This window comes from Platalea leucorodia (genome assembly GCF_965183815.1).
Source record: "Platalea leucorodia genome assembly, chromosome: 3".
Taxonomy (NCBI): domain Eukaryota; kingdom Metazoa; phylum Chordata; class Aves; order Pelecaniformes; family Threskiornithidae; genus Platalea; species Platalea leucorodia.
Genome location: NC_138825.1, coordinates 107,292,044 through 107,431,152, shown reverse-complemented (window position 1 = coordinate 107,431,152; position 139,109 = coordinate 107,292,044). Strand labels below are relative to the sequence as shown.

Below are 139,109 nucleotides of genomic sequence, written 5' to 3'. Positions count from 1 at the left end.
TCACTTGCAACATTTTCACTTTATTTCATACACAGCATCTACAACAAAGAAATCCTCAGAGACCTTTTTTAACAAGCAGCCTTGGCCGTTGATTCCTTGAATTCTCCCCGCAGGATGTACAGCTGCCTCTTCAAATGATGCACTGCCCGCTCTACACAAGCGTGTAAGCCCGAGAAGTTTGGTCCAACATTTCAGAACTTCCTAGAAAGAAACGGAATAGTGTTTCCTTGGCCTGAGTAGTGCAACTGAAGTATTGTGCACAATATATTTAAAACGAAATGCATTGATAATCAGGTTCCTAGACTCAAAAATGAAGAATAAGCCAATTGAAAATGAACCTCAGTTGGAAAGCTTTCCCCTTTCCTCTGGCCTGCACTAGGGCCTCAAGGTGCTTTTAGAACCAGTCAGTTGAAGAGGCGAATGACGACAGTCAGTTAACACTTCTGGTCATCACTGCCTGTGACAGGAACAGTGACCATCAGTACATGATGTCACATGCAATATTAACCTGATCTGCACCATGACATAACCCGTGTTACCCCTGCAATGAGTTAATAACTGGTTTAGATTTCATTATCACTGTTAAACCATCTAATTAAAAACATCTTCCTGGAAAACAAACAAAAATGATTACACAGGGAATTGGAAATTGATTTATAAGTGTAATTATGACTTTACCATATGCTTGGGTTCCTGTATTGAGTATATATTATGTCCAGCATTACGCAGTGGTATCAATATTTAATTCTGTACATTATCCCTGCATGCCATTCTTCTTAATTGCATTCCTTAGAGATTAAATGACCAAGACAGGAGCAGCCATACAAATGCTAGACTGTCTCTCTGCCCCTAGCAAAGGCTGGTCGACTGCTGGGGGACTGGGGAAGACACAGAGGGTCCAGGACACTTTGCACAACAGGATGCAAAATAGAATGGCAGGTAAAGCTGTGCAGGCAACTAAGGACATCACAGCAAGAAAGAGGAAGATAATTTTTATATGACCTTGTGTATATACAATGTGATATGTTTTTCATAGGTAAGAGAGGTAACATTTCAGAAAATCTGATCTCCCATTTTAGCATCACATGTAAAAGTTTATTCTTAATCATGTATATGTGATACACTCAGATCTATTCTGTTTGTTGTTAGGCTTATGGCATTATGATCATGTACTGCCATAGAAGTTTTTTCACATTAGAACTTGATTCTTCTTACTGTGAGAAAGAAACACTAAATGGCAAAGTTTAAAAAAAGGATGAGAAACTGCAAGAGGTGAACAGATGGAAAAAGTGAACATGTTTTGGAGGATAGCTATATTTTTTTTCTAATGATCTCTAGCAAACAGTAATCCAAAGCATGAGGCCTAAACATGTATATATAAGAGATTATTCCTCTTCATGTATCCACAACATGGGTTATTTTCTTGGTATCAGAATAATGCTAAAGAAAATTAAGAGAACAAAAGAATCTCAAGACCATGGAATAAAGGGAAAATGAAAGAAATTCTGAGAAAATTTGAATATGAAAGAACTTCTAGAAACGCAAAAGAACTTTTACAGCCATTTAAACACATTGCAAACTTTTTATCACCAGAGGAAGGAACCTACAACAGTCTGGTGACTTGAATACCAAATGAAATAATATCATACCGGAGAGAATTGGCAGGCAATTCTCAAATTTTTTTGAGATCTGAAATAGTCAGAATTCAGCTTTTTGTGATAGACGGGCAACAGGTCAAATATGTTTGCATCCTCGCTTTTGGAACCAATAAATAAGAAAAACCTACTCAAATGTGATAACAGAAAAGTAATTTGAGATTTTCAGTCATGGCAGCTTGTCTGATTTGTTATCCCACCCGCCTCCGCTCTAAAAACCACTTGTGATGTAGAAACTGCTGTACTGGATCAAGATGGTCATCCCCATGGTGCAGTAACCTGCCTGGGACAATGGCCAGGATCAGTCTCTCTGCAGAAAAAGCCCTGAACTGCTTTCAAAGCAGCTGAGGAATAACCTTCCTAAAGAGAAGTTGCCCTCTGCATCTCAATAGATTACAGAATCATAGAATGGTTTAGGTTGGAAGGGATCATCTAGTTCCAACCCCCCTGCCATAGGCAGGGACACCTTCCACTAGACCAGGTTGCTCAAAGCCCCATCCAACCCAGCCTTGAACACTTCCAGGGATGGGGTATCCACAATTTCTCTGGGCAACCTGTTCCAGTGCTTCACCACCTTCATAGCGAAGAGTTTCTTCCTTTAATCTAAATCTACCCTCTTCCAGTTTAAAGCCATTACCCCTTGCCCTATCACTATGTGCCCTTGTAAAAAGTCCCTCTCCGCCTTCTTGTAGGCCCCCTTCAGGTACTGGAAGGCTGCTATAAGGTCTCCCCAGAGCCTCCTCTTCTCCAGGCTGAACAACCCCAGTTCCCTCAGCCACTCCTCATAAGACTTGTGCTCTAGACCCTTCACCAGCTTCGTTGCCCTTCTCTGGACATGCTCCAGCACCTTGATGTCCTTCTTGTAGTGAGGGGCCCAAACCTGAACACAGCATTCAAGGTGTGGCCTCACGAGTGCCGAGTACAGGGGCACTATCACCTCCCTGGTCCTGCTGGCCACACTATTCCTGATACAAGCCAGGATGCTTTTGGCCCTCTTGGCCACCTGGGCACACTGCCAGCTCATATTCAGGCAGCTGTCAACCAACATCCCCAGGTCCTTTTTGTTGGGCAGCTCTCCAGCCACTCCTCCCCCAGCCTGTAGCGTTGCACGGGGTTGTTGTGACCGAAGTGCAGGACCCGGCACTGAGCCTTGTGGAACCTCATACAATTGGCCTTGGCCCATCGATCCAGCCTGTCCAGATCCCTCTGTAGGGCCTTCCTACGCTCCAGCAGATCGACACTTCCACCCAACTTGGTGTCATCTGCAAACTTACTGAGGGTGCACTTGATCCCCTTGTCCAGATCATTAATAAAGACATTAAACAGGACCGGGCCCAATACTGAGCCCTGTGGAACACCACTTGTGACTGGCCGCCAACTGGATTTTACCGTAACTCTTTGGGCCCAGCCATCCAGCCAGTTTTTTACCCAGCTGAGAGTGCACCCATCTAAGCCATGAGCAGCCAGTTTCTCCAGGAGAATGCTGTGGGAAACGGTGTCAAAGGCTTTACTAAAGTCCAGGTAGGCAACATTCACAGCCTTTCCCTCATCCAATAAGCACTAACACCAGATCTCTCTGTTGCTATTGCCCACAAATACTTTCTGTGTTGTTACATCCTCATATTACATTTTCCTTTTTCTTGCCTGTTCACTGATGACTCTTAGACCTGTGATCAACTGTTATAATTTGATCAAGTTTTGGAATATAGCAAAAAAAATTCTATCATCTCTAAGTAATCTCTAACCTTGCCTTTTTATTTAGTCCATCACATCATCAAGTTCTTTATGTACAATATAACAATTCTATGCTGATCAGTCTTTCCATCTTTGGTCATTTCTGGTGTTTTTATTTAAGATCACTAATGAGATTATTTGCCTCTGTAGTACCAAACAGAGAAAAATGACGGCAGAAACTATATTCACAAATAACTCTGAGCCCTGTCTTGTCACTACTATATATAGAGAAGTTTTACTTCCATCATAAAGGGAGGGATGATGTGGAATGTGCAGTCAATTATTCATTTAACACTTCTTGTGGAGAAAAGCACATTTAAGTCTAGAGCAATGGTTTTCATTGCAGACACTTTTTTCAATGGAGGCATTGATCTCCAAACAGAACATTTAACCCTGCCAACAGTAGGCTTGATTTTCTTAACTACTTCTCATGGACTGTTAGGAATAATTTGTCGATTCTCCGGGGTTCACTGACTGTACATTGAAAATTACTCCTCTTGCAAATGCTTCCAGAGAGCATGATCAGCCAAACTGTCTGTGGCAGGGATCAAAACAGAAGAATAAAAAGCGGCAGAACAAGTACACAGGGTCAGTAAAAAACAAAAGAAACAGGACAGAGTCAGACCATCAAAAATGCAGGCATACAAACTGGAGAAAGTAACAAAAAAGATATGAACAGTTGTGCTGTGGTATCACAACTATTCCAAGGAGAAACAGGATGCATGACACGGTGGAGCTGGAGGATGCAGGCATGCCCAGGGGAAGTTGTTCTGAAGCCATTTTATTTTTCTGAAATTCACATATTAGCACTTGCACTTATTACTTGCTTTTGCATTAGGCTCTGGGCTCTGCCCTGTCTGAAAATGTTGCTCCTTTTTCTATATGATTTCAGCTGAGAAGCATTAATCTTAAATTAGCTTCAAGTGTGTCCTGCTTTTATGATCTGAAAGTAAGAAATCCTTAACATTGAAAAATCAAACAGTGCTTCACCAGAAAAAACAAAATTCTGTCTCCTACTGCACAACAAACGTTAGGGCCACACACACTGCCCACTGAGCCCATGTCTGAGAGGCAACCAACTGTACTGTTGGGATTACTGACCATGTTTCTTCCTCCAGCCCCAAAACACTGTGTGTGTTACATGACCTATATTTGTGGGCACCCATAATTTTGCTCAGGCACCCAATTTTCATTTGACACTTAAAGAAAGAGTGGGTATCCCCCTGAAGAACAGAGCCTTGGGCCAGGTTACCTTCTTTGTCAGATCTTGTATCCTCACGTGAGGATGTCCCTTGCTCCTGACTCCTCTGGTGATGCTTGTCCTGCTGTGCCTTACCGGTAGCTCTGGGGCTGCAGGCACTGAGTGGTCCCAGGGGTGGTGAGACCTGCAGCAGCTTCAGGGACACCAGCAGCTGCAGCAGCGAGGTCGCTGGGGCGACCGCAGCACTGACTGCTTCAAATTACGCTTTAGAGAACACTCTTAGTTCAGGTCCTTTCTGTGGTTATTTGTCATGAAAATGTGGCATAAATTTATATGCAGCGATTAGTTATAATGCGAACAGTACAAGTAGCTGCATGTTTTTTTCCATTTTTGTGGTGATCATGAGCTGGATGTGTTTATTTTTAAACGGTTTTGTTACTTGAATTAATATAAGTAAACATGTTATATTCAAAATGATCTGAGCAGTGTGCTGTTAGTAAATAATATGGTTTATATAGAACGAGCTATTCAGTGACTCTCCTAGCATATGGAATTGCTTCTACTCCATTCTTCACTGACCATGGCTTTTATAAAGAGAGAACAGAAGTGCACAAGTCATTACTGAATTTACACATTAAGGAGATGCAGCAAAATGAAAGCAGGTTTTGAGCTTTTTTACACGTTTAAATCTTTCTCCCTATGGACCATGTTGTCCTTGCCTGAGACATTGTTCCTGAAGAGATTTATTCTCCACATGCATGAAACTTTAGATTTATTTTTTTCTTCTAACATTAACACAAAAGCCTAGTGTGTGCATACGTGCACATAATCTTAAATTGTGAAGTGTACTGCCTCACAAAATCCCTGGCCGTGCCCCAGAGCCCTCAGGCTCTGCCCAGATGGATGCCCAAGATGTGTGAGCCACGTTCATATTTAATCAGATCGTTGTAAACACCTCCACCAACAGGCATGTTTAAGCCTAGGTAGAAGTAAGGCCTCCACTCTGATATGAGTAATATCTAACCCTTATTGCTAAAATAGACATTTCAGCTCTTCTGACTACATGACACACTACCTATTCACCTCTCACGCCTGTGTACCCAGACACATTTTTAGAGTTAATCTCCTGTCATTAAAAATCCTGATATCCCAAAATTTCATGTTTCCTAAGAAAAGATGGATCAGGAGAACCTTTGCCTCTTGATGAATATTGATAAAGAAAAGAACTTTTCATATTCATCATATCATATTGATAAAGAAAGAACTTTAGCTTTTAGCTCACATTTCACTAACACTTTCAGTAAACTGCAAAAAGAAAAGTTCACAGTAAAATCTATTTTTGCTGCTCCACCCAGGAAACTAGCATGTCAACAGTAATAGCAGCAAATTTAACTCATTCAAGCCTGTTCAGGAGAAATATATTTCTGTCGGGTGTCAATTTTTCTTAGTCTTACTTCCTCAGTTTTATGCTACATTCTTAAAAAAAAGGTTTTAATCTTTTGAATTTCACTTCCAGTTATTCCACCCTTTCTCATTTTCACCTTCTATGGTTATCAGAATACAGGTGAGGACAATTTCTGAAAATAATCTGAATTTCCATCCCAGGAGGCAGGTCTGGAAAACACTGGAAGAAGAATTCATTCCATGTGAAAGAAAGGAGTGATCTTTTTAAGCAATTGCATTTACTGTAGGACAGCTGATACAGAGTATTTAAAATTAAGAGCAAAATTGTGGTATGTCTAAAACCAAATATTGCATGACCAGCTGAACTGCTAAGTTTTTGTAGTCATAACTTATATGACTGTGTATGATTATAAGCCATTTTGAACTGACTGTCATAAAAAGAATCTTTTTCAGGGTAGGTGGGTAAATAAGCAAGAAGCAATAGCAATATTCATGGCAAAGTTTGCGCCTCTAATCGGACATGCTGATGCAGGTGAGGCTGCTAGCATTGCATGTGACGTGATCTTATCTACAGATAGGAATCATGCAAACCATCCCATGGTGCATCTTGTCTACACATGATCAGAAGCTGTCTGAACAGAGGTGCTCAGCACCCTGGAAAATTATTGTTCTTACATGCTTCAGTTTGAAAATCCTGGCTAAACCTTGCTTTTTCAAACTGCAGTTTGAATTCACCCACTATTTCCTAAGGAATCTGATACGCATAGTTAAATGCTGATTACAAACAAATCCATAGATAAAAGGTAAAATATATATGCTACCTGTTATTATTAATACTCGTCTATTAAATGATCTGTTTTAAACATTCCAAGTGCACTTCCTCAAAATCTCACTGAAGTCAAGAGAAACTATGACTTTAATGAGCAGGACTTCAAAATGTGAGTGTGACAAGGTCCTGAGCTGGCTTTGAAGAGGAAGGCCTGCCTAGGAAAGCAAATGTTACCCCTATCTACAAGAAGGGCTCAAGGGAGGATCCGGGTAACTATATGCCCGTCAGTCTTACTTCAATCCCCAGGAAAGTCATGGAATGGATCCTCCTGGGGGCCATCACGAGTCAAATGAAGCATGTGACTGGGAAAAGCCAACATGGATTCACCAAGGGCAGATCATGCCTGACAAATCTGGTGGCCTTCTATGATAAAGTGACCTGCTTGGTTGACATGGGGAGAGTGGTGGACATTGTCTACCTGGACTTCTCCAAGGCTTTCGATATCGTTCCCCACGGCCTCCTCCTGGAGAAATCGGTGTGTTATGGCCTGGACAAGTGGTCTGTGCAGTGGGTAAGGAATTGCCTGGCGGGCCACACCCAAAGGGTGGTGGTAAATAGCTCTTTTTCAAACTGGCAACCCATCACAAGTGGGGTCCCCCAGGGATCGATACCGGGCCCAACGCTATTCAATATCTTCGCAAGTGATCTGGATAACGGGATCAAGTGTAGCCTGATGAAGTTTGAAGATGACACCAAATTGAGTGGGGAAGTAGACACTCTGGAAGGGAGAGCCACCCCACAGGAAGATCTGGATAGGCTGGAAGAGTGGGCTAACAAGAACCTTATGAAGTTTAACAAAGACAAGCGTAAGGTCTTGCACCTGGGAAAACATAATCCAGGAGTACAGCTCAGACTGGGATCCACCTGGCTAGAGAGCAGCTCCATGGAAAGGGACCTGGGGTCCTGGTGCACAGGAAGCTCAACACGAGTGAACAGTGTGCTGCTGCAGCCAAGAAGGCCAATAGGATGCTGGGCTGCATCAAAAAGGGCATCACCAGCAGAGATAAAGAAGTCATTATCCCTCTCTACTCAGCGCTTGTGAGGCCACACCTGGAATACTGTGTACAGTTCTGGTCCCCATTATACAAAAAAGATGTGGACAGGCTGGAGGGGGTCCAGAGAAGGGCCACCAAGATGATCAAAGGACTGGGAAGCCTGCCGTATGAGGATAGGCTGAGAGAGCTGGGTTTGTTGAGCCTTGAGAAAAGGAGGCTTAGAGGTGATCTTATCACCATGTACCAGTACTTAAAGGGGAGAAGATGGAGACTCCCTTTTTACAAGGAGTCACATGGTGAGGACAAGGGGTAACAGGTACAAGTTACTCCCAGGGAGATTCCGATTGGACACGAGAGGTAAATTTTTCACAATGAGAACAGTCAATCATTGGAATAATCTCCCCAGGGAAGTGGTTGACTCGGCTACGCTGAACTTGTTTAAGACTCAGCTGGACACGGTGCTGGGCCATCTCGTCTAGATTGTGCTAGAAAGGTTGGGCCAGATGATCCTTGAAGTCCCTTCCAACCTGGTATTCTATGGTTCTATGATTCTATGAGGTGTTCTCCTCACAGCAAGCTCTCCAAAGAAGACCAAAAAGATTTTAAACACAAAAAGACAGGTATTGAACAAAAGTAGGAGTTTTATTTTTTAAACAGCAAAGGCTCAGAGCTGCAAGAAGAGAAATAAAAAATTGTACAGATGTCCCCATGCGCTCCTTCCAAGCATGTCCTTACTTCCAATGACTTTCTGAGTCACTTACTCAGCCCTTGCTTAGACTCCTTGGTCCCAGGAAGCTCTTTGAACCCTCTCTGCTGTGACTCTCTTAACCACTAGCTCCTCCAGGCCCCAGCATTCACACGAAGGAGCAACCCTTCTGGTTCTGTGCCACTGGGTTTCACCTTCCTCGATATTTTTTTAATAACACAAATTTATAACAATCAAATAAAATGAACACCGTGACTGAAAAATAGAAAATGCAATTAGGAATCACTCAAGCACCTTCTAATGTTCTGGTTTTTAAATCTAAGACCTAAAAACTTTGTGCCTTGGAAAGAAAGGGCAGGGAAAACATTACGAAGAAGGATTAAAAAGGAAGTGTGAAATGAAGAATTAATGACTGCGTCTTTTTAATTCTGGTGCCTCTGCAAAGGCTACAAACTAAAATACTAAAAGTATCTTGTTCACGATGATCGTACAAATGATACTGAGATTTATTTTTTTATTTTAAGGACTAGTATTTTATACTAAAATGCCAGTCAACTTTTGGTTTGCTAAGAGATTCCTGCTAAAGAGGAAAAGGTCTTTTCTTGTCTGTTTGTTTCTCCACAAAATTCTTGATTAGACTTTAGCTAATTGAATTTCAATGCAATTATATTTCAACATAATTGAAAAAATACTGTGCAAATTATAATATGCCATTTTGCTACTGGCTCAATATATATTTGTCAGGTAAGAGACATTTGGTGCATATTTACAGTAAAAATATTTTCATTTTTTCAGTGGGGAGAGATGACATGAATTAAAGTTTCAGATTGAAATATGATATATCTTTACTACAAAACATTTCAAATGAATGGAACATTTTAATTGCACTGGATTTTTTAAAATATTTGCTTTTTTGATAGAACAAAAAAAGTTTTCTTAAAAAAAAAAACTTCCTCCCTCACCTTCATTACTTCCTGACAGCTTTTTTTAGCTGCTGTTCTTCTGCTAGAAAAAAAGAGACAGTAAGGAGAACAGAATGAGAACTAGCAATGAAAGAAAAACAAAGAAAACCAGAAAAATCAACAGAAAAAAATCTAAAATTTGCTAACTTTCTAAAATTCTTCCAACTAACTAAAGTTTCAAATGATATGATAAGGATAAATAATAGAACTCATGTAACCCAGCCATATTTTAAAGATATCGTCACTTCCAGTCAGAACTGGATGGGAATCATTTTGCTTTCCACAGGCTATGCAAAAAGAAACGAACAAGAACAAACCAGTTAAATGTCCATTTTGTGGATGAGTGTAGGACAGAATGATTAGTGGAGGGCAGTGGAGGATGTACAGCAAGGATCGTTGAGAATATAATTACTGTCTGTGCAACTGAAGCGTACATTACATTGATTTGCATGCAGAAGGTACCAGAATTGCTACAGATTTTAGTACTGTTTGGTTTTTTTTTTTTCCCTCCATTTATTTCTCAAGCAGACGCTGTTTTGGTTACTCTTATCTAAGCCCGGCATCTGGAAAGGTTGTTTTGCTCTCTGAACGGGTCATTCTAAAATTCAAGGGCCAATAGGAAGACAGCATAGATGGCGGACATTAAATTTTGGTCATGATACAATAACCCAAGTTACAAATCAAGACCCCTGATTTCACTGCTACTGTAACTCAGGGTTGGCCACCTGGAGCAAAGAATACATTTTTCTTTTGTTCTCTTTTTAGTACTTGGTTGTCTGTATTCCCCTTCACAGGAATGTCTTACTGTCTAAAATGACTTAATCCTAACCAGAGATCCTGTAACAAACAACAACAGAACATCAAAGGTGACTAAAGGAGGAAGATCAAACACGAATTAGGCAATCCAGGGAGCAATTAGAGGACATCAAAACTACCCTGAGGGTGAGAACAGGACTGAGCTAGCCCACCCTAGTTGAACAGTCTTATTGACTTTGATCAGCGAGAAAAACATGGATGAGTTGAGAGAGGTCTGTTGATAGCCCAAATCTCAGACAACCTAGCTGAACACACCCTCTTGCCTCTTAGTGTACTTTGGTATCTGACCTGAAAGTTTGAGGAACTATATCTTTCTGGTTTATTATTTTTAAACACAAAAATCTATGTGGAAAAACCAATTTTCTTCTGAATGTCCTGTTAAAGTATCACATTACTTCTGGTTTTTCAAAGACCTTTGTTTAACTATTAATCTAATCAAACTTTAACTATTACTCTAATCAAACTATGGTAGGTTGATTTTGCTCCAGAAGAACTGTTGCATTTCACTGGAAGCTAAGGCCATGATGACTAGAGCAGACCATTCCTGTCCCAGATTGCATCATACTGGTAAAGTTGCTAATGACTCACCTTTTAGACTTGTGAGGCATCTTGCCCAAGCTAGTTACCTAGGCTTATGCTATTAACAGCCAGATTGGCATTTCCAAAGGGCAAGTCAGCTGATGACAAAACCACAGAGAAGTTGGCTGGAGGGGATGTCTGAAGGCCTCTTGACCAACCTCCTGCTCAGACAAGGGCTATTGCCAGTACTATCTCATATCAGCCACGGCTTTGTCTAACTGAATCTTGAGAATCTCTCAGAAAGAGGATTCCCAGCATTTCTATGTAACCCGTGCCAGTGCCACACTACCATCCTGGTGAAAAATATTTTTACGCAATATCCAACCTAAACTTTTCAAGTCACAATTTACAGTCATTGCACCTTGCTACATATATCATCTGCCACTGCAAAGAATTGTTTTGCTTTATCAAGTTTTGTAGTTTCTCTTCAAGGTGTCACAGGTTGGTGTTGGGTCACAATCTTGCCCCACTTCACCAGATGAAACAAGCCCAGATCCCTCAGCCTATGCTCATAGGTCATGTGCTCAAGGCCCTTGGGCATCTTGGTGGTCCTCCTTCCAGTTTCTCATCATCCTCTTTGACTTGGAGAGCCCAGAATGGGATGTGTCCTTCCAGGCAGGACCTCACATGGACCAGCTGAGGAGGAAAGCAGCTTCCCTTGATCTGCTGACTGTGTTTTTCCTGATGATGTTCATTCTTTTAAAATTAAGAACAGAAAACATTTACATTGCTCTGGAGAGTTCAACAGTGTTCGTTCATCACTACCTCTAGGACCATTCCCAGGATTTGGTATCCCCATGGCCAGGAGAGGCAGGGGCTCCCTGGGACAGCAGGGCAGGGCCTGGCAGCCAGGGCCTGTCCCACTCCCCAGCCAGGAGCAGGACAGCTGGGGGGCACTGGGGAAGCCCCAGCCCTGGGGCAGCCCCAGCCCTGGGCATCAGGCACCTCCCTGGGGACTGGGATGAGCCAAGGCTGGGCCAGGATGTTGATCAGTGGGTTGGGATCAGGCCCACTGGGGGAACCAGAGTCAGACACAGCCCTGGGATGGCTGGGCAGGGCCGTGGGGATGGGGCTGAGCTGAGGCCAGGCTGGAAATGGCAATTAGCTTAAAGCAGGTCTGTTTGCCCTTGCAGGGGGGCCTGGCTTTCCCCACAGCAGCTCCCTCTCCTCAGGAACCCACTATGCTCTTCCCAGGCTGGCATTGCAGTCCAGTAGCCAGGGCCCCGGGCTCAGGGCACCCAGGACCCTGACAGTATCCATCTGGGAAATGGGCACAGTCCTACTGCATTCGTCTCTCTTCAGAGAAGGCACCGTTTTTTATTTATGTCTGTAAAATATGTGGCCGGGTGGCTCTGATCCTGGCTGAGGCCTCCAGGCACAGCTGTAGTACAAATAATAGCCTGGAATCTCTTCTGCGTGAGGTATTTCCTCATTGTAGGCAAGGGATTAAACTAATAACACCCAATTTCCCGTTATGCTGATATTAAGGAAAATTACTCTGTGGGAAACCAGGAGCTTGTTGGTTCAACTACATTTTGCTTGGGGCAAGTCTCTTCAGGGGAGTTTTCTTATTTTCCTTTACCATTACAGGCCAACTCTTCCACTAGGTACATTGGCTGGCTATTGAGCAAGGACCTATGGTTTCCTACATTTTAAGCAGCTTACCAAAGCAAGGCTCAACATTATTTTTAATTTTTATGTATTTTTTTTTCCTAGTATATTGTTTAAAAAGCCAGGATAAAAAGGGGGTTATCCTATTGCATTACCTACTTTTCAAGCCTGACTTCACTGGTCAATGCAGGTTAATAAGTGTTTTACCCCCACTATCATCTGTGATAGTTGTATGGATTAAAAAAAAAAAAAAAGCAAATAGACCTAATAGATCCATATTGCAGAGTTAGTAAAAAACAAAGCTTATGGGCATTCCCTTAAATAACAGATAATAGGTTAGCAAGATCCATTTCCTATAGCTACACCCAATAAACGGCCTTTGAAAGGGAGGACACATTAAAACACATTGTTCAAAAAAAACAGAAATATCTGGCAAATGTAAGTTACACTGGCTGATATAAGATATGCTAAGCATCTTTCCTTGGACACATACACTAGCACCGGGTAGCCTAGCTGAGGCGAAGACTCAGATACTTTGGCAGAGAACCTTTGCCTTTTTTGCCAGTTTATATAGAACCTGTCCCAGGAATTTCTTATTATATAAGAAACTAACAACACATATTCAGATGACCTACAAGACATGAGGCAATTAAAGATACCATAGCACGTTGAACTTGGAAGGAACCTTTCTCATAATGTAACCAGTGAAGGAGGAATTCTCCCCAGAAATTCATATTATATTCAGGAAAGGAGAATGACAGCTTTTAAAGCTATCAACACCACCACTTTCCCCACTGAGAGGAAGAAGGATATTTGAATCTGACTTCTGTGGAGACAACATCCTCAATCTTCTTTGCTGGACTCGATGATTTTAAAGGGCTTTTCCAACCTAAGTGATTCTATGTCACAAACTCTTGAATGCCTATGGTCAGAGAAGAAGTTATATTGCCTCTGACTGATCAATGAAGAAGCATGCGGTATTTCAAAAAGTATGTATCCGAGTAAGCATAAGCTTTCCTGGATAGTTGAGAAAAGTTTATGAACAAGCACTTACGACTTTAATTAATTGACTTGGCTGATACGCTGAGTTTGGCACATTTGCTGACATGCCATCCAGCTACCCCATGATACTTGCTTTGCATATGTAATAAAAATAAAAGGCACCATTATATGCTTTCAAAACCAGTCTGAGTTTTGCTTCTGCTTTAAAAGATTAAAGATCAGATGTGTTTAAGCTTTAGTCTTGTGCTGGTATATTATAATAAAACCACTTTAAATATATGTTTTTATTGTGCTTTTTTTATCAGTTATTTTGACAATTTGCTTCTCTTAACTAACTGTTACTGTTATTGTTAACCAAAAGGGTCCTAAATAATAAACTAAGTCATGATTCTGTGTCTGCCAAAGTCAATGCAAAGCGTTTTCCATCGTCAGGTATCCGAACACATATTGAAATGTCTTGAATGCCTCATTTTATATCCAGAGACAGAATGTTAACATGGAGATATAAACTAAACCAAAGAGGATTTGAGCTTATGTTTCTTATATCTGTTTTTTTTTGAAAACAAAAGATAAAAGTATTAAATATTTTATCTTTTAGAAAGCTTTTTTTATTACTTCAGCGAAGTGAAAGCTACAAAACTAAATTACTGGTATGGAATAAAACCAGCAAGTGGCAGTATTTGACAAAAATCTGGGAGGTAAGCAGGAAACTTTTAAAGGCAAATGGAGATTTACACTATGTCTAGCTGTAAGGTAAGCACTTCTACGAACATTCAGAAAGAAAGATTTCTCATTTCCAGCATAAATATCTTTTTTTTTTTTTTTTTAATTAGGTCAGCTCTTCAACTAGAGAAATTGGAAACAGAAGACAAATTTCCCAGGGATATTTATATGCAGGGTCAACAAAAATGACCATGCACATTTTATAAAAATTGTTCTATGAAAACTGGCTAAGAATAGAAAGATATATCAAAATCATTTGGAACTCTGATTTATTAGAAACCTTCCCTGCCACCAATTTAGAATATCATGTAATCAATATTAAAATCATTATACAGTTTTTTTGCAGTGCATTTTATAAAAGAAAATAAGATGTAGATAAACCAGGAAAAAATTAAACTGCAATTTTAAATCATAACAGAGGTGTCAGAAGCCAAAAAGGATGCCAGTATTATTGAAAAGTATAATTATGGAGTAATGTCTATATTTTCAGCACCGAAAGCATGCAAGGACCAGAAGACAGAGAGTTAAATGAAATTCACAGCAGAAGTTTTTCTCCACTCTTTAAAAAATACAGTCTCATGAATACCATAAATGACCACACAGAAGAAGCCTTTGGGCCTGATTTTCTTCTTACTGAACTGTTTCTCATTGATTTCAGCTACCCTGAATAGTTTGTGGCTCAAGTTTGCTCAAGACAAGCTTCTTACTCCTGTTATTTTATTACACAAATACTGTTTGTGGAGGAAAAAAAAAGAAATAGGAAAGATTTTGAGGTTGTAAAATCAAACAATAAAAAACTTAGGAAACACCAGAAATTTGCATTCTGCGTTGTGCAACTGCATTGAAATAGTCTTCAGTTACTTAATAAAAGACATTTTTTCCACCAGTTTCCTACTGTATTTAGTTCAAAGAATAAATCACAATCTGGAGATGAAAACTTTCTAATTCCAGAAAGTTTGTGAAGAACGGTTAAGAAACTGTTAGGTCTTCCAAAAGTTAGCTTAACTTACAACACATAATGATGTAAATACCTTTGCTAGGCAGCTTTAAGTAAAATGGATTTCCTTTTTAACCCACTGTCTAAGCAACTTTTTAAACTCCCCCTTTACTACTGCAGAAAATCTCTTGAAAGCTTTTTTGGATCTTCTTGTTCACCTCTGTGAAGACTTTTCAATCTACCTGTATTTCTCTCTTCTCTTCCCTGCCAAACTAGCATTTTATAGACTGAAAACAAGATGCAGTTTTTAGCTTCAGAAAATGTAGCCTCGACTGTTTAATCAGTGCACTGACAAGGAAGGAACTGACTGCTGTCTCAGCATCTCAATGAATGGCAAGTTGATCTGCATTATATTTTAATTAGAAGCATTAATATTCTATCCAGTGTCTAGTGCTGAGCTAACTGCATGCCACCTCATACTCTACCAGATTCCACAGGGCATGAAGAAAAGTCTAACTTAAATGACTTATGAGGCATTAATAATATATTAACCAAGAGCCTGGAGGTTGCATGCAACTTAAAGTAAATGGCAAGAATGTTATACAGAATGTTAAGGCTAAATTGCCTAATTAGAGTGAAAATATCCATGCACTTTTAATCTCACTCTCAGAATTACATATGTATAGCATAGATACTTCCAATGCATAGTACAACAGTCTAGCAAGTCCCCAAATGCTAAAAACTTTCCAGAACAATTTTAATTTCCTACAGAAAACATGATTAATTTTGACTGTGCTCTATTTTTGAAAATAATCATAAAGCACCAAAATGCCACAAAACAAACTGTCATTATATTTTCCTAAATGCTACAAATATCCCAATGCAGTGATATGTCTATGTTACTCTGTTTAATTATCTGACCTCAGATGTTCTGCTGCTTTTAGTATGGGCACTGCAGGATGACAGATTTACAACCACCGAGATGCTCTAGCGTGAGTGGCATTTCCGGGACAAAACCTTACTTGTGCCAACACTTGCACTCTGTAGGTCAAAAGTGCCAGAGCTTTTCCTGGGCCAGGAAACAAACGTAATTTTCAGATTAAGACATGCATATATCCCAACACTGATTACAAATGCAGAGGAGGTGATACACAGAGCAGCTGCTTGCTGAATCGACATTGAGGTGATGCACATTTTAACCTGCCTCTGTAAACTCTCACAAGCCTGTGCAGGCTCCCAGTTAGCCAGCCTCCAGCTCACTGGGAGGTTGAAGAATGTTTTAAAGGACTCTTTAGAACAAGAAAAACACTTCTATGCTTCCATTAGCTAACTCCTTTTGAAGATATAAGCAGTCATGTCTTGCTTTAGAGAAGAGAGACATAGTGACTCAGGAAAAACATAGTCAAATAGTACTTCTGCAGAAAGCAAGTTACAGATAATGACTCATCTCAGCATATTTTGATTCTGGGCCCATCAGTGATTTCTAGCACTCGGAGCACACTTCCAGGCTCTCACTTCCTACAAGAGGTGTTTAACTTGGTGTTTAACAAAAAAAAAAAAAAGGTCATTCTTTGACTTGTGCTAAAACTAAATTTTCACAGCGAGATTCAGAGTAAGAATTACTATAGTTAAGTTTTAGGCAAGAATGGCCTCTACATTCTTCCCTCAAGAAAGGGGCATGCAGGCAATCCTGCAGAAGTGCCATGGCTTATTTCTGGGGTGGAACTGGGGTTGCTGACATCCATCATTTGCAAGAGAGTATGTTGTTGTTACACATAATAGGCTAGGTGTGATCACTGTTACTGTCGTCAGAGAAATGACATTCCAATGTTTCCACCTGGGATAGTCAAAGCATGGAGAACACTGGAGAAAAGGTATCTATCTACTTTGGACCTGAGACCACAGAAGAACGACAACATATTTAAGGTAACGTTAGAAATCTCAAAGGTAATCTAGTTTTGTGTTCTCATGCAAGATTTGTTTTGAGAAAGTGTTGGGATCATGGGAGTTAAGGCTGCAACCATTATTCTTGTAAGTACAATTACATTCCAGTGCTCGCCTTACACCCCCTTGCCAGTGTACACGCCTAGCCAAAACCATCACCTGAATGTAATTCAGGGCAAATCCGACAGATTTTCCTGGTTCAGCAGTGTAAATTGCAGCACTAAGAGGGGGCAATCCAAGGGGTGCGTATTCGAGTCTTTCAGAGCAGGGCAGAAACGGGACTTAGCTTGCTGAACTTGCTTCTTCCCGTACGGGTTTCTCTTTCCCTTCTCTTTTTCCCTCATCTGTTCTCTTTGCTTTCTGTCTCTTTTCCATTCCTCTCCCTTCCTTTTCCCTTCTCCACCCCTCTCACTTCCCTTCATTTTCCCTTCCTTCTCTCCTCTTCCCGGGTGCACGCAGCCGTCCGTCTCGGGGGCACCTTCACCCCCTCCCTTCCCGGGGATGGAGGCCAGGGCCGGGCAGCAGCAGCCGGGGCGCGGCGCGGCCCCGCGGTGCGTGCGCAGGGCGGCGCGGAGCCCCCGCGGCGGGGCGGCCGCCCAGCCCGCCGCCGGCCGGGGCGGGCCCACCGCCGTCCCCTCCTCCAGCCTGCGCGGGGGGACGGGATCGCCCCGCCGCCGACCAGAGCGGCAGCCGCGGCCGGGGAGCGGAGCGGGCGCGACGCGGACCTGCCGGAGCCCTCGCCTCCTCCTCCTGCCCCGCGCCCTGCAGCATGGCCCGGCGCGAAGCGGCGGCCGCCCCCGGCCTCTGCCTCCTGCTCCTGCTGCTGCTCCGCAGCGGGGGGCTCGCCCCCCCCGCCGCCGCGCAGCCCCCGCCGCCGCAGCGCGGGAGCGTGTGGTGCCCCAGCCGCTGCCTCTGCTTCCGCACCACGGTGCGCTGCATGCATCTGATGCTGGAGAGCGTCCCCGCCGTGTCCCCCCAAACCACCATCCTGTGAGTAGCCCGGCGGGGGCTGCCGCGGCTCGGCGGGCAGGGCGCGGGGCGGCGGGCGGGCAGAGGAGGAGGAGGAGGAGCGGTACCTGGGGTGGGAGGCACTTTGGGTGGCGGTGGAGCCTCGGCCCTTTGTCTGCGGTCGGGGGAGGGGGGTTGAACCCGCGGCGGTGGCTCTGCCCGGGCGGCCCCGGGCGCTCCCCCCGCTGCTGGCGGGGCTCCTCGGTGAGCGGCGGCCCGGGGCTGCCCGCGGCTCGGCTCGGCTCGGCGGGGCTGGGCTGGCCGCCCCCCGGCCCCGCTGCCCGTCCCGCCTCGGGGCCGGTCCCGGGGGCGGCGGTGCCCCGGAGCTCCTGTTCGGCTGCGGCAGCGCGGGGGGCGGCCGGTGCCCGGGTTTTGCGGGGGCGGTTAGCGGTGGATGTTCTGGTTAACCTGCGGGCATTGTCTCTCCGGCTTAATCGTCCCGAGAAGGGTTTTGCTGCTTCCTTAGTATTCTGCTTAAAAGCAAATTCAGCTGGCAGGAGGATCGACAGGGATGTATGTAGCACGTCAGTTCGGAGGCGCGGTGGGGATGTATGAGCAAACCGGGACCCAGACCCTGCGCTTACTGAAAACTAACCCGCTTCAAGTTCCTGCGGAGACTTGGACATTATTTATTGTCCTGGTTTTTAATTTAGGCACTAATGTGTCGGTTGAAGTGTCCGGCCATTCCTCTATAGGGTCTGGTCACTGTTTTGAGTGGGATTGTGTTGGTCGTGCAATTCAGTATTGACAATGATTAACACTTATTTCATTCGCATTGATTTTCCTGAAACGGTTACCTTTCCAGCCATATTCGCCTGTGGTAAATACAAAGTTCTAAACGGACGCCCCGCGCGATTTTGTTTCGAGGCTTGCTGCGAGGAAGGGACGTGTTCCACTGACCCGCTTGTGCGTTACGTGGGCTCCCAGAGCTGCGGGCACCGGCCCCGTCCCTCCCTCACGCACACGCAGCCGTGGAAGCCGAGCAGAGCTTGGCCCTGGGAATTTTCTGCAGGGCCCCCTGTCATAAATTCACTTGTGACTTTGTCAGAGGTTTTCAAAAGGGATCTATAAAGCCTTGGTGTGTTTCGCCTTCCAAGTGTTATTTAATGTGAAGAGTGCAGTCGTTTAACATTAACTGAGTCCCTCTTTGGCAAGGAGCGCAGCCTTTTTGGCAGAATGGGATTAGTCCTGCAGTACTTGTAAACCTTTTAGGGAACAATGCAGGAAGTGGGCGGTTAATGTTTCTTACATTTGAAACGAAGTACATTTACAGAACACCTTTTGCCTTGAGATTACAGGAAACTGTGTAAAGCTAGTTTTGTGAAACATCTTAAATCTAAAAAAAAAAAAAAAAGGGGACAAAAAAAGAAAATCCTTAGAGTATGGAGTTAAGTCTTAATGGCTTGGTTTCATGTTAAAGGTAGAAGGGCCTGCAACAGCAGAAAGTATTAGATTAAACCTAGCCAGGGTGGAGCTCCCCTTACGGTGGGTATTTATAATCGTGCCCTGAGTCAGAGGAGAGTGTGTGAACAATACAAGCATTATACTAGTCTAACCCCACTAATATATCAAATTGTCTAGTATCCCAAATCTGAATTATCATTCCAGTATAATGCAGCAAAACCAATGAAAAAGAAGTTAAAAACATTTTTTCAGCTTGACAAAGAACAGTAATTCTCAAAATATGCCTGTGGATGACCAGCATTCTTCAAAACATAATGGTGGCCTTACTTGTTGTCTGGTAATGGGTATTCTCCTTTTTCACCAGCCGACTAGGGGACTATTACAAATAAAATAAGTAATACGATGTAAATGCACAATTGCTCCTTCTGCTACAGTTCTGCTGAATGGCTGTGGATGGGGAGGAGACGAGCCAGAAGACAGTCGGGCAATATGAATCTCTGGGACAAAGAACAATGGTACAATTTATTTAGTAATCAGTAGTTTGAAGGTACCAATTAAACATAAATAGCTTACCTACTGTATGTTAATCGCCTACCTTTAGCTGCAGGATGTACTTTCAGAACAATTATTACATACCTGAGGTACTCATTGAATTACCACATGGTTTACCACTCATTTTTACCTTACTGCTACGTAGAACTGCAGTTCTACACAGCAGTGTTATGCTTCATGGAGGCAGCCCATCACCCACAGAGGCCTTTCTACACTCAAGAGTAGTTTCTTTTTTAAGCATGAAAATAAGAAGCAGTTATTTCATCTCTGGTTTGACTTGCACAGTTTGTGTTTCATGTGGAGCCTGTATATTGAGTGTATTTTCTTTAGTAGTGGTGTTGATAGCTAGATAATTAGACATAATGAATTAATTTCAATTGAATGCCTTCTTTAAAACATGGACTTATGAAATCTTGCGAAGTGTGTTGCTGATGGGTTAAGCCCATTTTTACTGGCATTGGTAAATTCTACATTCTTGTGTGTTTTGTTTCTTCCTGAGGACACAGATTGACAGTGCAAAGTAGTTTCGCAAAAAAAATCACCAAAGTTTTTCATTGTTTATAAGTGTATAGTTGTATTGGGTTTTGCTGAGCACTGGTTCTGAAAACTGTCCCATTTTGGAAGCTGAGTTGACTTTGCTCTACTTCACATATAATTTGTTCTATGGATTAAAACAGCATGGGGCCCAGACCAACAGTACAGCCAAATGTTTTTCCCCACATATCAAAAATGTCTACTCCTAATCTCAGGCTCTCTTTTGAAAACCGTTCATAACATTACTAGTTGCTGACCTTGCCAGTGCTACTTCTGGCTGTACATTTTCTCACTCTCTCCTGCTTCCCCCACTTTCTGGCACTTCCATTTCCCTGCTGCAGGCTGGGATCCACAGCTTGGATTTCTTCTGCAGGGTGGATTCTGCCAGCTTCGAAAGTGCTCGTGGAGCTTTGCGTGAGCACGTGGTTTCACCCAAGATGAGATGATGGCCCAGGCTCTTTGTAGGACTAGGGCCACCATCCTAGCCAGCAGGTCCTGTGCTGAATTCTCTTAAGAATGGGGACCCACCTCCAAAGTGGTTTGCAAAACCTTAACTACGGTCCTGGAAGTTTCCTTTCACCTCTGAGAAAATATAGAGTGCTCATGTATTCATGGAAATTGCTGAGACGTATTTATATTAGACCATTAAAATGGTTGAGGAACATAAAAATCTGGATACAGTACTATTGCTGTCCTCTCTTCCCTGAATTGTATCCTGTCTTACATTTATTTAGGGGATTTTTGTGTTTTACAGCCATTTCTAGTTCATGGTGTTTGTAATTTTGACAAGGGGTCCTTTGAGTATCGATGCAATCTGTTACTATTTGTATCTTGCTTAAACATGACCAAAATCCAAACCCCTACAGGACTAGTTACACGTACCCGGACCAATACTAAAACTTGTTTAAAGTTTTTCTTGGCAGCACCTGGATGCTCTCTGATTCTTTGCTAGCTGTACAAGCATAATTGCATTCACTGCAGTTGGGTCTCAATGACTCAACAAGAATAGAAACGAATCTTCTGTTGAAAGCAGAAAAGGAAAAAATTATCAAAAAATAATTGTCACGAAAGTGAATTTGCACTAAGAATGGCATGCAAATTACTGAGGAGAAAAATTTATTTTGAAATAAGTCACTAGTAATAATATTTGCTACAGGTAGTTATTACTTCGGCTGTCCTGTATGTCTGTTATGAATAAAACAGCTTTTCGATATGCGAATATAATTTTAAGTGATCAGACCTTAATAGGACTTTTTAGATTGCAGCCATTCCAGGTGAGTAGCTTTTGAAGGTAGTCACTGAAATGAAATTGAAGGCAACAGTCTGGGTTGCTTGTTACTGCTTTTGTTTACGTGGTTCCAACATATTCTAGAAATTGGATAGTTTACAGTGCATACCTTTTTATTTATCTATCTATTTTAATTTCTGGTTTGTAGTGTAAATGTCAAGGATTCATCGAAAGGGAAAGGGGAAAGCATTAGTTGTTTGATTCTATGGTGAGTTTCTAGACAGCTGTATAAGAAGTACTTACATTTTTTTTTTTCATAGCTCCATGAGAACTTTTGTGGAATCTGATTTACACTCGCAATGCCAGTGAAACACATTACTGATGCTTTTCAAGACCATCTATCTTAATACAATTTTTAAAAAAAAAAAAAAAACAAACTACTGAATTACACAAATCACACATCTGTTTGGAGTGTACATGAATTGCCGAAGAGATAGGGGTAATGGGAACATAATGACTTTTTGCATTTCAGTGTTGATTTGTGATAACATTATGCCTCTTAACAGAGGCATTTAGGGAAAAGAAATGGGTGGTATGTGTGAATTCTGTCAGTGCAGGAGTCTCTGGGCTATCATAGGAGAATGATGCATGCTATTTGCAGATCTGCTGTTTGCAAATGATGCATTATGAGTCAGCAAACGACCATCGCATTCTCATCTGAAAAATGCAGGATTCTTGCTTCCAATCAGATCTTTGAAAGCCTTTTAGAAAACTTGCAGTAGATTAAGCAATTAAGACAGCAAATAAATACCCCTCGACACTGTGAAGATGAAAGGATTGTCGTCTCAAATCTGGACTGTGAGTAAGCTTGCTCACTTCACTGCTGAGCATCAATTTACATATAGGAGGTAGTCAAGAGATATCACACCGGTATAAGATTTTAGTTAAGACACAGAGATTTGTATATACTTAGTGTTCAAAAAAGAAGAACAGATACTAAGGGTTTACTTGAAGTGTTTGAGAATAACTGAATACAGACACAGATCTTGACAGACCCTTGGTTGGGCAGCAAACTGCATTAGATGCCAGTGATGATTTGCTTGAATTACACAAAGCAGGGGGAAAGCATAAGATTATTTCAATAAAAATTATCTTAGGTCTTCCTTCATGGAAATTTTATGACCAAGTGTAGAATTCTGTTTGAGGTTAAAACACCTACGTTTGGGTCGCTGTACACAGGAGTCTACAGCCGTGTTTGGTGTCCGAGCTTCCCTTCTAGTGAGTAGCAACTTAGCCAATAGAGCCCGTAGTGCCTGGAGCAGGACTCGGCTCACCTGAAAGGGGGTGCCTAGGACTCGATTCATTTGCTAACTGTAGTATCTAGCACCATTTGAATACCCTTGAGAAGATAATTTCTAGCCTCCAGCTGCCTCTTCAAAAAGGACGCAGGTCTCCCATTGGGCCTGTATCATACCAGCTTGCTCCCAACATATGTCTCAGCCTTGGACATCGAAACCAACAGCAGGCACCACCACAACTTAATTAAGCTGCTACTGTTTGGGCAGTTTATTAATTTATTCATCCCTTCTCCTGCATGAGCGTGTTGACTAGTCTTCTGTTGACAATAAAAGGAGTTTAAACCTCTGTGTGTCGGTGTTGATATTTATGTATCTAAACAAAAGCTTAAAATATTTTCCAGAAGAGAATGTTTTTGTAGTATTTTTGACAGAAAGAAACTACTTGCAAAAATCAGGCTAAGGAGTCATACACAATACAGAAAATAGCTTAAGGTATGTTAGTTGTTGCTAAAAGGAGAGTATTTCTCCTCTATTAAGCCCTGTTCTCTGAGTACCAACAAATCAAATGGCTGCTGCAAAAGATACCACCACCCCCCCCAGCAAAATAACTTCTGAGGGTGTGTAGGATGTGAATCCAGCTAAAGTCAAATCTGTCTGTACTGCTGATGAAACGAGCCAGGACCAAGGCATGAATGTGTTACAGAGACATTTTCAGAGCTTGCAGAATGTGCTTGGTCGTTAGCAGGGGGCAGAAGGACACAACATTGATTGAGTGTTTGGCATTTACTGGGAGACATCAGGCAAAGCTGCTGAGGGATGCCGCAGAAGGCCCAAACCAGTCTTCGTTTCAAGAACATATCTGTAAGTCATTAGATCCACTAGTGGGAAAGTATTTTTGTCATCTCAGCAGCAAGTTAACCCTCATCAAATTCTTTGTTGAGGAATGGGAAAACGTGGAGCAAAATCATACCCATGGTTTCCTGCAAGTAACTTACTGTATATTTAACACACTGTCATCAGAGGAATACATTGTCTTATGTTACAGTCAATAAATAAAATTTATAGTTTTCAACTTTTTTACTAAGATGTATTTTTGACCAGTAAATGACTTAACATTTGAGTGTTAAAATGCTAAATATGCATTTATTTACAGAAAGATGTCTGTAAGGAGTAAAACCAAAGATCCATTTGACCTAATATCTGTTCTCTGAGGGTGACTGGAAGTGCAGCTTATAAACAAGTAGACAGCATAGAGTAGCATATAGTGGTTCATCCCTATAATAATTCGCAGCTTAGGGATTTTCTGAGCGAAAGATTGTTTCCATATTACATGTAAATCTTGATGGATTTCTCCTCCACAAATTGTTTAACCTCTTTTTTTCAACTAATTTAGCTGTTACTTACACTAATACCTTTTGGTGACAAGGAGTACTACACAAACTACATGGTGTAAATTGCTCTCTTCTTTTGTTTGAAGCCTGCAAGTTGCTAGCTTCACTTGGTGTCCCCCATTTCTTCTGTTAGAAGAGACAGCGAATACTCGATCCCTCTCTATCATCTCAATGCCAGCCATAATTTTATGACCTTTGATCCTAAGCTTCTCCATTCATTTCTTTTTAAGGTTGAGGAGTCTTCTCATTGAAAGGTCAGTGTTCTTAACCTCTCATCATCTGAATTGCTCATTCCCCACTCTGCTGTGTTTTGAGGCAAGGGAATTGTAAGTTTCCCCAGTATTTGCATGGACGGATCTGCTGTGTGGGCTAACTGGGGATTTATAGAGCAGCATTAGGATGGTCTCTTGTTTTTATTGTCTGTTCCTTTTCTAATAATTCCCAACATCACATTTGCTTTTCTTGAACTGTTGTTGTTATGGAATTATCAAGGGTAGCTTAAGATCTTGTCCACAAGTAGTAATGATCAGTTCTCGGCCCACCATTTTATTTGTAAAGTTTGTTTTTCTCCATATACGTTACTTTGTACTAATATGCATTAGGTCTGCATTTTTACAGCCATTCATGGACTGTTGACAGGTCCTTCTACTCTTCTTCCTAGTCAGACTTCGTTAAAATAGATAAATATCATAAACAAGACACTGTTGTCTCTGTTGTTCGTCCCTCTTCCACTTATGAATAAATTGACCAATGCAGAACCCAGCACAGCTCTCCATGAAACTGGTGACCTTCCCCCACTATGAAAATTCACCATTTACTACCAGCACCTCTTTATATGCTCATCTGGTCTGTGTAGGGTATTTGCTTTCTAGCTGTTTCAAAGTTTTAGAAGTTTGGACTGTGGTCAGCACAAGATTTTTTTCGTTTGTTTTAATGAAACATTTTAGAAAGCCATGAAGATTATATAGATCAGTGGATTGCTTGGTATTGTTGTCTAGGCCCACGGCTGAAAATCACATGTTTAAACATTCTTCTGTCTTCCTGGTTCTGCTGGCAGATAGCTTCAGTGCCTCTGCTGTTACTCAGTTTTCCCAAACAACAGCAAAATTAAAAGTGACGAGTTATATTGATTTTCATCATTACTTTGGGGAATTTAGGGACATGAGGGACGTTGAGTAAGAAATTTTTGAGTAGCAGAGACAAACATGGGATTACTCACTGGAAAGAGTAAGAAATGGATGCTTGGACATGAGTAAATATAGTCTTTCCCAAAGAAGATTGGTGAAAAAATAACAGGGAGGTGCCTATCCCTTGCATCATCGGGAGGGTCTGGATCTGAGACACAAGGAGAGGGGTGAGTGTCTCATGTAACATTGTGGTAAACACATGCGTAAGAGAAAAATATGACTAATAAGTATTCCAGCCTCCTCCATTTTTCTGAGTAGCTCTTACTGACTTCTCTCCCAGGTGAGGTCAGTGCTTATTAAGATATAAGATGGAGAAGTCATTAGCCAGCAGAAAACTTGGTCATTTAGATATTAAATAAATGTTAGGCTGCCCACATGTGCTTATGGATTGGCTTGTAAGTACACTAAGTTTAAATTAAAAGGTTCAAAGTCTAGCAGAAAAGAAAAAATAGAAAATATAGCCAGTAAAGAAGAGAACAGAGCTCGGGGTAAAGACAGAAGGAAGCTGTGGAAAGAAAACAACATAATATAATAGAAGAAATTGCTATTGCTATTATGACATGAAAAAATAGCAGACAACTACTCGGAAAATAACAAAAGAAGAGAAATGGCGCGTAGTGTGTAAAATTGCATAATATTTTATTTTTTTAATTACAAAATACCCTTTTACGGGAATATTTTACTGTGTATAATGGGTAAAATGAAAATGCTAGATAAATGTTTTCAGGCCCCAATTCTATTTTGAACAATTGAAAAACAAACTGTAAATTTTCACCCATTTGATTCATCTCTCAAAATGGTATTTTTTCAATTGTTTCCTTTTGGATTCATATTTCTGAGACTTTCGAAGCTTATTGTAGTTTGTTTACAGTATTTTTTCCCACTTCATATATTATTTTGTGATCAAATATTTTGTACGCTCTAGATCTCATCTCGCAAATGCAAACTTATGCTTAGCTTTGTATACATGAGCAATCCCCAGGCTTCTGATTCTTCCTGGGCTTGGGCATTTGCTGAGTCTCCTTCCAGCAAGCCAAAGTGCTTACAGCCTTATAGGCTAAGACTTCACTTGCAGAAAAGGTTCATTTATAAAATCTATATCACACAAGCTAAATATTTATACTTGCTTGTCTGTCTTTTTTTATATAAAAATAAGTTAATATTTTAAATACTTGTGTGTATGTCAGGGTTTATATATACATATATACACGCTATACATATTGTGTGTATGTGTGCATATATATATACACAGTAAAATGCAAACAACTGAGCCAAATTGTCTTTATCATTTGTTCCATTTAGATTGGATGAAAAAAACCAAAATCAAAACAAAAATAGCTTTACAGGCTTTATTATTGCAAACATGGGCAGAGTTTCAAGACAATCCAAAGAGATGGTGCAATGAGAGCTGGCTGAGCTGGAATGGAATGACTCAAATATTTCCTTTTCCTTCCTTTGCTTATCAGGGTGCCAAATGTGATTTCTTTTTGGTATGGAATTGTTACTGTTGCTAATGAGAGTCAAGTGATTCTTTTAAACACAAAATTGAATGAATGTTTAATTTATTGCAAATAACAAAGATTCTCAAACTTCTTGAGAAAGACGCATGAGGGAGAGACCGGCATGGGCTCTCAGCTTCACGTCGTTTTGTTTCATCTGTATTTACAAAGATTAGCAAAGATTAGAACATTGAAGAGTTTGTGCAGTGCCTGGCATGGCTTCTTGAACCTTGTGAAAGCCTGTAGAACAAAAACTGTGAAGTTTGGTGCAGTGTAGTGTTCTCTCTTGTTTTTTTTCCTGAGTTGTTGTCTTAAGTTTTACTAAGCAAAACGATGAGCAAATTTCACAATTTCACTCCAAAATTGGTTTTAATGACTGACATTGCTCCCTTTTGTGTTCCGATCTGTTGTTGTTCGAACTTCCAGATCTTTTATTCTCTTTCCAATTGCCACTCCCCAGATCTTTCGGAAACATTTTCTTTCAGCATTCTTTTCCCTTAAATCACTTATTACAACAGTCTACTCATTGCCTGGATGGTCTAAAAAAGGAAAAGAATATTACTTTGTACACAGTGTTACAGTAACTAATGACTGTTTTTGGTAAGCAGGATGGTGACTGCTAAGTGTCAAGTAATTTTCATTGTGTTAGCCAGACTGATGGATTTAATAGCCTTTTATTAGCCATATAGCTACCGGTTTCCTTTGTAGGAGAAAAAATATAGACTAAGCAAGTCCATGCTTGCTTTGACTTATCTCCGGGCAGTGTGAGCATCATAGCTGGGGCAGCATGAAATTCAGTGCAGACTTCTCAAAGCAGTTAAATTCAGAGGCTTGTGGCCTCTGTCCAAGCTCCACTGTGCTTTACAGAAGGTAAATATTTTGGTTTTACATGGTTTTGGTTGGCCACTTTGATATAAAACCTCACTCTTGGAGATCTCGTCATAGCTTCTATTTAATGACTGATTATCATGATGATCAGATAAATTTCATGATAATCAGATGAAATCTGTCATTAATATTCAAATCTTTAAAGTGTGTCTGAATCAAAGTCTTACAATGTTTTAATGGTGGATGAGGAAACTTTTTTTTTTCCAATTTTTCAAAAATATTTTGGAAAATATGTGGGGCAGTGTGTGGTCTGGTGCACAGATAACTCTAGTGAGCCATTCAAAACTTAAATACAAGTAACTGCTGCATTACATTGTCTGCTAAGATAATGTAAAAAGCTGGAGCAGCAGTGTGATGGTGTGGCATATGTATATAAAAAATACACAGCAATTGATTTCCTGCTGCGAAGCTGCCTATCAAAGCAGGATGCCTTTTAAGGGATATTTTGTCACTCTTTGGGATAATAACTAATTTGCGTTCAAGAAAAAAAAAATTGGTTTGATGACATTTTGATAAACTCTCTGAGAAATTTGAGAGGTGGGAGTATTTTAAGTTATTTTTTAAAGACATAAACTGAATCATGAAATTCAGATCTTTGACTTAGTTAACGTTCTCAGTCTCCAATAAAAAAGGCCCAGCCATTTGGTTTAAAGTGCCAGAGAAAGGACAGGCTTTCACCGGGCAGGAAGAGCTGCAGAGCTGCGACAGGGCTGCAAGCGCCAGTGAGAGCAATTCGATTATGTGAGTAGGTGGTTTGCTCTGGCCAGATTCAAGTCATTAACTTTCTGACTTAATTTTATTGGCCTGGGCAAAGCTTAAGTAAGTGTAATCACACCTACGTAGAGGGTAGAATCAGCTAAAGTAAATCAATTAAAATCTTCGCTAGTTAGACTTTTATGTACAGATAAAGCATGTTTTATGTGTAGATTGAAGACATAGCTGGCAGGAGTGTGCATAATTGCTACCAGGCAATTGTTAAAGAAAGACCTTTCTTAGTATAGAAACATCTCCTGTACTTTATTTAAAGCAGTTTTTAAACCTATTCCTTTTCCCGAGTGCTCTATCAATAAGCTAAATCACTTGAAATTTCTAAAATTTTGATACATGCCGAAACATCTTTCTTGATTCTGTAACGACAGTTTTGAAAACTTAGCCAGAAAATCTTCTTATCTTCCTATTATGACATGAGTATTTTCTGAGATGGTTTATATTGTGTCAACTTCATGTTCTTTTTGGAGAAGATGTTTTCTTTTTGACATCTTCTATTTTCCTTACACATTTTGGATATATCTTGCATGTGAAGAATTGCATAAAAGTAGTGGAAACAGAAGAAATATTGTCTAAAATGTAAAAATAGTCTGAGACACAATATTCATTGGAGATTTCCAACTGAACAGTTTGGCAAAGTAATTTAAGTGGCAGAAAGCAAGACTTATAATAAAAAAATATTAACCAGCATTCAGTGTCAATCTTTATACTGGTCATATCTGTATAAAAGATACCTATCCATCAATACGTGTAAGTTACAACTATCTTTTGAAGAAATTTGTGGGTATGCCAAACACTTTAGGTAGTACAGGGGATCTTTTCCATTTTCAATGAACTTGCAATGTAAACAACACTTAGAGAAGAGATATAAGAGGTAGGTGAATAACTTGTGTACAGCCCACATGCTCAAGTACTCAGGTGTATTATGTAGGTCAATTTTGTAAGTCCATGGCATGTGTTTATGATCCCTTATTCATCAAAGAAAGAAGTAAGAACTAGTAGTGGTTTGGCACTCGCCATGCAACAATATCAAGTTGAATTCAAAGTGGTTTTGTCTTTTCAATATTGGTAAAATTTTTAATTCCCGCAATATACACGAAACCAGTAATATCTGTGCAACCCAGATTCTTCAAGTAACAGTTTTGCATTATTTTTCATTTACTTTTTTTCTGTGGATGTCCATGAGAAATTATTTTTGAAGAGTATTAGCATAGAGCAAGTACCTGTCTTGCTTGTCAGACATTGTTTATGACAGAATTTGTATCCTGGTTGTTTTTTTTGGGTTGGTTGGTGTGTGTCGTTCCCCGCCCCCCCCCCCCCCCCCCCAAACTATCTTCCCAAACTCTTTCCCTGAAATCAGAAAAAGTATGTATCTCATCATTAGTCTATAATAATAAATACATCTTAGTCTGTTATCTGAAGTAGAGTTTGCATTTATAGGATCCTTAAATATTAAAATATCTTTTATTTACTTATTGGCTTTTTTGCAGGTTGACTTTGCTTTGAAAATATCCTTATTTCTCTGAAGGGATATTTAATTTTTCAGGAGCCAATCTTCTGGACAGTATAAACAAAAAATTTCTTTTCAAACAAGCTAATGATTGGGGTGGAATTAATTTATTTTATTTTTTAACTTTGAACTTTGGAGATAATTGGACATGATGGTAGATGCCCATAAAATAAATTCTTTTCAAGATCTGGATCCACGTGTAAGAAATTTCCAATAGCATCAGGATTTGAAAAACTTGTTGAATGCCTTTGTGGATTTAAAATCTGCTTTTTTTTTCTCTTGGTTGGTGCCTCTTTCATTCTCTAAATCTGTTGCTTGTAACTGCATAGTGATAAAGCTTCAGTGGTTGGGAAACAAAATGTCCACTCAGCACAGCCTTGTCTGTAGCCCTGTGGTTTGGACATGGGAAGGATTTGCCCCTACAGAGACCAGAGCAAGTGTATAATCTCTCAGGAGAGATTTCAGCCATGACACTACTGTAATAGCACAACATCTGATGCCTGAGGAAACTTTACCAGTAGAAATTTATATGCTTAAGAGGTTAAGTGCTGGGTTTGTGGCTTGCACTCTTCAGCCTCTTAAATTGTACTTAAGGTGTCTTAAGTATTTGTGGAAATCGCGGTCATAAGTTGGCATTTGTATGCCCGTGGATCAGAGGGTATATTTGTACTTCTGACCAGTCTTACAGCCATGATGGTTTAGCTGTATGTCCAGAGGATTCTTTTTCAGGTGAACTTAAAATTTCGTGAATAATATTTGTGGGAAAGAATTTTTTCACTGGGTTTTAAGCAATATATATGGCAGTGTTCTTAGTCAAGCAGAGTACTAGTAGTTTGTACATTTCCAGACATGTAAATATGTACTTTTGGGTAGTAGAAACATTCTAAGAATCTATTATTCAAAGCTGAAAAGTAATTAGTAGATATATTTGCTTATTGAAACTCATTTTTTTTTCAGTTTTTGGCTGCAGATAGTACTCAAACTTCTTTTTTTTTGAGATGACTATTTATACCATATATTAAAAGAAAATAGTAAGTTTAATGTATTTAAGTAGCTGGTCTATTTAGTATATTAATGCTAGTTAGTATGTACCTACTTGTTATGTTTCAATTTTCTGTTTTAATTTACAAATTCGCAGTTAAAAAAACCTAACCCAGAAACACCCTGTGTGCAGTACTTGGGTTTCTTTTGGCTGCTGGGTGCCAACAGTAGTTGCTCATTCCTGCCTTTGGTCTTCTCAGTCAGTTCTCAGAGTTAGCTGAAAAATAAACACGGGGGAAAAAAGTTATTTCACTGTGAATCATTTCCCTGATTTTGTGGCCTGTGATGTCCGTGGCCACTCGTGTTGGCCCCGGTGAAAAGGTGGCCTGGCAGGCGACAGAAGGGGAGGAACTGTTTCCTGAGGGAAGCTGTTAACTGGCCCTTGCAGCCACTCACTTTGTCACGGAAATAGGCCTGCCCTCAGGGAAAACCTTAAAAATAAGCCGAGTTTGTGATACAACTTGAAAGGCCAGGTTCTGCACACACAGAGGGCTGTAAATGCCCCTGCTGAGACCTCCTTGCAGAAAAAGTCCCCTTCCACTTTCCCTCCTTGCTGGGGAAGTGAGAGCCACCTGCCCTCCGCTCCATGCTTCCCTGGGCCTACTGCTCCCGCCCGGCAGCAAAAGCAATGTCTGTCTTTGGCAATGTTTACAATTTTGACTTTCCTGAATTAATTTTTAATTAACATCACATCTGTTGAGTTGTCGTGATAGGTATTTATTATGTGGTTATTTTAAACCACCTGATTTTCCTAGAATGCAGGTACGTGTTTAGCTTACAGATATTTCTAATATTTTCTTTGCATTCTACTTTTGCAAGACTAATCAAATGTTTTAACTTTTCCCCTTTTGTTGTGTATGCATGTGGTTGAAAGCATTTTTCTTTCCTTTTGAACTCTGGGAAAGACCCCTTGAGAGTCCACGTTAGCTATGATGTGTTATTGGGAAGCATGCAAAGTTGCTCTCCCCGTGGCCCAAATGGTATTTATATGACCTGAGTGATAGCTAGTTTGTAACTGATAAGGGGTGATGAAACAAGGATGTAAGTTGAAAAGTGTTCAAAATGGAAAAATAAGATTGAATTATAACTTTTAAAATGGCATTAAATTGTGAAGACTGAAGTAGAACAGAATTGTCTTTGCTTATACTCAGAAATGAACTTTTTGGCCTTAGGAACAACATGTAAGTGTGCAAAAACATTTTCTGTCTAAAAGGGTTTCATGCTTCTTTTTTGGTATTTTTAGTACTTTGTTAATGTGATGAAATAATTACAGAGATTAATTAAAATTGTCTTTCTAGTTAATTGTTGACTTAATACTGCCAATATTAGAACTGCTAGGAGGAGGGTGCATGACTTAAAGCAGAATAGATGTGATCTCCTGAGACCACCGGAATTTAAAATTACTAACAAACACACACAAGACTAGTAACGCTTATTTGGAAATTTCAGACACATCTATAATTTGCAGCAATCCAGTTTTCCAAGTTTTTTTCATCTGGTCTATCCAGATTTACTTTAGGTAGAGAAAGAAGAAGAACGTGCAGGGAAAGAAGTTGTAGTCATTTTATTTAGTTCAGTTCTACTTTTGCAATGTGAGGTAAAATGAGCTGGGTGTTGATTGATTCAAGTTATGGCATATGATAAAAATGTGTAAAGCGTAATATTTATTATTAATCTTTTATTTATTCTCTTGATGCATTCTGTAACATAACTTGTTCCCCAATGAGTAGGAAGCAGGAGTTGGAAATGAGTAGTAAATTGCTTTAATTGGCTTTTGTTTATAATTTTGATATTGATGTTACTATGGTCATAGCAAGAAGAAAAAGGAAGGAATAATCTCTGTTCCCAGAAATTCCCTTCCCTGAAAGTCATTCAGCTGGGTGCTTTAAGGTTGGCTGTCTTCTAGTAGCTGCTTCCATTGCTCTTTGTAGGCAGAAAGCAACTTCTCCCAAGAGACAGGAACGCACAGACGCCTGTGCTGAGGCTGTCTGCACTGATGAGGAATGAGGAGATAAATATCAGAGGAGTCCTAATGCAGCCCTGTCACTCCCAGTTCTTGTTCTGAGTTTGCTTTGCCAGGAGCTGGAGGAGCTGGAGGCAGAGCAAGCAAATAGCTAACTTATCTGCTCTGGCAGCCCGTCTTTAACCTCAGGAAGCAGAAAATACGATTCCAAGAGCTGAAGTCTTTTCAGTGAGGTGACCTGGGATTTTCTGTGAAGTGGAAGGAAGAGCCGTCGCTTTGTCTGAAATGAGGAAGCCAGTCTGCAGCCAAGTGATAGAGTACCTGAATTTTTGTTTTCACTTATTATGCAAGCCAATAGCGCTTTGCATATTAATAGTAAAATGTCCTTGACATTCTATAAGAACAAGTATCCAGATAAATTCTAACAACACCTCTGAGTCTGTTTGAATCTAATACGGCAATCTCTGTATTGGAAATAACTGGAAAGTACATAATGGTTGGAAATATGTTCCGATAAAATCCACCTAGTACAGAGGGAAGAGTGACGCATAGATTTACAATGAATAAAGGCTTTTGAGTCAAATTTAGATGTTATTTTTAGATGCAGTAATTCCTTCAGTTTTCAATTTTCCACATCCTTTGGCTTGATGTTGATCTTGTATTGCAAGACTTCTTTTTGAATTGAAGGAGACAAAATGGGCATTCTTTAGTAAGGTCATCGGTACTGTAGATGCTGGATGTTATTTATTGATATAATAAATATAATGCAAGCTCATATGCACTGCATTAGTGAGGCTTTCCGCCCTGAGGAAAGAAAAGCCCCCAAAATGGCACTGATGGGGAAATCACACTTCTGTACTAGTGTATTAGTTCACCTGCCCAGTCTGTTACTTCTTTCACAGCCCTCACTCGCATCCCTGTTTTCAGCTGTAGGATCTTCTGTTCCTGAGAGCTCATGGCCCTTAGCTCTCTGCTGATATGTGCCCAGTGCGGGGGGTACCCAGCTGGGTGTTCCTGTGGGAGAGGGGCTGGTATGTCAGAGCTAGAAGGAGGCTTAAGAAACGATCTGGCCTCTGGCACTCTGGTAAAATGTAAGAGACTCTTCTCTATCAGTGCGTATTTTCTTTTATGAATATGTATGCTCATTTGCTTGCATTGCATCTGCATCCGTTTTCCTGACAGGAAAGAAAGAACTAATCTGCCCTAGAACAAAATCAGAAAAATCCTTGTTACCAAGAATTGTGTGTATATTTTCCTGCTCACCCATATTTGGTGGTTTAAGATTTTTTTTTTAATTAGTCTTTCAGAACTGCTGCAGAAAAATTTCATGTATGAACTTCAGCGCTTAAGTCCTCTAGACCTATTTTAAGAAAAATAGTCAGTGCTACTCCTCACTTACAGCTGTTTGCTTCTAGTGAGCAGAATCTGAAGATAAACACACTCAAGAGGAATGCAGGGATAAACTATCAATTTTTAACAGTGAATATAGTTAACTACCAGAATGACTTGCTTTAGGTTTTGCTTGATTCATGGTCTTATGAATCACAGTTTTATACTTTTCTCAAAGGGATGGTTCAGCTCTGACAGCATTAATTGCCTTAAGACAGGAACTTCTCTGCCGTTGTGTGACTTCTCCTGTGCGGGAGGTCAGGGGATGATAATGTTTCTTTCTGGCTTTTAGTTCTTTCCTCTGAGAATATCGATATTTCATGGATATAGAATTTAGACTTAAGCATCTGTGTGAGACAGAGAAGTGCAGAAACATTATTTATTTTGCAAAATGGTAGATACGGGGGAAGGAAAGACTAATTTATGACTATAGCATAAAAGCAGTATTTCTGTGGGGTTTTTCACAGTAGTAATTCACGTAACTATTAACTACAAAACCAAATGAAACTGTTATCACATTTGTTTCAGTGGTTCATGATATGCCATAAACTAGGCAGCTTCCCTTTTTGGTGTCATCTTTAGCCTACTATAGAGGACAAACTTTTTTTTTTTTAATTGAAAACTACAGTTAAAACAATAAATACTGAGAAGGAAACTGAGAAGAGGTTGCATCTCCAACTGTTGCTAATCCTTTAAAAGTATTTCAATGTGTCAGTAGCTCTACAATACAGACTGTGCCAATCATCGTTTCACTCTGTGCCTGATCCGAGACCTTAACCATCATGTATTTCTGTTAGCACAGCATTCATGCACAGCTATCGTGCCCTATTTTATTGGGCACGGCACAAATGCAGGACAAGAAAGCAAGGATATTTCTGTCAAAAATAATCAGTAATGAATCATATGGCTGTACTGTCAACAACCTTTTCATTGTTTGGTTTTAGAAATAGATCCTCCTGAGAGGAATAAAGACAGATTTTGCCTTTTCTTGTTGTTTCTTCAGACTGCAGAAATAGCATTACATCTCTTTGAATTCTGCCCATACTGTTAAAAGGAGGGGTTTTTGGTTGTGTGTTTTAGTTCTGTTTTGTTGTGTTTTGTTGTTTGTTTTATTTTTTTTTTTTTTTTAAGATAGCCTGAGAACTAGAAACAATTATGAAATAGAATTTCTGATTTCAAAATACAGTATTTCTGTAGCGGATGGATTTTGGAAGTCTCTGAAGGTAGGTGAGACAAAGAGCTATGATCATGCCAGAGTAAAATTTCCATGTATAATTCTTGACAGTTAAGCCAACATGCCTAAAACTTTGAACCGGCAAATCCCGCTTGAGTCCTATTAGTGGCACTGCATAGCTGGTTGGAAAAATTGGCAACAAGGGCAGCAGAGGGATCTACAGACTTAGTAAAACAATACTGTATTGCTTTTCATTGAGTTCACATTTAAATGTTTTCTTTTCAACTCTAATGGCAAAATAATTGTTAGTTAAAACAAATCCTTAGCTCTTGGAGAAGGCTATATCACAAGCTCTCCATTCACCAAAGCTGTACCTGATAAATATATTTTTTAAGACTTATAAACTTGAAGTCCTTTTCAACAAATCTTACATATTTGTGCAAATTGGGTGTTATTTTAATTAGATAATTGATAGATCATCCAGATTTAATTCTTTATATTTTTGTAAGCATGGTTTTATGATCAAGGTGAGTACTGCCACATGCCCTACATCCTGTTCTGCAGATTTCAATATTTTTGTAATCCTACCATTTACTTTTATTACAAAAATTATGGTATATTAAATATTATTGACTGTGATACCCACTCACCATGTAAGAATATGCTTTAGTTTCCCATCTAAAAATGCAGTGGCCTTATATTATATGCTGAGTGCTGATGTACAGATAATAAAAATCTCTCAATGTAGATTAGGGAAAATCACATATTGTATCTAGTAATTAGACTGGGGAAGAATTCATCCAGAAAATGAATTGCCAAGAAAAAGGAGAACGATGTAATTTTGTTGGTAAAAGAATCACTGGGGCTAAATCTTAAAACCAGGCAAAAAAAAAAAATCTTGGTTCCTCTGGTATTCTAGAAAATGTTATGCTGCTAGCAGTGAGGATTACTATAAGTAGTGCTCTAGCTGAAAGTGGGGTTTGGTTTTATTTTTTTAAAGTGGTGGCCTTCTCTTTGTTTGTTCAACAAAGTGACACATATTTTACAGGGCAGTAGTTAAAGCAGCATTAAAGTGCCATTGACATCATCCAGTTACTGCACTGACTTGATTATATAACCTCTTTTGTGCAATTTTCATGCTCTGCTCTGTTTGAATGTTTTTACTATGCTGATGGCTGTTTTTCATTTCCTGCTGGGATGACCTTGAATAAAAAAAGAATAAGAATAAAGTAGACATAAGCAATGTAGTCTTGCTGGCATTTGCAGATCTGTTGTTCTGTGTTGAGAAACATAGTAGTTTGGCATTTATGGTATAGGTTATTTCTGCTGGGTAGTAATTAATCTTCAACAGTTAGAAAAAAATTAATGTTTTTCTCTTATTTTGTTCTTTTGGATTTGCCAATGGCAAAGGGATCCAGTTATGACAATTCCTACCTGGTCATTCTTTAACTTAGATTATTAATTTAACCTGTTAAATCTAATAGATCTACAAATCCGTTAAATTGCTCCCTTTTTTTTTTTAAAGGAAAAGAAAATTAACTAGTTTGCACTTTTTTCCAGATTCAGTATATATCATGCAGCAGAAGGAATTGTTATTTTTCTGTTTTGGCACTTCTTGTTGTTGCCAATCAACATTTCATAACTAGACTTACAGATGAGTAAGAGAGTACATTGTCTTTCACATCTATGTCTTTTTCAGACTTCTCATATCTCTCAGTATCAGAGCAGTTATAACAATTAGAAATCCATCCTTTGAAAGTAGCTTGCATTGTTCCTGCTGGTTCTTACCAAACCAAAGCCACTGCCTCCTTCTAATTTGTCAAATTAAAGTCATAAAGATTACATTACCATACAGTTTACAGTCACATATAGAGGAAAAGTTTTAGCTTTAAATAGTTTTCACTGGAGCTTTTAAAAGTGTCTGCCTTTGGAGCAGGGGGTGAGGCACGGGGCTTGTCCTTTTATGGCCCACACTTAGCATTTGAGGACCTTTCAGTTTTTAAGATACTTAAGACAGTAGTATCCTTTCAGATATTTCTATTTTGCTGCTGTGGTGATTTTGCTTTTCTGAGGAAATATCTCTGAATTTAATTTCATTCATGTCCTAAATCAATGCTGAAGTACTGGTTAACCCTTGAAACAAGGTAATGAGATACTTACCTTCACTGCTAATAAAAAAAATCAAGATTTTATTTCATTGGCAAATGTTTCAGTATTTTTCTTTTTAATGAAGATTGACAATAGAATTCATTAATGTGTCAACATCATGTTTCAAACGTCAGTGTATTATATGACTATGTTGATTTCATCCACATTGCCTTTTTCTTGTCCAAAGCTAAAAGATACACAAATATTTTAAGTATGAAATCAGATGCTTTCAATATGATGGGCTAATGCAAATGCAGATCTTCTAAACTTGAATTTAAATGCATTGTTCTATTTTGCCAATGGTAAATCTGATGCTTTGGCTTTATTCTGTCCTGATGGGTACTGTTTTTGGAGAAACGTGGCAGTCCTACTTTTTTTGGAATTTTTGTTGTTTGTTTGTTTCTCTTAGTCTGATTTTCATGTAGTGTTTCCATGAATGTATGAATGTGATTTATAATATATTATATCTGAGAGTAGTACGCTGGAAAATAGTCCTCCAGAGCAAATTTAGTAAGTGTAAGTGTAACACAGTGTTTGGTTTGTTCTGTTGATTACATCTAACATTATTAAGCAAATTAACATAATATTTTCATTTTTGGACAAGAAAAGGTTATTACAAATGCTGGGAGATTACCAAATTATTAAAGTGATCTTCTAAAGTTCAGAAGTACAGGTGATGTGGAAGAGCAGATCTGCTGAAAAAGTACTAAGTAAGACATAGTCTCATGTCACAGAATTGTTTGGGGTTAGTAGAAACAATGAATGCTTGGTTAGACTAGCTACTTGTCCTCAGCCTCAATGGTAAAAACAGTAACGAATAAATGTAGTATTTAAAGTTTATTCTTTAATCTGAGAGAGAAATAGGATTGATAGCCTATTTTTGCATTAACCTTTATCAAAACCAGGAGGGCCATAAACAGAAGATGAAATTACACATCGTGCCTAAAATTTTCTATTTGCATGTAGAGTTCTCCTTTCAAGTGGTTTTTAATAATAGAACACAGAGTGTCCAAAGCAAACTAAGTTACCTCCCTTACTTTAGTCAAAGATTTTGCCCATATCATTATTTGGGAGGTATGTTGGTGATTCTAGCTGTTAAAGTTGGAAACTATTTCCTCATGTCATATTTTGTAAATCTTATTGTTATACCCTAGCAAATGAGCCTTCAGTTTTATTTTTGCTTTCATTTCCACCCTGCAGCCAGGAAGATGGGAGATGGATAACCAAAGTTCTGAATGTTTTCAGCTGTCTTTGCTCTTATGAAATACGTTATTTAAAGTTAATGTTCTGAAGGCTTTTGCACTTGGGTTTAAGTGCACCATAATTAATTCATGGAAGACTGTGTATAGTAAAAAACTTGCATAACCTTGAAAAATGGAAAGAATACTTGTAGTTGTGGTACTGGGTTTGAAATCTTTGTAATTGCAGCATTTCTGTCCAATGTGAGTGTGACATGTAGAGTTCTTTGCTAATGCCCTGACGGTGCTTTGCATACATACATTATGTTGACAGATAATTTTTTTTAAGTAAATCATCACATTATACAGTGTTTCTATAACCATGTTAGAATTGGCTAGTTACATGTATATATAGAGTTGAGTGATGGCTATGAAGGAAGCAGTAGTTTAACATGTTATTTTTTGCTTTTCCTTTTTATATTAACGATCTTTAATATAATGGTTTTGTGCCATGATAATTTTTTTTTTTGACACAAAATAAAACTGAAAAAATGGAAAGCCATTTCGTATGTTCTCTCTATAGCAATGAAGAGATCTCATGGAATTCCCTCAGGCCTGGTGAAGTTGTAGGGTACCCAGTTTGCAGGCAGAGATGAGAAGGACATGGCTGGGGTGGAGCAAGCAGAGGAGAAGATGTGATCTCCTTCCCGCTGCTGTTCCTGCAATTCTTCATCAAGAATTTACCCATTTGCCCTGCTTACAACAACCCCTTTTGTATTTGCTGCTGCTTAGTGAGTGCTTACTACTTGGCAGCAGATAGGTTATCATCAGTGACTGGGGCTTACTTGTTTTGGCATTTAATATCCACAGTGATCTGCAGGCTGCCACCTTTTGAGGTATGTGACAAGAATACACAATCTTGTCTTGGCAGCCCTACTTTTAATCAATTTTATTTAGAACAATTAATGATTTTTCTCAGTTTGGTGGAGCAACAGAATCCTTACAAGTCAAACATATGCGAAAAGGAATCTGAAGTAAGATCATTAAAGTACACCAAGTCTAATCTTTTATAAAAGTAATGAAATGTAAAGCCTTAACTCTCCTCTCCATATCTTGTTTTGCAATAATTAGAGAACAAAAGAATAAATGAAAACTGTACTTACTTAAAGCTTCAGTTTTCATTTCAGTGCATGGTTTGTTCTGAGAAAAACAGTCCCTTCTCTGAGAGGGATTCCTATATTTCAAACAGAGAAATTAATTAATTAAATAATTTAATTGACTTTTCTTTTAAGTTGCTTGATGTTTAAGTTGAATATATTTGAAACCTGTATAGTTCGCTGTATATGTTTTGTGATGTTAATACTCCGAACATTTATAATGCCTTTTAGTATTTATCGCTTTATTTGTTTTATAAAATATAATTTGGAAACCTGCAATGAATTTATGTGCCCAAATATTGTCTTGCCCCATCAGGATGCATTAACAGGAGCCCCCAGTTTTCATTTCTGCACACTGTCAATGCAAACTTTAAATAGGGCATTCTGGAGCTGCCACAGGAAGATTGGATTGTACGGGACAGTAACAGCTGCATAATGTTCTTCAATATTTATATATTTAGAAGTTTTCACTGTGTTTAATTAGATAAAAGTATTGTTAAAAGTTAATTGTCAATGCTAAATTGGAAATATTACTAGTTCACTGTTAAGAATGGGCAGTTTAAGGGAGGGAGACTAATGGACACAGTTCAAATAAAGATTTTATCAGAAACAGAATTTATTTTCTTCCAGACAAAAAGTGTCTACAGCACAGCTCTCGTTTGCTTTGTCACAGAAAAGAAAGCATATGAATATTGTATTTATTTATATGCCATACATCTAGATCTTACAGATTTACATAAAACCTCATTCACGTAATGGCACATAGGAAGCCAGCTAAGCAACTGTGTATGTGCCCCCCGTTTGCCGCGTACTGCTTGGCACGCTTCCTGACCCACAGCTGATCGCCGTGCTGTGGGACCCTGACCGTTCCCAGCCGCTGGAATGCGGCTCTCGGGGGCGTCCAATTGCTAAATTGTCAGCGTGCTCCCTGGCACGTTCTTGGCCCACGCAGCCTCGCGCTCTGCCGAACGTTTCCTGGTCGCGCTCCATGAATTAGCACAGCGCAGATGACACGGGGCCAGGAAAATGATCCTGAGAGTATTCAGTTTACTAGGCATCGTCGACATGTTGTTTTGTTTGTGTTATTCAGGAGAGATGTAATGCTTCAAAGTGATGGGCTTAGCTTCTCTGGAAGTCTGTAAGGCTGAAGTGTATTTTTCCAACTTAAATCGTTAAGCTGTGGAGTGTTGCAAGGAGGAGGAAAATGGTAGCCATTAATATTTAGGATGTTTTTGTGAACTGACAGAAAGACAGGATTTAGGGCTTTATGTAGAAGGGAAAGTTCATTTTTGTTGTAATGACTCTTATTTTTTTACATATGTTTATACATGTGGTTGTGTTTGAGAACGGGAACTAAGAGATAACACTGTTGTCGAAGTTTTGGGACATCAAGCAGAATTTTTCTGAAGGAAGATGCTTAGGTACCGGACCACAAACTTAAGAGAATTCAATACAAGAAAGCAGCAGTAGCATACTTGTCCTTAAAAGTATTATTATGTTGTCTAGGTGTAATTTTAAGGAGTAAATGTTTTCACTGTGAAACACATAATGAAGGAGACAATCTGAATTAGGAGTTAGGTGTACTAGATTTTTATTTGAAAAACTGAGTGCATGACATTTAGGTTTGGATTATTATGCAAAAGTTACTATATTACCCTAAGATCCCATGCCATCATCATAGATGTTTGCATATTTTTTATTGATTGTTTCCTTCATTATTTAGAGATTAGGAAGTGGAAAAATAACAGTCAGCAACTGGGGTGGACTCCCTCAGTCTGCTGTTTTAACCTTTTGGTGCAGTCTGGCCAGCCAGTGGAAGTCAGGCTCGCTGAGCCCCAAAGCACAGCATACAGCCAGGATGCTGTCAGTTTGTAAGAGCAAAATGGGGGACAACGAAAAAGGTGAGAGAGAAATGAATAGGGAGGGAACAGGCTTTTGTGAATAAAAGGTCATGTGGCAGCGTGGTTGGGCAGGAACTAGTCTGGAAAAAAAAGGAATAAGAAACCTCACTGTGCTGATTAACCGCATGTTATTTCAGCAACACAAAATGTCTTCGAAGATCTGGATCAGAATGGCCTCGCTTGAGCTACCTATACTCATTTTTCAGTCTAACTCAGTCCTCATTCCTGCTGTCCATTCTCTGAGGGGATGTTTCTCTGCGCTCCAGTTGCTGTTACACTTCTGCTGTGAGCTCTTCTCCTGTCCCCTGATACGTGGTCGGTTCTCATAAGATGGACACAGGGTCTGCACCATAGGAGGATGACATTTCAAACCTGTGAAATGGTGCTCTTGTTAGTACAAAATATTTTTTTTTTCTACAATGGTATGGCAGTGGTGACTGAGGCTTTTTAATTTTTTTTTTTCATCATCTACTGAAGCCTTAATTGGCTTTGAAAGAACTGCTGGCTGTCTGGTTCTTCCCTGTCTCCTTGCTGTTCACTTAATTATTTCCACTTCTCAGGGATTTGCAACTTCAGGCTTGTTTTTAACCTCGAACATCTTCCAGAATATTTGCAGCCACTCCAAATTTGCCAACATCTGCAAACTTAATAAGCTTATTTTTTCTTCTACCAACCTTGTCTTGATTATTTAATTTATTTAAATATTTAAAACCTTATGGCAGATTTCTGCCCAATTCTGCTTGATACAACCTTTCAGTTCGATGTCTTTGCTTATCCTCTTTTTCCCTACCAGTTGAACACTTGGTTTACAGAGATTTCCTCTAAACCATATTTCTCTGGTTTGTTTATGTGAATGGCCTGTATCAAAACCCGTAAACTCATGTGGCATGTAGGGCCACAAAAATGATTAGAGGGATTCAACACCTCTGCTATGAAGAAAGGCTGAAAGAGCTGGGGTTGTTCAGCCTGGAGAAGAGGAGGCTGCGGGGAGACCTTATTGCAGCCTTCCAGTACTTAAAGGGGGCCTACAAGAAAGATGGGGATAGTCTTTTTAGCAGGCCCTGTAGTGATAGGACAAGGGGTAATGGTTTTAAACTAAAAGAGGGTAGATTTAGACTAGATATAAGGAAAAAAAAAAATTATGATGAGGGTGGAGAAACACTGGAACAGGTTGCCCAGAAAGATGGTAGATGCCCCGTCCTTGGAAACATTCAAGGCCAGGCTGGATGGGGCTCTGAGCAACCTGATCTAGTTGTAGATGTCCCTGCCAATTGCAGGGGGGATGGACTAGATGACCTTTAAAGGTCCCTTCCATCCCAAAGCATTCTGTGATTCTATGATGATTCTATGTATGCAACATACACTCTCTTTCCTTTATCCACTTGGCTTATTATCCTGTTATATAAGGAAATTAAGACAGTTTGACGGAATTTCTTCTTGAGGAATCTCCAGTGGTTATGACTTAACAACATACAAGAAAGACCTCATGAAGTATGATTATATTAATGTAGAGAACAAAAGAGGTTGTGTGTTTTTTATTTTGAGCAGCGTTTGTGATCTGCCTCACTCTTTATTTTCAGGGATTTTGTGCTGAAAAATTAATGAAAAAAACTTCCAAGTTAACACTTAGAAGTGTTACTTCCTTTAAAGAAGGATCTCCCCTTTGAAGGAATGTACCGAAATCACAATCCTACATGTTAGTAACATTAACATTGTTTTTTCTCAAATTTGAATGTAATTGTAGTGCTAACTTTAAACAAAACATATAATTAATCTTTATAAAAATGTATTGTTGTCATCATAGCTTTCTATGAAACATATTACTTAGAGATACCAAATGCACTGGGCTCTAGAGGAAAATTTCGGTGCTGTGTTTTATTACAGCTCTTTTTTTAATACCTTTTTGCAGAATGAAAATGAATGGGTAGGGTTTCAAACATGATGTATTATTTAGTCCTAACAACTTCATATGAGAAGGGCAATAGTGTCAGGAGTTGGGTTAAAATGACTGTACGCAGCAATAATAAAATAATATAAATTATTTTGATTGGTGTTGCTAATCCCTAGTTATCCTAGTGTGTTACAGCAGAATGGATTTGACACATCAAAAGGTGCTCATTTAGATGCTGATTCAGAGGACTGGCTCCTTCATTGCATTCATGAAAGTTACATACTTATTTATCAGCTTTGCTTCACTGTAGGGAATAGGCTTGCTTTCCATATGGACGAACCTATATTCTTGTATATCTAGAAAGACATTCTGCATTCTGTCTATGCCTACTTTGGGTAAAGATTTATTTTTAATTGTGGAACTTGGAAAAAAAAAAGAATTTGAGAAGTCCCATGTTGTTTAGGAGCTAAATATTGGTAGTGGTAATGGTATTTTGAGGCTTTTGAAAAATACTCAATTTTTAATATTCCATTCATGAATATTGGATTTTTGCACTTTTGATTATTTTAATCAAAATTAAAATGCTTCCTTGAAACACAATAAACTTTCAGATAATCTAGAAAAAGCTCTCAGTGAAGTGGAATGTCATGTCCAATGATGTTTACAGAGGGACCTGCTGTATCTTCTCTCAGTGCACACTGTGGCATTCAATGCTTGTTTAGAAAATCTTGGCACCTGGGATTCAGTGACTCATAGGCAGCATCTCTTTCTCATCTGGGACATGTGTGTCTCATCTGTGTGATAAGTGAGTATTTCTTGTGTGAGCAATGAACAAAACATAACGCTGTTTAGCTATAACTAAAGAAGGTGCTTTTGTAAAGAACAAATTCAAGCTATGACAATCTGTGCTTCTAAATCTGGAAATCCTCACTTCAGCTGGGAGTTGAGTAAGGGGGCTGTCCGTTATGTCTATAGGCAGTTTAACTACATATCTAAATAAGGGGTAGCAGTTTGCATCCCTCATTTATTCCAGCCACTGATCAAATATTTTGGTGGAGTGTAATCCAAACAAAACCACATGTCTAATCCTTTCCTTACAACGAACAGTAGGCCACATCCTAAAACACTTACATAGCAAAAGTCCTTCTGAGGCCATTATCCCAGAGCTGAATAAGCCCTGATGGGCTGATTCATGAGGAATGATGCTTAAGTATGTACTTCGCAAGACGTCAGGCGCCTATACCCCGCATTACCTGCAACCTCAGCCACTGGGGTTATATGGGATTAGTATGCAGCCGACTTTTTGTCTGCTTTTCTGTGTTTCCTTTGACTAAATACCAAATTCCAGAGAGACTTCTTGATAACATATTACCTGTTAAAATGCAGTGCATATTTATGTTTTAATTAGGTATGGTTTTGGTGCCAAGATTGAAGGAAGGACAGTGCAATAAGTGTGATCACAGTCTTTCAGATTTTACTTACTTTCTGTTTGCTTCCCTTCTGTTCACTTCCCAGAGACTATAAGGTCTTGGTGTCCTTGGTCTGCTGCTAGGGAAGAGGGCAGACCTGCTGCCCTCCTTCCTTTCCCCTGGTCCCACTCTTTCCTCACAGTCCCTCTCTCACCTGTGTGGCCTCCCAGGAAACCCAGTCAGTTTGCTAATCAGGCAGAAAATTTTTTCCTGTTCTGTTTTTTTTTTTTTTTCCTTGGGTTTATTGCTAGTCCTGACAAGTTTCTGAGCCACTCGGAATACGAAAGCCAAGTGCGAGCAAGCAGCAAGACGGTGCAACTTGGAGCCAGGGAAGGAAGGGGGATGGGCAGGGGTGGAAAATGCTGCCGCTTCTTTCAGCAGGAGAGAGGTGTGAGACTGGCACAGCTGGGGTGCCTCCCCACATCCACGGGCCTCTGCCACCTTGCTCCCTCTCCCTGCTCACTCTGCAGCACCTTGCTTGAGAAACTGGAGTTTCCCTCTTCTTGGAGAAGTTCTCATTAAGCTATGGATATAACAGGAAATGGAAGATGATAAAAATGTATCAAAAAGTAAGAGAAAATAAATAAGAAAATCAGTAGGTTCATGCAGCTGGATTTATAGGTTTTAGAAGCAGGCCAACATAAGGCACTTAAGCCTTCTTACTCAAAACAGAAGAATGGAGTAGCTCAAAAGTCTTGAAAGTTGTCTCTTTTTTCCTGATTTTTTTTCTGATCGCAGTTGTTCTCTATCTGTTTCACTGTATTATTTACAAGTAACTTTTAAAATACAAAGACAGTTCAATTTAGTGAAATACAATTCAACATCCTGTTACAAGATGCTTCGCTGTGGAAGAGAACATCCTTCATGACCACACGTTCAACTTAGATACAACCTTCCGCACTGAGTGCTGAGGCTGGATTTGGTCAGTCCTCTGCTTCAAGTTGTCAAACAGTGTTCGGATTTGGTTTGCCTTCTCCTTTGGTCAAAAGCTATAGTTTATGGACAGAGGCTGGTCACTGTGGTCACAAAAGACTTGTACTTAGTTCAGTTTTTCATATGAAAACACATGCACATTTTTTTATAACATGTTTCTTTTTCTTTATTCTACAGAGACCTAAGATTTAATAGGATTAAAGAAATCCAGCCTGGAGAGTTTAGACGGCTTAAAAACCTGAATACACTGTAAGTTATTTTTCAACCCTAAGGCCCTTTCCTCTTTTGATTTAATATGATTAATTTGATAATGTGCCAAATTTGCTCACTTTTCACAGCTAAGTAGTCTCACAAATTTCAGCTGTAGCATTTACACAGGTGAGAGTGAGGTTTAGGCCCAAGGGGCTGCGCCAAGGGAAGTTTAGGTTGGATATTAGGAAAAACTTCTTCACCGAAAGAGTAGTAAGGCACTGGAACAGGCTGCTCAGGGAAGTGGTTGAGTCTCCATCCCTGGAGGTATTTAAAAGAAGGGTAGACATGGTGCTTGAGGACATGGTTTAGTGGTGGACTTGGCAGTGCTAGGTTAATGGTTGGACTCAATGATCTTAAAGGTCTTTTCCAACCCTAACGATTCTATGATTCTATTAAAATAAAAAAGGAAATTATTTACATCCTGATATTTTATTAACATTCTTTAATTGGAAATATGAAAAATACAGAACTTTATAATTTTTTCCAAATTGTGCTAAATTACTTTGTTGGAATATCACATAATGAATCATGGAGTTACAACAAAGCTGTTCAAAGGCTCAGATGTGCAAATGTGTTGCAGTTTAAAAATATTTGACAAACTCTAATGTTTTGAACTTTCCTATTCTAATGTGTTCGCCAGGACTGCCAGAAGTTGGACGGCTTTTTTTCCTGCTGAGCTTCCTTTTACAGACTTCTCTGTTACCATCTACGTTTGTGAAGTCCATGTTTTCTAAAAGACTTTTTACAAACCCATAATGCCAATAGTGTGTTTATTAAAGTTTTAACTTAGTATCTCCTTTGTCATTCCTTCAAACGTCACGTTTGAACAGATGCATGCATGTTTCTCTTCTCTACTGTATTAGCAGACATGAGGAGGAATTATGATGTGCAGTTATTCTTACTTTTAAATGTACGTAACTTATGATTACAAATTTGACTGTTTTCTAGAACACAAGTAGTGCGTGAACTGAAATAGAATACAGTGATATCAGTGAGCTTTGCATTGTTACTATCTATTTATTCTGAAAGCACATAACAAAAAATGTATTGAGACATCTTGCACTGTATATTCACACCAGACGAAATGATAGGACTTTCCCCCAAAAGCATATTGTCCAAATCTGTGCTACCAAAACTTTTTTACTAGCTATCCCTACTCCTAATCACCTTTGATCATACCTCTGCAGTTGATCCCCAGTTTTGAATTACAGTTTCTGTCAGATATCCAGCCTCAAGTTTTAACTGTTCAAACAACTGATCTGAGATCCACAAGTACTAAATAAAGACAGGATTCTTTAAGTTTGGATTCCCTTCTTTTCACAAAACCACTGCATGAGAGATGAGTGTAAATCTGTGAGTACAGACAGTTGTGTTCCTGTATGATGTAAAGGGCCCAGTACACAGAATATCACTAAGAAACATCTAGGAAAAGTCCCTTGTCACTTCAATGCACCTGTTAATGACACATTTTTGTTAATGTCAATTGTATCAATTTCAACCCTCTGTGTTGACTTGGGACCAGGATTTTTTTTTTTTTTTTTTTTTTTTGCGCTTTATCTTCATCTCAGATACCCATAAAAAGCCACATAATTTCAGGTTTTAGATTTTATTATTATTATTATTATTATTATTATTATTATTATTATTATTATTATTATTATTATTATTATTATTATTTATTTCTGTCTTATTTTTTTAGTTTTCTCCTGCAAGGTAGTGACTGAGCAGCTGTAAGCATGTCACTTTTTTTCTTATAAGTTACTGTTAGGGAAAAAGCTTTTTGTTTTGTTATTTTTTAAGTTTTCCTTTTAATGCTACATTTACATCTGCTGTTACGCATTTTGTTTTTTTCCCTACTGTTCATGTATGTTACAATGAACAGCTGTTTATTTCTCTTTATAGGCTTCTAAACAACAATCAAATTAAAAGAATACCGAGTGGAGCATTTGAAGACCTCGAAAATCTGAAATATCTGTAAGTTAAATGGATGTTGTTTTTTGCATCAATATGTAACTGAACTTCTTCAGTAGGAAAGTGTTTTAATCTGAGATTGTGTCTTAATCTATCTCAGGAGATACATTGTTTTGAATATCTGTGAAAAGAATTTATGGTGTGGGGGCAACTGTGAATGTTTCTATAAGATGCTTTGAGATTTGCTAGTATAAGACTGTGATACCTGTAGGCAGTAGATTTTAAGACTTACTAGTTCTTGTTTACTATATGCAATGTAAAAGATAATTTAAGAAGGGATATGTTTAAACGTTTAGGAGGTCACCTCTTTAAAGGTTCACTGAAGCATACAAGTTTATACAAGTACTTTTTTAAGTTTGTTTTTTGAAAAGTGGTTTAAAAGCAGCTAGTCCAAGATTTGTGTTTACAGAAGCTTGTAACATGTAAGCTTTTTAACGACTCCTAAATTGTTCACTGAATGCCGTATAAATTCGTAAGAGAAAAATCAAGTTAAACATAAAATAGAAAAGTACCTTTATGATTGGCTGTAAGGTCTGTGTCTTCAGGCAGCCTGTGTATTTTAAGAATAACTCCTTCCATTTTTAACAAACATACCAAGTGTATTAATTGTCTGAGTAAAGAAAAGGCATCAAAAATTGTTATTTTTATCTGCAAAAAAGGCTTAAGTTAAATAGTAAGTTGTCATGGATTCTCAGCTCTAGTCACTGGAGTTCGCCTTATGTAGCGTCATGTAGAAAAGTTTCACTCTGTTGTCTTGGAGCATTGATCATTGCTGGAGTGCAGTACAGAAAAAAATGGTCACTTTGAGATTTCATGGTTTTGGAAGCAATTCAGAAGCTTAATTTTCTATCTAGTTTTCAAGAATACAGCCTGAATAGCTCTAAGGAGGTGGGAAAAAGGAGTAAAATAAAAATCACTTAAATTTGTGCAGACACATTACCCGTTTTTCCATGCTGTGTTTGATTACATTTCATGATCTCCTTTTTATGTGTATTGGCTTTCAGTAATAAAATTGTTTAAACTACATACAACTGGAGGAAAAAGAATACTGAACAGACTATCCCCAATGAATTATTAAAGTCCATGATGATTGTATTTGTTACAAGACACGGTTATATAGTGGATCTGGTAGTGCAGTACGTAAGGTCTACTAATTCAGGGTGGCTAAGCTTCTTTCCATAGTCAGCAACTGTGGAGAAATACTGCTTGGTTATAATAGTTATTTATTTTCACATGCTTGCCTTTGCCTAGCTGTAGTAAACCTGAGATAGAACTCAACTATGCACTCTGTTCAGTTCAATAAAAGAGTGAAAAGAGATAACTGAACTATGATTTGTTTGTTTTGATATACATGTAGTAATGTTTATCTATATATTGTTGAGAGGAAGATCTTTTCCTTTTCCTCTTGTTCCCTGGAAGATTTGAATATAAAGTTCAATGTGGTAGTTCATTTAGCTGCAGAGAGCTCTTCTTTAAAGCCATCCCCCGTTTTGCCTAAATAAACTTTAAGATCTTTTTGCCTATTTCAATGGCTGTGATATAAATGTTTAGCCTTAAACTGTGCAGCCTTAAAGTTATAAAAATGCTGGTACTGGTCAGATATCAATACAGAAGGCTCAAATGTACCAAATAAATACAATTCAGCTGTGAAAATGTTAGCTGAGTAAGTACATGCTAAGTGTATTCTATGGAACAAAGGAAACAAAACGGACTACTTTTCCCAATAGGATGAACTGAAGTAAAAATTAGGGGGATGGAAACTGTATTATTTATTAAAAGTCAAAAATATTGTTCAGAATTTAATATTATATACCCAAATCATCTGGAATATTTGAGGCTTTGAATGGCCTGATCCTATAGATATTTGCAAACCTAACTTGTATTGTCATATTTCATAAAATGAGATCATTAGTCCATGATGTTATTTGTGTTCTTATGAGAACTGAAGTACTGGATTGCAGATAGTTCTGAAAATGTATAATTCACTGCGTAATTTTAGAAAACCTGTCATTTCTCAGTGGCTTTGATTTAGCAAAATATAAGTATATATAAGCATAAAATGTGTAACTATTAGTAAATATAATTATATAAGTGCATATAAAATTATTTGTAAATATATAGTTACATATAAAGTATGTAACTGTGAGACATAATACAATATTAAAAAAAAAAAAGCCAGTCTCAGAGATGTCAAGGCCCATTCCTGTACCTCTGCTGCAGTTTTTGGTCTTTTAGACCATACTTTTTCCAGCAAGTCTCAAAGAAGCCCTGGGATTTTCAAATGCTTCTTTGTACTGTTTGTTTCTGAAATTGAGCTTAGAGTTTTATGAGGTATATATGTTTTCAGAATTGTCTGTCTGGAGAACAAATTTTGATAGCGTAATAATATTTTCTCAATGTTCTGTGCATTAAAAATATTCATCATTGTAAAAGTTCTTACATTATAAAAAGAAAATTAGGCAGATATGATTTTTGAATCTTATTTTTTAGGATTATTTGTTTTCTTATTCTTTACGTAATTGAAATTTTGCCAGTTCTATAAACAGTTTTGCATGATCTTGCTGCGCTCTTTGTGGTAATAATTTGTCTTTGATTTCATATACTAAAAGTTGGAAAGAAGTAGATGTCATTATTATTGTTTTGCTATGAAACTAAGAGGACACACTATCTTTCTGCCTTTGTGCCTTTCTGTCTGTCTTTCTTATTTCATATACCTTAGTGTTGGCAATATGGTTCTTTAATAAGAATCAAAAAGGCATTAGTAGCTTGGACTCCATAATATAGTTTGTTTCTGCACTTCAGTGATTCTATATAAGTTTTTTGGTCATATGGTCCCCCTTCTGCAAAGGACAATGTAAACAGCCCTGTCTAAAATAAACTTAAAAATGTTGTCTTCATATGAGCAAAATAGTTGGTAACTCGTTTGTAATTTGGTTTTCCTGATACAAGATGTATATGTATACATGTTATATATGGTATACTGAATATATTTAATTGACTTCCTGTGAGTTATTAAATTTACTGACTAGAGGTGGTAGTACAGAAAGATGAGAAGGAAAAGCTTCCCAACCCTATAATACAGATGCAGGCAGATTTGTGGAAACTGGGTAGGATAATCCTTTCTGATCCTGAAAGTCAACAGTTTAGTCTCTCAGACAGAAGATAATTGGGAACTGAAGGTAGACACACATTACATTCTTAACATGTAGGATATTAGAAGATTTGGAATCAGTGTGGAAAAAATGAGGTTAAGATAAAAAGAAAGAATTTGGGGAGGAGATATGGAAAAATATAAAATATAGATTAGCAATTACAAAGAGCTTTCCAGATAAAGAGAAGCTACTTGATATTTACAGAGCAGTAAACCAGAAGCAAATGTGAAGGAAGTGAAAGAAATAAAAATGAAGAATGAAAATTACTTTGGCAGCAACACTGAGACATGTTCACTTAGTAAGAAATGGAGAGGTGAGGAATCAGACGTGGCAACAGTGCAATAAGCAAATGATAAATGGAAATTAAGACTGTATGAAATGTATCAGTTCTGGAAATACTAAAAGGGAACATGCAAGATTTGTTCTGCATTTGGTGAATGAAGTAATAGTGGTAGAAGATACAGTGTAGGCTTGCCAACGTACGGAGCTGCTCACCTCACCTTTCCAGAAATGGGATTAGGTCACGTTTCCTTCTGTGCTTTCTGCCACCATTGCTGTCATGGTCATGTTACTTTTTCCTTTGAATACCTCCTGTGATTCCAGATCTCATCTCTTTGCAATTCATGTTGCTGATTCTACCGTCTCTTTTATGTTTCTATATAAATATCTCTTTACTCTATTTGTTTACATGACAGGTTTTACTCTGTGCTGCCTGATATTGCCATTACTTTGAACATTTTTTTTCTCTTGTTCCAAACAAATATATCTGGACCTTGCTTTCTTTAAATCGCGTGACTTGTAATACAGTCCATAAAAAACAATGACTATACTCCTAGGGGATCTATTAAGCTTTTTAATTAAAACTACTTTTTTCTAATTTTCTCATAACTGGTTACATATTTTTTTGGTCATTTCCCAAGTGTATGACCAGTGCCTCTGGCCTCTATCAGCCTTGCTTGCATTTCTGGGAAGAGCTTTTTTTTTTTTTTTTTTTAACTCTTCTGAAGGCAGTTAGTAGTAATTGCCAGAAAATAATGTAATGTCTTAATAGAATATATCCCTTGCCATCTTAATCCAATGTTTATTCAGCCTTTCAAAAACTCTAATGGTTCAGTTGTGTAATAGAGCTTTTAGGTAAATCAAATGATAAAATAGTTTGTCCATAATTATACTTTAAATCAGTTTTCTGGTAATGTGACTGGGATACATTTTGAGATTTTTTTTTTTTTTTTTTTAGTGCAAGGTTTGCAAAGTTTCACTTGTTAGGCACAGTAGCATTTTAGAAAGATATAAATATTTTTTGTGAGTGCTACGTAGTTGTATTTTGTATTCTGTCATCTCTCTCTTCATTAGGCGAATATATATATATTTTTTTTTAATCTTTCTGTTAATATCCTCAAGGAAACATCTACACAACTAAATGAAAGTATGGTTAACACATCTGTCACAGGACATATGTTTTTGTAGCCTTGGGTTGCTGGGGTTTCTCTGTGGAGGGGGGACATGATGGACTGAGGTCAGTTGAGTATCCTGCAGCTTGAGGGTTTTCTGATCAACATGGAAAAAGTTGCAGTTTAAAGTTGAATCCCAAATAAAGTGCTACCACAGTGGCTTGGCATGGTGGCAAAAGTCTGCAAAACTACAAAGTCGTCATCCCAGTCTTCCTCTAACCCACCCTTGTTCTTCACTCTGCCTTACTTTGTCTGCAGAAAGTAAATAAAAGTTACATCAGTGATTCTGGTAAAACTTTTTTTTTTTAAATTGGATTAATTCAAACTTCTTGAATAAAATTCTTCAAATACCCACAAGAGATACTTAACTGAGGTCAATTATTAAAAGCATCTTAGCCCTCTGTGGTTCACTGGTCTGAGCAGAAGTTTGGCACTCAGAGGAATAAGAGGCATTTCCAAACTGCCAAGTGGAGTGTATTAAGAAAGGTAAATAACACTTTGACTGTTCAGTCTTTGAAATTTTCTAAGGAGTGAGAAGAAATGGTGCATGTAAAATTCTCGCTGGAAAATAAGATAGGAAATTAATATCATACAGAGAGGAAAATTAAGGAGAGACAAAATTGTAATGACTATGATCCTCAAATGAATTGGTAATATTTGAATAACTGTGAAATGATATTTTTGCAAATAGAATAAAAACCAATTCCACATCTAAAATAAGTGTAATATACCTATTCTCTCTCCTTTAAATTATTTTTTAAGTTTTTACAGTCATTTCACAAGACAGTATTTTTTTTCCAGTTTAATTTGTTCAGAATTTTGAGCATTTAAAAAACCTCACAAATTTTTCCTTATCAGTTATTTTGTTATTGGAGGAACTCTGCTTTTTGTTCAGATGGATGTCTATGTTAGTTAAGCATACCTGAGTCTCTGTATATTCATGTGTTGGAATCTCAGCAAGCAGTACATTGGAAAACTAAATTTAGACTCAAGGGAAAGATACGGCTCCATATTGTCCCCCAGAGTTGTCATGGGGCAAACATGAGATGCCTACAACTTTTCACCTTATTGTGAAATGTTGCCCTTTGTCAAGGCAGTGTAAAAACTGCCACCAGCTCCAGCAGAGCCAGTATTTTACCTGTTGCATCGAAAGAAGCTTGCAATATTTCCAGTAAGCTACTGAAAACTGTAATAATAGAAAAGCCAAAACTACTACTAATAAAATGTCTGCTAATAAAGCCATTTGTGGTCCAAAGTGTCTTCATCCCTTTTTCATAGAAATCCATGCCTGATTAACTGAATTTCAAACTGTTTGTCAAATAATTGTGAGAAAGTTCTTACTGCGAACCTTTTCCTAACCTAACACAAAAAAAGAGTGCCTGACACTGAACCCCAACAGTATTTTCATTTGCTACCTCCATGCAGAAACTGCAGTTATCAGCTAAACTGTGTGATTTTTTCCAACACCTCACTAAACCATCCTTACTGTTAAAAGCATGATGAATATGAGCACATACACTGATCAATCCTGATTTATTTTTATTCTGTAGAAGAGGTAGATAGCACACGTGAACATACTGGTACTCTGCATATGTTTATTCTGTTTATATGATAGAGTATCAATGTGGACCTAATGTCCATCTTCTACACAGTGATAAAACAAATATACAATGCTGTTTAATGGATGCAATACTAATATTCTAACTTGTATTTTTTTGTAAATATTCAAAAGGTGACACAGGCAGAGTTATAGAAATTCTCACTGTTTGTTCTCCAAGTCCGGTAAAAAGACTAATTTCATCATAATTTGAATATTTGTACCAGTATCCAGATGAGATATTTTAAGGAAAGTAAGAAGCCAATGGCATCCCCGGTGTGTTCTGGTGAAGGCATTTCTGATGCAATTCTGTCCCATTAAGCTGAATTTATTTTGACTTTTGGCAAGCCCATAAAGAAACTGAGGGGCAAAGAAACAGTAAGTAATAACAGTGAGCACTGGGCAGCCCAAACCATCCGGGTGACAGCCTCAGGGCCTACAAGGCCCCAGACTTTTGCCTTTCCTGGCAAACATTTGGGATGAAATCTCAATGACAAAGTATTTTTATGTGTATGTGTTTAGTTTTTGTTTTGTATTTTTTTTTCTAATATGTAGTTGGAAAACCGTCTTCATGTGTCAACTTAATTCTTCTTTTCCACCTTCATGTAGCTTTTGTTTGTGTACTAATATTACTGATTGTTTCTTGTTTCAGCTATTTGTACAAGAATGAAATCCAGTCAATTGACAGGCAAGCATTTAAAGGACTTGCCTCTCTAGAACAACTGTAAGTGCCTTTTCTCTTCTGTGCTGTCATCTCCATGGTTCCCCTGCAGAGGAAAAGTGCACGCCTTGATCCATACATCCTGCCTGCATGCTCTGCATGTCTTCACTCCCTGGGTTGTTAGGCAGAGGCCCCCATAATCATCTGCATGTGGAAAAACAAAATCGATCTCTATGTCAAATTCCTCATTTCTGTGTTTGTCTTTTATTTGTGATTTGCATTCCCAGAGTCCCTATACGTTGTTACGTAGCTTTGACGAAGAAGCAGCATTATTGTGGAAAATGTTGAAAACTAATGTGTATTGCTTAGAGAGAGATTCTGATTTAATTTTTGTAGGTTTTATAACATTGCAATTTCTTTGACTGCAGCGGTTACTTTGTTTTATGCCAGCATAACTAAGGCTGAATTAGTCTCTTGAAGTTTAACCTAGTTTTGTTATATTTTAAAACAAGAAGAGATTTTAAAATGAAAACCTTACTACTACTGATACGTGTTAATCATTGCCATATAGAGATGTTTAAAAAGTAAGAAAGTTCATTGTTTGTAATGTAGATGTTTCAGTAATGTCTTCTAGAAACATTGATTAAAATCATACTCCTTTTCCTGTGTAATGACTGAAGAATAATTTCTATTGAAAAAGACTGAAAAATGCAGTCATTAGCATGACAAAAACTGATTGTGTTGATTCCATTAAGCTTAACGATATTTTGTTTTATGATCAGAAAGCATTGCTATACATTCATTGTGGTAATGTTTAGAAAAACAGAAGGAGCTATAAATACATAGCTATTTCAAAGTTTGACTGCCTAATAACAGTACTAGATCAATGAGTTTTGTAGCATATAAATTTTGGGGACTGAACATCTTTTTTCTAGGACCAATGTAAATTTTGAAACTCCTGACAGTTACCAGTGTATTACAAATTTTCTATGTTATGTACCAGTTTCCTTGTTACTATAAACCTCTAGTGGATATTAGTGGACACAGTGTGTATCTGAAATCAAATGACACTTCAGATGGGTACAAAATCATACAAGCTCATTTTAGAGGGCAATAGATGCCTTTTGAAGGAAGAGCTTCTATACAAAACAAAAGTGATAATTATAAAACATAGATAAATGTCATTTGTTTCCTTAATGCCTTTCTCTTCCTCTTCCTCTTCCTCCTAGTCTAGAAATGATTACTGCAGCATATTGGCAGCAACTGGTAGGGCTTACTTGCATGTTAATAGCACTTCTTATTTTTTGTGTAGAACTTCAAATATTGAGGTTCATTTATTGATTTACTAATTCTTTCAAAATAATATTCTTCCACATGCCACAAACCTGATAGTGCTGCAAGTGGCAACAGTTGTCCTTTTTTCTTTTGCGCTGTTTCCTGTTGATGTATGTTACGACTGAAAAACATAAATCACTTTGGAATATTAACACCTTCTGAATGTGCTTTTCCACTAGAGTGCAGTTAAGTCTCTGCCTGCAGTGATATCACACTGTATCAACTTAAGCTCTAACTGGAGACATCAACATTAATCTGTATGAAATTAAGTTTTAAACAAGGTTTGAGTTTCATCTCTAGCTGGGAAATACGGAAACGGAGCCTGGCACGGTGACTGCCCTTGTGTCATGGCATCAGTTGCCACAAGCAGCGCCTAGGGCTCGTCTGGTGAGCTGCCGGGGAGGGTTGATGCCCCGCTGGGTGCACATCAGAAAGCTCACTTCTTTTAGAGCCCTTCTCCTGGGCAGATCTTAAAAAGAAGGCTCACCAGGCAGGAAAATGGGAGCACAGGAAGCCAGTGGCAGGCCTGGAAATAAATTTAATGGAGGGTATTCATTGAGATTTAGAGTTTATGAGAGATTTGTCATTTATGCATCTTTAGCATAAAAGTAGTCTACAGGGTCTGTTTTATCATGTTATCTTTGGAGAAAGACTGTGTTCACAAGACAAAAGTTAGTCTTTGTGAACAAGTTCCCAAGTCCTCTAACTTCAGTTTGGGACTGTACCGACTACTCAGTTGATGTTTCTGCATTTGAGGCTTCTATGGCCTCAAGTTATCAAACACATTTTGCTACTGGATGTGACCACTGAACCAAATGCTCTTCTCAATGCTCAGCAGAGTTCTCAGAAGTAGATGCTGTGGTCCACATCTCAGGGAAGACTGGAGGAGAATGAAACTGATAGTTGCTTTGTAAAAAAAAAAAAAAAAAAAAAAAGCCAAAAAACTTACCAGCAAAGCAAACACTCAAACACTTTTCTGTTTGTTCTTTGTTGTTGTTGCTCTTTTGAGAGAAACTGTAAATATAGTTTGATTTAGGAGGCCTGTTGCATGTATAAGGGAAGAAAAACCCCACTATTTACTGTGGCTCGTGGGTTCCTTCTCAAACCTCTGCGGCAGAATTCTTAGCTGCTGATGTAGTAGAAATATCTTTTTCTTCAGAAATTTCTGCCAAGGGAATAAGATCTTTGAATCAGATCTTGAAACTTGCTCGTGCTAGAGTAAATTCTGAAAAAACTTGGCAGTTTTAGATGCTTGGACACACTGAGCCATACATATTTTGTCACCTAACTCTTCAGTCATGGCAGGACGTGAAGGGAGAGAGTCCGCTGATGAAAAGTAGCCGCTTAGTACTGGTTTAGACCCTGTTAAATCTGCAAGACATATGTTTGGGTCTGGCACACGCGACACAAAGCTGCAGGAAACCTGCATTTTTTTGGAGCAGCAGCTGGAAGGCAGACAGAGCACCCCAAAGGCAACGAAAGCTGCCTCTGTATGCTTGCACTTAGACAACTGAATCCCACCTGAAATGTCACAAATACCTGGCTTGGGAGGTCACAAGTTTGCTGTACCTGGATCCCAAGATCGAGCTCTAAATGTAGTCTGTTTCCAGATGTGTGTATGTTGCTTTTCTTCCGAATATCTACTATATTTTTTGAGATCTCAGCTTAAGAGCTGTATGTATCAGGGACAAAAAGTGTTCTCTGCAGTCCTTAACTAGTGGGATCCCCAAATACTAAAGAAATTATTTAAATCTGTTTAGCTAATCTTAGTGGAATACTAATTATGCTTTTCTTTTAACTTTCATATTAACACACTAATTTTGCTCTTTATAAGCTGTTCTTGGAGTTATGCTGTAGTTTGTGTACACATGTACGTATTTTGGGGGAAATTGATAGATAAAAATATTATCTTACATATACTGATGCAGCTTGTTATATTAATTTTATTTCCCTCAATTCAATTTTCAGTAGCTTTGAAATGTTGCTATGAATTTTTTGTTTTGTATTATAAAGAGTTCCTGGGTTTTGCATAACTGTATGTGGGCACTTATGCACATTTAACACAGTGGAGCCTGATTAACGTCTCATTGCTGCTAAAAATACCTGTGGTAAGAAATAATGAAAGAGAACTAATTAATAAACAAACAAACAAGCAAACCCAAAAGGTATGAAAGGGGCCTTGAGAAGTATATCCTTATTATTCTAAAATAAGATCAGCTAGGAACAGCAAACCTAGATGGCTGGAAACAGGTATTTATCTAGCCTTATTTTAGAAGTCTTTAAAGAGAGGATTCCACATCTCCTTAAGTATCCTGTTACAATATTTTATACTGTTACTGTCACATCTTATTTCAATCTCTTTCCTTGTGGTTTAAGCCTGTTACTACTTCTCATACCCCTGGGAAGGGAAAGCTCTTAGATAAATGTGGAAAAAATATGTTTGTTCATTCTCTATCCAATAATCAAAATGGCAAACGTACTATTTAAATATTCAGAACATAGATTATACTCAACTAATGGATCTTAAGTACTTCCCCAAAGATGTGGAGATACTATTAGAAATGAACAATTGGTATATATGATAAAACTAATCCTCTACAAAATATTATGCTACAGAAGATATAATCCTAGATTTAATGCTGTGAAAAAATGCCACTGGGACTGAATTTTACTGTAAATGTTCATCCTCCAAGACTGATAATAACAAAGAGAAAGTCTGTACCATGCTTATTTGATCAAATCTTTATCTTCCTCTAGATGTGTTTGGTTTTGACTTTTTTTTTTTCCTTTAAATATTTCCTTTTCTTCTGTTCCATCCTTGATAGTGAATTCAGAATTAAGAAAGGAAGACACGGGGGTATTTAAAAATCACTCTTGCATGCTTTTTCTTTAAATTTCCATTATGAAAGCCTTTTTAATATCAAATTCATTGCATCATACTACTATTTTTAAGAGCTTTTTATACTCTGAACATAAAAGATGTCTATAAAGACATGGCAGTGTGAGATTATTTCCTGAATATGATTACCTTTAAAGTGAAGTTCCAGTCCAAGAAATTCTCGTATTAATTAAAATATTAAAAATCCTTTAAAAAAGCATTAATGTGGTACAGAGAAGAAAAGAATGTAAGTGGTAAACCTAAGTAATAAAACATGATTAAACTGTAGGTCATAAAGCCAAGGATTTTTTTATTGTAGACTTACAATGCAATCTGGATCCTGCATCTATTTTTTTAGAATTCCACTTGTTGCTTATTACTTAGCCCACAAATTTAACACCTTGTTCTGTTCATAAATTGCCTGACAAGTTGCTCAGGACTTTTTTTGAGGTCATAATTTAAAGACCTGCAGAACCCAACTAACTTGTCATGTGAAGCAGTTAAGAGTATTTTCCAGCTGGACTTCGTGATTTGATTTTTTGGGTTACTTAAGGCAACGTGATTTCTGATGAGGTAAAGTTAACTGTTATAATGTGCTTCAGTGCCTGAATTATTGTAATTGTATCTGTGATGATTTGAGGTTGTAAACAAGGCAAGGTTTGTAATAGAAGTATTGTGTTAATTAGACTGATTAATTTAGTTGGAAAAACAAGATGAGTTTTCAGGCACAAAGTATACTTTACATGTGTAATTATAGTAGTCTTGAATACTAAACAACGGTTAACTGTTGTTTGGAGTTTAGTGATGTATACATCACTTAAACCATCTGAGAGAGGTGTCCTTTCTTTTTCTTTCTTTGCTAATCTTGCCTCTGATCCATGGACCTGAAGAAGGGGTTGTATGCCTCAGTGTGCCTGCTTTTACCAACGTTATTTGTGTTCTAGTAGGAGGTATTACTTGTACCTACAAATCTTGCCTTGTCCATGCAAAAGAAGTACAAGAGATTAATTTATTGGGAAGATAAGGAGATATATTTGCAAGGTGCTCATGAATCATAAAAAGGCAAGTAGAATTAGCAAAGTTAAAAAGGAAAAAATCCCTGTTGGCTGCGCAAGAAGTAGTGTATGTAATTTTTTCCAAAATCAAAGCTGCTTCAGAAGTGACAAACCCTATAGTTGTGTCTGTTTTTTCCCTTCGTCCTCTTTCACTGCAGTGATCCCCGGCTTGCCTTTCCCCCTCCCCAGTGCTGCTGATGCTGGGGAGGTGGGCAAGCAGAGCCCTGGCTCCTGGCCAGCTGTGCCTGCCCACCTCACGGCCGGGCCCTGCCTGCGGGGCAGATAGCGGCCTGTCCTGCCGGTCCTTCCTCAGGGCTGGACCTGACTGAGGTCTCTTTTCTCTCTGCTGGCGATTCAAATGAACCTTGCAGGAAGTATCTGCCTTTGAGATGTCTGTCTTTTTAATTTGGATGAAATTGGCCTGTATTTTCAAAAGGGAGATGAAGGCTGGCAGGCACAGCATGATTACGCACTTCTTGTTTCCCTATGCAAACAGGATCATACTCTATGCTCACTACAATTTGTGGCCACGCGTTGCACTGGCATTAAGCAGACTTGACACTCCGATGTGCCTGATCACATCCGTGCTGATTTATTGGCTTTTTCTGTGGTCCCCATTCATTGCTCCCTGGCATCGCTTGCTGGCTCGCGCTCGGGCCGTGCTGCTGCTGGCGGGGGATCTGGGAGACTGCCAGGCACGTGCCTGGCTTCCCTGCCGCACGCGCCTTCCAGGGCTCGCTGCAACGACTCTGCCGTAATCGCCGCTTGTTCCCGCTTTTCTCTCTCTGCGGCGACCATTTGGCTCAGCTCAGGGAGTGGAGCACGTGCGATGTTTCAGCACAAAGGAGTTCCCATGTCCTTTTACTTTTCGTGCTGAAGGATTGATTTTTCAGGAGATTTTGGGGTCTGAGATTTTCTCTTTGTTTTTAAATGATGGGCTTTTTTGTTCTTCAGCCCGCAGTGATTTCTATATATGCACATCCTCCAGATGTTCCTGAGCTTATCAGAGATCAAATAGGAAGCTTTAGGAGGTTTGGGTACATTTGGATATAATCAGGATCCAAAGTCTATAAATCATTTTCACAGTTCCTTGTGCGAGTCTTATCAACTACTTTTTGTTTTCTCATCTGCAAGGTTATGGAGTACCTCCACAACATAATCAAGACTGGAATGATCCTGCCTTTGCAGTCCATTTTCACAGCAATTACAGATTAATAATCTGGTTAATTATCTTAGACTTTTTCAGTTTTCCAGGATTAACAGCTGTGTAATATTTGTTGCTGTGTGATATTAATAGCTTACTTAAGCATCAACAGAGCATCAAACAGAGCACAGGTGTGGTGGTTAATTGTACACCAGTTGCTGGGAAGCCCTTTGTCTAAAAGCAATTCAATCAAACTTGTTTTTATGTTATGAATTTGTTTGGCTTTTGAGCTTTTGAGAGCATTCATAGCTTTAAATGCCAGTATTCTTGGACTAGAGCAGGTTACTTCTCAGCATCTTTTGAAATTTTCAGTCAATGTGATAGCAATGCAAACAGTTGCTCACTAAAAATGTTTTTCTGTTGGAAACTGTAAATGTTTTCTAAACAACTGCAACATTTTCCTGTAAAAAATCATACTTTTCTTTTTTCCATCTGTATTTATTCAAGCATGCATGCTAGTAAAAATTAGACTTCGCAAAAGAGTGTTCAAAGTAGTATCTCCAAAAATCTCCAAAGTAATGTTTTTCAAACAATTTTTTTGCACATATATGTACAGACACACACGCACAGACACACACACTATATAGTGGTCTGCAGACCCTTCTTGTTTGTCATATCTTGTATTTCTCAGATTCAAGTACAGCATTCAGATGATAACAGAAGAAAGTTAAGCCACTACATCACTATCACCATTTAGATGTGTAAACAGTGTGTAAACAATAACAAATGCTTTATAATATTTCAGCTTCATTAAGAAGATTGTTTCATTATTTTTCTTTTTGTTTAACATATTTTCAGGTATCTGCACTTTAATCAAATAGAAACATTGGAACCTGAATCCTTTACCCATCTTCCAAAACTTGAAAGGCTGTAAGTTTGTTTTTCTTGGGGTAAGATTCAGAAGTCAGCTTGCTTCTTTGTTTGAATTAAATCAAATGTTTGAAACTGGAAAATAATATTTTTATCATTCCCATAGATTATTTTTAATCTACTTTTTTTTTATTCTGACTACTACATAGTCTTTGCCAAGAACGCTTTGGTCAGGCTGACCTTAGAGGCATGCAGAAGTGAGCATTGCCTGTGGTATATTTTTCTATTGCAAAACTATTTCCCAAAGAGCTGTGATCAATGTTTGGCCTAAAATAAATGTTATGAATGAAGAAGTAGAAGATTTATATTACAATTTTTCTTTTCTTTTTTTTTTTTTTTTTTTTTTTTTTTTTTTTTTTTTTTAGTTTCTCAATTGAATGCTTATCAATTCCCTTTCTTTTGGTTACTTTGTCTTTTTATGGCTTCTTTTTCCCCATATGAACACACCAAATACACCTTGGAGGCCACTTTTGCTGAAAAAGATTCAATTTTTCTTTTATTTTGTAAAATTACTTTTTCTTAAAGCACTTTCAGAAGAATGTAAATGAAGTGAGTACAACTCAAAATCTGAATTATTACATGCATATTTCTGTGCTTTTTAACAGATTTTTGCATAACAACAGGATAGCTCATTTGATTCCTGGAACATTTAGTCACTTAGAATCTATGAAGAGACTGTAAGTAAATCGAATTATCTTTGAACTAAAGAAAGTCTAAATAATCTAATTATACTGTATCTCATCTTACAATATTTATCTTCCTTGCAAATGCCTTTTATTGTGTAATTGTTTTAAATAATTTTTCCTAAGCTGTGCACTAGTTGTTTACGTACATAGATTGAGACCATTTCTTCATGTCCTACCATCTTTATTTAGGGACTGACTAAATCCTTTTGTTTGTTTCCTGTCTTGGAATTATATGTAATCATACAGTCTTGTTTTGTAGACTAAATAATAGACATGGATCCTTCTTTCGTTTTTTTTGGGGTTTGGGGGTGTTTTCCCCCCTCTTGTCTATGTATTACTGGATGATCCTTCTATGGTCTCTTTCAATATTTGATTATTTTGTTATTTTCTTTTAATTGTTTTACTTATCTGATGATAAAAACATGGTTATAAAAAGGTGCTTGGTGGTTTAAGAATATAAGTATTACTTTCAAAAGTAACTCCAGAAGCCAGTTCTTGAAATGCCATTAACTTGAAAAATTGGACGCTTCTTAGTCCCTCAGTAGCATTTGAAAACTTGAACTCAATAGGAGTACCTTAGTAAGGTGATTTTCAGACGGTTTTCTATCCTTGCTTTGGATCTTCACTGATCTAGGATAAGCATTGTTTAAATTATCCAAGTGTGTCATTTTAAGAAAGGCAGTCATGTATGCATACCCCCCTTCCCAGGAGGACTGCTGAGGGTGTGCTGCGCAGCGAGTCATGGTGCCAGCTCTATCTACCAGGAAAAGAGATCGCAAGGGGCATAACACGAAGATGGTGTTGCGGCACTGCTGGTTTAGGACAGTTGTGAAACTGTACCTTTAACTGTGGGCGAAAGGCAGAATAAAGTAAATTTTGATGATGAATGCACCTACCATAGTAGCTGCATCACTCATAACTCCCTTAAAGTCATGTGGATTTCCAGCAAACAGAAAGAGATTATTCTTCACCTAATACCTAGGTAAAGGGGAGTTTTAATAGTGGCTATTAGTGGAACAGGACACTGGGCTAGACTGACCTGGTGGCTTCTGACCTGGGACAGCTTATCCCTAAAGGTCACATTGTGACTTTCATGTTCTGGATTTAAATTCCACCAATAACATCTGGTATACTGGGAGACATTTGTACAGTAGCTTGTAAAATAGTTTTGCTTGTTCTTGCCTATTTTTCATAGGAGAACAGGGAAGAAAAAATATCTGGGTATTTGTACAAGAGGTTAAAAAAATATTAAACGACAAGATGATCAAGAAGTTTCTGACCCACAAAGATATACCAAACTGAGGTTGCTTTGCCATGCAACTTTATTTCCAAGTTATATATATTTAATGTTACAGATTTATGGTTTTTTTTCCTACAGGGCACTCCACCAGAAAGTGCAGTGCTCAACATAGTAACAGGGCCCTCCACTACTGGAAAGAAAGTCAACAGAATTTATGGGTTCTCGTTATCTGCAAGAGGCAGGTGTTTTACGAAGTTACTGACCCACTGAACTCAACGAGAGCTTAATGCTTAAATAAAACTGTGGGTCTTTGTCTCAGTTGCCTGATCAGCAAAATGGGAAGTTGTAAAAATGTCAGGTTAGCTGTGAAGTTACTACAGTAATAAGTATTAAACAGAAAAAGATGTGGGGAGAATGGTATGCAAGTTCCTTATTTAAGCGAAGTTTGTATAACATCTAAATAAAACCTGATTTATTCATTGAATGGTGTGGTTAAAAAAGAAACTTCATTTAGATTCTTGCTATGTTGAACACAGTGCTACCCATGCAGTAAAAATAATATGCATTTTTTTTTTAATAAAGACTACCAGAATGCAAATAAGCAAGTAACCGTCACCTGCATTCCACATTGCCCCTTGTCTGTATTCACAGATAAAGGTGCTGCTGGTATTGCAGAACCATTTTGATCCTAACAAAATAGTTGGAGCTTGCTAACAGGTGTTGTGGCTGCTTCTTGTTTTGTGCAGGCGTTTGGATTCAAACGCTCTTCACTGTGACTGTGAAATCCTGTGGCTGGCGGAGCTGTTGAAGACGTACGCAGAGTCGGGTAATGCTCAAGCAGCAGCTACCTGTGAGTATCCACGAAGGATCCAGGGAAGATCAGTGGCCACGATAACACCAGAAGAACTTAACTGTGGTGGGTTTGCCACTTCCTGCTGGCTTCTTTAACGTGTTAAATGTACCTAAACTACTTTGTTTTGTTTTGTTAGAATTTTGTTCTGTTCTCTTTGATAACACTGACCACCTCTGGTCAATATTGGTTACTTCCAGAAATCTCCCTGTGTTCCTTCTGTTTTTGTCTGCTTCTGACAGAACTGATTGCTTTTACCCCTCAGCCTATCTTTAATGAAACAAATATAGCCATGTTTGAAATTTCTCATTGAGGAATTAAATGTGATTACCCGGAAAGAGTTTATTTTTCCTTTTTGTATTTCAGTTTTGATCATAAAAGGATGGTCAACTAGAATCTTTGGTGTTACGTTAATATTGTTTGGTGTCCTTTATTCCCTGCTGTACAAGGGAAAGGGAAGAAAGAAGCTGTACAGAATTGCTCCTGTTTTCACAGACCTTATTGTTAAAACTCTTGTTGATATGATTGGAATCGGGGTCGGGCAACTGGATTTCTTTTTTACTCGGCTATACTTACAAGGAGTGCCCTGCACAGGCACTGAAATCCTCTGTCACTGAAGGATTAATGGATAATCACTTTGATAATCACTTTTACTATACTCCTTTTGTTCATCTGTATTCCTTCAGCTTAAGGATGCAAAGGCTTGGCCCTGTGGGCACCCCAGGGCTTGACCTTGCACCTCTTCTCTCCTGAAATCAAAATGCAGATTTCTTACCAAGCTATGGGCATTTGTCTGCCCAGCCACGTGACGAAGCCAAGATACAACATAAGTAAATTATCCTTTTGGTTATGTGTTGGATTGTCATGATTTAACCCCAGCCAGCAACTAAGCACCACACAGCCACCTGCTCACTGCCCCCACAGTGGGATGGGGGAGAGAATCAGAAGAGTAAAAGTGAGAAACTCATGGGTTGAGATAAAGGCAGTTTAATAAGTAAAGCAAAAGCCATGCACCCAAGCAAAGCAAAGCAAGGAGTTCATTCACGACTTCCCATCAGCAGGCAGATGTTCAGCCATCTCCAGGAAAGCAGGGCTCCATCACATGTAATGGTTACTTGGGAAGTCAAACGCCATCATGCTGAACGTCCACCCCCTTCCTCCTTCTTCCCCCAGCTTTATAGGCTGAGCATGACATCATATGGTGTGGGATATCCCTTTGGCCAGTCTGGGTCAGCTGTCCCAGCTGTGTCCCCTCCCAGCTTATTGTGCACCCCCAGCCTGCTCGCTGGTGGGGTGGGGTGAGAAGCAGAAAAGGCCTTGGCGCTGTGTAAGCACTCCTCAGTAATAACAGAAGCATCTTTGTGTTATCAACACTGTTTCCAGCACAAATCCAAAACATAGCCCCATACTAGCTACTATGAAGAAAATTAACTCTATCCCAGCCAAAGCCAGGACATGGATATAATTCTGATTATGAGAATTATGACTGTAAGCATCTACAAGGTTCTTAAAAGAGATAGTGGAAAGGGGATTTGGTGCAAGAATAATTCACATGGCATCCTAGCAGCTCTTTGCACATCTAAGGAGCCTGAATATGGAAACTGCAGGAAGCAAGCTGGACAGATTATTCTGTAGGAGGCAGGTTAGGCACTGATACTTATCTAGAGGAAGTTATTTAAAATGGCACTTGTGCTTGTTGCTTTAAAGTTTTTTCCTTCATAAGCAAATTGAGCCTCTGTTCAAATAAATAAAACAACTACTTTAGAACCTGATACAAATTTGCACAATCCATTTCCAGTCTGCTAAAAGGTCCTAAGGAACAATGGAGGAAGTCAGAAAGCCTGCAGTCACTTTCGCATAGGGAAAAGTGCACTTAATCCTGATTAAGCATATAAATACTTGAAGTTAAAACATTTGTGAAAAACATTTTTCTACAAGGTATATGGAAAATTTTTTATTTACCATTCTTTAGTAGTTTTAAAACAAGTAAGAGTTCCTTATACATTTTATTGTTGATACAGAGAGGCCAAGAATTACATCAGAGCCTCAGGATGTGGACGTTACCTCAGGGAATACAGTGTACTTCACTTGCAGAGCTGAAGGCAATCCTAAACCAGAAATTATCTGGCTTCGAAACAAGTAAGTTTAAAAGAGGAAGAAAGAATCTCGATGCAAGTATGTTTGTCTGGGTATGTGTACATTTCTGGGTGCATGTCCACATGCATTACATGCTAATATATGGAATAGTTACAGCAGAAACATATTATGATTAAAAGAAGTATATGAAGTAATAATGGGCCATATCTGTTTTATTAGCAATTCTAAACAATTAAGGCTGATAACTTCAGAAAATATTAATTTATGAGTATAATATTACTGGTAAGATTTTCAACTGTAGTTATACCTGCAAAGTTGCTCACACCTGTAAAACTGTAAATCATTTATATGTAAGTACCAGGCAATCCAATGTGGATGTGTTGCACATGCAGTTTGTGGGTTTAGCTAGTGTTTGCTTACTCTGTGCAGGTCTGTTTGAATTACATTTTGAGGCAGAGCAAAAGCTGCTTTTTTAAAGGACTCCAGCTGGATAAGAGTTAGGTTTCAGAGATCCTCCTTGAGCCCCAGCTCCTCGGAAGCAGCTTTCTTCCGAAGTGTAGCTCCATTCTGGGAGAGGAGAGATGTATCAGTTTCCAGGCTCCCTGGACCAGTACATGGAGGGCAGGCAAGTGCTTATATCACAGGATTGTAGGGTAATTCAGGCTGGAGGGGATCTCAGGAGGTCTCCAGTGCAGCCTTCTGCTCAAAGCAGGGTCATACCAGGTGCTTTTTCCAGTTGGGTCTTAAAAACCTCCAAGGATGGAGGTAGCACAAGCTCTCTGGGCAACCTGGTCCATTGCTTCTCCTCACTGCTTAGGGGAAGAAGGGAAGGGCCTATAGAGGACATGCGTCTTTCAGCAGCTCAAGGGCCAGCCTACTGCAGGGTGGCTGCTCGAGCTCTGCCCAGTGCCCGGCTCCCTCCAGCAGCGCTGGGCACAGCATGGCTGAAGCAGCCACATGGCAGCACATCGTCTCCCATTAAACTGATATAAATTTATGATGGACACATGAATTGTGAGTTTACCACTAGATTAATCAGACTTTGACTTAATAATGCTCTTATACAAATAGCGAACCTGATCTGGAAAATATATTCCTTCACATTTTATATTAGCAAATGAGTCATTTTAGTTTGTTAGTTGCTGATAAAATGGAACAATGTAGAGTCCTGGTTCTGTAGCTTTGTGCTGATGTCGGTGAGAACCCCACATGCAGCAAGGGTACAGTGTTTATGGAGTATGTCAAGAATAGAGCCTTGAACTTGGATGGTATAATTATTTCATTAAAATTTTCTTTGGCTCATGTACTTTATATAATAAACAAAGAAAACATGTATTCGGAATACACATATGTAAGAGTTTTAAGAAGAAATTTGAGCTTGGGGTGTGGGATTATTGACTCTGGCTTGTTTCCTGGCTGCATGAATGAGAGCAAAGCTCTTTGCAAGGTAGTTGAATATGGCAAGACTTCAGTCAAAAGCCATTGACCTGTGGAGCGGTATGTTGAATAGATCAGCAGTCAGGCTGGGTTTTGTACATAGGGGGTGAGATCTCATCCGTCCTCTGTGCTTTCTTCATCATGTAGTGAGGGATGGAGTGAGAAACAGTTCCGTTAATAAAAACCCCCAACTGTTCTTAGTTTGTATCACAGAAATGTATCCATGACATAGCCTGAAGACCTGATCTTAACTTATGTTTCAAGCCAGTACAAATTATAATTATACAAATTATCATTAGTGCTCCTCGAGTAATTCAAATGGAGGTTAGCACAAAGATGGTTTTATAGCAACTAACCCCTCTCCTAGCAGAAAGTATCTTGAGTGTTGAACTTACGTTATATACTTCCAGCAGAAACATTTTAAATTGATTTGCTAGTTAGAGCAGCCTTAAAAGAAAATGAGACCAGGTATGTGTATTTTTTTCACTTTTTTCCCTGTAAGCTTTTACTCATAAAAGTATTTTGGATTTTCATTTTGAAGATGTAATACTTGCATGAGCAAAACTGGTTAATTTCTTAGTTTTCCTCTTCTTCTCTTTAGGAGAAAATGAAAACTTCTCTTATTTTACTTAATATAGTAAAACTTTTTTTTCCCCCCAAGTTATTTTGGGTAATATATTTTGGGTTTTATTATTTGGCAGTTTTCTGTGCTTGTGATTTAAAGGTTTAACTCCAGCAGATTCTTTTCTTTACAGTAATGAGCTCAGTATGAAAGAAGATTCCCGTCTAAACTTGCTAGATGATGGCACGTTAATGATTCAGAATACTCAAGAAACAGACCAAGGCATTTACCAGTGCATGGCAAAAAATGTGGCTGGAGAAGTGAAAACTCAGGAAGTTACTCTTAGATACTTTGAGTCACCAGGTAAAGAACATGAAGTTTGAATTTTGCATTCAGATAGAGAATTGTTTTGAGAAGAAGATTGCTAAAAATAAGATGCTTTGGCTCTTTTATGTTCTTGACATGTAGTTTTCTTGTGCTTGGGCATCTTAAGAACTAGATCTTGAAGTTATAATATCCCTAGAACAAAAATACGAATCAGCCAGTTAATTAATATCTTTATTGCTGTATGCAATTCTGATGATAGTAATGTAGGCTGTTTGTAGAAGGGTTAGGAAAAGAGGCTGCTGCATTGTGACGTTGCGCAGTGCAATAGTGTTCTCTCTGGATACCTGAAAACCACAAGCTTCCGAACAGGCCACTCATGGAAGCTTTGGCGCACCCTGTGCAGCCATCCTTGCTCAGGAACTTTTTAGCCTGAATCTCTGTCTAACCAGTGCTTCATGTTTGCAAGCACTAAATTTCTGTCCAGGACTGTAGTGTTTTTAAATTCCAAAATTTGCTGTGAGAAAATTTTGTTTTGACACTCAGCATCAGGTAAACTTAAAATGTCACTGCAAAGCACACACGTAGTTGGGAAAAGTTACTAAAATGTACTTTTGGTGCACTTGCGGAAGTTTTCAGCCAGTTTGTTTCCTGGGTCTCAGTGTCTATGCCTCTGAAGAGACCTTTATAAAGATCAGCAAATGAGAAGGAAGTGTTTGCAAATTGTTTTAATGGAAGTTAAGAAAAAACATCAATACAATTATATGAGCTTTTATTCTTTTATCTATTGATATTTATAGATGTCTGCAGCTAGATTAGGCTTAAAGCAAGGCAGAGTTTGCACCAAGATTAGAAGTATGTTGGAACAGAGCTATTAAAAAAACCCCTAGGTTCCCCAGGCTCTTGGAATATTCAGCTAAATTAGTGCTGTGTGAGCTAAAAGATGTATTTAGGCATTGCTCTTTTCTCACAGCCCGGCCAAGTTTCGTGATTCACCCGCAAAATACAGAAGTACTAGTTGGAGAGAGCGTTACCTTGGAGTGCAGCGCAACTGGGCACCCTCAGCCACGAATTACCTGGACCAAAGGTGACAGAACCCCTTTACCAAGTGACCCTCGTATCACGATAACTCCATCAGGAGGACTTTACATACAAAACGTGAAGCAGGAGGACAGTGGCGAATATACCTGTTTTGCAACTAACAGCATAGATAATATCCATGCGACTGCATACATCATAGTCCAAGGTGAGTAACATTAAAGTAACATTGATTGACATGCTGTAAAACATATTAGAAGAGTATATTACCTTAAATTGTGTGGTTTTGTCTTTTTTTTTCTGAATTATCCGATCCAAACTAAAATCATAAGAGTTTTTTTTCTTTTAATTACACTATTCTAGTGTAGTCCAAAGGAAAGTTGCTATACGTTTCACTCAGAGTCAGATATTATATACTAATTTTCTGAAAGTTGTTTCTTTGATTATTCTCAGAAGTTAATCATTGGTGTTTTGAAATGTTTATTTCACATTATGTTTTGTTTGCCTGTAGGAATAAACATGCAGTGTCAAATTTGTGGGGGATTAAATTTTTTCTGTAACCGGCAGCAATCCTAGAGATTAGAATTTGTGCCTGGAGTACTAGAAATGGAGTCTTGAGTAGAGATCTGTGCTGCCTTTCTTTTGTAGACACTTCAGTGAACGTGGGAACTGAGTTCCATGGAAACTATCACTCTGCCAGCTGAGGCGTTAGCATAGCTTTTCCGCAAAACAAAAGTACTCTAACTTACTGTGATCACAATAATTTTGGTATTGTTTGTCAATAGTATGAACATAAAGTGTTTCAAGAAAAATATGTCAAAAGCCTCCTATATATATGGAGAATGTTTTTCACAAATGTTTTCATGCTGGAACTTCTATTTGCAAAACATTTTGAGTAACCTTTAGATGTAAGTTTGTTTCTGTTCTCATGTTAAGATCTCTAGTTGGCAATTTAGGCTGCAAATGCTTTGTTAATGAGATCAATTTTTAAAGCTATACAAAACAACTTGTCCGTGTGGTTTGTTCATTTATTATTCACCAATGGATGATTGTGTTTTGAGAGCTGAACAAATTACTTCTCATACTGATAATGCCCTGATGTTACTGCAGAAATTGGCCCACACTCCACTCACTGCTTTCCTTTTGTGTAAAGAAGAAAACAAGCAGCTCAGGATGGTTTTGACTACATTGCATTTTCTTGACAATTTAGCTGAGGATTTTTTGAGAGAAAGAGAAGGTATTTTTAATCCAGGGAACAATCTGTGTTTGATTCTGCAAGTCTTACCGTACCTCTTATTTTGGACCTATGGCAGTAGATCCCAGAGGCCTTCACTGACACCAGGGCCAGGCTGTGAGGGAGATGTTCCTGTTGCACAAGTGGCTGCCCTAACCCTCTGCCCTGTAGCGGTCACTCTATAAAAGAGTCCCATTAGCGTCTCTTTTCCCACCAATATGAGCTATTCAAGCTAGACAGGAAACAGTACGTAATTTCAGACAGTCGTGCATTTTTCAGTTGTGGTTTTTTTAACCAGTTTATTTTCTCTTCTGTAGCTCTACCTCAGTTTACTGTCACTCCTCAAGACAAAACAGTGATTGAGGGACAAACTGTTGACTTCCCTTGTGAAGCGCAAGGCTATCCCCAGCCTGTTATTGCCTGGACTAAAGGAGGTAAGCATGTTCCATTTTTACTTCTAAACTACTAGAATAGTTTAGCTGCCGTTTTTGAATCACTCAGGCATTGAAAGGAATTGTGTGTATTTGTTTTGATGCTTCAGTCTCCGAAGGAAACAGGGCTCATCTCTTTCTGCTTTAGCTAGAAAAGGCAAGGTGTCCCACAGAAGCTAGCTGCCCAAGCATTTTTCGTTATTCAGTAAAAAAGAGACACTAAACATATGTCTCTGTAATAGATTCCTAATAATAAATGTTTAAGAAATATGAGACAAATCACATGTGGCAATACCTGTCATTGCCAGTTTACTGCAGAAGAAGTGGAGATGACTGTCATTAGTTGGAGATCTGAAACTAGGTGGGGTGTGCTCACTTCAGAAACCAGAACAGTCCAACCTGTAACTGGCATCAGTATAACTGCATTTCTGTCACTTAATGTGGATTGACAGGAACATTGGGGTGCACTCTGCTGACTGTTTTATCAGGTTGTGGCTGTAAAGGCATTAAACCAAATCCAGCGGGAAGAAATACCATAGTGGATGTTTTATCAGTAAGTAAATATTCCAGTTGAATCAAATGAAATAGCTCTAGCAGGCAAAACAACTCTTAGGAAATTCTAAGTTATGGTAGATAAAGCAGATTTTTAACAAACTCTTGATCATTTTGATGCTGATAATGTCTGTGTTTCTCCCTCTACCAAGAGTGTTCCAATCAAATGAAATGTCCAGAGAGAAAGTAGGGTACGGACACTGATGTGCCTTTTATTTCATTTTCATTATATTGCATTTTTTCAGGGCTGTATGTATTTTTCTATGAATTCTCTAGATGGCCTAGGCACATGAGATGAATTGTGTCTTACACACATGGCAATAATATGAAATGAATAGTCATACCTGTTGGTGTTCTTCTTATGATGCCTTCTCATTTCGATGCTTTATCATGCTCCTTTAATGAAAATATTTATTTCTACCACAACCAGAGAAAAGATCAGGATTATGATTGTGTGCATGTGTATGTTTTGTTTGCTTTGCTGCTTATCTTCTGAGAAGTAAAGGTTTCAAACTTTTTTTTTTGAGACTTCAATTTTTTCCAACGTTTTATCAAACTTAAAATAGAATTTAAAATCTTCTGCATTTGCCTTTTTCTGACACAAAGAGACTTTCTTCTGCACTGCTATAAATAGCAAATGCTGTTGCCCTGTGTTTCAGGAGGCCAGTTGTCTGTTGACAGAAGACACTTAGTTCTATCCTCTGGAACCCTAAGGATTTCCAGGGTTGCTCTGCATGACCAGGGACAGTATGAATGCCAAGCTGTCAACATTATTGGATCTCAACGAATTGTTGTATACTTGACCGTACAGCCTAGAGGTATGTTCTCCATGTACAGCTGCTGGGGGCGGGGAAGATTTAAGCTTACACTCTTACACTTAGGTACACAGTACTTTGATTGTTTGATTCCCCCCCCCCCAAATATGAGATTGAGAAATAATTATTTTTGGTGGCACAGAATGTTAATATGAAGTAGTTTATCTTTGTTTAGAATTAAAAAAGCTTTTGAAACAGAGCTTGAATAGCGCTTAGGTTTTTCTTCAGGACCTTTGCTGCATTTTACAATGATTCTAAGTTGCTGGTTTTGAATTAAAGGTGTTTTACTATTTTTTGTAAATTGAGCATGTGGGACAGTGTGCCCTGATAGACTGTTCAGAGTCACTTGGAGACTACATAAGCTTGCAAGTAAACATGGCCTTTTTTGATAAAAGCTTGTTAGAATGAGGCTATATCTTTGTTGTTTAGAAAACTTGCTGTTCAGGGTATTGCTAACATTTCACATTTCTGATCATTATTTCTGAGTATATCTATTTTTATATTCCAGGTGGTTTTTAATAAATAACAAGTATGGATACTTATCAGTTTTTGTACATATTATCATTCCTTTAGAACAGTCTGTCTTCTGTGAAAGAGGTTTATCTGATTTACCTTTTTTTGTAAAGAATGAAGGTTTGCTTTGTGGATGACAGTATTCCTATGCTTGGAAAAGTATTTTGTTTTGTGAAAAGACTAGTTTCTTACAAGACTCTCTGCTGTTAACTAAATAGTGTTATTAACATAATGTTTTGATGTCCAGAAACAGAACACGTTGTTTTACAACAGCAGAATGACCTTCACAATAAAAAGTCATTCCTTATATTTAAAATAAGCTGACACAGAAGAAAAAAACAATCCGTTTTTCTTATGCTTTTCTTCAAGTAAATTCTAAGTAAGCTACTTCTAAGATTAATTAGAATCATATTAATATTTATAATTTAGTTAAGTACTTTGGTGTTTAACTGAATTCAAGGAGATGAAACATTTAATTCAAAGCATTTCTTGTTAGTGACCTCATTTTAAACAGTATTTTAGTGAAAGGGGTTCAAATGTCTTCCTGAGCTTAGATGTTTGTCAGAAAAAAAATTCCATTGATTTTTCTTAGTTAAGAGTAGTACTGGGAGATTGATTTGTCAAAATCAAGGGGTTTTTTTTACCTATATAAAATTGTTGACTAAAATTCCATAAAACAAAACTCAATTTTAAAAAGTTTTATAGCCTTCTAGCTGTGTTAAACTTCACTGAACTTGAGTAAAGTTTAATAAAATGATTTTTCTGTAAATCGGATTGCAAAATCCAGTCACCAAAAAATAGGAAATACAAGATTGAAGACTGCTTATGCAGCCTGAAATTGGAGCTCACCATACATTCAGTGCAATACTATTTTCAATTGGGCAGGAAAACTTTTTCTTCTGGGCTTCTAACAAAGGAACTGTTCGTCTGAGGAATGTCTAGTCAGTGGTCACTGTGGCTAAGTCTGTATTAATGAATACAAATTAATGGTCCGGGTCTGTTTGCTGGCATGACATGGCTCACATCCACAGAGCCAGACTCTTACCTCCCAGTGCTGGACGCCTGCCTCTGGATGCCTTATTTGAACTTGTTTATGGTCCTTGATAGCCATTTGTGTACAAACAATTTAACGCCAGGGCCAGATGTGGTTGGTAGTATAAATGTATGCTGTGTGGCCAAATACTTCTCTGTAAAAGCACAGCCCCCCCTTCTACTCCCCCCAAAATACTGATACGTTATGGCAGAAATACAATTCTTAATGTCTTCATAATCTTGTATGTGCTTCTCATGATGATATCTGACTGCTGGCTAAAGGAAATTAGGATTAAAAAAATGCATTCATTTTCTCCACACAGGATTTAGGTAACTCTGTGCCCTGTGTCCTTAAAATTGAAGGTGATTTTTTGATGTTTTAAGGCCTAGGGCTCATTGGTGTCAGTGGGGGTGGGAGCTCTGTGAAGGCTTAGCACCTCAGCAAGTCAGGCTGGAGGAATCACAGTTAAATGAGTTGTGGAAAGTTTTGCTTTTGTCTAAAGAAATCTCTGTTGTTGCTATTTAAAAAATTAAAACTTAAAAAAATTGACAGAAATTGACAGGATATTCATTCTGATAACTTTGTTCAGGTTTAGCTATTCACAAATTTTTGTCAGAACTTTTAATGTATGGAACGTATTTTTGGCAACTACTAGCCTTTTTTGTTAGAAGTTAAGAGTACTTAAAAATCAGCCTGAAGCAGACATCAGGAATAAGGAATTTTATCTCTAAGACAAACTTACACGCAACTAAAAACTTCCAGACAGAATAGGGTTATAGATTAAGAAATGTTGGGTAACTAAAAAAAATAAACAATGCTGACGTCTTTTTAGATTGTCCTTTGCACAAGTTGTATTTCATACTTGGTCAATGTATCGTTTGGTTTTTTAGTGACTCCTGTATTTGCCAGTGTTCCCAGTGACATGACAGTGGAGGTTGGCACAAACGTGCAGATCCCGTGCAGCGCTCAAGGAGAGCCGGAGCCAGTAATTACATGGAATAAGGTACCAGATATTTGTTTGGCTGTTGCAGAAAGGCAGTGGCCTTTCCATCTCTTCATAACTAGCCATTTAAAGTGCACATTGTCAAATTATTGCTTGCTCTCGTGTCTGAAAACGTTACCTGAAGGTCGATCAGCAAATCTTCAATACAGAGCATGTATATATATACCAAACCTGAATTTTATAGATATAAAAATATATATATTGTTATGCAAATTGTTATACAGACCAGCTAAAATTCATAATGTAGGCCTTAAAAGGCCTATGTATTTTTAGTGACAGTTCTGTGCAAATATCCTATTAATAGTCACAGTTTAAATGATATTACAGATATAAAGCAATAAAAAATACTGTATTGCTGAGCCCTTTGACACTGTTAGGTTGACACTTCAACAAGGACATATTCCAGTAACTCTTTGGTAACCTCTCTGTGATTTTGATTTCTATTGGTGCAATAATTGTTATATCAAACTGTTAGAGTTATTAGCAGAGTTACTGGTGAATTAATGGGTTGCTAATCTTGATCTTCAATTTTCCTGATTATCTTCTTCTCTTCAATTAGTGAGCATTAGAAAATGTATTTTAATGTACCTTAAATAGCTTCTAAATGCATAGCACATGAAGAACTGATACATATAAAGCTTTTGAGATCTTTTTTAGTTGGTTAATTTTGAGTAAAATCAAATACATATATTCTCAAAAGGTGCTATCTTATTTTTGGGTCTTAAATTTTATGTGGTGAGGACCTATAACTATTAAAATACTTCGATTTATAATAATGAGTACTTTTAAAAGTAAATAAATACACTGTACAATTTAGAAGTACATGCAAGTCCTGTGAACATAACTGTGTGAGGTTTTTATATAAGTTCATCTAAATCTATTTGACTATTATCTATTATAATATTCTATTATATATAGAAATATAAAATAAAATGTAAAAAAAGAAAAAGAAGACAAAAATTCAGATTTGAAAACAGAGTGTTTAGAACAACTAAACATTGTGCTTTGCTGCAGGATGGAGTACAGGTAACTGAGAGTGGAAAATTTCATGTTAGTCCAGAGGGGTTTCTTACCATTCGTGATGTTGGAACAGCTGATGAAGGTCGATATGAATGTGTTGCCCGGAATACCATAGGATACTCCTCTGTTAGTATGGTGCTTAGTGTTAACGGTAAGGTGTATGAATCAGAGGTATGAGTTAGATTATATTAGTTTTATTCTAATTGCTTAATTTGTAAGATGCAAAAAAGTTAATCAAATGTTAAATTCTTTTATTCATATTTTTCTTTTTCTCCCATAATACTCTTGTTTTCCTTCATTTAATTCAGGCACCTATCTGCACAGATGTAAGATGGGAATATGTCAGCCAAAATGTCTGTAGGAGTTAAGCTTCAAAACAAACAATGCTTTGTGCTCCAGTTAGTCATACTACTTTCCTCTTGAGATATTATTTGGACCTATTAAAATTTGCTAGTAGAATACACAGTCTAATCTTTAGGGATAACTTGACAAAAAGTCCTGTGGCATCTTTAAAGGGACACCTACAGCACTTGATTGAAAATTAGGCTGCAACCATTGTGAAAGAATTCAGGAAAGTCATAATGATCTTAAGAAGCTAAAGGAGAAAACAGAAAGAAGAGGAGAATATTTGAGCTTATTCTAATTATTTGAAAGTAATAATGGCAAATAATAGTTATCAATTATTAATATGTAGTAATTGGTAAAAAAGCAGCCAAAGAGGCTAAGGAAATAACTTTGTTACACAGATTGACCCTAATGCTTTTCTGACTTATTGACTGCTGATTTTTCAGACTCATTTTGATGGAAAATGTTAAGAAAACTATGTGATTTTTTTTTTTTTTGTCTTTCAGTAGAAAATATGACACAATATTTTTTTATCATTGAAAAATTAGTTTTGAGGAGTGATTTCTTTAAATTATTGCATATTGTTTCCCAGTGTTATGTCTGATGTTCTGTATTTTGTTTACTAAATTCATAAATGTACGTCAGTGATTTTTCTAATGTATTGATTACCATGATATCAATCACATGGTATCAATAAAACTATGATGTTCCTGGCTTAAGCTGATTTTAGTAGACTCAATTTATCCCCTCCTCTATCAAAAATAATATTTCTTCAATCTGTAAAGATGATTTCTGATAGAAAAATTGCAAGACTGGGAATCATTCAGTGACAAGGTTTCATCTACATATATGAAGTCTGTGAATGAAAGAAAGTCCATAAAAATCAGTTAATCTTGGTTACTCTGGAGATGCATAGAAAAAAAGTTTGTTTGTTCGTTTGTTTTTTTAAAAAAAAAAAGGTTAGCTGGATCTCAAATCAATAAGAGCTCTGAAAAATGAAACCATGAATTGAACTATAACCCCAATAGAAACCAGTTTCATTCACTTAGTGCTGGTGTCAACTGCTCATTCTCATCTGCTGAAATTAGCAAACAAAAACAACTTGGTACTAGCTGATCTGCAGTATTTAATTGTAATGTGGTTATTTTTCTTATAAACTGTAGCATCAATAAATGTAAAATTAGTGAAACTACCCTTGATAAATCTGCATTCAATCTGAAACTGTAAATGATGTTTCTCCTTAGAACTAGTGGGATATCAGATAGTGTTTCTCTGCGGTTGCTATAAAAATGAAGCTGTTGGAGAAGCAAGGAGGACAAGTGGACAGATTATACGTACTGGATGCTTGCTATCTGGATAGTAGTAATAATGGCATAGCCAGAAATGCCTAAAAACTTGCATGTCAACATTTTCTTTAAACAAAGTTAATGTTTTATGAATGTTCCTAATGCATAAAAATCTTTTCTTAACATTGAGACAGAATACAGGCAAGTCTATAGAAGCTGGGGGGCAGGTTTTGCTAGCCACGTTTGATAATATTTTAAAGATTCTTTTCATAGAATCATAGAATCATTAAGGTTGGAAAAGACCCTTAAGATCATCGAGTCCAACCATTAACCTAGCACTGCCAAGTCCACCACTAAACCATGTCCTCATGCACCATGTCCATCCGTCTTTTAAATACCTCCAGGGATGGGTACTCCGCCACTTCCCTGGGCAGCCTGTTCCAATGCTTGACTACTCTTTCAGTGAAGAAGTTTTTCCTAATATCCAGCCTAAGCCTCCCCTGGCGCAGCTTGAGGCCGTTTCCTCTCGTTCTATCACTCGTTACTAGGGAGAAGAGACCGACCCCCACCTCGCTACAACCTCCTTTCAGGTAGTTGTAGAGAGCAATAAGGTCTCCCCTGAGCCTCCTCTTCTCCAAACTAAACCCCAGCTCCCTCAGCCGCTCCTCATAAGACTTGTGCTCTAGACCCTTCACCAGCTTCGTTGCCCTTCTTTGGACATGCTCCAGCACCTCGATGTCCTTGTAGTGAGGGGCCCAAAACTAAACACAGTGCTCGAGGTGCGGCCTCACCAGTGCCAAGTACAGGGGCACTATCACCTCCCTGGTCCTGCTCGCCACACTATTCCTGATACAAGCCCCGATGCCATTGGCCCTCTTGGCCACCCAAGCACACTGCTGGCTCATGTTCAGTTGGCTGTCAACCAACACCCTCAGGTCCTTTTCTGCCAGGCAGCTCTCCAGCCACTCCTCCCCCAGCCTGTAGCGTTGCCTGGGGTTGTTGTGACCCAAGTGCAGGACTCGGCACTGAGCCTTGTTAAATCTCATGCAGTTGGCCCTGGCCCAACGATCCAGCCTGTCCAGGTCCCTCTGTAGGGCCTTCCTGCCCTCCAGCAGATCGACACTTCCACCCAGCTTGGTGTCATCTGCAAACTTACTGAGGGTGCACTTGATCCCCTCATCCAGATCATTGATAAAGATATTGAACAGGACCGGCCCCAACACTGAGCCCTGGGGAACACCACTCGTGACCGGCCGCCAACTGGATTTGACTCCATTCACCACCACTCTCTGGGCTCGGCCGTCCAGCCAGTTTTTAACCCAGTGCAGAGTGCACCCATCCAAGCCGTGAGCAGCCAGCTTCTCCAGGAGAATGCTGTGGGAGACTGTGTCAAAGGCCTTACTAAAGTCCAAGTAGGCAATATCCACAGCCTTTCCCTCATTCACTAAGCGGGTCACCTTGTCATAGAAGGAGATCAGGTTAGTGAAGCAGGACTTCCCTTTCATAAACCCATGCTGGCTGGGCCTGATCCCTCGGTTGTCCCACACATGCCACAAGCACTCTCTGAAACAACTAAAATGAGGGTAGCAAACCTGTAAACTATTTTTCTCCTTAAAATAAGTAGCTTATCTGTTTCTGTAGGGTTACTATGAAAATGAAGCTGTCAGGCAAGGAGGGCAGTTGGTTATTAGGACAGATCAGGGACTATTGCCATTAGGTGCTGTGGAAGGGGTCAGCTAGTTTTTGATGCTGGGAATATGTTGTCAGCAGCGCAAGGCAGCTGGCCTCAGGGCAGAGAAAGGGGGCTTCAGCTAGAGCTATAGAGTGCCAGGGACTGCTTTATTTGACAGTTTACATGGTTAAGTTTGATTACCCAGGTCTAGACTCTGAAATTCATATAGACACAGCCTAAGCTGCCAGTTATGAAGGAATAATGTAATATTGCTTAGAAAAGACAAAAAAAGTCACGAAAAGCTTGCAAACAACAGTTTTTATGTCAGCTGATTTTGTACATCTGCTGATTTTATTCCAGTGTATTTGCTTTGGACTTTTTCCCTGCTTTACCCTTCTTCCTGTGTGACTTCTCCAATCTAAACACACTCTGGAAATTGTTAGCTGTTGCCCGTGGATCTGGTAGTTCTTGGTTTAGACTGAAAGGAAGGTTATTAGCCCTAGATACGTTGTACAAACATCCAGCTACAGCTGAGTACTGTATAAAAATGAATGGGCCTGTGCATTAGTGAGTTTACAGTATTGTGCAGAGTCGTTAAAGAGCTTTTAAGCATGCGATTTTTAACATAGTATTAAAAAGCTACCTAATTTTGAAGTAGAAAACAAAGTAGTGATCAAAATAAATAAAATATTTGTAGCCCTTTAAAATCAGTGTGTGTTGCTTACTAGGCTAAGCTCAGGAGAGGAGCAATGTTAATTTACTGTAGCTATTTGGGAATATATAAAATTCTGTGTTGTGGTTTTTTTTTTAATTTTGGGTTTTTTTGTGTTTTATTCACTTTTTTGTGAAATCTCTTTGAATTTATGTGGTGCATGTTTTCTAAAAAGCAAACTAAGTCTGTCAGTAGTTTCCACTTGTAATGCATTCCTGTAAACCCTTTAAATTCTTGCATTGAATTCAGTACTAATTCAGTATGAGTTGAAATCGAAAAGAATACTTGCATTGATTTCAGTGGATATAGGTCAGGGTTTTGATATCAACACCTGAAAGCTAATAATACACCACACCAGAAAAAAAACCCTTAATAATAATTTATTTTTCGATTGGTGATTTTTACTTGAAATTGTAGGACTAATTAATGGACAGTTAAACACTGTTTGCATTTATCTTCACTATATTTTGTTTTAGAATTATAAGCAAGCTGACTTTTAAACTTACATCAGCTTCTGTTTTACGTGAATTTTGCTCAACTGTAATATGCTTTGATAGAATTCCAAAATGGTTAAGAATTTTATATTTCGACGAACTAATGCTTAAAGAACAGGGGTTTACTTTGTACCACTGAAATGATGTCGTGTCTAGACTCTGTTTTATAGAAGTATCTTTTTGCGTGTGGCCATTTTTGCAATAACATGTGAATTCCTCTTTCTGTAGTCCCTAATGTCAGCCGAAATGGAGATCCTTTTGTACAAACATCAATTGTAGAAGCAATTGCAACTGTTGACAGAGCAATAAATTCAACACGTACACATCTGTTTGACAGGTATCCCCTTCTTTTTTTTATATTGAGAAGTCAAAATTAATTTTGTATATACTGGAAATAATGGAACATTCATTAAGCAAGAAGCCATTTTATCATTTAAATGACATTGTTAACATCTGATTAGTTCTGGGAATACTAACAGTTTAACATGTAAGGATTCCTATTGTTTAAACCACTCCTATTGAGATTTCTATTCGCTGCATCAGTTTTGCTGAGATAATGGGTATTAAAAGGCTATTAATTGTTTAATTACTGCTAAATGTTTAATGTTTTATTATTTTATTAAATATATTTTTTTTTTGTTTGCCTTCCATTTTGAGATGAGTAAAGGTATGTACTAATCATGTTGCTTGAATGTTTATATGATTTATGTAGTATTGTTACTTTGTAACTCTTGTGTACACTTACTATTTTTTTCAAATTATCTGTCAGTCGTCCTCGTTCTCCAAATGATTTGCTAGCCTTATTTCGATACCCAAGGGATCCATACACTGTTGAGCAAGCAAGAGCTGGGGAAATATTTGAAAGGACATTACAGCTTATTCAAGATCATGTACAAGATGGTTTAATGGTTGACCTGAATGGAACAAGTCAGTACTCTTTTCCTTATTTTTCTGTGTTGAAGTGTATTTGCCTTCTTAAGTCATTATACTTCAAGAGACGTTTATTTTCTGAGTCTGGGTCCCAACTGCAGAACCATTACATTGAAATCTGTGGAGTATTTGACTTTGCAAAACTTTACCACATATATGCGTTTGCCCAATTCAGTCCTTGGTTTGCACATTGCTACATTATGGTGTAACTCGGTTTGTTTGAGCTCTCCGAGTACATTGGTTTTATTTTTCCTCAGATGGACGTATTAGGGAAAAGTTCATGTTCAGATTCTTCTACTGGTCGAATTTAGTATAAAGGAGGTGTATAACCCGTCCTGTTTATTAATTCTCTGTGTGTTAATTCATTAGGACCATTGTTTCATAGCAGAACAGACTTTTCTGTTATATATTAAAAATAGTATTTTGTTCATGTTTCTTTAAGTAAAATCATTTAGTGTCAGCATGCCTTGGTAAGGAGAAAAGATGATATAACAAGAAGGATTTGTATCTTTACAAGCCAAGGTTTCTGCATGTACCATAATAGTATTCAAAGAATTATTTGTCACTCATTCTATAAGTGCATATCAAACCAAGCTAATTGTTTCCTTTAACACTGAATCTGATGTAATGAGAAATACAGATTTTGCTGCTTTTTATAAATAGCAGAAAAATGCAAAGTTTAATATTTCTACCTTTTAGTTATTGAAGTCCGAGTTCAAATTCATGAAGTCCAGCTGGAGTATGTACAACTAATGTGTGTAGATATGTGTGTGGATAGGCTTGAGACACAGGACTGAAGCATTTGGAAATAATGATAGAGTTTTAGGAGAGCTTTTGAGACTTGACACATAGCCAAAAGCTACACTGAAAATCTAGAGGAAATATTTTTACTTATTAGATTCTTTTTGATGTTTATAATTGAGTATTTATTGTAACTTCCGAAAAATTTAACTCTGACTGTGAACTAAGCAAGTATTTATAAGACCAAAGACTGCAAGCTTTGTATACTACTGTAACATTTGCTAGTAAAAGAGGCTTGTTACTCATTATTAGAGCTGAGTAAATAATTTGTAATGAATAGTTTACCACAAAAACTTACACAAAATTCTTTGAAGGCTTGTGTTTTACAAGAGCAACCCAATTTAATTATTTTCAATATGCAAGCATATTGAATATAATACTAGGAATATAAGAAATCTGATATGTGAGAATTGCTTGACTACTTTTCACTAGGATTTGCAATAGTGAAATTCAATCACCTAAAGTTTACCAAAAACTGGCATTAAAGCATACAACTACAAATTAATGAACACAAAATCAGGCAGCTTTCTGTGATACTGGAAGTTCTGTTCACAACCAGAGCTTGCTTCTCAGCCTTACAAAATCCACAGAAACCTGGCTTTTAGGGAAACTTGAATCGTAAAATAAATCTGGTTTCATTTAAATAGCCTAATGCTCAGATTTTAATACTCATATTTATTTTTATTTCATTTTATTTCAAAATGCAGAGCCCAATGGAAGGTATTATTTAGTGCTTTTGCATTGGGAACAGTTGAGAAACTTGACAGTTTCCCATTCAGAGACTTTTTTTTATGTAAAATCTTGGAATCCCAAGGAAAGACTATGGAGCCAGCTTCTCCTCTGCAGTGCTAGACAAGGGGAATGGCCACAAATTGCTGCTTGGAAGGTTCCGATTGCATGTTAGGAAACACTTTCTTACTCGGAGGCCAGCGCAGCACTGGAACAACTTACCTAGAAAGGCTCAGGAGACTCAGTCTTCGGAGGTTTTCAAGCTCGCTAGACAGGGATACAGCTGAGCTGATCCAGTGCTGGAGATAGCCTTGCTTCAAGCAGGAGCTTGGTCTGGGTAAGAGGTCCCTTCTAATCACTATTTCTATGACTCCATGAAACATCTTCCTTGCAGTTTGAAAAAAATATAGCTAATATTATGTGAATTGAACTAGCCAGCTTCTAAGCACTGGAAATGCTCAGTGCCCAAGCAGAGCCAGATTTAGTGCCTATAATGTGAGGGGTAATTAAGGGTCTGACACTGGCATTTATGGCAGCCTCCACTCTGCTCAGAAAGCCATCAAATCTAATCCATAGATGAGATGTTGCCTCCAACTTGAACTCCTAAACAGAGAAGCTGAACCTTTTATTTTAAGTTGGTAATGAAGGTCATTCCACCCAAAACATTCATAGTCAAGTTTTGCTCACAACTTGATTTCAGAAACGTGGGTGGCAACTAGGATAACAACGGCAGGCAAATGTTTCTGTAAAGACTGCATGAATCATGATCATAAGGAAAGAACCCCATGATGAATTAAGATCACTTACAAAGGAGTGTTATTATAAAGAAGATATGTTTTCTGGGTGTATTTTTAGAATTAAACTGCCCTAGTAGCCAGTATATTATAACACGTCATCAATAATATCCTCAAGGAGTGTATTTTGCTGCATTACCCAGTGGCACTTACTGGTTTTGCTCTGTGGTTTAATTTTCTTTTTCCTAGTCTGGAGTATTCTGTAAAATAATTTATGTACGTCTACAAGAGCAGGTTAGTTTTGCCTAATGCAAGCACTAGGTATCTAATATCTTTGCTTTGACTTGTAAACCACTGGGAGTACACGTAGCCTGAGGCTGAGGAAACATGGATCCCCTGACTGAGCACAGGTCCTGTCCCAGGTGAGCAGCTCTGAGCAATCCAGTCCTTTTCAAGGCAAAGAGGGTCTTTAGGTGGTTTGTTTGAAATTGCCCTGCATTGTAGAAATTGTCAGAGAGCAGCTGTGTGTCTAGCATGCATTCGTGTGTTGGATGTAGATGAAGGTTGGTATCTTTGCAGGCACGCTGGGACTGAGCTCAGGACTAAAAGGAACATTTCCCAACTGTGTGCAATTAGCCTGCACCAACCTCTTGCAAAACTGCGTTCAGTTCATATTCTGGAGTGATTACCATCATGGTGGGAGCCCCATGAGCCTGTGGGAACACAGTACCACTGTCCACTGACTCATTTCCTTTTTTCTGTCTGCCTTTATTCTGCTTGTTCGGTTTTCCTCCTGACTGCAAGCTTTCTAGATCAAGAACCATGGTGGTGTATAATGGTTCCTAGTTAGCTAAAAGTACATCTACACTGCCAAATACTCTACCTCCAGGTAGAATATTTCTAGCTCCAGGTCCTGGATCCTGGAATGTTGCTCATCCACACTGTATATCCATTAATCACTCAAAGTGTGCCTATGCTTTGGATCAGCAGGGGAAGTGAATCTCCCAGTTGTCCCCACTTACTGTGCTTTGGTGTGAGTTGTGGTATGGTCTTGAACAGTGTGAATTCTTTTCAAGCTAAGTGAAAAATGTGGTCCAGGGCCACATTCAGTCCAGGAGAACAAAGTAAAGCTTTTCTGAAGGAAACCTGCTCCTATTGCACAGTAGGTACAGTAGCGATGTCTTTCTCAACATCAAAAATTTCACTCTACAGACACATTTCTGTTGGTCTACACAAGTTGGTAATGTAGATATAACCCAAATCAATGACTTTTTTCCCTGAAATGAAGCCCAAATGTTTCTAAGAAAATACCGCTTTTAGAATGACTCCTAATAGGCAGCATGGACAAGGCGCAGCCTGACTGTTCTGCCATTTGCAGTCACCCAGCACTGTACTAGGAGGCGTTATGGTCTTCAATCCTTCCACATGCCGTCATACCACAGCAGAGATCATGCAACACGTAGCCTTAGTTTGAAGTTATAAAAACATAATTCTAATGAATTACGGTATATATTTTATATATATTATTTTTCTATGAACTGAGAAAAAATGCAGGAAAGCGATAAGTATGTTGTAGTCCCAGAGGTGAATGGTGTGGATTGCAGAGGAAACCTGTGCCAAGAGTTACGCAAACGCCAGTTTTCTTTAGAAACTAATCCTGGGTAATGTCAATGTGAGTTACTCTACACCACTTGTCCTAGAGATCACTCCTCTGTTTTGCTATATTGCCTGTGGTTATTTTCTTTTGTGGTTTTTATTGAATTTTTTTTTCTTAAAATTCTGCAACTTTCGCTGTAATAAAGCAAAACAAAATAGTAATGTTCAGTGAATTATCAAGTCTCAAAAGATAAAGTCTTGAAATCCATGTAAATGTTACTGACAGTTTTTAGAATGCTTTTACTAACATGGGGAAAATTTCCCATTTGTCTCAATATGAGGCTTTTATTTCTGAAAATATCTCTGCTTTCTTAAGTGAACAAATACATAATGAGCTCCTTTTCTGAACATTTTGTAAAAGTTGTACTTGAATTGGCGTTTTACAAAGTCTCCTCCTGACCTAATAGTGGTTGCTGCTAAAATGACCTAGTGCTCTAATATACATATGTGATTATTATTGTTCTTTTTAAACAGTAGGGGTATTTAATCTGGTGGGCAATGCAATATAATAAAATAACATATCAAATACATTTGTGATCTGTGGGGACCATGAGTCTATGAAGTCTTTGATTTTCTCTCTGTCTCTCTTCTGGTTTCAGGTTATCATTATAATGACCTTGTATCCCCACAGTACTTGAATCTGATAGCTAATCTCTCAGGCTGTACAGCCCATCGGCGAGTGAACAACTGCTCAGATATGTGTTTCCACCAGAAGTACAGGACACATGATGGAACATGCAACAACCTTCAGCATCCCATGTGGGGTGCTTCTCTGACAGCCTTTGAACGTCTGTTAAAGTCAGTCTATGAAAATGGATTTAATTTGCCTCGAGGAATTGAACCCAAGAGGCTCTCTAATGGCTACGCACTCCCAATGCCTCGCTTGGTTTCAACTACTCTGATTGGAACGGAAACAATAACTCCTGATGACCAGTACACTCACATGCTCATGCAGTGGGGTCAGTTTCTTGACCACGACCTTGACCTCACCGTGGCTGCCCTAAGCGAGGCCAGGTTTTCGGATGGTCAGCATTGCAGTTCAGTTTGTACAAATGATCCTCCATGCTTTTCAATCATGATACCACCAAATGATCCCAGAGTTCGAAACGGTGCACGCTGCATGTTTTTCGTACGCTCTAGTCCGGTTTGTGGAAGTGGCATGACATCTCTCCTGATGAATTCTGTGTACCCACGAGAACAGATCAATCAGCTGACTTCATACATCGATGCGTCCAATGTATATGGCAGTTCAGACCATGAAGCACTAGAAATCAGAGACTTGGCAAGTCAAAGGGGTCTTCTGAGACAGGGCATCGTACAGAGATCTGGCAAGCCCCTTCTTCCATTTGCTACTGGCCCACCAACAGAATGTATGAGAGATGAAAATGAGAGTCCAATTCCCTGCTTTTTAGCTGGTGATCAGCGTTCTAACGAACAGCTGGGTCTTACCAGCATCCACACACTGTGGTTTAGAGAACACAACAGAATTGCCACAGAGCTACTGAAACTCAATCCACACTGGGATGGTGACACAATATATCACGAAACACGCAAAATTGTTGGTGCAGAAATGCAACACATAACATTTAGCCACTGGCTACCTAAGATCTTTGGAGAGGTAGGCATGAAGATGCTTGGCGAATATAAGGGTTATGATCCCAGTGTTAATTCTGGCATAACTAATGAGTTTGCAACTGCCGCTTTTAGGTTTGGTCACACACTCATTAATCCTTTTCTGTATCGACTGGATGAAAACTTTGAACCTATTGCACAAGGCCATCTACCTCTTCATAAGGCATTCTTCTCTCCATTTCGGATTGTAAATGAAGGAGGCATTGATCCACTTCTAAGGGGATTGTTTGGTGTTGCTGGTAAGATGCGTGTCCCATCACAATTACTCAATACAGAATTAACAGAAAGACTCTTCTCCATGGCACGTACTGTGGCTTTAGATCTGGCAGCTATGAATATTCAGAGAGGCAGAGATCATGGAATTCCTCCCTACCATGATTTTAGAGTTTACTGTAATCTTTCTTCAGCTCAGACTTTTGAAGATCTGAAAAATGAAATTAAGAATCCTGAAATCAGGGAGAAACTTAGCAGGTGAGCCTGAGGTGAAGAAAAACAATCAATTATCTAAATGTGCATGCAAAGTTAGTAGCTAAATATCTAGAAGAAAATATTTGTTAAGAAAGGGGTAAAGGGATTTTTTTAAGAAACTTCCATGCGTACCAGGAAATAGATGTGGAAAATTCCCACATGCAGATAATATCTCCACTTCTACATCTCTGTGAACAATAAGAAGTTAATATATACTGTATGTGTTCATTAAAGTATTAATTTGAAATATCTGGTTTTACAAATGCTGTTAAATATGAATGTTATTTCAATGTAAGGTCATCTTTAATGCAGTGTCATGCAAGTATTCACATGTTCAGTTCCATCCATTCCGTACACTAAAACGAACGGGAATATTGTTCACTGTATTTTCATGTGGATATCCTTCACTACCAGTAATCTGCTTTTCTTCAGAGCATCAGTGTTTGAAAATAAGTCTTCAGCTACCTGCCACCCCTAGCTTATCTGCACAAAATCAGACAGGGAATTAATCTCAGCTACGGTAAAAGAAAAAGTGTACAGAGGGCCAGGAAAGAGAAGCTATTGAAAAAGAAATGGTTCTAAGAAATCAGAAGAAAGCTACTAGGAGAAAGGAAATTGTGGGGTAGACTTGCAGACCCCTGTGATGTTACTCATAGATGCAACCTACATTGCAGGATTTCTTGCATATACACCCACAGGTTGTTCACAAAAGATGTAGCACTGTCACTCTCATTTTTACTGCGATTTGTTCATATCTCTTGTCCTTGGTTTTACCACATACTGGTTATTTTGTAGATGTAAAATATTTTATAAAATAAATATTTGTGGTTTTCTATTTCTAGGTTGTATGGTTCCCCACTGAATGTAGACCTATTTCCTGCTCTAATGGTAGAAGACTTAGTTCCAGGGAGCCGACTGGGGCCAACTTTGATGTGTCTGTTAAGCACACAGTTTAGACGTATTCGGGATGGAGACAGGTAAACTGAAATACCATGGAAACCAAAAGTAATTTTAAATCGAGGATGCTTAATAACAGTTGCAATGTCTCGTTTCCAAATTAAACTGCATTTTATTTTCATTTATGATTTTAATATATAATTGAAAAGATGAAGAATACAGGTTTAAAAAATTGTTAGAAACTATATTAATTAATTTTTTAAATCTGTTACTTTTTATGGTGAATATGCCATACCGACCTCCAAAAAGCACCACAGCCAACACATGCTGAGTTTCCTTTTACTAGTTATTCAGGTCACTTACTTTTTCTGAAAAGTGGATGTTACTCATCTCCATTCATTGGTATTTAATTATTTTATTGGCAAAGGAATTGTGGTGGTTGAGACTTTAACCATCTCCATTAGTTAAGCACCGGTTGGAAAAGTATCACTCTGTGTATATAACCCCTAAATATATTTCAATACAAGCAGTCTGTTCACCAAAAGAGTGTTAAAAGCAGACAGATTATCCCAAAGAACACAGTTTGATAATTTTTCTTAAATTACTTTACATGCGCATGATAAGCAATTTCTCATTTTCAGTTTCTGCAGTACCAGAAGTAAGAAAATAGTCATTGCTGTTGTTACAGCAGCCAGATGTCCTTTGAATACTTTCAGCACACTCCTTTGGAATTTGAAAATCAACATTTCCCTCATTTTAACATAATTTGTGACCTAGAATCCTGTTTTTTGCATGGCATGAGGGTAGAAAGACTTATGCTGATTAATCCCATCCTAGTGAAAGGGAAACAGAGGAAGAACTAGGGAATTAGGTTTGATTCACTTTATCTAATGTTATTTGCTTTATGTAACTTATAAAATTGCTACATAAGATAGTATAAAGGCTTTTCTATTTCTGTAGTCAATAACACACGCCTTTTTGTATGCTTTTTTTAAAACCGACTTTCTTACATAAAATCTGTTTAAAAATTAAGCTGTGAAACATAAAACTCTTATGCCTGGAGGCAGAGGGAGTAAAAGGAGAAATATATGTAGTATGAGCTCCAGATTGCTGTTGACAAGTACCTATTTGTGTCACAACAGGATAATGATACTGCTTTTTTGTGTGTCTCTGTTTGCATTTTTCCAGCAAAAGCTTTTTTTTCTTTTTTTTTTTTTTTTTTTTTCCCCTGAAACAACATTTAGAAACTGTAGGAAAATATTGAATATTTAGGAAATGGGATTCTGCTGTCCAAAAAATACAAATGTTTTGAAGCAACATGCTGGCAAATAGTAAAATATTATTAGACGTAATGAAAGCAATCTCACTTTGAAAAGCCTTTACAATGGGCAGAGGATCAAAGCTGCCAGCACCATGCAAAACAAATGTGCCTGTGCAGGGTAAAGGAGTGATGTTCGAATGGAGCCTAATTTCATGTCAAGATGGAAATTTCAGAATCTGTTTTTCTTATCCCAGTACTTGGAAATTCATTGGCCACGGTCCAATGCCTTATGAAAATGATACAATAAGTAGGTAAAATGAAATTTGTTGACCATTCTTCTAAGTTTAGTATAAAATTGTTACTGATTTTTCATAAAGTTTAAAAAGCCTCCTATTTATTTTTGGCTGAAATAGGTGGAAAAAGTATCAATATAGAATTATAACTTCACAGTTTTGTGCAACGTAAATGATATCACAGTGAGCAATTCTTACATGTTAGAATAGTGTAAAATGTTTTCAAATCCTGGACAGTAACTTAAAACATTTTCTTTTACAAGGACTGGCTTGCTTTTCATAGTAATGTATTCTTTATATTTGCTATTGATAACAGGCTTTTAGCCTTTTATGTATGAAAAATAAATTATTCAAAACCACAGTGTTTCCTCCTTCAATATAATGAATTAACTGAGCATATATTAATAAATCCCTGAATTAGTATAGTCATTAAAATAGTTTTACAGAAAAAAATTTCCTTAGTAAATTAAACAGTCTCACTTATCTTCATAATAAACTAGGTATAGATTAACCATTCTTCTGATCTCAGCAATTCTATCAAAATTTTTTCGTACCCCTAAGAAAGTTGCCTGGAGAAAGAAATCTATGGTAATTTAAGCCTCTACCTTAAAAGAACACTGAACTTTGTAGTCTAGTGCCATTTTAGATGTCCAAAGATACCCAAGACATAGAAATGGGACTAGAAGAAAAGTCAAAGGATTTGTTGAAGACTTGGGCCCTTTCAGAGTGTCAGCATGACACCAAGCGCTTACATTTTGGCATCTGGACCGCTCCCTCAGATACAGTGTAAAGCTGAGAACAGGATTTATGGAATAACTAATTTCATTCTGAATACAGTATTGCAATATCTCTGGAAAACTACATGTTTTGTTTTTTCACTAGCAAACTTGTCTTTTCTGTGAGATTACAGGTTATGGTATGAGAACCCAGGTGTGTTCACGCCTGCTCAGCTCACTCAGATCAAGCAGACATCTCTTGCCAGAGTTCTGTGTGACAATGGTGACAACATAACTAGGGTACAACATGATGTCTTTAAGGTGGCTGAATTCCCACATGGGTATAGTAGCTGTGAAGATATTCCTAAACTGGACCTCAGGATGTGGCAAGATTGCTGTGAAGGTCTGTATACAGGTGGATTTGAGTGTATTAATGTGCCCTTTGTTTAGTGTCTCTTCATGTTATTTTAAGAAGGTATTTGCTGTTGTTCAGTTTTTGTTAAGATGTTACAAACTCAAATCTGGAGCACAACCCTTGTTAAGTGAGCGATCGTTCCCTATTTTATATTAAATAGACACATTCTGAACATAGCATGGATTTGAGCATTGAATGGTGTAAATAACTGTTTTCCTGTTTTCTTCCTTTTGTGGATAAATATTTGTGTTCATTGCCATCTCCTTCAAAAGTTAGGACAGTGGGGTGATTTTTTTTTTTCTTCAGAAATAAACTTTTTTCTCCAGAAACAGGGTTTACTTAGCTGTGTGAAGCACAGGACACTGAGAATCCCACGTTGCTTGGTAGCATGTATGTTGGCTTCTGTCTCACATACAGATTTTCTGCATGGCCTCTCTTTAGCCATAATCACATCAGACTTCACTGCATCTGTAAAATAGTTAGAAGATCCCTTCCCAAGAGAACCTTCTGGATCAGACAGATTTGCAGAATGATTTGCAGTAGCATCAACAATAAAATACTTAAGAGGACAATGACCTCTCTTTATTGAGATCTCCTTGACAATGTTGTTATTTTCTTTTGGCAAAACTCGAATGACACGCCCTGGCTGAAAAAGTATATCCAGCAATTTTGGGAACTTCTCTGTGGAACTCTGATTATCTAGAAATTGCTGTCAAACAAATTACTAACTGTAAAAAACTTGCTCTTACTAGAGAGAGTAATGGTACTATCAGTTGACGATTATTCGAATCTTATAATTTGCCTAGTAAGAACCTAGCTTTCCATACCACTATCTTGTAGGTTTGCTGATGAAAGTTATCTGCATCTGAGTTCTTAATCTTTTCTGCTGCTAATTCTCTTGAGTTTACTCCTGCTGAGTAGGCTATCCAATATTCTGTCAACAGATATGCATGAATAAAGAACCAGTGGATTGTATTTCTGAGAGAGGGCACACTCTTCTACTAGTGTCCATTTAACTCTTTTAGTAAGATATAATTGTCCCCGATGACAGAGTTCTTTGGTGATATAGTTCAGAATTTAAGGCAGAGGGTAAAGGGTAAACTGATGGAGGATGTCCCTTCAACCTGGTACAGCTACAGTAAATACTGAGGAAGGATTCTAACTAGTGTGACTTTACCATGAGAACCATTCAGGTATCATTAAAAGTGAAAAAGTAGATAGAGAGTTACTATTCAAAGATATTGCACAATTTAGCTTTTAAACTGACTACTGTATTATCTTGTCCAGTAAACAACTCTTTAAATAATAAATCACTGTGTAGGAAAATTCTTCCTGAGAAGGCTTGGTTCAAAATATCAGTTATCTGTGTGAGGCTGGGAGAAATAAATACTTTAGATTTCAATGAAATCTTGTACAATTTCCCCCAGATATTATTTCATTCAGTTCTTACTCTACTTTTTACCCGGGGGGTGGGGGCGGGAGGGGGGTGTGTTAGGTTATTCAGGTTTTTTAAACAACATTTACCAGGTTTGCCATTCCCAAATAGATGATAATAGCTTATAAAACTCTAGATATGGTTGATGCATTGTAATTATAATGCAGAGTCTTCCAGAATCTCTTCAAAATAACCCTGGTGTATGCCAGAAGCATTGAGAGAAAATCGGTTATCACTCTTCAAATGCTTTACCATAAGCACATAGATCATGTTCTACCAGTTCAGAATAAGTTCACTTTGCCGTGGTTCATGACGCTTGGCAGACAGTTTCACAAATACATTAATTATATCGATTCGGAAAAATTGTAAAGCTGTTCTGAGAAATTATGTGTTGATTCTCTAAATGTTATGTTATCACTGAGCCTTCTAGAGCAGATGTTATCTTTGGAAAGTCTTTAGAGTATTCAGCCATTCAACAGCCTAGCTTGTATTTTCATTCAAGAATGTTACTACCAGAGAGTACTACTGGATGCAGTACAGTTAGACAACTGCCAAGCAAAAGAAAGGGTAAATAACTAATGTTCTTTAAAAAATTGCCTATCTGTATCCCCTTCTTCTGAACTCTTTTGAAGTCTGTGCAGAGGTTAATGAAGAAAAGACAAAGTATGCATGGCTAGAACTGCTTTCTTGTGTGGATGAATGGGTGTGATGTTTTCTGTGGGAATCCAGGTTTAAGCAGTTATTTAAAACATTTCTTTCATTCTGTGGCACTAGGGATTCACCACTACTCTGAGGTGGGGGACATACACAGCATACATTCAGGAACAGCATTTACTTTAAGTTAAATACATTCTGCTTTTTTGTTTCTTTGAGTTTATTATTGTTTTATTATTTAAAAGGAAAAAATAAACTGTTCTCCACATTTAAAATACTTTGATTATTTTATAATTAAAATTATCCTAAGTTAAAATTTAGAATACAGAATACTGTTCATTGCACTTTATGTATGTTTAATCAGTGACCCATGTGTTCAGCTGTTTCAGCTTGGTTAAAAAACACATCTGTTTTTGTTATCCTTCCTGTTTTGTTCAAGTCAAAATACTTTTCCATATGAAGAATAGAAAAACTTCTTAGTTACAAAAAGCTACTTCGTAGATTTCTTGAGTAAAGATAGTATTTATTGCTTATAAAGCAGAACATTATTCCTTTTTATAATAACAATCCCAGATTACCTTTAGATTTCAGTTAACGAATCATACAACAGAATTACTAGTTTGTGGTGGAGAAAAGAAGGGGTTCCATTGAGGTACACAAGTTTTTCTTTTGGTTTCCTTCACTTTCTACCTTTCTTTGTCTTGTCAGAGATGGTGAGGAATTAACTGCAGCTATTTTTTTGAGCAAAGAGCATCCAAGCTTCAGATTTTCCAAACAAGAAACTTTTGGTGCTTTTTTCAGGCTCTCTAGTGCAAAAAAGACTTCTTTTTTTTTTAAAGTACTGAGTGTATGCTTCCATGATTATTCTTACTGACTTTGTTTCTCAGTTCTGAACCCAAAACACAGAAATGATCAACCTCTCTTCCCTCAAATAATAAGCATACTGTTATGGTCATGCCAAATGTTTTTGTGAGATGAACTATGTGGGGAAAAAAAAAAAAAGACTAGAAATTAGGTGCAAATACATATTGGCTCAAATGGAAACATGGTTTTACTCCAAATATGTAAATTTGAAATGTTTTCCATTGTGAGTCTCTAAAAGTTTCACACTTTTTTTTTTTTGGTAAATCAAAATGAAGAATTTCCTTAGCTTCTTGTTTTATGTCAAACAATGACCCAGGAGGAAGTGATTCAGACAAGATGCAAGTCACCCTCATAAGCGTAAACTGATTTAGGAAGATGATTTTTCTTAACTGGTTCTCACTTAGCTACCAATGTATCTCCCGTATCAGATATTCTTCTTTTTTGTTCAGTTCAGGAAAACAGCCTTATACAAATTCTGATTAAACATGTTTAAATCCCACTGAATTTTATTAGAAGAATTAAGACACATTCTTAATCTGAGTGCATTTATACATGGTCTTCCAGTAGGATAGACCTGTATTTATGAATTCCTGCTCTTTAAGACCAGACCAACAATTATGCCATTTGTTGCTTCTGTACTGACCTCTTTGATTTAAGCATTGTTTCTAGAAAGCCATCAACTACTTGTTTTAATGATTGTGCTTTATTGCAAGTTAAAAATTGTCTGGCTTTCTCTTCTAATATTATATCTTATTACGTGCTTCTCATGCCCTTTCATCTTCAATGAAAATACTAAGCAACACTGGGCTAAGCATGTGGAAGACTAACATTTTAAAATGTTAACAGCAGTCTCAGTGTGAGACTGCAAGATCTTTTGTGACAATGGAAAATGTTTACCAAGAACTCTTCAAAATACCAAAATGATTCAATTTATGCCTGAACGTGTTTTCTCTTTACACAGATCCTGTGGTTTGCTTCTGTCGTGTCATATTTATTTTTGCTTTCCACATTCAAATGTATCTTTTTACATTTAAGTTTACATTTAAGTTTACATTACATTGCTTTGTCTTGGCTACCAGGGGTCTCATACCAGTAGTTGCCATCCGTAGTGAAAAGCGACAGGGAAGCAGTAGGCTGTCATTCATTGTGTTTAAACCCAAACTCCTGAATGAGTCCCCAGATGTAAGATCCCAGCCTGTCGAAGTCCCGCTGCAGGCAGTAGAGAGAGAGATACCTGTAGAGGACAGTTCAGGCTGCAGTCTCTTCCTGTGTCAATGTCCATTGACTGTAAAGGAAACAGGTAGGAAAGTGTCCTAATGGAGGTGTGTCAATGATTTGTGCAAAACTACACAGTTGGAGCCTTTCCTTCTTTCCTGTGGACTGTTACTGGCTTTCTAAGACACTGATACCTTCACAGTCTAATGGGCAGGTCTTAGTGTCTTCGAATTTCCATGGATTTTTCGTCTGTCTGGAATTCTTTTTCTCACTGATCTTTGATATTTATATTGCAAAAGATGCATGGTTTTGATCTGCAAAGCTTTCTAATTAGTCCTGTTTCATTTTTTCTGCTGGGGAGATTGGATTTGCTTTGGTTTGGTGTCAAGAACCTGATGGTTTTCCTTTATCGTCCTGCAGGCCATCCAAAACCTATTCAGATCACGAAAACATGATATGTGTTGAAATGTTTTCAGGCTATCATTAGCCATATATTAACAATTTATATAGTCATGTTCTGTAAATTACCTGGGTATTTGCTTTCCCAGCAAAGTCTGGGCCTTCTAGTTTTGGTAGCATCAGTCTGTGAGCTTCGAGGTCAACTACAGAGAACATCTTTATTATTAGAATTCCCGAGAGTGTCAGCTGGGAGATGACAGTCTGGGTCGTCACTTTATCTTCTACCTTCTATGCCATTATTTTTGTCCAAATGTTTAAATAATGTTTATGCAAAATGCATCTGTTCCAATCTGAGCAGATTGCTGTTAGGTTTTAGACCAACATATTACATTTTTTGCTGCTATTTTATTTATCATTTGTTAGAAAGTCTTATTCAGCAGAAGAAATGAAGAGGTGCAGTGTAATGTGAGGGGATGTGACCTATCTAGCAATAACAAAACCAGCTATTTTGAGTTAGAACTTCATTTGGGGTGAAAAGTCTTTTTCCTATGTTGTGTAATTTTTAAGTAGCTGCTTTGTCAAAACATCTGCTCAAAATAATCTTTTGACATTTCAGATATTTTCAGTGTGTCTCCTCCCTTTTACTGCTCCCACTGGCACAACTAGGAGTTTGTAGATACATACAAATGCTTACAGTAAAAGCAACTTAATTCACGGCATTAAATCTCAGAAAACTGAAGTATGATCAAATAGTAGTGATAGTTACATTGTATGTGCTTTTCTTCACATTCCCTTAGTCTCTCAAGTTGTTTTGGTTTAATCTACTGTTAGATTAGTTCTTCTTGAACCAGATTTTGAGAGGCTGACTGGGAATTAAAAGTGCTCAGTACTTCTAAATGTCAGGGTTTTTTCTATCCCATTTACATTACAGGTGCATTTTAAAAACCTTGTGGGAAATAGGGGATTTTCTAAAGATTTGAACGTGGCTTCAATATACAAATGGATTATCTTGACACTTGCAGTGTAATAATACCTAGCTTCTGCAAGAAAATAGAGAAAAAGAATTATTAGGTTGCTCTTAAACATTCAGCTTTTGTGCAGAAAATGAATTGGACTGGGTATACCTAATTTGGGGAAATTTTAGCTAGGCTGAAAAAAGCAGAAGTTTAGGCTCATTTTCTCATTTACTACAACTGCTAAGGTATTCTTCATTTAAAAGAAGATCTAAACGTCTTGGTTTAGGCATTCTGAAAGCTAGAGTAGAGCATTCTGTCCTGCACCTCTCAGCAGTGACAATCCTCTTCCTTGTACCTGAAACTGAAACCAAGAACAAGAGTTGTTCATTTGGCAAGTTGAGATATTTGTATAAAAACTACAGAAATGTCAGGTCTGCGTACTTGAAGCTGCCACTGAACATATGGTTCTCATATTTACCAGTCTAAGGTGATAAAAGCTTCCCAGGATTTCAGACCTTTGTTTCTAAAAAACAGCCTAGGAATAAAAAAACAATGGGCTATTGTGTTGTTGTACCAAAAAAAAAAAAAAAAAAAAAAAAAAAAATCTATATTATGTGAGGTGACCTTAGCAGTTATTAAACAAAGAAGGATAGCAGAAACCTTTCAGAAATTGCTTCCAGGAGAAACTAAAATTTCTGCGACATTCAGGAAACTTTAAGCAGCAGATTGCTTTAAGAAAAAAATTCCTCTAACCAAAATTAGTTCTTTCTCCAGTGGCCCTTCCGAGTGTGACCCCTTTTCTCACCATACTAAATATAGAAGTATCTAAGGGTGATCAAAAATGCTCTCATGCCAAGCATCTTACAGACACAGCGGTCTGTTCCCATCTGAAAGAGCTTAGTTTCTGAGTGGGCAACAAGAAGATTGTGTGAGAAACAGCAGAACACACAAGAAGAATGAACAATATGTTGGCAGTAAATATCATCTAGTTCTTTGGTGGTGCTGTTATTTTAGGAGGAAGGTAATAAATTTACTCAAGAATGGGACGAGCTGCAGGGAAAGTAGAGGAGAATAGTGTGGATAAATTGTGTTCAAGAATGATCTGTAGGTATTGTTTTTGAACTGAAAATCAATTGGTCTGGTTTTTTTCTATCTTAATTGATATTAAACCATAGACAAACTAAGCTTCTTTCCTAACACGGAAATAGTAATAGTCTAATTTAAGTAAAAGTCCAATAAAATTAAAAGTAGTCCAAGATACTTATTTTTGTATGATCACAGAGCAACTTTACATTTGTTTCTCAAATTGCTCAGTTCAATAGTGTTTTGAGGTTCTTTTCGTGACTTGAAACTTGTGAAATAATTTGTGTTAATACTTTAGGTATTCGATCTAGCTACTGCTAAATTCCAGAAAAATACTTTATAAAATGTTATTGACTTTCTGAATAAATTTTTCTGGTGCAAGTTAAGAGAAACATTAGGGAAAATGGGTTCTTCCCCTGTTCAGTTGCTTTCATGGCTCATTCCGCTAATACCAGACTTAGCTAGGATATATTAATGGGATTCTGTATTTCAGATTTCCCTTCTGTTTTCTTAGCAGACTCTTTGTTTCTGACAGTTGAACATGCTGTTGGTTCCCGCTGCAGCTTGGCCCATTATGACTTTTTGTTTTAAAGCTTCTGTGAACAGAAATGAGAAAACTTCTATTTTCTCATTGTCTCCTCTCTGAAATGCTGTTCCAGCTTTGTTTTGTTTTCCTTTTCTTTTTTAAATGGGACTCCTTCCAAATACTCACTGTGTTTGGAAGGGTAAAAAAAGTGGACTGAAGGAAAGGCATACTTCATCCTGTGAAGATGTCCTCTTAGGATCTTAGAAGATTTCTGTCATGATTATTCTCAGGCTTGAGATTTTCACTCTGTGGTGGGGTCTTAGGGTCTAAGTGGCTGGTGATACCTTCAAATCCCTCAAATTTGGAAATAGGGCTGGTCAACCAGTAAAGTGTGTCTACAAATGTTCTCCAGGATTTAATTAAAGATTCTCTTTCAAATGCCAAAAATAACAAAAAATAATGCCTGGAATAGATGAGGAAGCAACAGGCTGGTTTTTCTATCATTGTTTTCCTCCATATGTAACTACCCCATTCCAAAAGCAGAAAATAATTAAAAGCCAAGAGAGTAGAAGTTTCAGAAGTGAAAAGAACAGTTAAAGTAGCACTGATATATTTTTGAAAATGATCTTTATTCCTTTGTTTCATACCAAAAAGCTGGTCTGTGAATAATCAAATTCTCTGCATCTAGCTGGCTTAAACGTTGTATTGTTGAGACATATTCAGCTGCCATCATACTGATCCCAGAGGGATCAGACTGAACGTATGAATTGCCTTTGCCAATTGAGAAGATACTGTAAAACCCTATTAATATTATAACTGCTGAATTATGCTGTAGTTTATAATGTGTAATTTCTTGTCTAATTTCAGACTGTAGAACTAGAGGACAGTTTAATGCATTTTCATATCACTTTCGGGGAAGACGTTCTCTTGATTACAGCTTTCAGGAGGACAAGCCCTTGAAGAAAATGAAAATGTCCAAAACAGTAAGGTAAGATTATTTTTTTTTTTTTTTTTTTTTTTTTTAAGGAGGTATGAAAAAACATTTGTTTTCAAAGTGGAATTAAACTGAATTATTTCTTTGGTAAGTGCATACCACTTTTTTCCAGTGTCTGCTTTGTCAAGTTTAGGATTGATGCATTTCATTCTGACACTGAATATGTGGTAGACAGTAAACCAATTTTCCTTCAAGCTCAAATTTGTGTAAGATCCTTTGTGAGTGACACAGTATAGTGCTTTTGTTCTTCCTGTGCTTTTCATGAAAAAACTCAGTAATGAAGAATAATTTGGGGGATTTGGAATCCCACATTCCTACTGTGCTTGCAGTAACCAAACTGAATCACTTCCTTTCCTCCTTGGAGCTGCCAGGTTCTCCTGTAGAAATAGAAGGAAACCAAGTGTTGATAACACTAGCATAAAAAGTTGTGGTAATGGTAGGGATTGCTTTTGGTACCAAAATACTCAGAGCAGGAATGGAGGAGTGCTACAGACAATGTTGTTTATTACTCCCTAATCATTAAAATACTCTAGCAAGGAAGTAAATCACAATATCAGTCACAAATGATCAACTGCACAGGGTTCCTGCAATTTCCAGGGAATCAAAACCTATCTATGAATTAGTGAAATGAAATGAGTTCTGCTCAGACCAAACATTTCTTGTGAAGATCCTTCATGATGAGCGAATTTGAGACTCTCTTGAATTAGAGCTCTTTTGATATAGCATGTGCTCTTTTAGCAAATAAAATTATCTACTTGACTGAGATGACCAGGCAGGATCTACCCACTGTGGCAAGGAAAGCAGCTAGACAGATATGTAGACAGGTGAATTTACTTCAGCAGTTTCAAATATTCATGTGGATATTATAGCACTGAGGAAAAACCACCATTATATTTCACTTAATTAATAGGAAACTGTCCTGAAGTAACAGAGCCTTTAGGTGTTTAGGATTTCAGACAAGACAGCAGCTAAGTGTAAGCTTACTTACAGACCATAGAAAAAGAAAGGTTCCTTTGAAGTAATCCTGGAAGAAGGATGTTTCATCTGTCTTTGCAAGTGAACTGTTGGAAGTTTTTAAATGTACAAAGCAGCAAATCACTTTTTAAAGATGCTAGTCCCATAATTCTAAACCTGTAGAAGGGTTAAATTAACTAAAAATTAAAGCCAGAAAAAAATAAACGCTTATATCTGAGAAGCAGGTTGTTTTCATTACCTTGCTGTTTGACTGTGTTTCAGAAATGAAGCTCAAAAATCTACAACAATCCGATTACTAATTAGGACTATAAAATAGTAAATTTACAATACTTTATTTATAGTATAAATGACTCTAAAGCAACCTCAGTCCTTTAACATTCTCATCAGTTCTCATGCTTATTGTTGTATTTAAATTACATTTGTGGTGAGACGATTTTTTTCTCCTTTTTTTTCCTTCTCATTTTCAATAACTTGAGCAGGTGGGGAAGATTAAACTTTTTGTTATACAATAGCAGCTGCTTTACTTGAATTTTAGCATGTTATGTTGTTTAGAGTTCTTTTTCTTTAATTTAAATTAAAAACTATGGGAAACTTAAGTAGCTTGAACACCTGCCAGCAAGTGCTGTTTTACTTTATGCAGAAAGATTATAAATCATGAGCCCTATTATATGAGAGAGGATTTCTTTTCCAGTTCATTCTTTGGGTATCCCTTAGCTCTGCAGAAGACACGCTAACAAAATAGGAATGTTTGTATGGATTCAAGGATCTTAATGTAATAGTGACTTAATAATTGGTGTTATCCTTGGTTTTGAATACATTTTTTTTAAGTGGTGCCAAATAATATATAATTAGTTATGGACAGTTCCTTTGATAACTGTTTCCCATCAACAAATTGAATTGATTAACACAATTTAGTGTTATACATCTCTTGTCAGATTCAGCTGGAAAGTGCAATAGACAAGACTCTGAGTTTTGAGTACAATAATCAGTATTGATTTCAAATGTTAGTTAAAATGATTCACAGGAGTATGTTCATATCTAAAATTACTTCTCATTTATTTATGAAAACCAACTTTTTCCTTTTTAAAGTCATATTTCTTTAAATACACATTTTGCTAATGAGCACATAGAGGGAGAAACTATGAATCTGAATGCAAAATGTGAGTTTCATGTTTGTAAGTAACATTTTTTTAAGATACTCTCACTTCTGTCTGATTTTATATTGGAGGCTCAAGAGATTTCCCAGTGGATTTAAGGTGATGCTCTGTAGCGTCACTGATGACAACTTTGTGTATCCCCCTGCATGAAATACATGCATCATTTTTCTAAGTAGAAGAAATTCCCTGTTGCTAGTGATATAAACAGTAATCTGCAGCTCACCTGACCTGAGGCTGTCTTCAGCACCAGTGGGTCTTGTGTGCTGTTGTGGTTCATACGGTTCCTACATTCGTTGGTTTCTCTTCTTTTATATTTTTGCTAAGTGTTCTAAAATATCTAGCCAAATAAAAATGAGTTAGTTGAATACCCTGACTTGGCATTCATTTGTTGCAGTTCTGTGAAACAGAGTAAATATTTTCGTAATGCCACATCAGCATCTAATGAAAATACAAACATGCCCGCAGTGAATGACTTCAAAGAATTTGTTTTGGAAATGCAAAAAACTATTTCAAGCCTCAGAAACCAGGTAAGGTGCTGTAATGGATAGTTTCTAATTGTAGATTTAATTTATAATGTTTTCCTAACATCACTTCTCTTATGTTTTTAATATTTAGACATCCACTGCAGCCAAAAACCACCACATACTATCTCAAACAAAACACAACACAGAACATGGTGTGTTATTATTCTTTATTTCTATGTTCTTTTGAAATCATACTGAAATATTCTACAACTAGACCCTCTTGACTTTTGAACCTGAAGCCTTGTGTAACCATTGTATACTAAACATGGGATTAGCCTTTCTCTAAAAATTTGTCTGCGGAGTTAGTAAAATCTTTTTTTCCTATCCGAAATTTATAGAATCCATGTAAAACTATGATTAAAATGTAGACTTCATAAGAAGTAATATGCCAGACTACAGCTGTAAACATAGTTAAGATCTAGATCACTTAGAGAAGACTTTTACAATGTGGCATAAATAAACTCTTTATTCAGAATAACTCATCCATAGTGGAATTCAGTTTTAAAATGTATACTATACAGGACAGACAAATCCAAAGTAGGCCAGAATGTTTGCCTAGAATAAATAAGTTCATCCAGAGCAGCTTTTCCATGTAATTTATAGATAAGAATCATATATTTATTTGCATAGTAACTTGATTCCATCTTTGATGGTATTACTTAATCATTGTTGTACTCATCTTCAATGCTTCCATTTTAACAGTGGAAATGCTGTGTTAAGACTTACTACATTTCAGTCAGTTCTTCTGTCTTTTTTGGATGTAAAAAAGACTGAGTGGTTCTTTAAAAATTGTGCCTTGCTAATTGCTGTTCCCAAGAAGCACACGGTCAGCAAGATAAACTAATAATAATTATAATAACTGATCATAATCATAAACTAATCACCGTTTTTTCATCATTAAGGAAAAAACAGAGATAGTAAAAAATCCAAGCAAACATTTTTAAGTTCTTTTTTATTTCACCTCCTTTTCATTCAGACATTTTTGAAAGTTTGATATGTCTTTCCATATATATGTCACGTGTAGTTTGCTTCTCTTTGTATGCTCTAGTTGTGTATTCCAATGGTAAGAAAGATGTATCTTCTGTTAGTTTTCTTCTGAAAGGCTGTTTCCATACATATGACCTGTTCCCAGTCTTTTAGCATTGTGAAAACCAAGTAGCGAGAACAACCCAGACAAGTATTTATCGTGGATTGTGTAGCATAAGAGAAAAGGCAGAATACCTTGCACAAATAAAAAACCTTCTTTGATTCAGTTATTAACTTTTTTAATGTTTTCAGATAAAAAAACTTGAATCACGCCTCAGTAAAACTGATTGCACTGATGAAAAGGGTAAATCATATTCCAGCAATGAAACCTGGAAAAGGGACCCTTGTACTGTGTGTGAATGCAAAGTAAGTATGTGGAAATTAATTTTGAGATAGAAATTATATTAGGTTCTGCTTCCAAAACAGCAGTTCCAGTTTTGTGCCTGCTAATTTCTGGGTAATAGTTGCTAATTGTTTTTTTTATGGACCTTCAGTTATGTGGTGCAAAAAATTACATTGTTCAGATATCCCTCCCCTTGACACCGGTTTTCAGTCCAGCCTTTATATACTTATATTATATTGCCATTTTCATTGATATATAACTGTACTGGCAAAATTAACTGCAAAGTAAGAGACTTCTTGAAAAAGTCTACTGAAATGCGTAAAAATCAATAAAAGCTCATCCAGCTTAGTGCTAGATTTTCGGTTTCTTTTATCATGGTGGAATTTTAAAAAAGGTAGTTATTGAAATATGTCATTACGTGGTATCTCAGAGTTTCATGCCTGAACGTTAGATAAAATGGTATACTGCTCCATTAAAGATGGTATAATACAAAGAGTATCAGTTTATGCTGAAATAAACTATGTGGAGTTAATCTTAGTAGCCAAGATATTAGAGAGGACGAATGAGAATGTGTTCTTCAGTAATATGAAAAATTTATTTCTTGTTTGGAAAATATAGTTAAGTATGTTCTGGTTTTGTTACTTTTTTTCCTAACGCAGGTTGGTCAGATTACCTGTTTTGTAGAATCATGCCCACCGGCTGACTGCGAAGCACCTGTGAAGGTTAAAGGAGATTGCTGTCCAGTCTGCTTAAAACAAAATACTAATAAAAAGAAGCCATAAGTTTGCTTTTTAAGAATTTAGGGTGCATACTCCTCAAATCATATCAATGCCTGCTGATGGCAAAAACAGGTAACTACAGTCTTAACAACAGCAATAAATCAAGATTTACAACATTCTAATGGTGCTGTAATAGTATAACTTAATGTATCATTTTATTTTCTGCCCATGAAGGTAATCACAATGCAAAAATTAATGAAAGGGAAATTAGCAAACAGGTCAAGGTTAATTGTGTGTTAAACTTCTCAGGTTAGACAAACTCAAACTGGTGCTACTTCAGAAGAACACTGTCAGGTAGTTTTAGGTACCCAAAGTGACTGAGCTTAAGGCTTACTCTAAAATGAACCCTTTGTTTCCTATCTTTATTAGCAACATTAAAAGTTTACTATCCCTTTTCAGTACCAGTCTGACTTGATATTTAGCTCTTTGTTATTATTTAGTAAATGCAGGGAAAAGGAAAACACAAAGTCACTGTGCCCAAAGCAATGCCGTAGAGGGCCAGTTTCTGCAAATCCACCTATGCATGGAAATTCTCTTGAATCACACTATCATTTCTGCATCTGGACCAGCAAGGAAATAAAGAAAACTACATGACACCTTTCAACATCCTTTCATTAATTCAAGGAGCAAAATTAATCAAAATTTTCAAACCAAAAAAAGCTAGTATTAGTGAGGAAATATAAATAAATGTAATTGGAAGATACAAAAAGAAACTGAATTTATATCGACAGTGTAATTAACAGTGTTCCTCGATCTACGAAAACATACATGACAGAGTAGCATTTGATCTTAAAATGAACATAATCCTGTTTGTCAAAACATATGTAATTGCTTGGTGACTTTTTTTGTTTCATTTATTTTAAATCATTGTAACATGACCATCCAGTCCAGTTTTAAAGCATGCTTCTCTTGATCTCAGATCAGCTCATGTATTTGTATGGCCCTGTTATGGCAATGTGAAAAGATGTCACATGCCATTTTGTGTACAAAGATTCCTACTGATTCATTGTGTATATTAATAGACATATGTTCCTGATTATATTGTGGCACTGTTTGTTGAAAAAAAAAAAGAACAATCAAAATCAAGCATCATGATTAATTGTGGATTGACTACTTTTTCTGACAAGTGATTTGATTTTTTAGGTTTTTTTCCAGTTTCATCTAATGCATATATATATTTTTACCTCAATATTTTTATCATTCATGTTAAAAAACAGTCTGCCAATGGATTTTATTTCCCATTTAATAAATGTTTAATGTTATAGAGTATATGTCTACTCTAGCATTTCAAAGTTTTGTACTGTTTAGAATACAAACTGCATATTTTAGACCAGGAATTCTATATTATATTCAGTGAAGGACAACTACCATACCTCATTTTACAGCTTTTTTGTGTTTATTCAGAATTGATTCTCTCCCTGAATACTTAATATTTTAGAATTTATGGCTCTGTCCTCAAGTCCTAAGTCAGGACTAACCAGAACCAGAACTCTTCTTTAGTTATATAGTTCACTGACTTCTGAGTTTATTGTTCAAATTTAGGGAACAGAGATTTGGGTATCAAAGAAATCTGCACAAAATTAAACATTCTCACCTTAAACATTTCAGATTATGCAAACAAACTGAATACTTAATTATTGCATGGTAGATCAAATACCTGTCTAATAACTAACCTAGCACAGCAATATGAGTTCCACTATAATATTTTGGCACATAATTTCTCTGATTACTAACATAAATAATTTCTAATTTGATAAACAGATACCATGACACACATTCAAACTTTGGTGTATCTTTAAAGCTTACTACAGAAACTTGTTTCATGCTATGGTAGGAGCAATATGTACATGTGAGTGGTGTGTTAAAGGTGTGTGGTAGAGGTACACATGGAACTACAATTTATATTTTTAAGAATATTTTAATTGATTTTATATACAGTGTTTTGACTCATGTAATTTTCTATGTTAATACTTCTAGAAATTGTGTGTGGCAAGCATGTTTGAGTATCATATGGTTCCTAGAGGCTGTCATTCCTGTATTTCTTTGATACTCTGGTATGTTGTTGACTTTTGTTGAGAGTCCAAACCACACGTCTCGTCCTGTAATTCCAACTGAGATGGAACTCCCATTGACCTATAGCAGGAATTCCTCAAAGAGGAAGGATTGCAGAGCTAAACCAAATACAGTTTAACTGTCTAAACAGTTAAATAAGGCAGTAATACATCCATCTGGTTACTACTTGCATTCTTTTATTCCAATTTTATATTAAATAAACTTTCTCAAGATTTCCGCTTATAGGAGAAGAGAGTTTCCATTTATACATTATAAAGTAGTACCTTATATCTGATTGTTCATTTTTTCAGCCTCCAGAGGAAAGTGGGAGGTTTTCTTCGTTGTTCACTGTTTATTCATATGGTATATAAAATGGGCTTAGGAGTCTGGATATGCTTAAACAAATGTAATACTGAGTTATTTTCCGCCATCCATCTGATTATAAACCATTCAGGAAAAACAGGTCTTTATCCACAGTTTAAAATCTAATCAGTCATGGGTTGTACTAATTCAGTTTTATTGCAGTGTCTGCAGAATCAGCATTGATTTTAACATTTCTGAAACAGTGGCCAATGGCTAGATGACCATTTCCTCAGTATCCACTGTGAGAATATTGCTGTAATATGTTGCAAATTTTACATATTTATTTTCTTTTTTAATGTTACCTAAAACAAAGTCTTTGTTGTTTTTATTTTAATCAGTAAATTTACCAAAGAACTGTTTGCACTGTATAATGAATGCTTTTCAGTTAAAATAAAATGGGCCACATTTCCAAGTAAATTCCAAGTGATTTCTTCTCGATACATGTATTGTTTTGATTATATGCTGAAGATTCCAGTGTGTAGACTTTTATCAAAGATCCGTATTACTTATGCAGGATTGTCATGATCAAGACTCCATTTCTGAGAACTAAAGAATGAGCTCATAAGTCATGTAGATTCAGTAGGTTCCTTAATATTGTGACACATAGAATTTAAGTATCTGTTCACTGTTTTCTTCTAGGTGCTGGGAAAAAAATACACACAGACTCAGAAAGGATATTTAAAAATACATTTATTTCTTAGCACAAATGTATATTTGAAAACTCAGTGCTGAACACTTTTTTTCCCATTTTTTTATGGGAATGTCATAATACTTACATACGGCGTGTCCTTACACAGTTTCTTCACTTCCTCACGTCTTCAAATAGATCCAGTCATGACTTGCCTTCCAAAGCGCTTGATTCTACATTCATTCTTTATTCACATCATTTCACAAACGGATATCCGGGTTCATGCAGTCTCAGCTCAAAATGAGTCTCCTGTGCAAAAGAGATCCTCTTACCTTGTCTTGTTTCTCCTTTATAGGATATGAATTACTGCCGAGTTACTCTCACCCTTTGGTGAGGTGTTAGGCTCTCAAGGGCACTGGGTCTGTTCCTTTGTTAGATCCACCTGAGATTCATCCGGTTCTTCACAACTTCATACAGTAAAGCATTTTGTGATGCAGTATCATTGCAATTAATATAATTTGAAATTGCCTTACAGTGGAATGGGAGAAGTTAAAGATGGACTCCCAAGATGCAGAGTTATGAATTGTTTTCAGGTTGCCGTTGACTGTGCTTCACTATAGTTTGAGTATTGCATAAGGCAAATCTAGAAAAGCAGAACTGCAATAGGTTCATTTATGTATTTTCCAGCAGGCTGCTGAAAAATCCTGTTGCTCTTCCAGAATGTTGATGAGTAGTATTCACTCACTATCCTATAAAAACTGTAGGGCAATCAGATTGGTTTTTTTCTCCAAATTCAGATAAAAATAGTTTGGCAAAGTACCGGTATACATTTTTCTAGTAACTTAAATGGGTAATGCATGCTTCTTTTAACAGACATAGTCAGTTCCTAAGTTCCTAAGCCTAATCTAATAATACTCAAATATTTACATTTCAAGGACTTTTTTTTTTTTTTTTTTTTTTACCATGAGACTAAAACATGCAGAGACTTGAAGAGAAGGTTTTGTTTCAGTAACTAACTTTGTGTTAGTCCAAACAAGACAACAGCCAGGGTTCAATAGAGTTAATTGTCAAGAAGTTCGCTAACAGTTATTAAAAAAAAAAAAAAAAACAAACCACAAAGTTTAGACATTTAGAATAAAACTCTTGGGCTGATACTGATATATTTTGAGAAAGATTCAGTTATATTTGAAATAAACCGAGTAAATTGACTTTATTCGTCTTGGTTGATTACAGCTAAGAATCATTTGGCTGCTGTATGATTAAAGTTGTCTTTATAGGGAATGACCTCCCATACTCAGTAACTTTGTTTTGTAAAATATATTTTGCTGCCACAGTGTATGTCATTATATGATCTAAAATATTTTATCTTATATTTTCTTTTTATCCCCTACTAGTTTCAGGCTTTTTTCCTATAGTATTTACCAAATCAGTAATCTTCGCAGTAAGATTTTTAAACATGTTGGGACTATTCCATGGCTTTAGTTTGGAAACTAGAATAAGGTATCAAAAGCTGGTATATTTGACTAATTTTCTCAAAACTTCTGCGTTATTCTGTTGTCACATTGTTAAAATAGACTAAATGTTTTGCGTAAGCAGGATAACACAATTATAAAATTACCAGTAGAAAGAAAGACTGTTTACTGTCCTCTCATGGTCTCTCTCATTTACAATGTGGGGTTCAGTGAAGTATATTTCAGAATTCACTACACTAATTTTTATTATGTACAAGAAAAAATGAGATCTGATACGTGACAAAAAGCCTGTTCGATAGAATATATCAACAAAAAATACAATATGACCATATGCACATATCTCATTCATGCTGAAAGTTTGTTAGGCTCTCAGTGGAAGGAAACAACGTTATCCTTATTTAAACTAATGGGAACCAATACATTACTAAACATGTAATAAATTACTAGATACTAATATTGTCCTAATCAGTTTTGCATTATGATGTACCTAATCAGGAGATTGTACTGAGTCATGAAAAGGCAGCGTTGTTTGCTAATACCGTATTTTAAAGCAGACATCCTAGCAATATCAGACAGTTATTTTGCAATTACCCTGGCTGCTTAGTTTCATGCAATAGTTCCTTTTTTGTCCTTTTTTCACACGTAGCCTGCTGTGACATGGCAAGGAAACCTCTGCACCTCCAACATACTTTTCCTTTTGTTTTCTGCCCAACGTCTTTGCTGTCCACCGGCAGCGTTATGAATGGTCCTTTCACGGCGCTTTAGCATTCCAGCCTGGTAACAGATGGAGCAGAGTACAGATCAGATATGTCTAAGTTACAAGAAGATCTGGCCAGCTGTGTTTAGCTGAAAGCTATGAATTTAATATCTCTGTTTAGATTCAGAAATGGAACAGAACGACAATTCCTGCGATAAAGGAATAAACCTAATTGCTGCATTCAGTAAAGATGTTTGTGTCTGATGCCTCCCTCAGTGATACAACTTTATATTCCCACAAGTCACATGCTTTAAAAATGTTCCTGTGTTGCCAAAATAAATCCCCTTACCTACTTATATCTTTATGAGATTTTCTCTGTTGTTAACCTGGCTCACAGCCATTCCAAGGATCAGCGCAGTAAAGTTCTTCATGTCTCTTTTCATAGAGATTAGCATGAAAAAAGTACCCAGAGGGGAAAAAAGTAATCAGGAATTGTCCTGAGAAAGGAAAAGAAGCTATTGCTTTGTTTTGGTGGGGGGAAAAAAAAAGAAAGATTTCCGCAAGTACTCTGAATTCTTCCAAGCAAAATCCAACAGTTCATCAGGAATATAGGAACCGATTAAAATACCAAAGCAACACATATACTAGACTGCAACAGAGAGTTCCCCAGGCACTGGGAATCAGTTTGACCATTTTTTTTGACCAGCTACTGGAGTGGTGATAAGGCAGGCTTTTAGTCCCCTACCGCTACTCTGAGGCATTGCCTCTCTTTCACTGAAGATCGCCTTTTTTTCTCCTCCATGCTTTCACAGCTAAAGGACTTAAATATGAATTCAAGACTACAAGCTGAAAAGTTTATGGGGGCAGATCATCAGCCTGACCTCTCAGAATGGCACATCCTAGCTAGTGAACGAGGACTTACTTCGAGGCCTGGATGGGATGCTTCGGAGGAGGGTTCAGAGTCAGCCAGTTAGAAACGTTAGCCAAAGGGGCATCCTGGGGTTCTTGTCCTTTTCCCGTGCTTAAGTGCCAGATTCAGCACTGCCTGTTACAAATTTCCATAATACGGGTTCCACGCTTCCAAGGAACTCTGCAAAGAGATGCCAAGCTGAGGTTCACTCTTTCCTAAGTCACCCTGCCTGTAGAAAGCCATCTTCTTGCTACACTGATCCTTAGTTTCGCTTTTATTTGCAAAATAGATCATTCGTCTTATTTCTTTTTTTGAAAACTGTGAGGTTTTATGGGTGCACAGTCACAGTTTCAGATGACTTATTTGTTAAATCACACCAAGAATTCATATTCAGCCAGATCCTAAAGCTGCTTTTAGCTATTTTATAGCCCCCGATTTTTTAAGTAGGAGTCACGTTCTTTGTTCCCCCAGGCATGATTTTGCATTTAACTGTGTTACATTAATTGGATAAACTCAGTCTAGGAAGCAATCCAGATTTATCTGTAATTATTTTAATTTTCATTAGAGAAAGTAATTTACTTAAGGTTTCAAATTATTTAATCTGGTATAGAAGTTCTGATGCAGCTACAGGTGAATCCCTCTCTTACGTTCCTTGTAGCAAAAATCGGCCAAGTATGACTGATCACACTTGAGAGAGCAAGAAAGTAAAGGAAAAATAAAGAAAGGCTGAGCTGCTGCTTCCTTTCTGTGGTGAGAAGTTGTTCACAGAAGGAAAAAGGCTGGTGACAGTCGCTGTTGTTTTTTCCCCATCTGCTGCTGTTTGCTTCACTCTTGATACACTATTTAAAAGTAGGACAGCTTTGAGAGAAAGGCTTTGATAAGAAAGTCAGGATTTACACTGTAGCAACATGCTTTGTAGGTTGTATGTTCCTGGTGGTAATCTTGTCTCTCCTTTCCCTTTCAGGCCACAAGCTTGTCTGTATTGCAGCCTGTAGTTCTGTCTTTAATTTAAATTAAATTAAAACAAGAGTAGCCCACACTTAGGAAAGAGCAGAAGAATATGGTTGGGGAAAATGTTTATATTAGAAGTTTAAAGAGCTTGGGCTACATTAAGCTATAGCTGTGGTCAGGAATTTTGCATATTTTAGTGTTGGATTTGCACCACTGGAAAATAAAACGCCTTGTTGGCCTACTGAACAGCCATGGTTTGCAGATGTGAGAACTTCCCAGTGCCAGCGAACTCCACCACAGCTCTGGAAAAATTATTCAGACACAGATGAAGACCTGAGTTCATTGAAGTGTGTGTGTCTGTTGAGACTAACACTGCAAGTAAGTACAAGCCTTGGTAGGTTTTGTGATAATTACTTGTTTGCAGGGGAGTAGAAAGGAGTAATTCTGTTCCATGCAGAATTACTGGTAATGGTTTTGCTTCTCCATTGGAAACACTGCAAGCCATCTTACCTGTCTTCTAGGACCATTCAGATTAGCAGTAGTATGTGACCATGGGCACCTTAAAACCCGTAATATTTATTATCTGGAATATTGGAATTTTTATACATTTTTTATACACATATACATTTTTTTATTAATTGCTACTTTAAATTGTCAAAATAAAAGGGATATTTTAGAATAGAAAAAGAAAATGCAAATACCACAACAATCACACTTTTATTTTGTAAACCAAACATTGGGTGGTTGACTGCTTATTACTACAATACAAACTAGAGTGTTCATCCCAGGCTTTACAGAAAATGGTATAGTGTCACTTTCACAGACTCTTGCAAAGCAAACAAGATAGTAGTACTAAGTCTGGCCTAAAGAAAGCTGACAGCAATGACTATACCAGCTCATTTCAGCTGTTTTAAAATTATGTTCTTTAATTTTCCTATGGGATTATGGAAAATTTAAGCACTTATAATTTAAGATTTTAATGAGGTATGGTCTTGCAAAAGCGCTCTAGAAAGTGCTTCCCTAAATGGATCATTATTTTTCTGTCTTGCCTTCCTACCTTCAGCCAGCCAGGTGGCTTTTTTCATTCTGAAATACCATGAAAATCTATTAACAGGAGATAAAAGACAGGACTGGAATCCTGTCCCTGCCAAACAAATGTGGTAATGTCATCGACACTGCGAGGTCAGTCCTGGGAAGGACCCTTGTTGGGCCAGGATTTCACCCCAAATAATCTAATAATATTCCTGTAGTTCTGGATTTTGTGCATTAAGACGGAGTAGGAATTTGGTGTCTAAGGTACAAGATCAGGAGATAAGTTTCAGTAATGTCAGTCTACTACAAGTCAGTACAGCAGCACTGAACAATACATTTTTATTAGGAAGAAATCCTATCTGTACCTTCCCAGGCCTGTGTCCTGACTCGTGCTTGTTTACACATGTGCTCAGTACAACAGAACTGAATGAAGAGAAAAGTTACAGTTGCAGTTCCTGAAAACAGAAGTATCCCAAGGAACATTTATAACCAATTTACTTACAAATCTTCCCTAATTAGATTGCTAGGGTTAGTATGTGACTACAGTTTAAGGACAAGATTTCACTAAGGGAATTCCTTTTACAGGAGACCATTGGGTTTGTCATTTTAGAATAAAAGCCTTGGTGATATTATCCTAGAATTTTTTTTTTTTTTAGGTCATTTTTATTACACAAGGTCCATCCCTATGAGTACCTAGTTACAAATGAAATTGAAATCCATGTAAAAACTAACTTCTGTAGTTTTGGCCGGATTTCAGGAAATCATTCACTCTTTAGAGAATATCTGTAACTCTCCCAGCAGATAGAGCGAATTCTCCTAGGCAGTTTGCCAGACTGTCACGATGATGGCTGCTATCTCAGATCTCAGTTAGCACATTTTGGTCTTCAGTGAAGATCCCCAAAGCTTGTTACATCAGTCTTGGCACAGCACAGCAAGGAAGCATGCACGGGATCATGACTTACATGAAGACATTACTCTCTCAGGCCCTGAATAGAATTTCTGGCAATCAGGCAGAAAAACCATACTTCTCTTTTGTCTTGTAAACTTGAGAGCCAATTAGTTAAAATATCTCTATGGAATACATGAATTTCCAGCTGTAGGCAGGAAGAAAACTTCCCCTGACTATGGTGTTCCTTTATTACATGTATTTTCTTTTCATCATGAAATATTTTATATTATTGAGTTAAAGTCTTCTGTGACTGTAGTGATTACATGTACTTATTTCTACAATGCATATGGTATTTCTTATGCCTGTCTAGTGACATCTATAGTCTGCATGCCTCTCTGTTACATGACACCGGTGACCCTGCACTTAAAAAAAGGATCCAAAGTCCTGTCCAAAGTATTCTGTCAAAGGGGGTGGCTCTAAGAGAAAACCAACATTTATGGTACAACAGGGACTGGTGTCGTAAGGGAAGTCAAAAGAGGTTTTGCAAAACGACCATCGTGAAGTGACCAAGACAACAATTCAGAGTTATTTTGAAGGAAATATTTGGAAAAATGGAAGGAAGGAGTTGTTTGAGGTGGTTTAAATAGAATGCAGTTTCGGAGGAGAAAAAGGGTTACTGAGCATTGAGCAACTCTATTCAGTTCCTCAAAGTGTGGAATAATTCCTGAAGTGAACTGAAGAGATTCATCTATTCAGTTCATGGTAAAATTTTCACAAAATTAAGTGCAGCGTGCACAAAAATAAATAATAAATCGCTTATTTGCAGGAATTGCAGCATATCTAAACACATCATACCCGCTTTTATTGTTATGCTGATTTATTAATCAGTATCTAGAAAATTCTATGCTTTGTGAAAGGAATACCATGGTGTAAGAACTATCTGCAGTATTTGAAATGTTTTTTTTTTAGCTGATAAGTTGCTATTACTGTATTACTAAATTGTATACTCCTTTGCTAATGGTATGCTAATATGACATTATTATCCTGATTAGGAGTTTGTTCCCAGTATCTGATATTAACAAGTAGTTTTTACATACTGATCCATATTTTAGTTGCTTTTCAGTAACTGGCTTTTCTATTCTCTATTACAATTCTGTTTCCCTGACCTGAAGGCAGCACAGACCTGTGTACTGAGAAGTGGAAATATGCTGTTTGGGAGTACTCTACAGTCTGTATACAATATCCTGTATTTTATGTGTTTTATATAAATGATGTAACTAAAATCAAACTTTTTTTTTCTTAGGTGAATGTCAGAGGTAGGATTAATTGTCCAAACTAGAATAAGAAAGAGAGAAAATGGTTTTCAACTCTTCCAGTCAAGCTGTGAGTTAGCCCAAGCTGTTAACTGGGATTTAGGAGGAGGTTTTGCTGTTAAACACATCAAAATGGGTTGTGTTTTGAATGAGTAATTTAAAAGGGTTTGGCTGCAACATGTTTGTAGAGATTGTTTATCGGAAGTGCTCTAAAGAAACCATCTGGACTGCTGGATGGTTAGAAAGGATGTGTGGCTAACAGACCTGCTGGCCCTCCTGTCTCCAGAGATGCTGGATTCTACATTGATACTATTTGTCATCTTGATCCTAAAAAAAGCCAGAAAGAGGGAAAAACATCTCTTAACCATTGTCTGGCTGAATCTTGAACAGTTAATTGAAGGCAGGATGGCCTTGACGATAAGAAACAGGATGGTTTTATTCTTGGATTAGCTTTCAGCATGCTTGGGCAATTCATTTAATCTCTCAGTGTTTAGGTCTCCCATCTGTAAAAAAGACATAATAATGCAGGCCTCTGTAAGGTCTTTTAAAATCTGCTGAATCTCACCGGTGGCCTTTTGTGTCTCAGAGAAAGCTTACTGTTGTTCCTTCTTCTGTGTTATTTCCTGTTTGTTTTTCATTTTTACCATCTTTGCCGTTATTTCAAATAGGAATTTGGTTGACCAAATGAAGACAAATCTACCATTTACAACACTTCTGTGAACTTCTAACCAGATGAGGAAGCTGAGTCTTAGATGATCTGATTATTACAGAAGTTTGCCAGGTCAGAGAGTGCCTGATAATGCCATTGCCGTGCCTGTCATTTCCCACCAGCTGCTCTGCAGGGGAGATTCAGGGTTAGAAGTGACATTCTCTGTCCTTTCTCCCTTCCTTTCATGTACATGGAATTAGGCATATGGGGAATTAGTAACAGCGAGACCATACTTACTCATATCTAATTCCTGTCAGATAGCATATACCCTTAAAAATAAATCCTCAAATTACTTGAACCTCAGATTACTCACCCAAAATGAAACTGAAGAAAAAATATCAGTTAATACAGTTTGAAAGTAATCATAGAACTTCCCAGAATTTCACTGAACCACAGTGAACTTAAAATCATAATTGTTAGACAAGACATACACAAACATGTCCTACTCCATACTACATACATCCACATACTCCTAGCTGATAGAATTAAGTTTTCAGCAGTTTAGCTTTCTGAGATATTGGATGAGTCTTCAAGCCCACCTTTCATCAGAATTTATATTCTTTCAGACAACCTTAGGCCTGCATTTGTCTGGAAACTTTCTGAACATACGTGAGGTGCTGGAGCGTGTCCAAAGAAGGGCAACGAGGCCGGTGAAGGGTCTAGAGAACAAGTCTTACAGGGAGCGGCTGAGGGAACTGGGGTTGTTTAGCATGGAGGAGAGGAGTCTGAGGGGAGACGTTATTGCTCTCTACAGCTACCTGAAAGGAAGCTGTAGGGAGGTGGGGGTCGGTCTCTTCTGCCAAGTAACAAGTGATAGGACAAGAGGAAATGGCCTCAAGCTGCGCCAGGGGAGGTTTAGGTTGGATATTAGGAAATACTTCTTCACGGAAAGGGTAGTCAGGCACTGGAACAGGCTGCCCAGGGAAGTGGTTGAGTCTCCATCCCTGGAGGTATTTAAAAGATGGGTAGATGTGGTGCTTAGGGACATGGTTTAGTGGTGAACTTGGCAGTGCTAGGTTAACGGTTGGACTTGATGATCTTAAGGGTCTTTTCCAACCTAAATTATTCTATGATTCTATAGTAAACATGGAATAAATACAGTATTTTTCAAATGAGTGCAAATGTGTCTAAAGACAGCTGCTTTATAAGAAATACCACTGAAATTATGGTCAGAGAAAGATGTGAGGTAAAACCCTCTTGGCATGAAAGGTGAAGTACCACATACGTTTTCCTTTATTTACAACTCTGGACCTTCACAATTTGCTTTTTCCACATTTCCACAAAATAATCCAAGTTTTCTATTTTTCAGGGATGTTTACAGGGTCCACAAGATAGAGTTGCCTTAACGCTGGGCAAGACCAATTCTGTAGGAAGGACAACTATTCCTGATTAGTAACTCTTGTGTCTACGTGTTTATTGTTTATTTTTAAAATTGCCAGCATAGATGTTTTATTACAGTTCAGTAAAAACATTAATACTATTTTTACTGTGATATAAAAAATAGCAACATCAAGAATCTTACAGTGACATCACTTTGGGCATCTCAGGAATTTGTTGTTACATAGGGGTTAAGCACTGCCCTCTTGTTCTTTTAGATTTTGCTTCAGATTTGGATTTTGATCACAAAGATCATGTTTTGAGTAGCCTCATGTTTTTCTAATGGTGAAACACATTGCATGGCTGGATTTCTGCAGTTCCCATTTCCATGTTACAGAACAGCATTTTGTAAGACATCCCCAAATGAAAACCAGCGTTAGTGTCCTAATTTGCAGTAGCTGTGTCGTAGTCCCCACTGGCCTTCTCAAAGTGCAGCATTGGCAGTTCTTTTTACAATACTGCTGTCATTTTGCAAAAAATATAAACCCCTCATAGAAATAAGAATTCACTTTATTATTAACACAGGATAATAATTTCTGTAGATAAGTATTGAAACCATCAGTAGGACCTTACAAAAGAGATGTGTGTCCCTTACTCTCACTGAGGAATAGGATGTCTTTGAAAATTAACAGACTTTTGCATGTAGATAGCTGGTCTAAATCTGCTGTTTAAGAAGAAGAGGGAAGAGGAAGAGGAGCATGAGGAAGAGGGTTATTAGATAAACGGATGTATTCTTTCAAGCAACTAATTTGGATATTTGAATACAAATTACACTGATATCACAAGATTTTCCCGTCTTTTCAAATGTAGCAACGTTTCTGGTTTTGATCACTCCATTAGCTGCTAAATGTAAAAATCATGCTATTATTTGAATTTATATGGTAGTATGAATATCCAGTATCCACTCTTTGAGGAACTTTCTAACATTACTTGACATTGAACTGTCTGAGTAGTGCTTGCAAACACTAGATGCTATAATACAAACAGTATCTTTACAGATTAAAGGTAATAGTGAAATTTCCTTTCCTGTGAGTTGATCAGACAAATCTAACTAAACAAATGTCAAACTGATTTACTCATATCTGTAGAAACCTTGAACCTAGGTTGGCTTTGCATTCTGCCAAAGTAAAAGAAAAGCTGAAAATATGCTGCTGATGCTAGTATATAAACCATACCCATTGGACCAGGTGTTTGGTCACTGAATCACAGAATGGTTGAGATTGGAAGGGACCTCTACTCCAACCTTGCTCAAGCGGGGGCACCTAGAGCCAGTTGCTCAGGACCATGTCCAGATGGCTTTTCAGTATCTCCAAGGAGGGAGACTACACAACATCTCTGGGCAACCTCTTTCAGTGCTCAGTCACCCTCACAGTAAAAAGGTGTTTCCTGATGTTCAGGGGGAACCTCTTGTGTTTCAGTTTGTGCCTATTGCCTCTTGTCCTGTCACTGTGCAGCACTGAAAAGAGCCTGGCTCCATCCTCTTTGCACCCTCCCTTCAAGTGTTTATATATGTTGATAAGATCCCCCCTGAGCCTTCTCTTCTCTAGGCTGAACAGTCCTGGTTCTCTCAGCCTTTCCTCATAGGACAGATGCTTCAGTCCCTTAATCCTGGCTCATGGTCAACTTGGTGCCTATCAGGACCCCCAGGTCCTCTTCTGCAATGCTGCTTTCCAGCTGGGTGGCCCCCAGCATGTACAGGTACCTGGGATTGTTCCTCCCAGGTGCAGGACTTTGCAATTCTCCTTGTTGAACTTCATGAGGTTCCTGTTGGCTCATTTCTCCAGCCTGTCAAGGTCCCTCTGGATGACAGCATAACCCTCTGGTGTATCAGCCACTCCTCCCGTTTTTGTGTCACCTGCAAACTTGCTGAGGGTACACTCTGCCCCATCATCCAGATCACTGATGACATCAAACAGGATCCCTCTACGGTCTATCTATGTTTATTTATGCCCAAAGTGATTGGTCACAGGGTACGGTGACTTTTGGCCTATGGGTAAATAAGAGGTCCAAATTGCAAGTGTGAATGTTCTAGGAATGTACAGAAGTCAGCACACCAGCTGGCTAATAATTTGAAAAAATTAAAAAGTAACTGTATTAAAATAGAAGAACTTCCTTAAGTAAATATTTACCTTTAAGGTACTCAGGTCCTGCAAAAAGTCTGAAATCTGAGTGTTGGATATTAAGCTTAATGTAATGCATAATGAGAGTTAAGAAACTGAAAATGGGATGTATGAAAAAGAATATGCTGAACAGTGAGCAACCTACACTAACCCAAAGGGACACCCTGAGAATAAGGTTATGTATTAAATATCACCCCTGTCTGGACTTTATATTCCATTTGCCATGGATTCCAAAGCACCATTCCTTATTCCAAGGAACAGCATTGAGCATACTCTTTAGCCATACTTTTAAAACAATCACTTCTGTGAATTCACATTTTCCTTTGTATAGAACTGAGAAAAGGCATGCTACTGCTAATTTTCAGCTACTTGCTAACACTTAATTTAAAACTCTACTGAGACTTTTTTTTTTAGAGCTTTTACAGTAATTTGATGACTTGCAAAGTGGCAGAGGAGTACTTGAGAGGCTGAGAACTAGGTGTTGTCTGATATTAAATGTTCATGTATTGAAGGCAGAGAAAATTCACAGCAGTAGTAGTACTGTCACTTCAGTGACCTGAGAACAACTTTATCCCAAGGCCAGGTTGCTCTAAATGCAAGAACAGCTGATTGTAAGCCAAGGCACTGATGCTGACATGCAGCTGACTCCAAAGGATCAGGATGATAAAGCTCTGTATGACAGTAAATAAAACAAGGCCAGGCTCCATACCTGCAAACTTGAGTGTTTTGTTAGAAAGAACCGACACACTTTCAGCTCATTCTAACTAGTACTTTCCAAAAAATTAGCACAATCCAGCCAATCAGTTTTAAAGAATGGTAATTTTTAGACATCTAAAAACCAATCTACTAGATGATGCCTGGGATAACTGGGAATTACGTGAGCTGCTGGAAGACTACAATTCTATGTAATTCCTACATTAGCTGACAATCCCTGTTTGGATCTAGCCCTGCTGTCACTTCTCTGATGCACCCTTCAGCTTGCCTCCTCTTCTGCGCTGCCACCTTGGTTGCTTGCTCTTTTTCCCCTCCTTGCATCCTTAATTCCTCATCCTAATCCTTCTACTCCCATTAGCTTTTTATCCAAGTCTGCTCATCTCACTCCTACTTTGGCTCCAAGTTGGGCTTAGTTGGAAGAATCAAGCATGTCAACAAGCCCCAGCAGAGCAATTTTGAGTCTAACATAAGCAGACATTTCCTGTAAACCTGATACCTGGATTATTTCCATGATACAAGGATGACAAATGGCTCACTAAATAATAGACTTCATAAATACATTATCATTTCAATGAAATGTTTCATAGCATTTCTGAAAAGGCACTGAGTGGTGAACTGTAGTGCAATTCTCTGCTGAGCTTCACAGCCAGACCTAGTTCTAGGTCCATGTAAGATACTGAAAAACAAACTGGGACATGATATCATCACCAGATGTTGGATATATAACTTGATGTATTTCTTGTGGTTAGTGGGCTGAAGAGCTGATCAAACCATTATTCCCCTTTGTGTAAGAGCAGTGATACATCTGTTAGAAATTGCAGTATGACCTTTGGGATTTTCAAATGCAGCAATGCAGTTTTGCAGATGTAGCTAATTATACATTGCTAGATAATGAAGATTTAGATTTTTAGGGTGAGGGGAAAGGAATGTGTTCCATATTTTATTTTCTTAGTATTATAACAAAACGTCTTTATATTCTAGCTGACTTTGCAGAGGACAGGCTTGAAAAAGAAACATTTTATTCAGTTTATTTTTTTTAAGAGGTGCCAACTACTTCTGTCACATTGATCCCTTTACACAGCACTTGCCATGTAAATGTCACAGTATTCAAAGATGAGATGAACTGACTGTGGTAAATAGTTGGTTTTATGCAATGGCCAGCATAGAAAAACAGTGCAAGAATTTTGTTAGTGATCCATAAAAATTTGTTACAAAATAATATTTTAATCATTGCTGTTCAATCTCTAAAATGCAGAGACAAAAGAAAACTTCAGCTAAACTTGATATTCTCTTTGTGACAAATGCAGATTGTTTTCTTTGAAATTTCATAATTCCAAAGAAATGCAAAAAATAATTTCAGTGGAAAATATAGGGCTAAAACCTAGTTCTTTGGAAATCCCAGTGTATATGTCTTGGAGCTGAGCTGTAGCATGTAAAGGAGAGAGAGCTTCAGGGCTGTAAAGCCTGCAAACACAGCTGGTCAGAGGGTTTTCTCTTTTAGAACATTATCTACCCAAACATATAATTTTTTAGGCCAGCAGCTTAGGATGTTTGGTGAGGCAACTGATTTTTACATTTGCTGCTGAAATGTGTGTATCTTGGACAAAATCTCTTGTCTCTGCAAGTGTTTTTTGCTGTATGTACTATCTCCTCTCTATTCCCAGCAGTAGTTAAGAAACACCTTACCTCATTTACCTAACAGTGATGATGTTTCAGGTCAATTTGTGAAAACAATTCAGGCAATACCTTGTATATCTTAATGTGAGAAAGCTCTGGTCAGCCCGTGAAGACATTTTAAAACACTTTTTAAAAGTAAAAAGTTTCCCCTTGATCACCTGAGAAATCCTAAAGTCAGCTAGACAAAATTATTTGTGTTTTCAATTTTTGTCAACAAAAGAATCATAGAATCATAGCATCATTAAGGTTGGAAAGGACCTCCAAGATCATCAAGTCCAACCCGTTAACCTAACGGCCTGGTCCACCTCTAAACCATGTCCCTAAGCACCACACCCACGTTTGTTGAACACTTCCAGGGACTGTGATTGCACCACTTCCGTGGGCAGTCTGTTCCAATGCCTAACCACTCTCTCCGTGAAGAAATTTTTCCTAATACCCAATCTAAATCTCCCCTGGAACAACTTGAGCCCATTTCCTCTTGTTCTATAAGAGAAGGCAAAGATCAGTCATTTGTTCAAACACCTCTTCTCACCTCATTGCTAATCTGATATTCTGTGGATATGATGCAGAAACTTGGTTGTTCATAGCTTATCAGTGCAAACGGCAAAGGTAAGTCAGCCAGCAGGCTCGTCCTTGCAGTCCTCAATTCCATAGATTGGCATAGTTTGCTTGGATGATAAAGAACATTATGGCTGTGCATCTCCAGCCTCAGTCCTCCAGGGCAGTGTCCGTGGGAGGATCTTGTGGCTGAAAGCTCTATTTTTTTAACCACGATCATGAAGATTTACTCCAACACAGAGGAATAAGAGGAATCTGAGACAAAGAAATGAGGTGGGTATTTGATATGTGTTATAGCATGGGCAAAACTGAGGGACACTATAGGGGTGCTTTAAAGGCTTGAACTAAATATCCAGGTTCTGTAGATTGGTCTGTAACAAGCCATGGCCTCTGCATACAGGAATTGTACACAATCATTAAGAATCGACAGCTACACAAGAGAAGCTCCATCTTGAGCTAACTTTGGCATTTCTTGTTATGGATGCCACCACCCTCTGAGGCCATGCGACCATATGTGAGCAGTGCAGCAAATCAAGCCCTGTGAGCCCTCTGCAGCTTAGCAGGATCTCCTCAGGTGCTCCTGATCCCTGCCTGAGGCTCTGCTCCAGCTACAAAGTCACTGTTGGTAGATGAAGTCCACTCGGTCTGCTCACAGGTTCAGCATTGTAGGACACAGGGTTTCTCTTTTCAGCTTGAAGACAGGCAGACACCCGTCTTTCAAAGCAGAGGCTGGGGATTACAGGGTATTTTTCCACATTTCATTATATTGAAGGGAAGCAAAGGAGGACTTCAGCAAATTATATGGCTGGTGATATTCATATATGTGCAGTAGTTTGCCTGTTAATTTCAAGGACATTTGCAACAAGCTGAACATCTCTCTGTCTGAATAAAAACCCATTCTCTGGGCTGCCGTTTAAACTTGTCCACTTTTTTTGCAGAGATCTTTTGCTCTCAACCTCAAGTGTATACATCAAGCATGTCTTTTCCCCAGTAAAAGAATTTAAGAACTTAAAACAACCTCCTGAATTTCCTCTAGCTCCTGCTAAAGCTGTCTAGTTTACACTAAATTGCACACAGGTTTGAGGTTTTGCTCTCTTCAGTTTCAGATTTGCAGGACAGGTCTGAAAAATACATTACCAAATCCTTCATGTCCCCCCAAAACAGGACACTAGGCAAGCTACTGTGTGTTAATTGTAAGCCTTGCAAATCTCCTGACATTTTTGTTTCCTTGAAAGGAAGCAGCAATTATAAATTTAGCTATTTGTTTTGCAGTTGAAAAAAATCAGAAATATTTTCTCTCTTATTAACCAGACCAGTTTGTGGACCCCAGGGAGTCTTTATAAACCAGCTTTTCTCAATATTTTACTTTCTTCCAGGTGGCTGAGGAAAATAATGCATCTGTTCCAAATCTCAGCAGACCCACACATTACAGACGTCACCGGAGCCCTAAAACAAACATGTTGTGTAAAGCTGGAAATGTTTCAAGAGTTCCCACAATTATGAATTCATCTGATATTCACTTGAGAAACATAACAGCTTGGAACAAATTATCTTTTCTGAACTAACTAGCTGTAGCTAGATTTTCCTCTGTGTGCATGTGTGTGCAAATGGGTAAGAAGGCAGCGGGGTAGACAGATGGGTTTAACAGTGTCCTGTGCTGAGCCAAAGAGGGACAGGGGAGGTTCTTGGCAGCCTAAGATCTATGACTGGGAATGAAGTAATAAGTTACCAGTCCCAGGTTTTACTCTTCTCTGGTGGTTTGAGTTGTAGTATCCATTGATTTAAATTGTCAGCGAAAGATACATGAGGAGAGAGCAAGTTCTCAATAACTCCAAGCAGATCCCTTCTGCCAGAATTAACTCCCTTGCTTACTTTGTTGACACTATTTATACATTATTTCATCAGGAAAATCCCCCTTGTGACACACTTCACATTTTCAAGGAGGTCCTGGGAAATCGTTATGACCTCATGGTGAATATTTTAGCTTGTTTCTACCTGGGATATAGCCAACATCATTCATGTTTTCAGTGACAGGGCATTTTATAAAAGTTTCTTTTAAAGAATTTTCAGCAACATTTCATCCCTGTTTAAACACCAAAAAAAATTCCCCTTGAAGATATCAGGCTGTTTTATTATGGTAACCTGATTTTCATATATTAGTTTTTCTTACTTGCTCATCTTTTCAGATGGCAATGTGTAAGCATTTTTATCTCTTCAGAAGTGTCTATACTTTTAATTGCCTTGTTGTTATTTTGAGCCATAATACAGTAAAAATGATTGTGTCAAATAATTGTGTTGTATCAACTTAGTATTTAAAAATTTCACCCCTTTTCAAAGATCCAGAACAATACCATTGCTTATCAGTATAATTAAAAAAAAAAGGTTTTAAGTAGTCTAAATAATATCTTTCTGAACATGAGGAAAATGATCAGTGAGGGATAGGACCTGAGGGAAATGACAAGATGCATAAGAAAACAGAGAAAACAGGGAAAAGAAAGAAAGAGAAACAAAGGTTTTACTGTGTAGTAGGGCTTAAGTTGTTGATACAGCCGAGGCATTTTTATGACTTCTTTTTAAAGGTGACTGTCTAAATTATTTTAAGTCCCATAGCTTGAACTGATGCCAGCCTGTCTCTATTTAGGCCGTTTCTTTTTTTTAACTTATGTCTATTTCCGATTTCTGTTTTATTGTAACCTCTTTTCAGTCTTCTTATATTTCTTTTCCCTTATTTATATTCTTCATTAGTTCTCCTCCTATTTTTGGCCGGGAAGTGTGTGGCGGGGGAGAGCAATGGTCTTCAATCTGCCTTTGTACAACTTCCTTAAGGCACTCCCTCAGCACATGCAGGAGTGAAAGACAGCCCTTCACTTGGATGCCTGAGGTGGGTGCCCAGCCCGGGATGTTATCAATATTTGCAGTCCTCATATTGATTAACAGTGTGCTGTCATAATCCAAAGACCTTGCTCTTTCTCTTCTTTTGTTATGCTCTCCCAACAGTTTGTTGGAAGTGACAAAGTCCAGCATAACTGGAGAAAGAATACAACTTTGTGTGCCTGGCACTTTTTCACCGTGTGATTAATTATGTGTTCGTGTGATTGACGTGATCCTGTTCCTTCCCCCATGACCTGCAGACCTAGGGACTTTCACTGATTTTATAAGGTACACTGACAGACATCATGCTATTTGGGATGCTCTGGAGCAACCTGCTGTGAGTAGCAAGAGATGAGTTTTGATAAAGGGAGAAGGAAATAAAAGAGTGGCAAGAGTGCATATGTCCTTGCTTTGAAGCTTTGTCAAAACTGGATCTTCCATCCATCTTCTTCCTGCTGCTGCTAACAGTGTCCTCTCATGGCTGTGACCTTTCTGAGACTTGTGTTCTCCCATGAGAGAGAAGGGTTGTTGGCAAGTAAATAAACATAGCAAAATTAAACATGGGGGGTTCGGTTTCCATGCTTCCAGATAAGAATGACAATAACAAAAATGACTAAAAATTTCTGCCTCATGTGATATAAGAGATGAAAAATATAATTTCTGGATTTGGAGAGCAAATTGGTACATGCAGTTAATATTCCCTAGAAGCAGAGTTATTTACCAGATAGACATGGGCATGTCCTGGATATGTCCTCTTTTTCATCTGAAAATTTTATCTGAATGGACTTTGAGGATTACAGGGATCTGTGAGGATGAGTTGTCTTTTGTTATCCACTAACTATAGCTACTACAATGGAGGCTAGTAGTGCATTATGTATATTGGGACTGCTGTATTAACTGTATTGTGCTTATGGTTCACCAATAGCTCATGTTTTGGATGGACCAGACCTATTGCAAATGTACACTTCTTAGAGAGGTTAGTCTGTGCATCACATATGCAGTGGGCTCCATGTGTCCTGGATCTGTGTCCAGCTTATTCCTTTTGTGTTGTGTGGAGCACATGTGCATGTGTTTCTGCCTAGAAGATATCAGTCAAAAACTGCCTAGACAACAGTTTACCTTACCTGGGGCAGGAGGAAGGGAATTTGCAACCCTTCTGGTCTCAGAAGCTTTGGTAGTTCAGTTACATCTGTGCTCAAATTCTGGAAGTGATATACAGGAAGGAAGAGTATATTTTCTGTATTTAACAAACTAAAGGTGTTGGATTTTTTCTTCCTCCTTTTCAAGTAATAGGAGAGAGATATTTCAAGGGGCAATGGCTGCTGAGAATGATGAGGTGAAGAATTTCTAAATTTTTATTTAGAGCAAGTGTTTCCTAGATCAGAGGCATAATGTGAAGGGTCCCTTTCAGGGGCAGTCATTAGGGTGCTCTGGTGAGCTGCAAGAGAGAGCTCTTCGACCTTTAGAGTGAGATGCAAGAAAATGCAATCATGTATTTGGTAGAAAAGACTATTTTGCTAGTTTGAGCATTGTGGGGTGCTCAATTAGTTATTTAGACAATCATTAAAATCAGGTGTAATATTTATCTGGCTATGAACTGTTCATTATTGCAGTTGGTAATATACTGTTGTACGCTAGTAACATTTTTATATGTTTTGGAGCATAGATATATGTTTTTAGAAACTGTATTTAACATACAGGGTTTTACATATTTCGTACAGATATGATGTTCAAATGTAAAATCATGTTACGAACTTCAATTACTATGCCAGGTGTTCATCTTCCCCAGCTAGTTCCTCCAATTCTCTGCTGAAAATTCATGCTCCAGATCCTCTTCCTTTCCCCCATGTTCCTCGGGAACATTTCCTTCCTGCTCTCTGAGATCCCTACAGCAGAAACAGCATGATTCCCTACCTTCGGTATACCAAGGTGATCTTTTATACATTCAATTATGAGCAATTCATATTTTTCACTTGTGAAGATTCACATAAAATACTGCTGTGACAAGAAATTCAGCTTAGTGAGCTCTCATGGGAATGCTTCAGATATATTATGTTGATGGTAATAGGTATTTCTGCCCTGGAGTAAGGAAATCCCACTCATGCCTGGCAGTGGCTTGGATGCACCTCTGAAGATGATTGATGTTGGACGCTGAGCAAAATGATGAGATGGTCATGGGAGAAAGTGAGAATTTAAGAAATGAAGGAACAGCAGCAGAGCCACCTAGAGTGCTTAGGAAGTATTTGGAGAACCGCTACTATGTGGTAATTTTATTGTGATCATTGTATTACTTAGAGCCATGGGACTTTGTTCAGAGGATATCCAATTAGGAACCCTGAAAGACAAGAGATTAGTCAGTGGAAGCCTTGGCAGTAGCAGGGAAATATTAATTACAGGCTGAAAATTACCTCTGTACCTCAAGCCCCATCATAAAACCAAAGAGCCTTGGGCCAGCTCTTTGTTTTTCATCCCCTTTGTGTCACTTGGATCTCTGTTTACATACTTAAAGTTATAATCACAGTGTAAGTTATTGCTACGAGGCTGCAGAGATCATGCCTTTTCCTTGCTGTAGTCAGGAAGGGCCTGTTTTTCTCATAGCATTTTTTTCCACTTGTCCTCAGAACAACTTATTGCTCCAGTGGTTACCATAGGGACTAGAAAGACATCCAGCATATTCCTCCACAGTGTTTTTGCAGGCTGCTCTATGAGCCTGCACAACTCCAGTAGTATGACACCATGTTATCTTTATTTATTTAAGACTTTACATCTCTTCTCTTAAGGAAAAATGCATTCTGAATTCTAGACAAGTTCACAAGAAGCAACAAGTAGCACTGGCCATCTTGTTAGCTCATCTTTTTCCATTTCTTCATTCTCTCTTTTTAAAGAAACTTAAAAAAAAAGAAGAAAAAATAAAAAAAGAAAAGAAGTCACTTCAACCCTTTGAAAAATCTCTGGATCCAAAAGCAGAGATTGCCCTTAAGCTAACAGAATTATAATTACTTTTGTCTTGCCCTCTTAGACCTACAAGACATACAGATGTAATCAAGATTAGCGAAAGTTAACACAAAGGCCATTTCATTTGTGTTCTGGGAGTAATAGAACAAGAATCCTTCCTTGTTATTAGTCATTAGATCAAAGCTGCATTATGCAGGAATGTTGTATTTATGTTCTAAACTTGGATTTCACTCAGCAAATGGCTTTAGGCCCAAGCTTTGGTGATTAAATTAAGTACTTAAAGTCTGATTAAGCACTTTAATGAAAAAAAATTAAAAAATACTTGACCCATAGTTCATATTTATTTCTGACCTATTTTACTGCAAAGAAAATAGTTTTTTCAAAAGTACCCTGCTGGAATATGGTCCTGGTTTTTTTCAGTGCACCTAATCATTTACATGTCAAGTGACTTTGGATGTTTCAGTGCTAGGGCAAAGACACGAAGCTCTTTACACTGTCCTCTGCTTGGCCTACAAAATTTCAGGGATCTAAAATCATTCAGCAGTTTAGAGACTCTTACCCTATCTTTAAAACAGTGTTCTCTCTAAGTGGAAGCTTGTTGTAAAATTTTTCTCTCTCTATCCCTAGCATTTGGATATTTTCTTAAATATTTTCCTTACATTTGCTAGGCTTTATTGTAATAAATGGTATTCTTATCCTTTTGGAAATAAAGGGAAATTGAAAAAGCTCCAGAAAGGTTCTAGTCCAAACTTCCCCTTTCTCTGAAGTTTACCTTCTTATGTGAATAACTGTATGTCTCAAACTAGACATTCTCTGAAGCTGACCTTCTCTGGGTGTTCTTTGTAAAGCTGACCGTTTTCTACAGCTGCGAAGGCACTTAAAGACTGTTTGTCAGATGGTCAGGCCAAGAGAGAAGAAATAAGGCTTCATTTCTGGGCATGGGTCAGGACACAACAGTAGACCCAGTAGAAATCTCCCATTTACAAAAAATTTCCCCTAAGAAAGAAACAATTTAGATACGCTTACAAAAGACATGGTTGTCTACTGTGCACTGAATGTCCAGCTTTCCCCATGCAGTCTCCGGGCTAATGAATTTTAGCTCTGCGCTGCAGAGCTATGCCATACCCAAGCTACCATAGCCTTTCCTGCTTCTCTTCACCATTTGAGTCTTAAAACATATTTTGCCCCTGGATTGCAATATGCAGCATGTGTTTGTGTGGAAAACTTTACATCTTCAATATTTGCTGGACACTCAGCAGGAACCAAGTTCTGTGTTTAATCTGATAAGTCCTCATATCCCTGACACTATGAGCTGTTCGCACTATGAGGTTACGTGAGTATTCATGCATACTTGGATGTGATGGGCTTCTAAAAATATCACACTCCAATGTACATGCACACTGACAGCAGAAATGCCAGACATTCCTCACTGCTCAAGGCTTTTCTATTCAATGTGTGTGCGTATGAAAAAGAAACCAGTTCGAGGAATGAAACCACCTCCCAGTAAGATGGTACTCTAAGAATTCTTTTAGCAGAGTTTCTTTGCTAATTGTTCATAGATTCTTTGTTTCAAATAATTGGCAGCTGTAGCCCGAAGTACTGTAGATCTTCTCCTGCCCTTGGCTATTCAGTCAGCTTGACTAACTGTGAAAAAAATCAAAGGAGTGACTGAGGGAGGGCTGCAGTCAAAGGAAATTTGCTATTGAAACAAAAGTGAATCTGCTTCCCTGCCAGACTTTCCATGGACAAAAGGGTATTTGTTTTCCCTTTGGTACCCACGGTGGCATGGCTTTCATTAGGAAGTTAGCGGGCCAAGGTTACAGCTGTACAGGATTGCCAGCCAGCTTTTGCAGCCAAATGGTCTAAAGCAATCCATAAGAGCACAGCTGTCTCATAGTACGATGAGGTGAGGAACACATGATAAATAGCTAAGTCTGTGTCTGTGGGTGAAGTGGGGAAGGAGAAGAGATCACCACGGCTATTGCAGAATGCAAGTAATACAAATTATTCTGAGAATTTGCTGTCAGTTAAATGAGCTATGCAGCTGATAGTGCCTCAAAGAGCAGATGGATTGAAACTAGGATGTCACATCCAACTCATCTTATCTGTGGCCAAGAAGGGCGGGGAAACATTTGAATTCCCAGCTTCAACATCACTCCTATGCTTATGGTTTCCAGTAAGATTCCAAAGCTGGAATAGCCTGTTTCCCATTTGAGATGTAGCCAGATTCTCAAAAACCAACAATTCTCAGGAGATTTCATGAGATTTTTGCCAAAATCAAGTAACTGTTAAAAAAGATTTTGGCACGGTTGGTTCTGCCACCAACCTGAACTGTAATTCTGGTAAGGTTAAACCTTCAAGCTTAAGCCAAGACCAAAAATCTTTCCTTCAGCCTGTATTTACTAGCAAATATATCTGATGTTTTGCTGTTGATAGAATTGTCTATATTTGAATTCAATAGTAGTGAACAAATCATTGCATTTATTGAATTTTTTCTGTCATCTTTGGGACTTAAAAGTGCTATGTGGAATCAATTATTTTTAAGTACAGATATCCTTAAAATCAGTCAGGTGTGTGTTAAATCAACAGTATGTTATTTTTTGTTCCTTTGAAACTTTCCAGGGCCCTGAGAGCACCAATAGACCTTACTGGCCCTGCCCAGCCTCCGCTGGGCCTCCCCCATCTCTGCTTGTAGGCCCAGGACCCCATTTCAGCTCAGCCCGGGGCTCTCTGTCCCTGTCCAAACTATTTTGCAAGTATGTCTGTTTGCAGCCATTTCCCTGGCCCCATCTCCTTTTGCTCCTGATAGGATCCCTGGCATCGACTGTGGACCTGGATCTGGGGCTGTTGATGGACCCTGCTACCAGCCCACAGCTCTGCGTGCCCTTGGTGAGGGCACGGCTTGTGCTGGATCACCTTCAACTCCCGTGCCCTTAGGCAGCAGCTGGCCCTTGCTGCTCCCTGACATCAGGTTTTGATCAATGGATTTCTTTTTTCTTTTCATTTTTTTAAATAGAAGTACATTTTGTGTACAACTCTGCAGCACCATTTAGACCTCAGCTGGTAGTTACAGTCTGATTCTGCCTTTAAAGAAACAGAGAGATGGTCAAGCTTCTTCATTAAATGATTTGTGTAGCTTGCTTCTGTTTCTGACTCAGGCAACTCTTTATGTGGTGTAAACACTCTTTGTGCAAATGGAAGCTGATACCCAGTATAGGGGAAAAAATGTTACAAGATTGGACAGTCCTCAGTATTTGGCAGTAGCTCCACATTTCCAGAGAGCTTTCTCCTGCCAAAAGTCTAGCTCATGAGGGTGAGCTAAGCAGTAGTGATGGACAAACTGGCTGCATGGAACCTGCTCCTGATGCACATGCATGGGAGGAATAAATCACAGTGGCCAAAAGTCTTCAGTAGGAATCAGCACCAGAAATGTCCTTGTGTCTTTCTCTCCTCTTCATTCTCTTCATTACTCTTCAAGGCAGAAAAGATTAAGGCATGCCAAGTTTTGTCCCCTCAGCCCTATCCAGATTACCCAATCTTAATTCCTTCAGCCTATCTTTATGGGCCATGTTTTTAAGACCTTCAGTCATTCTTGTTGCTTGTCTGGACTGACCCACATTCTTCTTGATCTACACTGCCCAAAAATGGACACAGTACTCCCCCTGAGTCATACCACTGACAAGTAGAAAGAAAGAGTTACTTCACATGTTTTGCAGATAAAACTAGTGTTTATCTATCCCAGTATGGTATGTTCTGGTTTTTGTAGCAGCCTAACATTGAATCATTTTCAACTTGTGACTCACTGTAGTTCAGAGACTCTTTTCTGTAGCACCAGAGATCATAATTATTCATCCTGTCATTATACAGCTGATTGCTCTTACTTATGTGCAGAGCTTGACATTAATTCTTGCTGAATTGCATTGTATTCTTCCCCAGATGATTTCTCTAAAATTGCTCAGTGATTTTGCTGTAAGCCTGTTTTTAGAACCACTCTTGTTAGTGGAAGGTGGCTAAAGCCACTGTCACTGATGCCTCATTACCACAGGTAATGTTTGTAGTGCCACTTCTGTCACTCTGCGTTAGGGTAGCCCAGACACTGATGGCACTAAAGACACCTCCATTTAGATCCTTGGGGGTAGATATCTACAGGCATTTTAAGGGCTTAAACTTCCCCTGCAGGCAATGAAAATATGGTTCCGTGTGATTTCTGAGTATTTGAGGATTATTTACTTAACCAGCCCATCAGCATTGTGGCTCCTGAGTGCCATCTGAGGTGCCCTAGGCTGACCCAGACATCCACAGCAGAATGACAGAGGGTGTACAGGAACTTGGGTGATATCTGTGCCCTACCAGATAGTAGCAAGGTGTCAAACAGGAGATCCTAGGACCTTTCAAAAGGCACTGGATCCCTCGGATAAACTGAATCAACCCCTATGCATTTAACAGAGGGGAAACTTAAGTGCTCTTCAGGCTCCATTGACAGCACGCATTAGAACTTTGTACACTGTAATTGGAACTTAGCCTGTCATGCTGATAGATACTTATGTGTCCTCATTGCAAATTTAAGACCTTAATGTATCCTGGCAGGAGGAAGAACTCCATTGCTGAGACAGGAATGCTCATTTTCATCCTCACATAAGTGCAATGTAAAGGGTTTTCTCACAATTCCTCCCTTCTCTGAAAAGAGAAAATGGGATGCTGAGATTACAAAGGAAAAGGTAGAGATTTCACCAAAACCCTAGGACATGCCATCTTAATTGATGGACTTTCTCCTTGTTATGTAGAAAAGTTAAAATCCATAATGAATGGTAACTTGAATTTCCTTGTGAGCAGCATTTAAAGGTGCAAGATGATTGCACACACCTTGCACATATCTCTCTCCCTTGTGAGGGATATACAATCTCAGCTTTGGTCAATTGAGTTACTTGCCACCATCTAAATAATGACTGAAAATTGTTCTTCAAGTGCAATGGTCTTTTATAATCTAAGATTAATGAGGTCTTCACTTGGTAGGGAACTCCAGGAATGCCCAGTGTTCCCTAACATTAAACATTTTAACAAATTCTGAACTGAATTTGTTGAACTCTTTCAACAGGCCTTTCATGCATTTTTTTTTTTTTTTCAGAAAAGTGTTTTATGACATGCAAAGGAAGCAAAAAAAATCAAATTTTCTTTCAACATATGGGAGTAGGACTGTTGTACTCTTAGATTTTAGTCCTTGGGATTATTTTTCATTCTAAATGAGAAAAACGTTTGTAATCCATTTCTGGATCATTAATATCTCAAAAAAAATCTTACAGTTTTTCGGTTTTGGGGATGATGGATATAAGCTCCATACTTTTCTGTGTATTGCTTTCAGGATGTCTCTTTCATGTAATTATTTGCTCACCTCGTTCTTCAGACTTGTTATTGAAGTATCTTGATCCTGATCACTAACTTCAGAATGTCCCCAGAATGGACAGCAGTATCTAGGTGTCTGGTATATGCAAAGCTCATATAAAGAGACTAACTTTAAGCTTAGCTGATCACTCTGTATTTTCTTTTGTATCACTCTGTCCAAAAATAAATTAATTTCACCTGTCCTCAAACCTTTTTGTCACACTCCTTAAAACTGAAGGGAAAATCATTTTTCTAAGGCAAGGCATGGAGTTCATCATAGAAACAAGGTGTTGTTCCAGGTCAGTAAGAGTTCATCTTCCATAAGAAATGTTCCATCCTATTTGGGGAGAGGTTGTGGCTGGCTGTGCCTGGTCCAAGGCTAGAACCTGTGTCACAAAGACGAAGCAATGGGTGACGGTGGTCAGAGACTGCCTTCTGTGGGGAAAGGCAGGACCTATCTGCTGACCAGACCTGCTGTCTTGGCAGTTCCACTGCTTGCCAGAGGCCTGGATCTGGAATGTTGCAGAAAATTTGCTGAGGATCATCTGGCACTAAAATGACTTCTCTCTGCTACAGTGGATGTCATTTCATTTGATTTTAGCAAGGCCTTAACGCAATCTTGTGTAACATTCCTATAAATTTGTTGTTGTACAGACTGAATGGATGGACCTTTTTGGTCTCAAAGGACAGTGGTCAGTGGTTTACAGTCTAACTTGCAGCTGATTACAAATTGTGTTCCTGTGGGGCTGATGCTGGGGTCAGTGCTGTTTACTATCTATCTTCATCAACAACCTGGGCAATAGGACAGAGACACTCTCAACAAATTCATAAAATTGAAGCAAGCGGTCAATATGCAATATATTGGCACTGCCATCAACAGTGACCTTGACAAACTGGAGCAATGGGCCAACAGATACATCATGAAGTTCAATAAAGAGAAATGCAAAGTCCTGCTCCTGGGACAGAACAGCCTCAAGCAATGGTATAGACTGGGGAGTGACCAGCAAGAGAGCATCTCTGCTAGAAAGGACTTGGGCGTTCTGGGGGATAGCAAGTTGTACAAGTCATCTGTGCATGCTTGCAATGCAGGGCCACCACCTGCTGGTCAAAGGAAGTGAATATTCCCCTTTACCTTGCATTCATTAAAATTATACATGGAGTATTGGGTCCAATTTGGAGCCTTTCAGTGGAAAAGAAATATTAACAAACTGGATCAAGTCCAGCAGACATCCACTAAGATAGATAGTGGTCTGGTGCATAAAATACAAGAAAAGTCTAAGAAGAAAGATGGGCTTATTCACCCCAGTGAAGAGAAGGAAAAGGGAAGATATCTAATTGTTATCTTCAGCCACCTAAGGAGGGGAAGATTTAAAGAAGATTTAAAATCTTCTTAGATATGGTCAATGAAAGGGAAATTCCAACGGGATATAAGATTTTCATTGTGACAGTAGTTATGCACTGGAGGAAGTTGCCCAGAAAGGCCATGGCATCTTCATCCTTGAGACAGTCAAAACTTACCTTGGCAAGGCCCTGAGTAACCTGACCTGGCTTGGTAGCTGGCCCTGGTTTGAGGAGGGCATTGGACTAGGCAGCCTCCAGAGATACCTGCCAACCAAATTATTTGATTCTAAACAACATGCAAACCAAAGCAATGCTAGATTTTAATTTCTTTAATATTGTTTTCACATCACTTTTAATTAGGGGATGGAGGGACAGAAGAAAAAACAGAAAGGTAGGAAGCACCAGTAACAAGACTTTTTTTAACTGAGAAAAAAACGGAAAGTTCATGGCAATAACTGACATTTACTTAATTCAAACACCCTTAATTAAAATTAATAGCATTTTTTTATCAAGCTTCTTTATCAAGTTTATGGTGTATTTTTTTCTTATATGACACTTCATTACTGTCAACCATGACCTGAGAAACTTGACAGATGGAGAAAGAGCAGCAGTTCTTTCAGAACTGGCAGAACTGGGAACTAAATGTGTTCTTCCCAGTATAGTGTTCAAAGCTTTGGACAATTTTGCCTGTTTCCTGTTGGGAAAGCTCTTTTTTTAGCTGCTGTCAGTTTTAATGGATATTCAAAACTAGGTGAATGCTGTGCATGTTCACACTTGGACAAAACATGGTCAGCTTGCTAGGTCATGTTTAAGCACTTCACTGGCAAGCGTCTCTGCTGACGTAACTTCTAATTTGTTTCTCTTAAATGACATTCACGTCATCTGAGTCCCCATATTCCAGTGAATTTCTGAACAAAGAAAAAGGAAGCATACATAGAGTCTGTTTTTCCTCCCAAGATCCCAGCATAAAATAGAAATGTGAAGAAATAGCCACGATAGGAAAAGGCTCTTCTGTTCCAGCTGCTCTATTATGACAGCTTGAGCCCTTGAACGTTCTGTCTCCTGTTGAGCTACTCCTTTTCCTGTCTTGTTTTCTCCAGCCTGACAGCTAATTTGCTGGCTCCCTATTCACTTCTGCCTTCCTTCAGACTTTTTTCACAGCCTATTTTGTAGCTTTGCTCTCCTTTCTGCTCTCATGTTTGGATCAATGGTGGTGTGAATACTTCTGGCAGGTCATTATAATTGATCATGTGCATGCATCCAATCTGCTTTGCTGTAAGACCTCTCTGAGGAAAAGATACAGTGGGATTCCATTTTTTCCATTCTTTGCTTGAGCTTCAGTGGGTTCTTAGTGAGTTTTGATAGGACTGGATATCTTACTATTTGACTCTACTTTTTCGTTTGGCAGTCAAACAGAGAAACCTAAAAGTCAGCCACTGTTGCTTGATTTGCAAAGTGTGCATGACTTATCTTATTTTTTTCCCCTGTTGGCTGACTGCATTTCTTATAATTGACTTTCTGGCTTGGATGCATACACCAACTTGTTTCCCACCTTTTTTCATATCCATTCATTTGTATGAATGTACATGATGAAAGATGATGATAATAAACAATGGATATGAAACTGGCAAATTCACGATGTTAAAACTGTGAATAATTGTGGGAAACGTTTGTGAAGAATGCTAATAATGGTGAAAGCAACAAAAGACGTTAATTATTCTCAGACAACTATGTGTGTGTTTCAGTCGAGCAGTGGCTGGAAACAGATGTTTCAGCTTGGTGTAACAGGCTTCTGTGGCAGATACTACCTATGGGGAAGTTCCTTCTCCTTCAGCAGTTGGAAGCTGGTTCATACCTTAAAACTTGAGGAATTATATATATAAAAAAAAAGTTCTCTGAAACTTTTTTATTCTGTGGATAATTTTACTATTCATACAAAGGTCCAATACTTTTTGGGAAACAGCTAAGCTATTTGGCTTCAGTAATGTCATGTCTGAATCTTGTCAAAATGTATTCACTCTTCACAGCCCATAAAACATATGGGAATATCTCATGACACAGAGTAAATTCAAGTTAACAAAATTCCTGCACTGGAAGCAAAATAAAATGCAGTGTTTAGGGCAGAGAGAAATCCTGCTAAAGTTGTGAGCTGGAATGAAATGAAGATCTGGATTTCTCTGTTTAGCACACAGAACGTGAACAGCATTGGAGTAAATGTGATGACTCAGTGTTGTTAAACAAAAGTATTAACATCAGCCCCCAAAGGAAATAGCTTGTTTTTAATCCCCATATCCAACTCCCACTTGCAGCAATAATAGCTGCAAATGAAGAGCCAGGGTAATAGAAGGTTGTAGTCATCCAAGAAGATGACTGCTTCTTGGAAAATTTGAAAATATATGCACTGTGGGTAATGTAAATATTCTTCATTCTAACAGTATCGATCATATAACCATAGAACCAGTTAAGGAGCATGGGTTCCACTAATGAAACATAGCAGAAATCTATGCATTTGTGGAGGAAAACAGCTGGTAAAATGCAGTACTTTGCTGAGATTGTTTCAGATATGGAACTGTGATCATTTTGGTCGAGATCCATTCCACCTAAAACACCTATAGCAGTAAATTAAACAGTACTATAATCATTCCAGAAGAACAGTTTGGATGAAGCCACCCTACTTTGGAGGGGTAAAAACATTTATTATAAATGACACGGGCTTGTTTCATGCCAGGTTGCCTCAGTGCCAAAGGCAGCTCCTGGACATTTTTAACTTAGTAACACAGATGTAGTCCTAAGGTCCCTCTTCCTTCCCAAGTTAGAATTTGAATTCCTAAAACTCATCTAGGTTTCAGACAGGGATCTTATCAGTCTCAGCTTCAAGATACCCTAAAATTCTGTGCATCAGTATTAATTAGACACATCCTAACTTAACTTGAAAGTTCTCATGACGCTTTTCAGGCATTTTACATTCATCTGCAGAGGGGCTGTTCTGCGGAGAGGTTTGCTTTTGTCCATGTTTCAACAGGCATCCATAGCAATTATTTCTTGTAAGATACCCAGGTGGTTAAAGCACTAATTCAGAAAGTAGGAGGCACAGGTTTCAATGCGAAGATACTGAATTCCCCTTACTAGACAGTTACTTAATTCATAAGTCATGAGTATGAAGGAAAATATTATTCACTTCAACTCAAATGCACTGTGCAGTTCAGTCTACAAGCAACTTTGTGTGAAAAAAAGAAAAAAAGTGTGATGAAGTATTCTAC

At 38.0% G+C, this 139,109-nt stretch overlaps 1 protein-coding gene across 2 annotated transcripts; it reads left to right on the top strand.

The window, feature by feature from the left end:
• The first annotated feature begins 17,794 nt into the window (after positions 1-17,794).
• On the top strand, positions 17,795-108,655 carry PXDN (peroxidasin). 2 transcript variants are annotated; one of them, XM_082306562.1, is made up of 23 exons: positions 17,795-18,088; positions 46,787-46,858; positions 48,764-48,835; positions 55,685-55,756; positions 62,964-63,035; positions 63,641-63,712; positions 65,708-65,877; positions 67,833-67,950; positions 70,101-70,270; positions 71,205-71,477; positions 72,821-72,937; positions 74,146-74,304; positions 76,738-76,850; positions 77,865-78,021; positions 82,608-82,716; positions 83,149-83,306; positions 87,829-89,332; positions 90,172-90,306; positions 92,691-92,899; positions 100,911-101,031; positions 103,564-103,696; positions 104,972-105,085; positions 105,722-108,655. In XM_082306562.1, the coding sequence occupies exons 1-23, from the start codon at positions 17,868-17,870 to the stop codon at positions 105,842-105,844; spliced, it is 4,464 nt and encodes a 1,487-aa protein (XP_082162688.1). In that variant the 5' UTR covers positions 17,795-17,867; the 3' UTR covers positions 105,845-108,655. The 2 variants fall into 2 exon arrangements, with proteins under 2 accessions (XP_082162688.1, XP_082162689.1); XM_082306563.1 differs by lacking the exon at positions 55,685-55,756.
• The last annotated feature ends 30,454 nt before the right edge of the window (positions 108,656-139,109 follow it).

Bases quoted from the DNA above. Each gene is read 5' to 3' on its own strand.
- PXDN (XM_082306562.1), top strand. From the start codon at position 17,868: ATGGCCCGGCGCGAAGCGGCGGCCGCCCCCGGCCTCTGCCTCCTGCTC. The intron at 55,757-62,963 runs GTAAGTGCCTTT...ACATATTTTCAG, and splicing joins CTTGCCTCTCTAGAACAACT to GTATCTGCACTTTAATCAAA. The intron at 70,271-71,204 runs GTAAAGAACATG...CTTTTCTCACAG, and splicing joins TAGATACTTTGAGTCACCAG to CCCGGCCAAGTTTCGTGATT.